This window comes from Arvicanthis niloticus, chromosome 25 (genome assembly GCF_011762505.2).
Source record: "Arvicanthis niloticus isolate mArvNil1 chromosome 25, mArvNil1.pat.X, whole genome shotgun sequence".
NCBI classification, from domain to species: Eukaryota; Metazoa; Chordata; class Mammalia; order Rodentia; family Muridae; genus Arvicanthis; species Arvicanthis niloticus.
Window position 1 is genome coordinate 41253105 of NC_133433.1, and position 128887 is coordinate 41381991.

The window sequence follows — 128887 nt, forward strand, 5'->3', positions numbered from 1 at the left end:
TTGTTTGTTTACTTGGTGTGGTTTGGGGTTTTTTGTTTTTGTCGTTTTTTGTTGTTGATTTGGAGAGGTATTTTTGATTCCAATATGGGCTTTCAGTAACAGAGAGCTGGATGGGCTCACTTACTAGACCAGGCTGGCCCAGAAATGAAAGAAATCTCTCTGCCTCTGCCTCCCATATGCCAGGATTAACAATATGCACCACCACACCCAGCCATATTTGCAATTTTTTTTAGCAGAAACAAGCACCACTTGGCCTGGTAAGTGAGAAGCCATCCAGTCTTTTGTCTGCCTGTGGAACAGTCTGTCCTTCACTGTATCTGTGCTGTTGGATGTGTCTGCTTGAGTTAGGAACATTCTCAACATTTTAATTATTTACTCCTTTACTTCTCATGAGCCCTGTAATTTCTTTATTCTCTGGGTAATAATGTCAGTGTGATATGGGACTGAACATGAGCCTGGAAACCAGACAGGAGAGAATGTTAGTATTCTATGGACTCTTCTGGAGTTTCTGCTTCCAATTTCCTGCCTCTAGCTCAAGCCTTGGCTTCCATTATAAACAGAAATGAACACTTTCCTTCTCAGACTTGTTTATTGTCAGTGTTTTATTTCAGCAATGTTGGGACACCCAACTATTAAGGTTGTAGTCTCCCATGTATGGACAGCTTTCCTGAGCTACAGCAAAATGGAGGACTGTCTTGTCTTAGTGGGACTTCCTCTTCTCTGCCTGATTTGGGGAACCTGATCCCAACATTCTCTTCTTAGAGAATGTCATATAGCCATGTTGAGATTACAGGTTCAACTTCCTGTCTCCTAGTAAGAACCTTACAGCAAGCACTGGGGATTCCTGCAATGCCTTTCCATGCAAATGAGGCATTTCTAGTACATTAAGCTCCAGCCAATAATACATACTCAACCTGGAAATACATACCTTATTCCAAAAACTATGTAGCCCTTTGTCATCCCTAATAAAACAGAGCTGCCTCACTGAAGCTCATCCTGGAAGTCAGACATTCTGTAACACTCATACTCTCTGACTATCCAAACACTGCTCACCTAACTTCAGCAACCCAGCACTCAAGGACTAGTAGCCAATGACCCATGAGGAAGGAAGACACACACAGCAGTAGAGAGATGAACTGGGACAAGAAACTAGCTAAAAGCACTCTCGTTCTGATGTCCACAGGAGAGAAGCTTTCTCCCACATTTACACCTCTCACATTGGAGTTTCCCTTGGGAGTCTGTAAACATCTGCAAATTGGAAAAGCATCATCAACATGTGGGTCAAATAAACATCTCACCAGGATCTCACTGGAAACTGCTCTCTTATTTATCTCCCCACTGTTTTTCTCACTGTCTTCAATCTTAAGGGGTGACATTCTCCTTTGCCCAGTTACTAATAACCAATAAACAGTTCAGCTCAAAAGAAAGCCTTCATTAGTACTACAACTTGATCTACCTCTGCATTGTTCACAATTTAGAGTGTGAGTCAGTGCTGCACTTGCCATTGTAGTCTCTTTCACTGTCACACTATGTGCACCACTTGTAAAACAAAAGTACTAATGACCAGATAAAAGTCCTATACCAGGTGTTGATTCCATTTGGTCACTAGCTCACTTTGCTCTAACCTTAATGTTTTGTGATTAATGACCTTTGCTGCATATATTTTAAACTCTCCCAATTATCTTCACTGTTGTATGCATAACTGTTCTTTGTTGCTATGTTATGTCTTCATGTTAAGAAAATATAAAATTCTGTGAAGAAAGACCCTTTGTTTTTAAGAAAATGAAAGCACCTTCTTTTCATACCAGGAAACAAACTGCTTGCCCTTGAGGACTTTTCCATCAGGAAATTAAAATGAGGCATCCCCTGTCACTTTGGTCTTTGGTCACTTTTACAGCACACTCAGAATCACTAGTTGTGTTTCTGGCACTTCTGATGCTCTTCATCACTCAGTGACTGAGATGGAACTGCCTCCACTATGGCCTGCCTGCAGGAACTAAGTAAGATCTTCCTGTAAGTTCAATGAAGTTCTGCCCTAAAAGAAAGACTGTGAAAAATGAATCACTATGTCTAGTTGCAGAAGAATTGTGCTGCAGTGAGCCCAGGGGCAATGGAATGCAGCCTATTATTCGTCATAAAAATATTTACTCTGAAAAAACCCAGAGGTGAGCCAGCTGAGGTGAGCTGTGCACTGTCCCATGAGCTCCGTCCTCTGTCCCAGACTCTGCCTGCCTTTTCAAGGAGGCTTTCTTGGACCCAGGAAAATCCAGGTGAGACCTCCCCCCCTCATCCTCTTCATGTTTGGTACAACTGAGGCACAGCCAGCAAGCTCCTTCATGCTAAAAGTCTTGAACAGGTGGATAGAACGTATACATCTAAACATGATTGGAGAGAAAGAAGTCCAAGTGTTTCTCTTCACAGATGATATGATAGTATACATACGTGACACCAAAATCTTTACCAGACAGCTTCTAGAGCTGATACACATTCTCAACAATGTGGCAGGACACAAAATTAACTCACATGAGTAGCAGTGCTTTATAGGAAAAATAAGTGGGCAGAGGAAAAAGTTAGGGAAGCAACATTTTTCACTATCACCACAAAAATATAAAATACCTTGATGTAACTCTAAGCAAGCTGAAGACCTGCATGACAAGAACTTCGAGTCTCTGAAGTAAGAAATTGAGAAAGACATCAGAAGATGGAAAGACCTCCCCTGCTGATGAATCAAAAGAATTAGCCTAGTAAAAATGGGCATTTTACAAAAAGCCATCTAGAGATTCAATGCAATACCCATTATAATTCCAATACAATCCTTTACCTTGAAAGAACAATACTCACATATACATAGAAAAACCTCAGGGTAGCTAAAACAATCCTGTACAATCAAAGAACTCCTGTAAGGATCATCAACCCTGATTTCAAGCTGTACTACAAAGAAATACTAACAAAAACTGCATAATATTTGCATAAGAGCAGACAGGTTGGTCAATGAAACTGATTGAAGACACAGAAAACGACCCTCACATCTACTGACACTAGATTTTTGACAAAGAAGCCAAAACCATACAATGGGAAAAAACAAAGTATCCTCAATAAATACTGCAAGTCTAACTGGATGTCTTCATGTTACAAAATGCAAATGGATTCACAACTCAAGTCCAAGTAGATCAGAGAGCTCAACATAAAACCAGATATAATAAATGTAATAGAAGGAAAAGTGGGACTAGCCTTGAATGCATTTGTACAGGAGACAACTTCCTGGACAGAATACCAACAGCTAGGTCACTGAGATCAACACTTAATAAATCGGACCTCAGGAAGTGAAAAATCTTCTGTAAGGCAAAAGGCACCATCAACAGGACAAAACAGCTTATAAAATTGGGAAAGATCTTCACCAACCCTACATCCAACACAGGGGTAAAACCCAAAATATATAAAGAACACAAGAAATTAGACACCAAAAAACTAAATAACCCAATGAGAAGATAAGGTATAGCACTAAACAAGGAATTCTCAACAGAGGAATCTCTAATGGCTGAGGAGCACTTAAAGAAATATTTAATGTCCTTAGTCACTGGGGAAATGCAAATAAAAATGACACCAATATTTCATCTTACAACCAATAAAATGGCTAAGTTTAAAATCACAAGTGACATTCCCATGCCATTGGTGAGCATGAATCCCTGACACTAGTAATGATACTCTGTTGTTCTTGCAAATGAGATTCTAGCATGGCTGTCATCTGAAAGGCTCCACCCAGCACCTGACTAAGACAAATGTTGAAACCCACAGGCACAGTGAATGGAGTTTGGGGACTCTTAAGGAAGAATGGGAGGAAGGATTTTAGCACCTAAGGGGTTACAAACTCCATAAGAAGACCAACAGTATCAACTGACCTGGATCTTTGGGGCTCTCAGAGACTGAACCAAAACATACATGGGTTGAACCTAGGCTATCCCAGAAATCTGTAGCACATGTAAAGCCAGGCCTTCATGTGAGTTTCAAACAACTGGAGAAAGGGCTATTCCAACAGCTGTTACCTACACTTGGGATATGTTCTTCTATCTGGGTTGCTTTGTTGGCTTCAGTTGGTAAGGATGTGCCTGGCTTCAAGAGACTTAATATGCTTGGGTAGGGGGATAATAAGAAGGCCCCCAACCACCCAGAAGAGAAAGGGAGGTGGAATAAGGGAAGGATTATGAGAGGGGGTGTCTGGGAAGTAGGCAGTAAGTGAGATGTAAACAACTTACAAAAATAATAATAATGAATGAGATTTATTTTTTAATTTATTATTTTATTTACATTTCAAATACTGTCCCACATTCTGCTATCCCCTCTGCAAACAATCTATCCAATCCCCTCTCAGCTTTGCCTCTAATGGGGTGTCCTCTTACCCACCTACTCACTCCTGTCTCATCCTTCTAGCATATAGCATCTCCCTTTGCTGGAGCAAGAAGCCTCCACAGGACCAAGCACCTTCCTTGCCATTGACACAAGATAAGGCAATTCTCGGCTAAGTAGTATCAGAACCCTCTGATACTACTTAGAGAATTTATTTAAGAGAGCCATGGACCCTCTCATGTATACTTTTGGTTGTTGGTTTAGTCCCTGGGGATTGTAATTCCTCCTTCAATACTTCAATACGTCCCCTAACTCTTCTATTGGGGTCCCAGGGCTCAATCCAATGGTTGGCTGTGAGTATCTGCATCTGTCTTAGTCAGGTGCTGGCAGAGCCTCTCAGAGGACAGTCATATTAAGCTCCTGTCTACAAGCACTTCTTGGCATCAGCAATAGTGTCAGGGTTTGGTGGGTGCAAACAAGGTGGATCCCTGCCCCAATCCCAAGGGGCATGAACTAGGATCTGAAGACCTGGAAGAGACAACTGGAGGGCAAGGGTACACAAGAAACCAACAGCCTATCTAGAGTCTGATCAAGCTGTCAAATTTTAATTTTTCCACATGGGAGTTATATACACATAAAAGCAGGATATGGGTAGGGGGATGATGTAGGGTCTTCTTTGTTCCTGGGGAGCACAGGTGATCTCAGGAGGAGTACAGATGTTCTCCAGAACAGGATATTGGAAGAAGCAGGGCAGAACAGGGCACAGTGTACCTATCCATAAGATCTATTATTCATTTATTTTTATCTAAGTTAGTACTTTCCCACCAAAGCTACCTCTCCATAAGATCTATTGTTCATTTGTTCTAATCTTAGGCTGGTACTTTCCCACCTGGGCTACCTGTCTACAAGATATATAGCTATCTGTTCTAGGGTTAGTGCTTTCCCACAGAGACCAAGACTTTGTGTCAGTAGGCATGTATGGCTAACTTAGGCCTATGGCTGACTTAGGCCATTAATGTATAAGCAAGGTCACTCCCAACAGATCCCAAGGTAGGGCAGTCTCTGGATGGCTTTCCCTTCGGTCTCTGCTCCATTTTTGTTCATCTGTTGAACTTAGACAGGAACAAAATTGGCTAAAAATTTTGAAATAGATGGGAGGCCCCACCCCTCAACTGGGGGCCATGCCTGTCTACTGGAGATAATCTCTTCAAGTTTTATTTTCCTGCTGTAGTGCATTTTAGCTAATGTCATCCTGGAAGACTCTTGGAACCCTGGCGTCTGGGACTTTGTAGTAGTTTCCCTCATTTCCCACCCACCAGTGTTACATATTTCTATTCATTCTCCTGACACTCTGGACTTTTTTCCTGTCTCTTCCTATATCTGGTCCTGCCCTCTCTTTTCCTAAATCACTAATATCAGTGAGTATATACCATATATGTCCTTCTGAGTCTCTGTTACCTCACTCAGAATGACATTTTCTACTTCCTTCCATTTGCCTGCAAAACCCATGATGTTGTCATTTTTACTAGCTGAGTATTATTCCATCCTGTAAATGTACCACAATTGATGGGGATTTTATTAAATCTGTAAATTGCTTTTGGCGAGATGGCCATTTTTACTATATTAATCCTACTGATCCATGAGCATGGTAGATCTTTCCATATTCTGAGGTCTTCTTCAGTTTTATTTTTCTTCAGGGACTTGAAGTTCTTGTCATATGGATCTTTCACTTACTTGATTAGAGTTACACTAAGGTATTTTAAATTATTTGTGAATATTATAAAGGGTGTTTTTTTTCTAATTTCTTTTTTAGCCTGTTTGTCGTTTATAGAGAGAAAGTCTACTGATTTGAGTTATTTTTATATCCAGCCATTTTGCTGAAGTTGTTTATGACCTGTAAAGTTTATCTGATAGAATATTGAGGGTTCATTATGTATACTATCATATCATCTGCAAATACTGATATCTTGACTTTTTCCTTTACAATTTGTATCCCTTTGAGCTCCTTTTGTTGTCTTATTTCTCTAGCTAGAATTTCAAGTACTGTATTGAATAGATAGGCCAAGAGTAAGCAGCCACATTTTGTCACTGATTTTAATGGGATTGCAGCAAATTTCTCTTTGTTTAATTTGATGTTGGCTATTGGTTTGCTGTATATTGCTTTCATTATGTTTAGGTATGTGCCTTGAATTCCTGATCTTCCCAAGATGTTTAACATAAAGGGGTGTTGTACTTTATCAAAGGTTTTTTTTCAGCATCTAATGAGATGATCATGTTTTTTTCAGTTTGTTTATATGATGTATTGTGTTGATGAATATTGAACCACTCCTGCATTTCTGGAATGAAGCTCAATGGCTCCTGGTGAGTGTTGTTTTTCATGTGTTCTTGAATTCTGTTTACCAGTATTCTCTTTTCTTTTTTCTTTTCTTTTCTTTTCTGTTCATTCTGTCATTTTACTTTTGAGTATTTGTTTTTGTTCATAGTGGAATTTGGCCTGAAATTCCCTTTTCATGTTGACTCTGTATAATTTAGGTATCAAGGTTGCTGTAGCCTCATAGAATGAGCTGGCAATGTTCCTTCTGCTTGTGTTTTGTGGGATAATTTGAGCAGTATTGGAATTAGCTTTTCCTTGAAATCCTCGTAAAATTCTGAGCTAAATCGACCTGACCCTGGGCTCTTTTTAGTTGATAAACAAGGGAGAGAGGACTAAGATAGAGGAGTGAAATCAGTGGGGTTAGAGGTCACATCTCTGGAACTAAGCAGAGACCTGGGATTTGTAAAGCTCCAGAGAGTCTATGAGACTGACCCTAGCTGGGATGACTAGCACTGGGGAATATGGAATCTGAAGTGGCCTCCTTCGATGGCCAGGCAGGGCTTTCAGTGTAGGGGTAATGATACCAACCCATCCACAAAATCTTTGACCCAAATTTGTCCTGCCTATAAGACATGCAGAGATAAAGATGGAGCAAGGATTGAGGGAATGGCCAACCAATCAATGGCCCAACTTCTAACTCAAACCCTGGGTAAGGTCCAATTATTAATTAGCTCTATTAATGATTCTCTGCTCTGCTTGCAGACAGGAGCCTAGGATAACTGTCCTCTGAGAGGCCTTACCCAGCAACTGATAGAAACAGATGCAGAGAGCCAGAGCCAAACATAAGACAGAGAACAGGGAGTCTTGTGGAAGAGTTCGTGGGAAAAAGAATAAGGAACCTGGAGGGCTCATGGACACTGCAAAAAGACCTACAAATTCCACCAACCTGTGTCTTTGAGTGCTCAAAGAGTCTGAATAACTAATCAAAGAGCATGCATGGGCTGGAATGTAGATGCCCTCCCCCTGCCCCCAATCACACATATATGTATACATGTAGCATATGCCCAGCTTGGACTTTATTTGGTTTCCCAACAAATGGGTTGGGACTGTCACTGAGTCTGTTGTCTGCCTTTGAATCCCTTTATCTGTGCTGAACTGTCTTGTCTCCCCTCAGTGGGAGAGGATGTGCCTAGTCCTGCAGCAAGTTGATGTACCAGGGCAGGTTTGCCACAAAAAGTGTCTCTCCTTTCTCTCATAAAAAAAGAAAAGATGAATTAGGAGGAGGGGGAGTTTTTTAGGGTGTGGACTAGAAGGAGAATAAGTAGGGAACCTGTGATTGGGAGGTACACTGAATAAACAAATTGGTTGGAAAAAATAAATTCTAATTAAGACAGAAAATGAAAGAAAAAAAGGAAGGAAGGAAGGAAGGAAGGAAGGAAGGAAGGAAGGAGAAAGAAAGAGAAAGAGAATATCCTAACAAAATAAATATTGTTTAATTTTCATTTTAATTTATTTTTATTGAGGATTTTATTTATTAACATTTCAAATGTTATCTCTTTTCCAGGTTTTCCCTCCTTAAAACCCCTATCCCAAAGCCCCTCCACACTGCTTCTATGAGAGTGCTCCCTGACTCACCCTCACACCCTTTCCCCTCACTGCCCTAGTATTTCTCTAGCCTGAGGCATGGAGACTACACAGGACCAAGGACCTCTCCTCCTATTGATGCCAGATAAGGCACTTCACTCTTTCATATGCAGCTGGAGTCATGGGTCCCTTTGGTTGGTGGTTTTGTCCTTGGGAGATGTGGTGGAGGGAAGAGGTTGGTTGATGTTGTTTTTGCTTTGGTGTTGCAAACCCCTTCAGCTCCTTCAGTCCTTCTCCTAATTCCTCCATTGGGGTCTCTGTGCTCACTCTGATGGTTAGCTACAAGCAGCTGCATCTGTATTTGTCAGGCTCTGGCAAAGACTCTCGGGAGACAGCTATTTCAGGCTCCTGCCACCAACCACTTCTTGGCATCAGCAATAATATCTGGGTTTGGTGTCTGCATATGGGATGAATCCCCAGGTGGGGAAATCACTGGATGGCCTTTCATTCAGTCTCTGCTCCACTCTTTGTCCCTGTATTTTCTTTAGACAGGACCAATTTTTGGATGAACATTTTTAAGGATGAATGGCTCCATCCCTCAACCAAAGACTGTGCCTAACTTCTGGATGTGGTCTCTACAAGTTCTCCCCTTCTTTGTTGGGTATTTCAGCTAATGTCATCCCCATTGTATCCTAGGAGCCTCTTGCTTTCCTGACATCTGGGACATTCTGGTAGCTACCCCCAGTTCCTCATCCCCCACAGCTACACACCTCTGTTCAATTTCCTGACCCTTTGAATATCTCCCCTGTCTCCTCTCACAACTGGTCTTGCCCCTCTTTTTCTCTTCTCCTTCTCTCTCGCTCTCAAGTCCCTCCCTCCTACCTCCTGTGATGATTTTGTTTCCCGTTCTAAGTAAAACTGAATCATCCACATTTTGGGCTTCCTTCTTCTTGAGCTTCACATGATCTATTAATTGAATCATGGGTATTCTGAGTTTTTTGCCTAATATCCACATATCAGTGAGTACATACCATGTATGTCCTATTGTGACTGTGTTACCACACCCAGGATGATTTTTTCTAGTTCTAGTCACCCTATTATGAGATCACCACACTTCTTCTCTTACATGTGCATGTTTTTAGGGAGCTCCTCTAAAGGATGTTTATGTACAGCTTTTTTGAAAGGTCTCTTGTTTTTTACTGTAAATTTCTATTTTAAGAGGACATTTTCTCAATAGTACAAAAGTCTGAAGAGAAGGTATAGATGTGGAAGGTAGATTTAGCCATGTGAGAAGCAAGTTGTCCTGGGTACCATCTCTAACTGCAAATGAAAAGATAAGTGGAGGTTCCTCCTGGTGTTGGTAGGCTAGGTCATGTCTCCATTTAGTGGGCTGATGAATCACTGAGAGAAGAGTGCTCCTCAGCCCCTTGAGAGGACAGCAGGAAGGCAGTTGCTCATTCTCTTAGGCCCTCAAGATGATGTCTGAAGTGTTAGGAAGCATATGAAAACATTGGGAATTTTATCACCCAGATGTTGGTCTGGTGGCATTATCAGATTGCCTTGGCTTCCTGGTTGCGGTCAAATCAAATGGGGCTTTGACACTAGACAGATGTTAGGTTACATTCTTGGTTTAGCACGGATTGCTGTTTGTCTGTGCTCCTATTTGGATATTAATTTGTTCATCTATGAACCAAGACTAATCACTTGCTTTAAAGCAGTCGTTCTCTACCTTCCCATTGCTGTGACACATCAATACAGTTCTTCATGGTGTAGTGACCCCCCCCATAAAATTATTATTTTTACTTATTTATTTTTTATTTATTTTCATTGGATATTATATTTACGTTTCAGATTTTATCCCCTTCTCCCCATTCCCCCCACCACCCAGAAACCTCTTATCCCATCCTCCCTCCTCATGCTTCTATGAGGATATGCCCCCTCCTATCCCCCCATTCCCACCTCCCCAATCTCAAATTTCCCCTGCCACTCGGTGTTCAGCCTTCATGGGACCAAGCATCTCCTCTCCCACCTATGCTCAACAAGGACATCCTCCCCTACATGTACAGATGGAGTCATGGGTCCTCCCTATGAGCTCCCAGGCTGGTGGTTTAGACCCTGGGGAGCTCTGGTTGGTTGGAAGTGTTGCTCTCCTCATGGGGCCACAAACCTTTTCTGCTCCTTCCGTCTTCTCTCTAACTTCTCCATTGGGAAACCCTTGATCAGATCAGTGGTTAGCTGTGAGCATCTGCCTCTGAATGTGTCAGACTCTGGCAGACCTCTAAGGAGATATCAATATCATACTCTTGTCAGCATGCACTTCCTGCCATTCACATCAGTGTCTACCTTTAGTGACTGTACATGAGGTGGATACCCAGGTGGAATGGTCTCCATATGGCTCCTCCTTCAGTTTCTGTCTCACACTTTGTCTCCATATTTGCTCCCTTGAGTATTTTTGTTACTCCTTCTGAGTAAGACCAAGGCATCCACACTTGGCATTCCTTCTTCATGAACTTCATGTGGTCTGTGAGTTGAGTCTTGGCTATTCCACCCTGTTGGGCTAATATCTGCTTATCAGTGAGTAAGTACCTTGTGTGTTCTTTTGTGATTGGGTTAACTCACTCAGGATGATATTTTCTAGTTCCATCCATTTACCTAAAAATTTCTCAAATTCGTTATTTTTAATAGCTGAGTAATACTCCATTGTGCAAATCTACCACAGTTTTTGTATTCATTCCTCTGTTGAAGGACATCTGGGTTCTTTCCAGCTTCTGGCTATTATAAATGAGGCTGCTATGAACATAGTGGAGCATATGTCCTTGTTATATGTTGGAGCATCTTCTGGATATATGCCCAGGAGTGGTATACCTGGGTCCTCAGGTAGTGCTATATCTAATTTTCTGAGGAACCACAAGACTGATTTCCAGAGAGGTTGTACCAGCTTGGAATCCCACCAACAGTGAAGGAGTGTTCCTGTTTCTCTACATCCTCTCCAGCATCTGAGTTTTTGATCTTAGCCATTCTAACTGGTATGAGGTGGTATTTCAGGGTTGTTTTGATTTGCATTTCCTGATGAATAAGGATGTTGAGCATTTCTTAAGGTGCTTCTCAGCCATTCGAGTTTCCTCAGTTGAGAATTTTTTGTTTAGCTCTGTACCCCATATTTTAAATAGGGTTATTTGGTTGTCTGGAGTCTAATTTCTTGATTTCTTTCTATATATTAGGTATTAGCTGTCTATTGGATGTAGGATTGGTAAAAATATTTTCCCAATCTATTCATTGCCTTTTTGTCTTATTGACAATGTCCTTTGACTTACATAAGCTTTGCAATTTTATGAAGTCCCATTTGTCAATTCTTGATGTTAGAGCATAAGCCATTGGTTTTCTGTTCAGCAACTTTCCCCTGTGCCTAGGTATTCGAGTGTCTTCCCCACCTTCTCTTCTATTAGTTTCTATTTTATTAGTTAATCTATTCTGTTAGTTTCAGTGTATCTAGTTTTATGTGCAGGTCCATTATCCAGTTGGACCTGAGCGTTGATATGATATGAATGGATTGATTTGCATCCTTCTACATTCTGACCTCCAGTTGAACCAGCACCATTTGCTGTAAATGTTGTCCTTTTTCCACTGGATGGTTTTAGCTCCTTTGTCAAAGATCAAGTGACTGTAGGTGTGTGGATTAATTTCTGGATCTTTAATTCTATTCCATTGATCTTCCTGCCTATCTCTGTACCAATACCATGCAGTATTTTTTATCACTATTGGTCTCTAGTACAGTTTGAAGTCAGGGATGGTGATTCCCTCAGAAGTCCTTTTATTGGTGAGAATAGTTCTCTCTATCCTGTTTTCTTTCTTTCTTTTTTTTTTTTTTTTGTTATTCCAAATGAATTTGCAAATTGCTCTTTCTATCTCTATGAAGAATTGATTTGGAATTTTGATGGGGATTGCATTGCATCTGTAGATTGCTTTTGGCAAGATGGCCATGTTTACTAAATTAATCCTGGCAATCCTGGATGGGAGATCTTTCCATTTTCTGGGATCTTCTTCAGTTTCTTTCTTCAGAGACTTAATGTTCTTGTCATACAGATCTTTCACTTGCTTGGTTAGGTTCACTCCAAGGTATTTGATATTATTTGTGACTATTTTGTAGGGTGTCATTTCCCTAATTTCTTTCTCAGCCTGTTTATCCTTTAAGTCGAGGAAGGTTACTGATTTGTTTGAGTTGATTTTACATCCAGCCACTTTGCTGAAGTTGTTTATCAGGTTTAGAAGTTCTCTTGAGGAAGTTTTAGGGTCACTTAAGTATACTATCCTATCATCAGCAAATAGTGAAATTTTGACTTCTTCCTTTCCTATTTGTATCCCTTTGACTTCCTTTTGTTGTCTAATTGCTCTAGCTAGGACTTCCAGTACTATGTTGAATAGGTAGGGTGAGAGTGGTCAGCCTTGTCTAGTCCCTGATCTTAGTGGGATTGCTTCATGTTTCTCTCCATTTAGTTTGATGTTGGCTACTGGCTTGCTGTATATTGCTTTTACTATGTTTGGCTATGGGCCTTGAATTTCAGATCTTTCCAAGACTTTTAACATGAAGGGATTTTGAATTTTGTCAAATGCTTTCTCAGCATCTAGTGAAATGATCATGTGGTTTTTTTCTTTGAGTTTGTTTATGTAGTGGATTATATTGATGGATTTCTGAATATTGAGCCATCCTGCATTCCTACTTGATCATGATGGATGATTGTTTTGATTTGTTCTTGGATTTTGGATTCAGTTTGTGAGAATTTTATTGAGAATTTTTGCATCAATATTCATAAGAGAGATTGGTCTGTAGTTCCCTTTCTTTGTTGGGTCTTTGTGTGGTTTAGGTATGAGTGTAATGGTAGCTTCATAGAATGAATTGGGTAGTGTTCCTTCTGTTTCTATTCTATGGAATAGTTTGAAGAGAATTGGTATTAGGTCTTTTTTTGAAGATCTGATAGAATTCTGCACTAAAACCATCTGGTCCTGGACTTTTTTTGGTGGGGAGATTTTTAACGACTGTTATTTCTTTAGGAGTTATGGGAGTGTTTAGATGGTTTATGTGCTCCTGATATAATTTTGGTAGCTGATATCTGTCTAGAAATTGTCCATTTCATCCTGAGTTCCCAATTTTGTTGATTATAGGCCTTTGTAGTAAGATCTGATAATTTTTTTAATTTCCTCAGTTTCTGTTGTTATGTTTCCATTTTCAGTTCTGATTTTATTAATTTGAATACTGTCTCTGTGACCTTTGTTTAGTCTGGCTAAGGGTGTGTCTATCTTGTTGATTTTCTTAAAGAACCAGCTCCTGGTTTTATTGATATTTTGTGTAGTTCTTTCTGTTTCTACTTGGTTGATTTCAGGCCTGAGTTTGATTATTTCCTTCTGTCTACTCCTCTTGGGTATATTTGCTTCTTTTTGTTCTAAAGCTTTCAAGTGCACTGTTAATTTGTTAGTGTATGCTCTCTCCAGTTTCTTTTTGTAGGCACTTAGAGCTATGAGCTTTCCTCTTAGTACTGCTTTCATGGAGTCCTACAAGTTTTGGTATGATGTGTCCTCATTTTCATTAAATTCTAAAAAGCCTTTAATTTCTTTCTTTATTTCTTCCTTGACCAAGTCAGCGTTGAGTAGAGCGTTGTTCAGTTTCCACATGTATGTGGGCTTTCCATTGTTTTTGTCATTATTAAAGACCAGCCTTAGTCCATTGTGGTCTGATAGGGTACAAGGCATTATTTCAATCTTTTTGTATCTATTGAGGACTGTTTTGTGACCAATTATATGGTCTAGTTTGAAGAAGGTACTATGAGGTGCTAGAAAAAGGTATATTCTTTTGTTTTAGGATGAAATGTTCTATAGATATTAGTTAAATCCATTTGGTTCATAACTTCTGTTTGTTTCTTTATGTCTCTGTTAACTTTCTGTTTCCATAATCTGTCCATTGCTGAGAGTGGGGTGTAGAAATCTCCCATCATTATTGTGTGAGGTGCAATGTATTCTTTGAGCTTTAGTAAAGTTTCTTTTTGAGTATGTGGGTACCCTTGCATTTGGGGCATAGATGTTCAGAATTGAGAGTTCATCTTGGTCAATTTTTCCTTTTATGAGTATGAAGTGTCCTTCTTTATCTTTTTTTTATTACTTTTGGTTGAAAATCAATTTTATTTGATAGTAGAATTGCTACTCCAGCTTGTTTCTTGGGACCATTTTCTTAAGATTGTTTTCCATCCTTTTACTCTGAGGTAGTGTCTGTCTTTGTCACAGAGGTGCATTTCCTGTATGCAGCAAAATTCTGGGTCCTGTTTATGTATCCAGTCTGATAGGCTATGCTTTTTTTATTCGAGAAGTGAGTCTATTGATATTAAGAGACATTATGAAAAAATGATTGTTGCTTCCTGTTATTTTTGTTATTAGAATGGAATTATGTTGTGTAACTATCTTCTTTTGGGGTTGTTGGAAGACTATTTTCTTGCTTTTTCTAGGTTGTAGTTTTCTTCCTTGTGTTGGAGTTTTCCATCAATTATTTTTTGAAGTGCTGGGTTTGTGGTAAGATATTGTGTAAATTTGGTTTTGTCAGGGAGTATCTTGGTTTCTCCATCAATAGTGATTGAAAGTTTTGCTGAGTATAGTAGTCTGGGCTGGCATTTGTGTTCTCTTAGGGTCTGTATGATATCAGCTCAGTATCTTCTAGCTTTTATAGTCTCTGGTTAGAAGTCTGGTGTAACTCTTCTAGGTCTGCCTTTATATGTTACTTTACCTTTTCCCCTTACTGCTTTTAATATTTTTTCTTTCTTATGTATATTTGATGTTTTGATTATTATATGACAGGAGGTATTTTTTTTTTCTGGTCTAGTTTATTTGGGGTTCTGAAGGCTTCTTGTATATTTATGGAGATTTCTTACTTTAAGTTAGGGAAGTTTTCCTCTACAATTTTGTTAAAGATATTTACTGGCCCTTTAAGTTGGGAGTTTTCACCATCATCTATACCTATTATCCTTAGGTTTGGCTTTCTCATTGTGTCCTGGATTTCCTGGATGTTTTGGCTTAGGATCTTTTTGCATTTTGCATTTTCTTTTACAGTTGTGTCAATGTTTTTTTATGGTATCTTCTGCACGTAAGATTCTCTCTTTTAACTCTTTTATTCTGTTGGTGATGCTTGCTTCTATGACTCCTGATCTTTTTCCTAGGTTTTCTATCTCCATGGTAGTCTTCCTTTGAAATTTCTTTATTGTTTCTACTTCCTTTTTTAGATCCTGGATTGTTTGGTTTATTTCCTTCACCTGTTTGGTTGTATTTTTTTTGCAATTCTTTAAGAGATTTTTGTGTGTCCTCTTTAAGGGCTTTTACCTGTTTACCTTTGTTCTCCTCAAATTCTTTGAGAGTGTTATTTATGTCTTTCTTAAAGTGCCCTATCATCATCATGAGAAGTGTTTTTAATTCTGAATTCTGCTTTTCAGGTGTGATGGGGAGGTCAGGGCTTGCTATGATAGGGGAACTGGGTTCTGATGTTGCCAAGTGGTTGAGAACTGAGCCACTCTAGCCCCACGTTGGGTGCCAAAAATATCATGGCACTGTTGGAATCTGCACTGCCAAAAGACTTGGGGGCTAAACAGTTAGAGCCTGCACTGTCCCAAGCTGCTTCTGTCAGGAAGAGAGAGAGTGAGCATGAAAGTGAGGAATGAAGACCAGACAGAGTGTGATTCAATCCTGTTTATTCTTCAGTCTCTGTTCCTAGTCCAAGTTCCAAGTCTTGAGTCCCTAGTCCCTAGTTCCTAGTCTCTAGTGCCTCCAAGTTACAAATTACTTCTTCCAAGTGCTAAGTGCCTAATGTCCAATTCCTATTTCTCTGTTCTTTCTCCAAGTGCCAAGTGCCTAATAACTAATAATTCTTCTTCCAAGTCCTCTAGTCCAAGTATCTTTTTCCTCAATGCCTAATTCTTACTCATAACAATTTCTTTTGTCTGCCTCTCACCTTTTATATATCTCACGTATAAGCCATGCCTTTAAGTCATGCCCTTAGGTCTTGTCTCTAAATCTGATCTCTAAATCACACCCTTAAGTCACACACCTTTAAGTCTCACACATGCAAGGGAAGATCCTGGGTATCTAAAGCAAGATGTTCTCAGAGTGTGCTCAGCTGTTGTAGGCTATTGTAATCAAGTCTTTTGTCAGGGTATATGGCTCAAAATGGCTGCAAGGATGATATCTGCTTTCTGTTGGCTGCCTACACCAAGTAATGTTCTAGTTCAGTTGTTCCTCTGCTGCTCTGAGGTCAATGGCCTCTCTAGGGTGTCTTGGGATACAGTGTCCACATGGGAGCAGATCAGCTGTGTGTCTGACACTCTGAGTTCAGTGGCCTCTTTAGGATGTCTCCAGATATGGTGTCCACATGGGAGGAGACCTGCTGGGTGTCTGCTCCAACCACCAGGATCAGGCGAGGAGTTTAAGGATTTTTGGAAAATTATCTAATACTTGTTATTAATATAATAATAACTGATAATAATTAATATAACTATTAATGTGGTAGTTTAATTTTCACTTCAATTGATAGGTTTTTTTCACTTAAAAATAGGTGATTACTTATGTTGTAACAAACATTGAAAAAATCCTACATACACTAAATTAAAAAAGCCCTCAATGTAAGTTTTACCCTTGTTTGTGGCCTTTAGAGTTTCTAAGAATGAGCTAATAGGAAGCAGGTAAGGTTCCAGGTATTAAGATGATCTTCACAAAGGTATCTTCATCCTGTGGCAGCACAAGTACCCATTGCCACAGAGCACAATGAGGCCCACACTGATTCTCATAACAGAGAAATGGCAGATCTCTCTGCCACAGTTGTTCAGCCTTGTTGGTTAACAGACTTCTCTATAAGGCCACCCAATCATAGGTTCTCTAGAGTTTCAGACTCAGTAGCCCAGTTATAAGAATTACTCTGGGGTGTTTATCTCAGCATAAATGGGTGGACAATGGTCTATCTGCCTCTTAAATTGTAGTAGACACAGATGAATAAAAGTGATCTTATCAACTTATATGTCTGCCACTATGAGTATGATGACATTTAATCCTGCTCTCTAGAGGCTGAGGCAGGAATAGTCAAGATCAAGGCCAGCCTATACTAATGGGAAAATCCTCATTCTTCATTATCCTACTACTATAAGTGAATTAAACTTTAAGATTTCCAGCCTATGCCCAGCAAGATGGCTCAGTTTTAATGGGTATTATCCCAGAAGCCTAGTGGCATGATTTTGAGCTCCAGAACATACATAAAGTTGGAAGCAAAGAATTGATTCCAGAAAGACATCCTCCTTCTCCTCTCCTCATGTTCTCTAGTCCTCATTAGCCTGGAACTCATGTCATAGAGCAAGATGAATGGCCTTGACCTCATTTAGATCTGCCTGCCTCGACATCCCTAGTACTAAGATGCCAGGAACAAGGCTGTCCTGTGTGTCCTCTGATCTCGCTGTATATACAATGGAACATGGAACCATGTGTGTGTGTGTGTGTGTGTGTCTGTGTATGTGTATTCTAAGTGTTCTTGCGATCTTTAAATATATGACCCAATGACAAAGTATACTTGGTAATATATAAAATATGCTAGTTTTGAGTAGACTTTTCTATGCATTTTCTTTTATGTCATTGGACTATACAAATTAATATAAATGCTATATTAATTTCATAAAATAAGCAATGCTTCTTTGATTCTATGGACTTTGTTTATACATTTTTTTAAAAAGAATCAATGTCATGAGTTTTTTGTTTGTTTGTTTCTTTCTTTCTTTCTTTCCTTGATTTTCTGGTTTGGTGTTTGTTTGTGGTTTGAGCCCAGCAAGATGGCTCAGTTTTAATGGGTCTTATCCCAGAACACTAGTGGCATGAATTGAGCATGAATTTGGGACTTTAGATTTAGATTGTGGAAGTTTGAATATTTGTGGCTCAAGAAGTGGCACTATTTGAAAATGTAGCCTTACTGGAAGAACTGTGTTACTGTGGGTGTAGACTTTAAGACTCTCAGAAGACAGTCTTCTCCTAGGGGCCTTCAGATGAAAATGGAGAACTCCCAGCTCCTCATGTTCCATACCTGAAAACACAGTCATTTTCCTGCCTTGTTGATAATAGACTGAACCTCTGAAACTATAAGCCAGCTCTAATTAAATGTTGTCCTTTATAAGGATTTCCTTGGTCATAGTGCCTGTTAACAGCAGTAAAACCCTAATTAAGACAGAAGTTGATACCAGGGACTGGGTGGGGTATTCCTGATATAGGCCTGATCATACTTTTGTTTGAAAGAATGTATATTTGGGGACTTTAGATTTGTAAAGTAATAGAATCCTTCATGTGGGGCTTATTGAGTTATTATAGTAGGAAGATGGAAGACACTGATGTTCAGGGTAGTTTGAATTGCTGGGTCCTAAGATTCAAAAAAGAATCTGAGTATGTGGCCTAGACACTGTTCTTGTGATATTCTGGTGAAGGACATGACTGCTTTTTACCCTTGACTGAAGAGTCTGCCTAAGGCTAAGGGAAGAGATTCAGATTAATTACATTGACAAAGGAAGTCTCAGAAACACTTAGCATAGACTTTGATCTCTGGTAAAGTCTCATAAAGCACATTTTGTAAAAGAGTCACAAGCTTAGAAAGGAAAAATACAAAAATGAATGGATCAGGTAATAATAAAAGGGCAATAGGAAATAAAATGGAGCTGAATCATGTGTTCAAGGAGATGAAGAGATGAAGGGAGTGGTGACTTCAGGCAAGATCCCACTCAGCTAAGTTTACAACCAGGCATGGTAGTACAAGCTTCTAATCCCAGGAGACAAAGCCAAGCAGATCTCTGAGTTCAAGGCCATCATGGGACAGAGCAAGTTCTAGGTGAAGAAAAGCACCTTCATAGAGGCAAAGGGGAGGGGGAAGATGGGAATTCGATGGGGGAGTTTGTGCAGAGGAAATGGGGAAGGAGGATATCATTTAAAATGTAAACAAGTAAAATGATTTTTTTAAAAAAAGTAATGGAAAAACAGAAGCAGACAATTTCTCTGAGGTGAAATTTTTTGGGAAGTATTTTCTGAGAGCACAAAGAAATTGTTCCAAAGAGAGCACAAGGTTGTATCTTGTGCTGCAGCTGGACTTGGTAATGTGTAAGAGTCACCAAGGAGGTACTAGTTTTGAAGGTATGAAGGGTTTGTGGAGAGTAGCTGAGGTTAGCACTGTGAGAGGCCAGGAAATGCCTCTGGTAGAGGTATAGCCTCATTTGCAGTTGATGGACCAGGACTGAAGGGTCATGCAAAGGAGTTGAGGTTTGGCACCATGAGAGGCTATTATTGGTAAAGCCTAGTTGCAGTGGAAGGCCCCAGCGTATTGGAGATGCCAGTAGCTGAGTTGACCACCACCACCAACAGCAGCAGTAGAGTGGAGTCATCCAGAGCCTAAAGTGCTACAAAGGGCAAAGCAGGAGAAGCAAGGAAAGCCCTTCTGAACAGACCAGAAGATCATGTGTGGATCCCCGACATTGGAACAAGAAGCTATGAAGCTGAAGTTCACTTGAAAACCCCAAGATGTTAAAGCTAGCAGAGCCCTGGGATACCTGCTGAGGAAAGCTGATAAACAGGAAGAGGAACCAGCCCAGGAAACATTAGGCTAGAACAAAGAAGTAATTTCAGGCAAGAATCTAAATCTTAAGCTAGAACAAAGAAGTAGGTTTCAGGCATGAAAATGACTTTGGGCTAGTACTGGGAAGTAGGCTCAGATATTTTGGTCATCCTGATAAGCCCTTAGAAATAGAGAACATGGGACTCTGTTTATTGTCCTGTGTGTTTTTTGACTATCTGGGTTTATTGTCTTGCTTATTCCTTGATGATTTACATCTATTATATTGCTAGTCCCTCAGCCTAGAACTGACCTTAATACTTGCATGTAATTTAAACAGTATAAAAGTAAAAAGGGAGAAGGAGGAGGAGGAATAAGATAGGGGATTTATGGGGGGGGGATGGGAAAAGGGGATAACATTTGAAATGTAAAGAAATAAAATATTGAATAAAAAAACACTTTGTTGCAGTCAACATCGATGAAAAAAAGTGGAGATCTGAAGACCACTTTGAGGTCAGACATGGAGATGCAGAGATGGAGTTTGTGGATCTGGTTTCCTATCTTGATTTGGGGATTACATTAAGTGATTGCATGGATCTCAGAAGAGACTTTGATCTTTGGACTTTCAACATTGTTGAGACTGCTATAGACTATGAGGATTAATGTGTTTGAATTAGCCTGTGGCAATCAGTGAATACAATGTGGCAGTTTGAATATGCTTGGCTCAAGAAGTGTCATTATTTGGAAGTATGGCCTTGTTGGGGCAAGTGTGTCACTGTGGTTGTGGGCTTTAAGACCCTCATCCTAGATGTCTAGAAGTCAGTATTCTCCTAGGGGTCTTCAGATGACGAAATAGAACTCTCAGGTCCTCCTGCACTTTGCCTGCCTGGACACTGTCATGCTCTCATTTAATAATAGACTGAACCTCTGAACCACCTATAAGCCAGCTCCAATTAGATGTTATCCTTATAAGAGTTGCCTTGTTCATAGTGTCTCTTCACAGCAGTAAACCCTAGCAAAGGTTTTTGTTTTTGAGACAATATCTCCCTATGATATCCAGGCTGGCCTTAACCTGTGATTCTCTCACCTCAGCCTTGTGAGCAATAGGATTAAAGGCATACACCATCACACCTACATTCTTACCTTGAAATTGAGATGCCAAATCTTTAAAGGTCAGACTCCATTTTAGAGAACCTGGCCTAAGTTTGAACTCAGATAAACTAATAGGCTGGCACATAACATTGGATTCCAAGTTGTCTCCCAACAAAACCTGAGCCTGGCTCCAGCCTCTAGGCTAATCCCCAACAAGACTAGAGTTTCCATGTTACACCCTCAACAAGACCAGCATTTCCAGGTTATTCCCCCAACAAATTTCCTCCCCAGGTTACAAGTCCACTCCTTGCCTAACAACCACCAATGCAGAGGGGACCAAAAGTTAAGTTTATGATATGACTCCCAGCACCAGCCAAATATGTTAAAGGCCAGAGTAGATTTCAAATTAATTAGAGGCTTACACATGTACTTCCTGCTTGCTGCTTACTATAAAGCTTTGCCCTGATAGACATTTGGGGCTCCCCCACCACCAAAACTGTTCTGCATGACAGCTGTGCATTAGGGGGTGAAGGGAGGCAGGGAGGATTAGATCAAATAGAATAAAGACCCTGCTGTGAGTTGCATCAGATCAGCTCCTGTGTGTGTTTTCAGTGATCTAACATTTCCCTAGCACAACAAAATTTATAACACTTGTCAGAAAATCAATAATGAATATAGTGTTATTCTTTCATAATTCATTTTCATAAATGGCTATTACAGTTCAGATTCTCTCTGAGGTATCTTCTGTAGCTCAGGACAGCTTTTGAACCTTTGAAATCCTTGAACCTTTGAAGCCTTTGAAGTGTGATTCTCTCCTTAGGGCAGATGCCACAAGGCACCCACAGAAGACATACACTTTTAGCTCTTGAACTCAGAGCCCACAGCAGCTCCTCTGAGATCTGGGGACCTCTCCCTGGAACAGATTACAAGAAGGAGACTCAGAAGGCACTGGCTCTGGCACAGCAGCTGGCCTTGGAGCTGCAATCTCTTTCTCCATCCCCCTCCACCAACTGCTCTGGATTCTTCAACCCCTCACCTAGTCCATATGCTATCCTCCTCAGACCAGGCTTAGCACACTTCCTTTTAGCGACCAAAGCATTGGTGATAGAAGTACTTCATCCTGCTTGTGACCATGCCCATTTGAGCTGCCTTCTAGGTGACTTCATTTCCACCAAGTAGAGCTTCAAGGACCTGGAAGTACTTGCTTCTCATAGTCACCAGGTTCAGATAATCCTGTTGTGTGCAAAGCTCTGGGTGGATTTTCACATCTAATATACAGGTGTGCTCTGTTTAGTCGCTCACCATCCTTTCAGAGTATCACATCCACAGTGGCATTTCAACTACACCTACAACAGTGGATCCCAAAACCCTTCTTCACAGCTAGAGACTATTGTACCTGACTATGCTGTTAGCTTACTTTTTTGATTGTGTAAATTGCTAGATCAACACACACAAAAATGGATGTGTTTGTTATATAGTATTGCACAACAAGTTCCAGACTTAGTGGTATCAAAAGGCATTGATAACTCCATAGTGTCTGTGAATGAGGAATCCAGCTCTGGTTCAATAGGGTCCTGTGACTCAGGGCCTTTCACAAAGCAATGAGTCTGTGGTCTCCTCACTACAGGAAGATCTGCTTGCAGCTATAGTAGTGGATACTTTTCCAATACTCTGATAGCTGCCTGTGAATCATACATGAGTTCTAGGTTAGCAGTCAGAAATGCAAATTCTTCCTGACTTGGGTACCAGGGGAACATTCCTCCTGTCCATTCCCTAAGATATCCACCCCTCTTTCAGGCTCAGGACAGAGAGTTGGGAGGAACCTCTGCAGGCCCCAGCCTCTGCATAGCTCTCTCCCCTCAGAGCTCTGTACTGTGGGTTCTTGTCTACCCTGTCATCACCAGACTCAACTCTGTTTCCCCAGATAATGAATTGCTTTGTTGGCTTCCATGAGCACAAGCAGGAATCGTTCCAGACACTATGTGTGACAATCACAGAGCCCTTCTCACCAGCTTCCATCCACAGATCCCCAACTTATGCTTATGATCAGGTTCACACACTATTCATCATGGACACATGTAGAATCTCCTGCATCTTCTTTAACATCTGTTGCCAGATTTCTCCAGGTACGCATCTAGCAAACCAGTTGTATAGTATTTCATGATCTTGACTTGGATGAGACCAAACAGATTTTCTTGTGATTATTGGGAATATTGCTTTCTAATATATAGCCATACTTTTTTGATTAACTTTCTGTTGTTTGATTTTTTTTCTTTAAACTTCAAAGTTTTATTTTATGTGTGTAGATGTTTTGTCTATATGTGTGTATCACATGTGCACCTAGTGTCCACAAAAGCCAGGAGATGGCACCAAATCCTCTGGAACTGAAGTTACAGGCAGTTGTGAGCCACCATAAGAGTGCTGGGAATACAAGTTGGGTCATCTGAAAGAGCAGTGGCTTCTCTTAACCATCCTGCTATCTCTCTAACACTTGATGTATAGGGTTTTATGAACGGTGGATGATACTTTTGAACTCTTAATCATGTATGTTTCAAAAACTAGTGCCCTGGTTGTGTTATAGGTTTTTACAACCAGAAAGTCTTATTTAATGTATTCAACCTTAATTGTGTTCTCCTTTTACAGTGCTAGGTGTGGAACCTAAGACCTGATGCATGCTGGGAAGCACTTCACTGTTGACTCCCAGAACCTCTCATTTCTTCCATGGTTAGACTACTCTGTGTCAGGTCAATGAGCCCTATTCTAAACCATGAAGACAAGCTCTTTTGTGTTCCTGGTGGCTTTACATTTTGTATTCAAGTCTTAGCACATCAGTCATTGTTCTAGAGATGTTTTGATTTTTTTTTTTTTTGAGACCAGATCTCATGATGTAGCCCAGGCTGGCACTGAGCTCACAATTCTCTTGCTCAGCCATGTGACCACTGAGAACATGAGATTTTCACCTATCCCTGTGTGAACCATCAACATTATCCTTCTTGGCATTTCTGAGGCACATCTCCTTTTCTGGCTGACATTGTTTCAGCCTCTGCAGCTTGTTCATCTGTGGTTTCCTTTCCTTGTAGTTTGATTCTGCTGCCTTATAGTTCTAGGCCAGGAAAAATGTTCTGCAGATGATTTGGTACCACCATCTGTGGTCCAGCAGGTACCCTTTTCAGAGACAATGATGCAGGATTCCCCACCACTAAGGGGCCTGCCCATTGGTGTGCCACTCCTTCAACTAGGTCACCTTCTCTTTTGCACATATTTTCAGTGTGCCCTTGTATGTATGTATACATGTGTGTGCATGTGCACAGATATGTGCAAGACCCAGGATTCACTGATTTCAGGGTCTTTCCCCGTTGTCCTCCATATTTATTCATTGAGACAAAATATGTCACTGCAGCTGGAGCTCCCTGATTGCAGACAGTTTCCTTAGCCAGCTTGTCCTGAGTTTCTCATTTCTGCCTCCTGGGTGCAAGGATTAGAGGCAATCATCATGCACGCCAAACTGCTTGTGGAGGCTCTAGGAATTCAAACTCTAGACTTTATAGTTGTGTGCTAGATGCTGTATTGTCAGGAGCCATAATTGGACAAGCTAATAATGAGCAGATGATCATCCTGAAATGCTTGCCTCGGGTTATTATATGATCTGCGATGAGTGTGCCCCATTACCAAGGCTGTGGTGGATGTGATTTTAGGAAAGATTCCTGCTATTAATATGCTTTCTCCATTATTATTATTATTAGATATATGCAACTATCACTAAGCAATAGCACACCCCTTTGTAGCAGATCTCTGCAGATCCACAAAGATGAACTGCCTTGCAGTGATACTATATAGGCAAATAGATGACTTAAGTCTTATTGATGATCCTATAAGAATTCCTAAAATTATATCAATGATTATTAAGCTCTTTTTACAACAGGACTGCTATTAAGTCCCTCAGGCATAGTTGAAACTGCAAAGAGAACTCTGGCAGTCTCCTGAGTGTTATCAGTTAATTGCCCCAAGAGAGACAGTAACTAGACCTTCTTCTGCTCAGAGCACACTCCAAGAAGTTGTAAAACAATTAACCAAGGTCACTCAAGGGAATTCACAATTTATTATAGGTACCAGGACAAAAGAGAAAATATTGCCTGGGTTTATCTATACAAAACTTCACTAATTTCTTAAGTTATAGTTTCAGACTTTCAGCGAACCTGTGGAGCTAAACAGGTGATGAATGTCTAGCTAGATAATTACTCCTAATGAGTGTTCATGTAAACATTCTGTGTTGTAAACTTCTATTTCAATTTATGACTCTAATTTTGGTGTGAACTTGTGATGAACTTTGTAACATGTGACCATGTACTCTGAAAGATGTATAAATTCTGAAGACAAAGACAAAGAGTTAGTTAGAATAGAGTTAGTTAGTGAGTGAGTGAGTGACTGAGTGAGTGAGCAAATGAGTGGATGAGTGAATCAGTTAGTTAAGAGCCCATCATCCTTTCTTTCCCCCTTCCCGCCTAGAATTTTTCTCCCTTAGAATTTTTACTTTGTTAGAATCATTTCTTCTTCCCCACTCAAGACTTTTCCACTCAGATAGCTTCATAGGATATTTTTTTACACTTAATAAACTCTATAGCAACTTTACTAGGTGTCTTTTCTTCCAGCCACCCAGCAGTTCCTGTTGAGATAGAGCAAAGGCCACATTGCCTAGTCCTCTGCTGTTAGGCTACAGGTGTTAATCAAATAAGCCTGCAGTCTCTTACCCTCAGAAGTTTTTAGGATAATACAAGGCTATTTACTTAACCTCTTGATGGTCTTAGGGCCAGGATGCTGACTGCAGGTCAGCTACAGTAGCATAGGGGCTGCCTCAAGAAGAACTGGACAGAGGAGGAGAAGAAAGAAGAAGCAGCTGCATCTCCCCCTCTCACCCAAGCTGAGCTGGCCCCCAGCACAGTATCCACTGAAATATAGCCCCATTTCCCAAATTATCTCTTTTTCTAGTAGGTAACTCATGAAGAGGGGAGGTAGACCAAATTAGAGTCTATCTAGATCACACTGTGTGGTCTCAGAGCACCAAGCAGTAATAAACTCCAGACCATTTTCCACAAATTTAGGAGTAAGTTTACATTCTATATGTATAAAATTACATAAGTGTGTATATCTATTTTTGTGAACCCCTATTGAGATGATACGTTTGTGCTATTCCACAATTTTCACTTTTCTGCAAATACATTCGGGGAAGCAGTTCTGTCCAATGCATATCTTCTTACATGCTTTTTAATATCACAATGTTTAACACCTTGGCTGTGATATAGATTATTTAGGCATGTAGACATCCTGGTGAGAGACCTGAAGCTCACAGCACTTTACAGATCTCTAGAGGCTATGGTCAGGGTGCCATTTTAAATTTAGACACAGAAAATAGGACAAGGAATTGCGGTAATTTCCCATTGCTTTGAAAATCAGACTATTGTGGTTGTGTATGAAATGGGGGTATCCCGAGAGGCTCATGTGCTTGAACACTTGGTCCTGGGTTCTTGGCATGGTTAGAGAAGTTTCTGAAACCTTTAATGAGCAGAGCCTCACTGAAGGAAGTGGGTCTCCTTGGAATAGGCCTGGAGATTTTGCAACCCAGCACCACTTCCTGTCTGTTCCTACTTCCTGCTTCTATGCCTTCCCAGACACTAGGGCCCTTGTCCCCTTCCTATACTATGAGGTGAAGTACATCCTTCTCTTCCCTCCTGTTTCTTACCAAGTCACAGCAATGAGGAAAGTAATACCAATGAATACATAGGTAGGTGGGTGGGTGGATGGGTGGATGTATGGATGGAAGGATGGATAGATAGATAGGTAGATAGATAGATAGATAGATAGATAGATAGATAGATAGATAGAGACAGACAGACAGACAGACAGACAGGCAGGCAGACAGACAGACAGACAGATATGCCGCATTTGATGTGATCTCTAAGCAGTCTCTGGCATGATAGAAAATGCCTAAAACAGACAGATTAGTAATCTGCAAACTGCTTACAAGCTCGAGGGAACCCTCCATTTTTCTACACCATCCAAAAACATACAGAGATTTCCAGATAGAAAAATGCCTATGCTGTACACAGCAGAAAACATGGAAAATGTCCAAAGAAAATTCTGTTATTTGCATACATTTTTAGTTTTACTATGTGCGTGTGTTGGTGTGCCTGTGTACTTGTGTATATCTAAATGTATGTCTATGGTTATTTGGGTGTGTGTGTGTCAGTATGTATGTGTGTACCTGTGTGTATTTGTGTATGTTCACCTGCCTGTGTTTATTTGTATATTGGTATGCATGTCTGTGTGTCTATGTGTATGTGTCTGTATGTTATTTGTGTCTATATGTGTTGTGTTTCTGGTGTATCTGTGCCTGTACCTGTGTTTATGTAACAGTATGTATGTTTGTGTCTGGGTCCATGTCTATTTATGTCTGTGTGTATCTTAATGTGTGTTTGTTGTTTGTGATGGTTTGAAAATGATTGGCTGAGAGAGTGGCACTATTAAGAGATGTGGTCTTGCTGGAGTAGGTGTGGCCTTTTTGGAGGAAGTGTGTGTCATTGTGGGCATGGTCTTTAAGACCCTCATCTTAGCTCTCTGGAAGCCAGACTTCTCCTGTTTGCCTTTGGAGCAAGATGTAGAACAATCAGATCCTCAGACACAAAGACTGCCTGAAAGCTGACAGGCTTCCACCTTGAAGCTAATGAACAGAAACTCTGAAGCTATAAGCTAGTCCCAATTAAATGTTGTCCTTTTATAAGAGTTGCCTTGGTCATGAGGTCTCTTTAGAGCACTAAAACCCCAAGACAGTGTTTTTATGCCTATCAGTGTCTCTGTGTGTATCTGTATATCTGTGACAATATCTAAAGATCCCTTTTTTATATTCCTCTTCCTGGTTCTGGTATTTAATTACTCAAGTACATGGGACTTAGAATAAAGGAATTTGTGGAATAAAAAGGCAGCTACAGGGGCTGGGGAGATGGCTCAGTGGTGCAAAGCACTGGTGTCTCTTCCAGTGGACTTAGGTTCAATTCCTAGCACCTACATGACAACTCACAGCTGTCTGTAATTCCAGTTCTAGATGATCTGACACATTGATACACACACACATGCCGACAAAACATCAATGCACATAAAGATATATACTTTAAAAGCAGCTAGTTAATGTCTAATGTCAGCAGATGTATAGAGAAGCTCTCTGGAGCTGTCTTTGCTGACATTCTGGGGAAATATGAAGCATTCTAATTCATTTGATATGTATATTTAAATTCATGTTAAAAACAAAAATATTTTTGGTTTTTAACCAATTCACCAAGACATTCATCCATTGAAAGTTTAGAAAATTTAATGAGTTGTTCAATTACAAAAATCCAGATTTTGAACATATCCATCACTTCAATAATATTTATATGCATTTACAGTTAGCTAAGAGCTTGATGTAAAAGGCATGTGTTGGGCCTTGGACGAGGTAACTCCATTTAACCTGTTACTTTCAGTCATGTAGGACAGGTAGAGGGCGTGATTAACAAGTCTCTACCTCCAGAGATTTAAATATTAATGAATTATCAAAAGGCCAGGGGCGTAGCTAATTAAGTTATTCCCTCCCCTTTCTCCCTTCCCTATAAGACTGGTCTCCCCTGGTCCTTGTCGGGGGAAGCGCACAACACCTGCATCCATTCACCATGCCATAAACAATAAAAGCTTTGGAAAACCGGACTCCATGTGTCCATGGTCTCTCCGCCTGATTCCCAGCTTTTGGAACCCTGGAACCTTGCTGATGCAGCCGCCGGCCAGCCCACCGACAGCTGTGTGAATGTGGGATCCTCCGCTGGTGGAGCGGGAAACCCTGGTGCTGGACTGCCCTGAGACTCTGTCGCCGGACTCCCTCCCTTCCCCCCGCCCGTGAGATTTTTTTCCCCACAGGCATGCATTACTGTGCCTGGATTTCATTCATGTGTAAGAGTTAGTAAGCATATAACATGTGTCTGTAAACTACATTAGAGGCCATTGGATCCTCTGGAGCTGATGTTATAAGGTCTGTGAACATCCTAATGTGGGTATATGGATATAAACAAACAAACATAAAAAGTAATGCACATTTTAAATGTACAACTTAAAAATTCAATTGCATTTTTTCAGATAGAAAAATAGACATCAATAAAACTAAATTATTTAACAGTTATTTGAGATTAGGTGCATAGGGCAGAACATATATGTAGAATTTCTGACAAACTTCCTGGAGTCAGTTCTCTCCTTCCACCATGTGAGTCCCAAGGAACTCAGGTTGTCAGACTTGGCAGCAAGTGCCTTTACCCACTGGTCCATCTTGCCTGCCCTAGTAAAACTTTTCAAATGACTGGGGAACATGGAGATATCCTCTAAACCGTGACCCCCTACATTCCCTTACTGTTTTAGCTCTTTAAGAACATTTAAAATAAGAAGTCAGTTTGTGGGAGGCTAACCCTCCATGTGAAATATGAGCCAGCCCCTTTTCCACCAGGAGAATTTCACTCAAGCTCAGTCATGCTCAAGTTGAATAGGCTGGGGAAATTTGCAAGTTACAATTTGAGAATATTTATGAGTATCTGTGGATGTTAGGTTTCTAAACCTCAAACCAGGTCAACAGTGACTTCTACTTTTGTCCAAAAAGCCACTCCAGCCTGAAACCTTCTTATCTTGAACACTGGATAAGTTTAAAGACACTCTTCAGTTTGAAAATGATGATGATGAGGAGGAGGAGGAGGATGAGGATGATGATGATTTTCTGAGGGGTTTTAAAAGTTAGTCCTTGGATTAATGATTCACCCACAGCGACATTAGAAAAAGTCTGAAGAAATGTCATTCATAATAACACTTTGAAATTTAACTGTCTATTTTCTTTACAGTATCAGCAAACACCATGACCAAATGGGGTTCAGATGGAGTAGGTGTCCAGGCCTGAGCAGCAGAGAAAGATAATATAAAAACTAAGAGCACATCCAGGCACCCTCTCCCTGGCCACAAGCCTCCAGTGAAACAGGCCTTTGTTACTCTTCCTGTTCTTACAGCATCTGGAACTGGGGTTTTGGTGGGTTTATTTCTGTATTTGTGTTCATAGAGGATGTATCAGAAAAACGATAATCAGACACAGTAGGCAGGCTATAAGTTCTTTTAGTGTTCAAGCTCCACCCAGGGTAGGAGAGCAAGTTCCCCTGGCTGTCTGTAGATGACAGTATCCTCCTTTCTGCCTATGGATCAAGATGTAGAACTCTTAGCTTCTCTACACCATGTCTGCCTGCACACAGCCATGCTTTCCACCATGAAGATAATGAACCTAACCTCTGAAACTGTAAGCCAGCCATATTTAAATATTTACCTTTATAGGAGTCGCCTTAGTTATGGTTTCTCTTCATAGCAATAAAACCCAAAGACAAGACTATTTTGGCTAAAGTTTGTCTGGAGACAATCTCTTCAGATATGTTTTTAATGCTTTTGCATACCAGTGAAATCAAGCCTCCTACCTACTTGTTTGCTCTAAAGCTGGCTCATTCAGGGTGTGTGTGTAAACAAACTAATATGGAAGAACCCAAAAGTTTCCTAATTTGGCCAGTGTAACCCGATTCTTGTCAGATCATTTGAACCCAGATACTAGGAAGCAAATATAAAAATGATGTATGGGTATGTGGCACAGAGTCAGGTGGAGGCCCAAAAGGAAATATTTCCATTTGAATTTTAAGAGTCTGAATTTCCCTTCTAGGAACTTATAAAAGAAAAGAGACAGAATTAAGATGAACCCTAAATCACCTTCCCAGAGTCAAGAAAAGAATCTTCTGATAAAAGAAGAAAATTAGTCCAGGACTGTGCACACAGCTTGGTAATAGTCTAACACTGAGCTCTTAGCACCTAATTTTAAAGAATTTGTTTTTGTTTATGTGAGTGTATGTATGAGCATGCATTCTGCAGTGTAATGTATGTATGGAACATAGAGAATAACCCAGAGAACACAGTGAACTCTCAACACGAGAGTTCTAGAGGCCAAACGCAGGTCACCATGCATGGCCTTACCTACAGAGCTACCTCATTGACAGAAATAAATCTGAAACAAATTCCCTCATCCTCTAAAAATTCAGACCACCTTAGAAATAATGGGAGTTCATTTTACTTGAGCAAGTACAATCAAGTATAAGAAAGCTCAGTTGGTTTTCTGGCTTGCTCATAATTTTCTATCCCTGGCAGAATTATATGTTTGAAGAAATTGAATGTGAAGTTTCTAAAATCTCATAACTAAATTGTCATGCAATAGTCCCAGACAAAAGATCTTTCAGAAATAAATATTGTACTAAAAACGGTTGGGATGGCAGAGAGCATACATTGTTCAGTTGTCAAATGCTTGCTTAGCATGTGTGGGATTCTAATACACACACATACACACACACACAGAGGCACACGCACACACACACACACACACACACACACACACACACACACACTTTACAGTAAAATATTCAAATCCCTAGAATAACTTGAAGTAGTGACATGTGCACTCAGAGATCTGAAGCAGACCACCACAGTTGCTGTGATCAAGGCAACTCCTATCATTGCAAACATTTAATTGGGGGTTGCTTACAGTTTCAGAGGTTAGGTATGTTATAATCATGGTGGGAAGCTTCACAATGTACAGGCAGACATGTTGCTGGAGGAGACAAGAGCTCTATGTCTTGATCCAAAGGCAGCCAGTGTGAGGTTGTCATCTGCAGACAGGCAGCTGGATGCTCACTTTCACACTGTTCAGAGATTGGGCATTAAAAGAGCTCAAAACCTGCCCACACACTGACACACTTCTGCCATCAAGTCCACCTCTAGTCCAACAAGGCCACACCTCCTAATAGTGGCATAACACATGGATCGATGGGGGCCAAACTTTTTCAGACCACCAAAATTCCTTCAAATAACATGTCTCCTAGAGCTGCCTTCTCTCTGCCCTCTGTACTCAAGATGTAATTCCTCCTCTGGCCTCTGGTCCATGGCTTCTCCTTTACCTCTACCTCCTAACTTGGTGGTGTTCCAGAGTTGTTGATCAGGAGTGTAGAAGCTATCACTGGTTTCCAGCTTAGATCCACCAAATGGGACCATAATTTCATTGGAGTCTTTAATGTGGGTTCCATACTCATGTGAAGTCCTCGCATCTTGGCAGAGTTTGTGGTATTGTAAGAAGAAACTGACTTTCCATTCAAGGAATACAGTATACGCTTTCCTGGGAATCATCCCTCTATTGCAACTGCACCTCTGTCCACACATTTATCTCCTGGATGCTTTGCACACCCTGTGAGAATTACAGCAGTAAAGAGTTTCTGAATTCAAGGAATTTGAGGTAAATGTTCCACAAGTCACCAATCACTATTTTCATGTGAGATGATTGTAAACATCAAATTGAACCATCTGATATTAAACTAGATAGTTATAGTTTCCATCAGAACTGTGGAAGTGCTTTTCAGATGTATTAATGTTAGCTATAGCTTTTTAATAGAAATTTCAGTAGCTCAATAGGTCCATGAAATCATGATGAGTGAAGGGCAGTTCTATGGACATAAGATCAACTTGAACAGAAAATTATAGAGCATTCAGCATAGTTACTTATGTCATTGGAAGCATAACCTAATATGTATGGTATCTGTCTTGTACATAATTTGTTACCTCCTTCTTAAAGATGATATTTATGTTTGAGTGTTTGTTGTTCGCTAATTTGGATTTTTAATCTTTATTTTTATTTTTCCATTAATTTATTTATTCACTTACATCTGGGCAGACCTCTTCCCCCAAGTCTCTCTTTCATTCTCCCCCTCCACATCCTCCTTTTCTCTGAGAAGCAGGAGATCCCTCTTGGGTTCCAACACACCTATAGGATCCTGACAGGCAGCCTGGTTTCTGGTTGAGCACAGGCTGGAAAAATCTGGTGACCCCAGGTGACCCTGAGGGTCTGGATTTTGTGTTCATTTTACAAAACATGAATAGAGGATAGATCATAAGAGAGCAAATCCATGGAGTTCCTAATTGATGCTGTATAAACAATGGGGATGATGTGAGGAAAGTATTTCACATTTCTGTGGGACTTCACTTGCTGACTCACTGGGAACTTTAAGAAAGATTTTCTCCATTGTACAGTGGAAGCAGCAAGAAATGCTTCACCAGAATTAATGTGAATAATGACCCATCATGCTGACAAGGACAATCAATGTATACATCTCGCACATGCTAAGTGTACATTTTCATAATGTTCTCCTTCTTTAGGTATCTACACTCATTTATAGCCATGTCTTCAGATTTTTAGCAATGTAGAAGCCATGTGTATGGAACAATTCCTGCCATTTTTTCTGTTCTCTAGACCATGAGAAACTAGCCAAATGCACAGCAAAGTAAGAGGCATGGTGTGAGGGAGACACAAGCACTGTCCTGTGACTCTGTAACTTGTACATGATGAGCCCAAATGATGAAGGCCCTCTTCCTTGGCCTGTTTCCCATGCTCCTTTAACACTTTACAGCTCCTTGGTATTTCTGGGGTAGAACCAGTTTTCTTGGCTTTCAAACCATAGATTATTGAGACCTCCTTTTAAAATGTTCCTGGCAGTGTTCTAGGCCTGGAAAGGCAGGCTGCCAAGTGCTCAGTGAGCCACCAAGCAATTTGCTGAGCTTCACAGATGGGGAGCTGCTGTGGGACCCTCTCACAAAGACTGGATAACAAATTTAAACTAGACACCTAGCCACAGAAGGGTTACAGGTGTCCTTACATGTTATTTCAAACACCTGTGCTACTCAGTCCTGAAACCACATTACTCCACATTTTGATGGCATCTTATACCTGCTGTCACCTCTGTGAACCCCAGTAGGCTGAGGGTAACAGCCTAAACTGGCCCCATTACACTCCCACAGCTGTATCTTGAACTCCTGTTCTCCACTCTAGGTGGTTTCACAGCCTGTTCCTTTCACTGAAAGTGCAAGTTTGTCACAGATACAACTGAGCCAGGTCACAGTGTCCTCAATATTCACCATACCATTCTGGAAACATACCAAGTATGTGTTCATGCTGAATTAGCTGCTGTCTTGAAGCCACCCTGTGTGCACTCCTTGTAGTCAAGGTGAAATTAGGGCAGTGCCTTGTGTAGCTGGAGATTAAGTGTAACTCCAGCTTCCAGAGTCTGGATGACAGGGAGAGAGCTCAGTTGTCCACAGAACAAGCTAACCCACTCTCTGTCCTGGTGGGGCAGGCACTGATGTCCCCCAGGGACAATGTATATAGACAAGACACCCTCACTTCTCATTGCCAGCTTTACCTTTTGCAGTGTGAGAAGGCCTTCCTCCTCAATTTTCTGAGCTGTGGCTGCCACCATGCTCACCCCCTCAATTCACTTCCAGTCAGTGAAATGTGTCCTTTCTGTGAAGTACTTCTGTCCTGCTTGCTGCAGGGAGGTTGCCAAGTCAGTATCAGCAAGCCTGCACAGTGCTGACCCTTTCCTGTGCAGCTCTGTCATGTCTCCACTGAGGCTCAAGAAAGTAGCCCTTCATTAAGGCAAGGCCTGGTTTTTATACTACTTGATCAAAACCATATTCCAGTTTATCTCCCAGGCATCCTTGCCCTGGCCTTGGAATTACTCCCCTTTCACTGGGTTGCACTGGAGACCAGAACTGTAGCTGGTTCTGCTATGCTTTCCTCCTAGGATTGATCTCACATTGCCCAAGCTGCCCTTGAAGTCCCTATGCAAGGAGGATGGCATGGAACTCCTGTTCTTCCTGCCTCCACAGATCAAATGCTGGAACCACAATCTCATCAGACCCACTTTATAAATGCTACTTCACAGAGAATTTGAATTACTGAGCCAGACATGGCTGTGTCTCCTGGAGTCCTGGTGAATAAGTGCAGAGGCAGGGAATTCATATTATATTATAGGTCAACCTGCTCTATGTTGTGAGTTATAGATCAGCCAGGACTTATATATCCTGAGCCTTACTTTTAAAGGGAATGCTACATACTATGTGGCTATTTCATTTTATTCTATAATTGGCTATATTCTAAATTTATGTTTCACTATTTTGTGTATAATATCAAAAGATGTGAAATATATTGTAGTCAGTTTTATGACTCTTTGCTACCAACACTCTCATTTCCGCATGTCCTCCTTATTCTTAACATTATAATCTGTGCGACCCACTTAGTTTAATAAATTACTTGCAGGATCTTGGACAGTAGGTTATTTACTAGATGCTGGGAAACATATCTGTGACAACCCAGCTGGGAAAAAACACACCCTCGACAATTTTGATCTAAATTTTCATTGAAATAAAACTACATTGCTTTCCCCCTCTCTTCTCCCTCCTACCTCTTCCTGCTGCCTTTCTCTGACCCCTCCCAAGTTCCCAAATTCTATGCTGTAGGCTTTTTACTTTGTTATTGGTTGTTTTCAGAAGTACAAATGATAAGATGTTCATTCTAACACCAGAGGGAGATTGCATCCTTGGACTCATCAAATGGACCACTGGTACCTTTTGTTGGCTCAGAAGCATGATTTTTGGGAGTGTTTTCAAATTATACGTGAAGAAATACTTGGAGAAACACCATCTGAGTCTAACCATTGAACTGTTTAAATTTCTGTGGTGTGTGTGTGTGTGTGTGTGTGTGTGTTGGAAATTAAACATGAAACCACATGCACTCCCAGCAAGCATGTTGTCAGTAAACTAGGTTTCCAGTCTTTAAATTACATGGAAGAACTTTAAAGCATTTTTTTGTGCTTGACTTGTTTTGTGTTGCTTTATTATCTGACTACAAAGGTAAGAGCCTAAGTAACAACTTGGAACATCTGTAGAAGCATTTGTAGAAGTTGGACGCTGTTACTACTGGACATATTATCACAAGGAATCAGAATTCTCTGCTTGCTTCCACTGACAGGACCCTGAAGTGCTAAGCACATAAAGAAAAACAGTAACCAAGACATCACACATTGCCATGTGATTTATCCAGAACTGCAGAATCTTTGGTTTAGACACAGAACAAGAAGAGTGAATATACAGTGCCATGTGACATGTCTAGTGACAGGTCTTTCTCTAGTTCGTGCATCTGTCTCTTACAGTGATGATTGGAGACAAAAATGTCTCCTGTAGCTCAGTCATTTTAACACATGGTGTCCAGGTGCAATGCTGTTTGGGAGGTTTGGAATCTTTGGCATATAGAACCTTGCTGGAGGACATCAGTGAGGGTGGTCTTTGATTGTTTATAGCTTTGTCCCACTTTCATATTGCTCTCTCTTCTTTCCACATACAGTTAAATATATGCTCTATTAACTTCATGATACAGCCATGCCTCCTTCACCATTATGGCTCACACTCTGGAAACATAAAGCTCAGGTCATTTTAGTCATGATGATATGTCATACCAACACAAAGTAACTAGCATACCCATCTACAATACTTTTTACTTAAAATGCACAATACTGCATATATGTGAAGGCTCATAAAACTCAAACCAGTGCCGACATTTCACAAATGCAGCTTCTGTTTCAGGACTAGAAGACACTGTCTCCCAGCAGACTTCCTAGTCATCTGGCTCTTGCAGTGATTTCATTCCTTCTTCCATGGGAATCCCTGAGCCTTCGGTTTAGGGGTTGTGTTAGAAATGTGCCGTTTGGGAAGACATACCCCAGTTGCTTATTCTATGCAGTTTGGTGAATTATAAACTCCAGTTATAGTCTCTATGTGCTACAGAAAGAAGCTTCTTTGATGAGGGCTATAAGCTACACACACCTATGGATATATAAAGACAAGAACATAGAATGTAGTTAGACATTATACTGATGTACCAAATAGGCAATAACAGGTTTTACTCTCCAGTCTATGACTCTCTAAGCAGTAGTAGTTGGCTAAATTTGCAGTGCTCTATATGAACTTCCTTCTATTAGTGGGCCCTAAGTACAGTTAAACAACTACTGGTCAACCTCAAGGTTAAAATACCACCACTGAACCCCTGTGTTGTCTTGCCAGTCTGGTCATTGTTGATGTTCACGGAGTTTACAGCTGGTTAGAACCATTGATTACTTTATTTCCCCTTACCAGCTTATTTATTAGCTCCTTCCAATACCATGAGAGCTTGTCTCCGAGGAGAAGGTGTCCAGATCAATTCCAGTCTGAGTCCTCATAGTCCTCTGTCTAAACTGTATGGTGCCTTCAGCCACAGGATCTATCCTTCATGTTCTGAGAGATAACCAAGGGCAATGGTGATAGCATAAATTGTTTAGGGAGTCTCTCAGCTCCCTCCTCTGACCAACAGCACAAAGTGAGGTTTCCCATGGCACTCTGATTTGTATTAGTCTGTAACCATTAGTGGAATCATCACCACATGTGGCATAACTCAATTTAAACTCCATATACAAACATACATAGTAGATCTACTTTTCTGTAATAATATAAAACAATATTTCCTTATGGTAGTTTCAAGCAGCTTTAATTCTGTGTATCTGTCCTTCCTTCCTCTCCCTTTGTATTACCTTCCTCTGCCCTCCCCAGTTAGAGCCTCTTCCCTTTTCCCCATTTCCCTCTTCATAGGACCTGTGTCCTACTAACTCCCTCTAGAGCTCCCTTCTCCCCAAGATGCCTTCTAATTTCCTGGCTTCTTCCTTTGCTCCAGGTTATAGGGTCACATTTCTAGAAGCAAAAATAAGGAAGAAATGTGGCACTTTCCCCTCTGGGTTTGGGTTACCACACTCAGTATAATTTGTTAGACAACTTTAACCATACAAATTTCAAGTGAGAGTTTTACCTTTTATAGAACTGTAGTACATTTTCCAGACTCTCATTAAACAGGCAGGAGGAGCAAATGGATTTTATGTGGCATGCAGCCATCCATAAATTTAATTCCAACACAAAGGGAAGAAAATGTTAAAGGCCAGTTATCAGAATGAAATCTATATACCTAAAAATTAACTGTCTATCTAAGTGTTCATTATCATATATTCAAAATTTTTCAAAATAAAACAAAGAACTATGTGGTTATAATATATAAAACCATGCACAACTGAAAATTTAACTATAATGTAAAAAACTGAATTTAAAATTAGCAAGACATGGGTTAGAGAGAAATTCAACTGTTAAGATCAGTGGCTCTTCTTCCAATGGTCCTGGCTCAATTGCAGAACATATCATGGCTTCTAACAGCCATATATAACTCCAGTCCCAGATGATCCAAAGCCCTCTTCTCACCTCCACAGTACCCGGCTGGTACAGGTTATATAGTCAAAGATGCAGACAAAATAACCACATGTACAAATGAAACAAAATTTTAAAAAATCAAAATTAGTGAAGCATCTGTAATAACAATAATTTTAAAGCTGTTATTTCATTTAAGGAAACAGACATTTTACATGCTGACTATTATGAAGAAAGATCCAAAGCAATAAGAAATACAATTTCATTGTCGCTGCCTTTACAGTTATAGGAATTGCCTGAAAGAAATTAAAAATGAAGTCAAAACACTAATGCATCATAATTAAAACACATGGATGAATTCAGTGTTAAGACGAGGCCTGCAGGATTGTCAGACCTCATCCCAAATATGACTATTCTACTTTACTATGACTACAGAAAGGATGTTGATGTTAATGTTAATGCATCACATTTCTGATTTGTATGTCTTGCATGTATGGTCATATTTCTAGCACTCTTTCTTATTTCTATTGGTTAACTATTCAGCTATTAAAAATGAGAACATCATGAATTTTTCAGGCAAATGGATGGAACTAGAAAATATCATCCTGAGTGAGGTAACCCAGACCCAAAAGGACATGCATGGTATGTACTCATGAATAAGTGGATTTTAGCCAAAAAGTCAGAAAACCCATGATACCATTTACAGAACCTAGGAAGTAAAACAAGAAGGAAGGCCCAAGTGTGGATACCTGAAATCCATATAGAAGTGGAAGAAATTAATTGTGGGAGGCGGATGGAAGTAGGAAAGTCTGTGAGATCAGGAGGGGAGAGGTGAAAAAGAGGGGAAGGATCAGGTATGGAGAAAGACAGTAGGGACACACAGAAGGCCAAGAAAATGAGTAGAAATATGCAGCAGTGGCGGTTAGGTGTCAGGGAGAACCTCTAGAAAGTCTCAGATACCTGAGATGTGAGAGGCTATCAGGACTCAATGGGGATGACATTTAGTCAAAATGGCCAACAGTGTGAAAGTGGAACCAGAAGTGATCACCTGCAGTAGATAGACAAGGCCGCCAATTGAGGTTGAGGGCCACCTACCCATCTTCAATATTTTTAAGCCAGATTTGTTCCTGTCTAAAGGAAATGTAGGTATAAAAATAGAGCAAAGACTGACAGAAAGGCCACCCAGTGACTGACCCAACTTGGGATCCATGCCATGCATGCACACCAAACCCTGCCACTATTACTAATGACATACTGTGCTTGTAGAGAGGAGCCTGACATGGCTGTCTTTGGAGAGTCTTTACCAGCAACTGACTGGGACAAATGAAGATTCTTACAGCCAAACACTGGATTAAGGTCAGGGACCAATATGGAAGAGTTAGAGGAAGGACTGAAGGAGGTGAAGGAGATTATTTCCTGTAGACAGGAACAATTCTGGGTTAAAAATTTTGAAATGGGTGGGTGGCCCCATTCTTCAACTGGGAGCCATGTCTAACTACTGGAGGTGGTCTCTTCAGATTCTAACTCCTCTCTGTTGGGTATTTTGACTAATGTCATCCCCCATGGTTCCTGGGAGCATCTCGATTCCCTGGTGTCTGGGACTTTGTAGTGGCTACCCCTGTTTCCCACTCTCCTTTGCTAAATATTTCTCTTTCTTCTCCTAGCCCTCTGAATTTCTCTACTTTCTCTCCCCATACCTGATTCTGCTCAATTTATTCCCTGTCCCTCCACCCTACCTGCCAGGTTCCCCCCTCATCTGCCTTTGTGAGTATTTTGTTCCCTCTTCTAAACAGGATTGAAGCATCCACACTTTGGCCTTCCTTCTTGTGATGTTTCATCTATGAGTTGTATTGCAGGTGTTTGGAGTTTGAGAGCTAATATCCACTTATTAGTGAGTACATACCATGTGTATCCTTTTGGGACTGGGTTACCTCACTCAGGATGATATTTTCTAATGGCATCCATTTGCCTGCAAAATTTATGGTGTCATTGTTTTATAGGTATATAATATTCCATTATATAAACGTACCATATTTTCTGTATCCATTCTTCCATTGAGGGACATCTGGGTTGTTTCCAGTGTCTGGCTATTATAGATAAGGCTTGTATTAACATACTGGAGCATGTGTCCTTGTTATATGTTGGAACTCTTTTTGTCTATGTCCACTAGTGTTATAGCCAGGCCTTCAGGTAAAACTATTTCCAATTTTCTGAGGAATGGCCAATTGATTTCCAAAGTGATATTGTATGAGCTTGCAATCCCACCAGCAGTGAAGGAGTGTTCTTCTTTCTCCACATCCTTGCCAGTATCTGCTATCACCTGAGTTGGTGATCTTAGCCATTCTGACTGGTGTGAACTAAAATCACAGGGTCATTTTGATTTGCATTTCCCTGTTGTCTAAGGATGGTGATCATTTTTAGGTGCTTCTTGGCCATTCATGATTCCTCAGTTGAGAATTCTCCGTTTAGCTCTGTACCTATTTTTTTTTTTAATAACATTTGGTTGAAAGTCCATTTTATTGGAGAATAGAATTGCTACTCCAACTTGCTTCTTGGGACCACTTGCTTGGAAAATGTTTTTCCAGTCTTTTACTTTGAGGTAGTAACTGACTGTGTCACTGAGGTGTTTTTCCTTTTAGCAGCAAAATAAAGGGTCCTGTTTACATATCTGGTCTGTTAGCCTATATCTTTTTATTGAGGAACCGAGTCAATTGATATTGAGAGCTATGAGGGACCAATGATTGTTGTTTCCTGTTACTTTTGTTATTATAGATGGAATTATGTTTGTGTGTTTCTCTTCTTTTGGGTATTATGGGAAAAGCAAATTCTTGCTTTTTCTTGGGTATAGTTTCCCTCCTTGTGTTAAAGTTTTCCTCCTATTATCCTCTATAGGGCGGGATTAGTAAAAACATATTGTTTAAATTCGGTTGTGTCATAGATATCTTGTTTCTCTATCTATGATGACTGAGAGTTTTGCTGTGTATAGTAGCCTAGGCTGTCATTTGTGTTTTCTTAGGGTCAGCATGCCAGCTCACCAAGATCTTCTGGCTATAAGAGAATCCATTGAGAACTTGGTATAATTCTGATAGGTCTTCATTTATATGCTTGGCTTTTTTCCTTACAGCTTTTAATAGTATTTTTTTGTTCTGTCTTTTTAGTGTTTTGAATATTATGTGATGAGAGGATTTTCTTTTGTGGTCCAATCTAGTTGGTGTTCTATAGGCTTAATGTACATTTATTGCCATCTCTTTCTTTAAGTTAGGGAAGTTTTCTTCTGTGACTTTGTTGTAGATGTTTACTGGTTCTTTGAATTTGGAATCTTCACTCTCTTGTATACCTATTATTTTTAGGTTTATTCTTTTCATTATGTTCTGAATTTCCTGGATGATTTGAGTTAAGGGCTTTTTGCACTTTCTATTTTCTTTGACTGTTCTGTCAATATCTTCTATGTCTGACATTCTTCTATCTTTTGTATTCTGTTGATAATGCTTTTACATCTGTAACTCCTGATCGCTTTTCTAGGTTTTCCTTCTCCAGGGTTGTCTCCCCTGTGATTTCTATATTGTTTGTATTTCCATTTTTAGATCTTGGATGATTTTGTTCAATTCCTTCACCTCTTTGATTGTGTTTTCCTGTATTTCTCTTAGGGGATTTATGTGTTTCTACTTTAAGGGCTCTACCTGTTTATCTGTGTTCTTCTGTATTTCTTTAAGGGAATTATTTATGTTCTCTCCTTAAGGTCCTCTATCATCTTCATGAGATGGGATTTTAGGTCAGAATCTTACCTTCCATGTGTGTTAGGATATTCACGGCTTGCTGTGGTGGGAAAACTGATGGTGCCAGGTCACACTGGTTTCTGTTCTTATGTACTTGCACTTGCCTCTTGCCAACTGGTTTTCTCTGGTGTTAACTGGCCTTGCTGTCTCTGACTGGAGTCTGTTTCTCCTTAGAGCCTAATGGACCTTCTTAGATCATGCTGTCTCTGGGTGGGGCAGTAGGAGGGCTGGAACATGCAGTGTGCTTCCACATGTAGTGGTGGACCAAAATGAAAGTGTGTCTCCAGCAGTATGGAGGTCCTGCAACCTCTAAACCCCTGGGCAGGGGATGAGGAGGGATCCCAGTTAAGCCAGGTATTGGGGCAGGGGGGTTCTCACCTGGGACCCTGATTGTGTCAGAACTTCTGGGGGTCACACTGTCTCTGGGTGTACCCAGGGTAGGGAGGCTGCTCTTCAGTGTGGTTGCAGACAGGAAGTTAATTATCTCTAACTTTAAAATAGAGTCTGTATTCTCATACATTTTATTAATAGTTATATCATTTAAATTACATATAGTTTTACATAAAACTATATGTAATTACATAAAGTTTTACAATTACATAAAATTTTATAATCCTAATGTTTCATTGATCTGTGAAAGATAATGAAAATATTATTAAATTAAATCTGATGAAAATCATAAGAATTTTATGGATTAGTTTTCAAAGTAAAAACAGGAAAAAAAAGAAGAAGTAAGATTTTTTCAAATCTACTTTATAAATTCACTAGAAATAAATTATCTTACCAAAATCATATAAATTTACATATATTTACTCTTTAATATCTTTCCTTCAGTTTATATCTGACATATACTGCACATTACCAAAACAAAAGGGTTTTAAAGAAGTATAATCGCTACAGTCTGTTCTGTTTCTAATGCTTTCAGTTAACCTTTATAATCAGTATATATCTATAAAATATTTTAATAACCTGTAGGAAGACAACAACTAATACCTAGGTACATTGAATAGTCCTTTGTGCTTTCAACATTAATAAATTTTGTATATATTTGAAAGATATTCAATAAGTTATTTAGTTATCACTTTCCATTTTACTTTTTATTTCACATATGTTAAGGAAAAAACGTAGTTGGAGATGGTGTTCAGTAGAAAACTCTCTTTCTTAAACACACACACATACAGACACACACACACACACACACACACACATACACACACACACATATACACACAAGAAATCTCATGACCCATGAGTTTGGAGACTGAGTCAGACAATATTCAATTTCAAAGATTGCAGCTATTAGTTTTAATGCACTAAATGCACTAATTTAGCACACTAATTTATGCTTCATATTGATCTAGTTAAAGACTCCTCATGCCAAACTGGAGGACCCCACACCAATACACCTATGTACCGCACCTACTGAACTGATATGGACAATGCTAAATAAACAAAAAATTGCCAAAGGAGGACATGAAATTGCAAGGATGATATGAGAGTAGGTATGGCAGGGGAAGTTGAAACAGAGAGTGTAAACTGATTACAACTAAGATACATTATATACATGTATCAAAATTTTATAGAGCAAAGTGAAAATTTTAAAAAAAATCTAAAAATTTGTCACTTATTTTAAAAACTAGAAATAACAAAAGCCTCATTCCTGGCTGAGGTGCCGTCCAGTGTTGAGGATTGGCTACTAGGGAGGATAATCAGGGTTTTAATGGTGTAGCCATGAGTATGATGACCTCATATACTCTAGTAGATGGCCACACACAAAAGTATATAGGCAGCACAAGTTAAATTGTATATATTGTTCTTTAAAGCTGGGTGAGAGTCAATAGTAAAAGTAGATCTGAGGAGAGTAGGGTGAATGCAACCAAAACACTTTGTCCTCATGTGTAAATCATCAATGAACTAGCAAAAGATCCTACAAAAGAAAAAATAATAATAAAAAGAAAATAGTACTGGGAATACAACTCAGTAGTAGAATGCTTGCCTACCATGAGTGAGAACTCAAAGAATGAGGCCAGAGGTAAGGGTTGTGAAAGATTCTTTACTTTAAATCATTTCTGTACTGAAGAACTTAGTAAAATATTAGGCATTTAGAAGTATTTCATTGGGGATGTTGACTGAAGCATTCATGATGCCACCAAATAATTAAATACAAAATGAGATTTCTATGACTTTAAAGAATATACATATATTTATGAAAATATTTATGGTTACTTTTTGTCATTTGTATAATCTCAATTTGCAGGACTCAAAAATTCTCTTCCCTACAAAACTCTAAAAGTAACTCTTCAGTCTCCCTACACATCTGTAGCATGATGGAAACATATAAAGCATTTCTTTAATGCCAAGATACCCTACCTCAAGTGATACAGTTCTTACCATTATGCTCCTTAAATCTCTAGGTGAGGTTTTCTGTCTTCTCCTTCTGACAACTCCCTGTACATTTTTTCATATGTAAGTAATTCCAGGTAATATTCTGCTTATGTTTACAAGTCTTTCATGCACATAAGTTGAATGCAAAACCGCCAGTAGGTTACAAGAACCTGATGTGGAGTAACCAGAAAAATATACAAGAGTTATTTCAGTATAATAAAACAATGTCCATTTTGATGCACATTCATATGCTTAGTACATGTGTAACGAGTAACTACAAACTAAAATATATTATAATAAACTTTCAGTATAAAAATGAAGATATATCTGTTTTGAGTCAGCTTAAAGTCTAAGAGACAGGGAAGCACAACAAGTATAGACAATGTAACTTCACACAAATGTTGAGATGATACATAGTTATGTTATCAAATCTGTTGGTCCAGGAAGATGTCCCAGATGAAGACATAGTATCCTGAGAAGGAAACATGATGAGGAAGAGCTTAAACAGAGGATGAAAGGCAGTCACTCTACAGTGTGTGGTGTGGCTCTGTTGGCATCTGTCACCAGCCAAGGCAAAAGACCATAACAAAGTGTAGCCAAGACCTATCTGGATGGATTAGATAAAAGAGCGCTGGTGAGGCACTAGTGCAAGAACAACCCCTAAACTTCAGGAACACCTTGAGTATGCAAGGATAATATAGACATGCAAGAAATGACCAGATGTTGAGGGAGACTACTAATCACTTGGAGGGAAATGCCTGGTGCTCACGAGCTGACAGGATAGGTATGTTCTCCCATTACACAAGGTGAACATAGCCACAAATCCAAGGCCAATGGATAGCATAACAAGAAAGGTCTTGCTTTGGCAGTCGGGAAGAAATGCTATGTCAAACCTTCTGACATTGTAAACAAACCATAAGAACAAGATCATAGAAGTCCAGATTCCTCAAGAGTCTTTAAAACATACAATCTGAGATGTAAAACACAAGCAGGAAGCAGCACACAAAAGATATTTTAATTTTGAAGTTTGGTTTGAGAATTGTATACTAAAGTACTGTTCTTACATCATAAACACTCCTTGTTCTCTGTTTCCAACTCATCCCACTTGCTCCCCATATCTCTAACTCATGACTTCCCTTTTTTCATTACTGATGTGATATGTGCCTGCCTAATGCATTTACTGCTGCTCATATGCTCAGTTGTTTAAATCTGACTACTTTGAACTGGAAAAACTTTCAGGGCATTTTCCTCTCTCATAGCATTGTTTGTAGCTCTTCATCCAGGCACAAGGCCTTGACAGTTCACACATCCTCACTGACACTGGTGCTGTCATTGTGCAGCTTGTACTTAGGCAACAGTGTTTTTGATGTTTCTTGGGCTCAGCTTCTGTATTATATATAGAAAACACTACATCATGGGAGACATCCTCATAGGCCTTTGGCACTTCTAGTCATTCTGCCCATCTTCTAAGGTTCTACCTAAATCTTAGTAATAGGGTTTGTGACGTAGATGAATCAATTTGGGTTGGGCATTACCCAACCCACCAGTTGTCCCCTAAAATTTTGACCAGTGTGGATTTCTGTAATGGTCTCCATTTGCTGAATAAGTATTTTCTGGGGAGAAGTGAGAGCTATACTTTTCTCGTTGTATAAAGTTTAGTCTTTAAGCTGCAGTTGGTAATTACACTGCTTTGGAATAGTAGCATCAATAGGTTCATTTCTAGGGTCCATAACCTCACCAACTGTGGGGAGTTGGTTGCATTTTCATTACCAGGTACGAATTCCCTCCAACTGAGTGGGGTTTTAAGTGCAATTAAACGGCTATTTGTTACCCCTCAAGATGTAAGTGCCACCAATGCAGCATTGAAGTTTTATCTGTGGCCTGATAATTGTGGTTTGGAGGTTTTGTAACTGGGCAGGATATTACTTGTTTTTTTCCTTTGGCAGCTTGTAGAACACATTCCAGTGCTATGAAAGCTACTCTTTGAGGAGGGGCCTTTCAGATCCATTTTATTTTGGTGTGCTGTGTCTTAAGCGTTTAATGTCTCCTCACCTTCTAATTTTGGGGAGCAACCATGGGAAACAATTACAGGATATATTATTTATGGGGTTGTCTTTGATTCCCCTGGACAACAACCAATAGCCTATAGCTCTTGGGTGGGTATTATGACATGTGGGATAACTATATTCAAGGGCTCTCTCTCTCTCTCTCTCTCTCTCTCTCTCTCTCTCTCTCTCTCTCAGGGATGCTAGTACACTGGATGGAGAAATAGTAAAAGTGGAAGGGTGGATTTAACTGGGAAGGGAGAAGAAAGGCAATACAAAGGGAGAGGAAGAGAGGAGAGATGAATAATACTAAGGATTTTTTTTTTACTCCATAGGAAAGCATTATTTTATGTTTACTTAAAAATCATATAATAGAGTCTGGTGAGATGACTCGATGGTTATATACACGTTCTTGCTCTTACCAAGGATGGACATTTGATTCCCAGAACACATGTGGTTACAGCCATCTGCAATTTTATTTCCAAATGACCAGATGCTCTCTTCAGAATTCTTTGGTGTCAGGCATGCACATTGTGCACATACATACATTTATGGAAAATACTCATGCACAAAATATTAAATAAGTAAATATTTGAGGTTTTTAATCCATATAATATACAAAAACTCCTGTATAAAAAGTGAATCAGTCAGACTGTAGAAAATCAAGATCCAAATAGAGGAGTGATTAGAGGAATAGCTAAGCTGTTAGGAGTGCTCACTGCTCAGTCATGAGGAAAGGATTGTAAGTTACAACCCACACATCAGGCTGCTCATAAATGCTTGCAACTCCACATCCAATAGACCCAATACCATGCTGTGGCTTCTGAGGGCACTCACCCACACACTTCATGAGTGTGTTCATACACTCATAAAGACACATACACAAACTCACATGAAAAATCTATTTTAAAAAATCAGAATAGATACTCTCCATAGGAAATACATACTAAATGTAAGTAAGAGAAGAGAGTGATAGCATAGAATTCTATAGAGCATGCAAGCACATTATTCACTGGGTGGGGGTGAGGTTATGATAATGTGCAAGTGCTTCATCCAAATGAGCCATATCTTTAGCCCAAGAGCTGAGCTTGGTCGGCTGGCCAAGGTACACAACTGAGCAAAATCTGCTTGAGCCATAATGAGATTTGTTTGTATCAATAAAATATTCGGTTAATAAAGGATGCAATGTTAAAATGTAGATGTCCCAAATGCAACTTCAAAAAAAGTAACACAAATTCTGGAATCACTTAAAATTTCAGTATTACCTATGTAATATTGATATTATAAGTGGACAGAAAAGCAGTAAGAATATAGTATACATCAGCATTCTCCTTTCCAAAATAGAACTTAGAGCCACATAATATATTCTACTAAAAGATTACTTTAAAAGGACTGAGGCTATGAAGTCTGTGATCCATCATTGTAAAACAAAAAGAAATGGCTAAAATGACAGAAGTATCTCTGGAAATCATTCTACTATTTCTAACCTAAATAATACATATCAGAGTAACCCTGATATGTATGTATGTGGCCAAAGTCACAATGAAAACAGAAATCTGAAATAAAAGACCACAAGGGAAATAAACATTTAAGTCATATTTTTATTTAGGAAATTAGAAAAAATAACCTTAATACAAGTTAACATTTATCTAGCAATAATTTATAGGATTCATAAGAAAGTATTAACTTCAACACTTTAAATTAAAACATCATGTATAATAGTGTTTGAAAGTCAATCTGTCACTTAGTGTTGAATTCTAAACTTAAGGGATAGGTCAGAAGTACAGTAAAATTTTAAGTAGGCGGGGTCTGGAGAGATGGCTCAGTGGTTAAGAGCACTGACTGCTTTCCCAGAGGTCCTGAGTTCAATTCCCAGCAACCACATGGTGGCTCACAACCATCTGTAATGGAGATCTGATGCTCTCTTCTGGTGTGTCTGAAGACAACAACAGTGTACTCATATGAAATAAATAAATAAATCTTTAAAAAAATTTTAAGAAGGCAAATCAAATTTAAAAGAACTTTAACATAAATAAATATATAATTTTAAAAGGACGACATGAAGTTGGGAGGGAGATGTGATGTGGGCTGTGAGGGAGAGGGAGTGAGGAATGAATCTGATTGTGATACATTGTATACATGCATGAATCTTTCAAAGAATAGATTTTTTTAAAACTATGTCAAATATTTTATTCCATAATTTTGGATAAAAGTGGTCATATTTTTTCTAAAATTTAATTTGTATAATTATCTTAAGTGAATTTAAATTTATCACAAGCAAATTTAAAACATATCAATATAGTTACATTTCTGGAATGAATTTTAAAATATATATAAAAAATTAGAACTCCTAGAACTGTAGCCAGGCAGTGACAAATGATGCATATTTTCAAAGGTTAGTCTCAGTATTGGTGAGCAGAGGCAGGTGGATCTCTGAGGTCCAGGCCAGCCTGGTCTACAAACTGAGCTTCAGTATAGCCAGGGCTACATGGAGAAACCATAGCCCCCCCCCAAATGAAATAGACAGACAGACAGACAGACAGACAGACAGACAGACAGACAGACATCTTAAAATCTTGGAGTGTTTAATAATTGTATGGGGCTTCATACCCATGCATGTATGAGCAACATTAGCTGAACTTAGTCGATTATAAAGAAAGTCATGAATGTAGGAGTGTATAGGTTGAGGAAGATGAGGATGTTGGAGAGGATAATGGGCATGTGGTCATGCATGTATGAGCAACATTAGCTGGACATAGTGGATTATGAAGAAAGTCATGAAGGTGGGAGTGTATAGGTTGAGGAAGATAAGGAAGTTGGAGAGGGTAATGGGGATGTGGTCGTGTCATAATAGACATGTGTGTGGACATAAGAAATTGGGATTGATGGAATTTTCTTAGAGGACACTATGTTGGGTAGGTAGAAAAGTGGGGATGGATATGGAAGGAGTTGGGGAAGAGGTTAATATGATCAAAATTTTAAAAATGCTTCAAAGACCCAATTTAAAAAGGATAGGGAAACAAGATGAGTAAAAATAAAAGGGAAAACCAGCACAGAGAGAGGGGGTTTAAAAGTTTCCTCTTTGTAATAACAGAGATCACTTTCACTCTTATGTGAACAAATCACGTAATTCAACAGATAGAACTGAAAGTAGGCCTGCAGAAACAGGAGACTCTGGAGAAAATGGAATCTGTGACCAACTTTAGCAAGCTAGGCCTGCAAGCTCTCACTCTATGCTGGAGTCTTGATGTCCCCAAACTTGGAGTAAGATTTCCACTGAATCCAACATGGTGATGAAGATGTGAAATATCAGTTTCTTCTGCAATGTACACTGCCCTGGTGTGTGGATGTGTAAGTAGCCCTTTCTTTGCAATGAGCCTGGCACAGTCTTTCTGCAGTTTAGGAGCACTAAAAAAAGACAAATATGTCATATACATATCTCTTTTGTTTCCTAAATGCATTTTTAAAAGACTTTTCTTTTCAAATGGTCATAAAAGTAAATGGAATATTATATAAAAGAACCTGCTTCACATTTAAATGTATCAGATCATACTTTATCGTTCACCAGCATGGTTTTAGTTAGAGTAAAAAACTGTCAAAGTTAAAAACAAACTGCAGATTACATCAAGATAACTCTGAAGGTCACAGTCAGAGTTAATTCACCCAGTAGCAGAGGAGAGGTGCTAGAACTGCCTGAGATTATTTGTACTTGCCACTTACATACTTGAACCTGTCAGCATGTCTATTTAAGTGAATATTGACAGGAAAAATATAAAAAGAAAACTGCATTAATTAGAAAGCTATATCTATACTTAGCTGAAATCTTAACATGTCAGCTTTATTTTAAGGAAATATTGAGAGAAGAGAGCAAAAGAAGAAATGTTACCTGTGCCCCAGGTTTATTTTAAGGGAAATTATTTTACAGCTGATCTTTTACGAAATTATGTCGACTTGACATTTACTTCCTATTGATTTCATGAAGATCTTTGCACTAAATATTTGGGTTACCATCAAATTTATCAATATTTTATTTTCTGGGATTCAGTTTGACTTACTTCTTTATTTTTTCAGATAGTGATGCATTAACCTTTCACTGGTCATAGTAGCATTGCTGGTATATTTCCAGCTTGAATCTGAGAAAATCTTTATGAGCTTTGGGTCTAGAGAGTTTAGATTCCATGTCTTTTAATTCTGATATTTTCAAGTCAAGAGAATTCTTTTTCCTCTGCTTTGATCGCTCATGAGCTTCAGAATATGTCTCAAAAGAATCACATGCTACATAGTAAAACTTAGGCTGGTAAGATGGGTAAAGGCACCTAATGCCAAGCCTAATGGCCTGAGTTTGAACCTTGGAATCAGTATGGTAGAAGGACATAACCAACTCTATCTGCTTGTTCCTTGACCTCCACATAACATGTGATTAAAGAAAAACACAACAGTGTATCCAGAGTAGAAGCAGTAGCTTAGCACCAAACAATACTTGTTGCTATTTTAAAAGATCCAAGTTTGATTCTCAGCACATACATGATGGCTCAACTCCAGTTCAAAGGAATCTTATTTCTTCCTCTTCCGGCTTCCCAAGACACAAGACATCCAAGTGACAAATAGTAATATAATGGCAAAATTTTCATACATATTAAAAAAGTTTAAATGTTTAAATTTTAAAAGAATTACTATTTCCAATAATTGTCTTATAAATTTATCCTTAATTGAATGGGTGACACAGATAATTTTAGATGTTTACAAATGGTGCTAGACTTGCAATATTTATCTCTCCCTTTCAGCCTTTCATCTCCCTTCGCTTCTAAACCTCTACCTACAGTCATGGATCAGCACCACACTCCTCACCCCATAGATTTGCCTGCCTTTGTGGAGGCCTGCTGCAATCTGAGAAAGCCAGTCTCAGAGGCTTTTTACTCCCACAGACTACCAGGCCAGCCAATACCAGAGACAGCCAAGATGACTAAAGGTACATACAAGAACACAATAAGAAGAAGCCAGTGCAATATGGCATCTTTACAACCCAGCTCTCCCAATGCCATATACCAAGCTCTGGATATACTAACATACCTGAAGAAAAGACTACAACCCTAAATCTCATCTTATGAAGATGATTGAGGCCTTTAAACAGAGATTTTAAAAAGTCCCTTATAGAAATATAGAAAAATTCTATGCAATAGGTAGAAGCCATTAAGAGGAAATGAATATATCCCTTTAAAAAGTAGAGGGAAATAAAATCAAACAAGTGAAAGAAATGAATCAAACAGTTCAAGACCTAAGATGGAAATCAAAGCAATAAAAAAACACAAATGGAGACAAGTCTGGAGATGCAAAACCTAGAAAAGAGAACAGGAGCTACATACTCAAGCATCACCAACAGAATACAAAAGATGCAAGAGAAAATCTCAGACATAGAAGATACAACAGAAGAAATTAATGTACCAATCAAAGAAACGTTTTCACTCAAAACATCCAAGAAATGTAGGACATGATGAAAAGACTAAAACTAAGAATAATAGGAATAGTTAATGTTGATGATTCCCAGAAGTAAATCCCAGAAAATATCTCCAACAAAAGTATAGAAAACAAATTCCCTAGCCCTGCTATCCCCCCAAAAATGAGATGGGTATAAATTAACAAGAAGCTTACAGGCAACCATATTCATGAAAGAAACATTACTAAAGCTCAAATCACACATGAAACCCTACACCATGAAGGTGGGGGACTCCAACCCACCACTCTCACAGATAAACAGGTCATCAAATGTAGACTATCTGAGAAACAATGAAATTAACAGGTGTTATGGACCAAATCGGCATAATAGACATCTATAGTACCTTTCACCAAAACACTGTTTCTCACCACCACATAGAACCTTCTCTAAAACTGACCAAATAATTGGACACTAAACAAATCTGAACAGATCCAAAAAGATTGCATCTTATCAGATCCCCATGGAATAAGCCTGGACTTCAAAAAGAAAAGAAACAGCAGAAAGCCCACATACTCATGGAAACTGTACAATTCTCTACTCAATGATAATTGCTCAGGAAAGAAATAAAGAAATTGAAGACTTCCAAGAATTCAGTAACTATGAAGGTATAACATACCCAAACTTATGGAACACAATGAAAGCAGTGCTAAGAGAAAAGCTCATAGCACTAAATGCTTTTATAAAGAAATGGAGTATACTAGCAACTTAACAGCATACCTGAAAGCTCTAGAACAAAAACAAGCAAATATAACCAAGAGGAGTAGATATCAAAAAATAGTTGAACTTGAGCTGAAATCAGTCAATTAGAAAGAAAGTGAATAATACAAAGAATCAATTAATCAAGGCATGTTTCATGGAGAAAAACCCACAATATAGACAAACCTTTAGCAAAACTAGTATAAAGGCACAGAGACAGTACATAAATGAACAAAATCAGAAATGAAAAGGGAGATTTAGCAACAGAAACTGAGGAAATTTTTCTGTTTTTGCCTGAGTCTGGAGTAGCCCTAAGGCTTCAGGTCTGTACCCAACCTCCACAAACCCAGAGGAGGCTTGATTCACAGGAGCTCTAACACATAAGAACATAAGATAATAAGATCACAGGATCTCAGGAGCTTGGGCACACCAGGGTTTCAGGAGGCCAGAAGCAGGCTGATTTCCAGGATCTATCACAACCAGGGTCTCAGGATCACAGGATCACAGAGACAGCTGGACTCTGAGGAGTTCTGACAGAGCCAATATAACAGGACAGACAGCTTCTAGTCAGAGAAAGTGAGTAAAGATAGCACTAAAAATAACCAGATGTTGAGAAGGCACTACCCCATGTTTGGGGGCCAGAAATGTCATGGACTACTCTGTTAGTGTTGGAACCCAACACTGACAAAGCCAAAAGCCTTGAGGGCTAAACTTTTAGAGCCTGCACTGCCCCAAGCTGCTCCAGTCTGCAGGTTGGGGTTCAGCAAGAGAGAGAGTGAGGATGGACACAAAGAATGGAGACCAGACAGAGTGTGATTCTACAAAGCCTTTATTCAACAAAACTGGGAAATCTGGATGAAATGGAAAATTTTCTAGACAGATGCCAGGTTCCAAAGTTAAATCAGGATAAGATAAACCATCTAAAGAGTCCTATAACCCTGAAAGGAATAGCAGCAGTCATTAAAAGTCTACCAAACAAAAATGCCCAGGACCAGATGGTTGTAGTGCAGAATTCTATTAGACCTTCCAAGAAGACCTAATACCAATTCTCTATTCCACAAAATAGAAACAGAGGTAACACTACCCATTTCATTTAATGAAGCCACAATTATGCTCACTCCAAACCACAGAAAGGTGCAACAATGAAAGAGAATGTCAGACCAATCTTCCTTATGAATATCGATGCAAAAGTACTCAATAAAATTCTAACAAGCCGAATCCAAAAACACATCAAAACAATCATTCACCATGATGAATTAGGCTTTATTCTCGGAATACAGGGATAGTTCAATATTCAGAAATCCATCAATGTAATCCACTATATAAAAAAATTCAAAGAAAAAAACACATGATCATCTCACTAGATGCTAAAAAAGACATTTGACAAAATTCAACACCCCTTCATGGTAAAAATCTTGAAAGAACTGGAATCCAAGTCCCATACCTAAATATAGTAAAAGCAATATACAGCAAACCAGTAGCCAACATGAAAATAAATGGAGAGAAACATGAAGCAGTTACACTAAAAAGAGGGACTAAACATGGCTGCCCACTCTCTCCCTGTCTATTCAATATAGCACTCAAAGTCCTAGACACAGCAATTAGACATCAAAAGGACACCAAAGGGATACAAATTCAAAAGGAAGGAGTCAAAATATCACTTTTGCAGACGATATGATAGTATATTTAAGTGACCACAAAACTTCAAACAGGGAACTTCCAAACCTAAGAAATAACTTCAGCCAAGTTGCTGGATTAAAATTAATTCAAATGAATCAGTAGCTTTCCTCTACTTAAAGGATAAGTAGGCTGAAAAAAAATTAGGGAAATGACACCCTTCACAATAGTCACAAATAATATAAAATACCATGGTGTGAATCTAACTAAGCAAGTGACAGATCCTTATGACAAGCTTGTTTACTTATGGTCACTTGATCTCTGACAAAGGAGCTAAACCCATCCAGTGGGAAAAAAGGTATCATTTTCAACAGGTGGTGCTAGTTGAACTGAAGGTCAGCATGTAGAAAAATGCAAATCAATCCATTCTTTTCTCCATGTACAAAACTCAAGCCCAAGTGGATCAAGGACCTTCATGTAAAACCGGACACACTGAAACTAATAGAAGAGAAAGAGGGGAAGAGCCTCAAACACATGGAACCAGGAAAAAGTTCCTGAACAGGACACCAATGGCTTATGCTCTAAGATCAAGAATTGACAAATGGGACTTAATAAACTTGCAAAGCTTCTGTAAATCAAGGAACACTGTCAATAAAACAAAATGGCCACCAACAAATTGGGAAAAGATCTTTACCAATCCTACATCTGATAGAGGGCTAATATCCAAAATTTACAATGAATTCAAGAAATTAGAATCAAGACAATCAAATAATTCTATTAAAATGGGATAAAAGGCTCAACAAAGAATTTTCAACTCCGAAATACTGAATGGCCAAGCGGCACCTAAAGAAATGTTCAACATCTTTAATCATCAAGGAAATGCAAATCAAAACAACCTTAATATTCCACCTCACACCAATCAGAATGGCTAAGATAAAAAACTCAGTTGACAGCAGATGCTGGCATGAATGTGGTGAGATTGTAAGTTTGTACAACAGCTCTGAAAATCAGTCTGGAGGTTCCTCAGAAAATTACCTGTGGATCCAGTGATACCACTCCTGGGCATATACCCAAAAGATGCTCAACATATAACAAGGACACATGCTCCACTATGTTCAAAGCAGCCTTGTTTCTAATAGAAAAAGGTGGAAAGAACCCAGATGTCCTTTAACAGAGGAATGGATACAGAAAATGTGGTACATTTACACACTGGAGTACTACTATTAAAAACAATGAATTCATGAAAATGGGTAAAACTAGAAAATATCATCCTGAGTGAAGTAACCCAATCACAAAAGAATACACATGGTATGCACTAGTTGATAAGTGGATATTAACCCAAAATCTCACAATACCCAGGACATAACTCACAGACCACATGAAGCCCAAGGGGGAAAGAAAGACCTAAGTGTGGGTGCTTTGGTCCTTCTTAGACAGGAGCAAATATGAGACAATGTGTGTGGCAGAAACTGAAGGAGAGAGCATCCCCACATAGAGATCCCTCCCAGATGCATTTACCATATGCAAACACTGTTGTGGATGTCCAGAAGTGCATGCTGACAAGAGGCTGATATACCTGTCTTCTGAGAGGCACTGCCAGAGCCTGACATATTCAGAGGCAGATGCTCACAGATAAACATCAAACTGATCACAAGGTTCCCAGTGGAAGAGTTAGAGAGAAGACTGGAGGAGTTGAAGGGATTTGCGGACACATGAGGAGAGCAACAATAACAACCAACCAGAGCTCCCTGGGTCTAAACAGCTAGTCTGGGAACACACATGGAGGGACCCGTGTCTCTAGCTGTATTTGTAGAGGAGGATGGACTTGTTGGGCATCAGTGGGAGATGTTGGCCTTGGTCCCTTGAAGGCTGAATGCCTCAGTGAGGGGGAATTTGAGGGAAGGGAAGTAGGAGTGGGTATGTAGGTGAGGACACACCCTCATAGGAATAGGAGGAGGGAGGATGGGTTAAGGGGTTTCTGGGGGTGGGGAATGTAGATAAATAAAGTACTCAATAATTAAAAAAGGAAAAGAAAAACAAATAAATAAACAATAACATATAATGGAACTGAGTATGGCAGACAAATATTTGAGATTTTTTAGCAGTAATTTAACATTACACATATTATGGGGATTCCTTATAATTGTCAAGGACAAAGACTGTGGAACGGACCCATGGAACTTTAAAACAGTATTGTCATTAAAAAAAAGAGGGAGATATATCCCTGTACACCACAAATTTATTTAAATCATGTTCTTTTTATTTTTTTATTTTATTTTTTAGAAACAAATTCAAATTTCAAGAGACTTTTTGCTGAGTGTTTATGGTGGTCTACAACTAGGAATTGTTATGCCTTGATGAAAGGGAAGGATCCACTTTCTGGCATAAGGCAAGATCCCAATCAGGTGTTTAATATAGGGAAGAGTTTGTTTGTATTTGTGTTTGTGTTTTTTTCTGCAGGATGCTGAAGGAGCATGGCAGCTGCCAGAGTGATGGGTGAGACATGCTGATGGCAGAAGAAAGAATGATGGTGACCTGTGAGCTTGCTGAGTGTGACAATGGTGACCTGGAATCTGTATTGGACATAAGTTTCCCACCTACCATTGCTTACCTCTACCCCTGATGGGACAAGATGCCTTGCCTCTTAGGCCTTGTGGAACAGAGAATCAAAAAGAGAAGTTATAATGCCTCTTGTATTGTTATTGAATATGACCTGTTATTCAAGCTCAGTCATGGACTGGTCTAGAAGTCAATTCAATATTGGAAATAACAGACTTCATTTGGAAGTCTGGTTCTGGACATTTTCAAAGACATATATGGAAATTAGCTGCAGTTCTCTAGGATATTATGTTAGCAAAACAGGTGTTAGCACATGTGTTAAGGCTCCTTTAATTGTCAAGTTAAAAGTACTTTTGTTAGTTCTACAGTATTTAATGTTAGTTGCATTGACTGTACACTTTCTAATTGTGTTTGTGTTTTGAAATCCAGCATGTCAGTTATGGAGGTCTATCATCCAGCTTTTGTTTTATTGCCCAGAGAATCACAGAACCCTTGTATTCTAAAAATAGCTTGCAAGTACTGGAAGAAATAAGGCAGGCTTTAAGCAGAAGCAAGAGGGTAGTGGGCGTGATTATTGCTGGTATAACAGCTTTAATTATATTAATTGCTAGCACCACTGCTTCTGCAATTGCTGTGACAGAAGAAGTTAAGACAGCTACTTTTGTTAATCATTTAGCAAAAAATGTTAATGTGTTGAGTAGACAAGAGGATTTAGATAGGTATTTGGAAGAAAAAAATTGACACATTTATCTTATTCAAATTACTGGAAGGAGGTTCAGAATTTAAGGGTAAGTAGCCATCTTGAGTGTCAGGCCAAATACCTTTGAATTCATGTTGGTTCTAAAATTTATAGAGGTAGTCATTATAATTAGGAAGAAGTTTAATGACACTTGCAGTGTATTCGGCATAATTTTAACACCGCCTGAAGATTTAATGATACATAGGAAGCTTATGAATTTCAAAAATGGTGCTCTGCTGAGCATTGATGCAGTAGCTACTGCAGATAAAATTACCCATGTTCAGAGGTCAATATTTCTATTTTGGTGAAGCTTCAAAAATGGCACTTATAGCTTTATCATGCTAGTCCTTTTTTTCCTGGGAATACTTTTATTCCTGTCCATTGTGTTAAAGCTTTTCTTTAACAACAGCAACATGCTGACAGCCAAGTACAAAGCTTGAACCTGAAAATGGACCCCCAGATAGAGTTATTAAATTAACGGACTGGCAAACCAAGAACAGGTAAGATTCTCCACAGAGCCTTGCCAACCTAAGACAGAAGTGCATTGCTTTTGATAATTCATATTCCATGATGGGTAAGGAAGGCATTTTTGTCAGAATGACCTAAGACAGGCTCAGTCTTATTAATGAAATAAAAAAGGGGAGGGGAAGAGATCCTTTGGGGCTGCTTGGCAAGAATCTGGCATTGTCCAAGGACAAGGAAATGGGCTGCTTGGCAGGAATATGACATTGGCCAAGGACAAGGAAGTAGTCTCCAGGAAGGAATCTGACATTAGCTAGGACAAAGAAGTAATTTCAGTTAGGAATCTATATCTTAGGCTATAACAAAGAAGTAATTTCAGACAGGATTCTCAATTTTAGGCTAGAACAAGGAAGTAGGCTTCAGACATGAAAATGACCTTGTGCTAGGATAGGGAAGTAGGCTCAGATACTTTGGTCATTCTAATAAGCCCTGAAAAACAGTGATCACAGGAGTGTTCATGTAATTGTGTTTATTGCCTTGCTTTTCTTGACTATTTGTGTTTATTGTACTGCTTGCTCCTTGACTATTCACATCTATTTTATTGCTAGTCCCTCAACCTAGAACTGACCTTAATACATGCATGTAATCAAAATGGTATAAAAGCATAAAGGAGGAGGGATTCTAGGGAGGGAAAATGGTGAAAGAGGATGACATCTGTATTCTAAATAAATAAAATATCCAATAAAAAATTAAAAATAAGAAAACTGAGGGAATTAAAACAAAATCATTAGGGCCTGTTTCAACAGCCTGTACTCCTCAAAACTCAAAAAAAAAAAAAAACTGCATAAAATGGATGATTTTTCTACACAGATTTCACTCACTAATGTTAAATCATGATTAGGTAAACTATCTAAACAGCCCAATAACCCTTAAGGAAATAGAAGCATTCATTAAAATTCTCCCAACAAAAACAGCCCAGTGTCAGATGGTTTTTGCAAAGAACCCTACACAACTTTCAAAAAAGAACAAATATTAATACTCTTCAAAGTAGAAACAAAGGGAACACTTCCAAATCCATTCTCTGAGACCACAGTTACACCAATAACTAAACCACACAAAGCCCAAACAAAGAAAGAAACAGCACATGTGGGACAGAATGCTTGGAAAGAGGAACGCTCTTACACAAATGGAAGGATTGCAAAATTATAAGATGACTTTGAAAACCAATCTGAAGTTTTCTCAGAAAACTGGAAATATTTCTTCCTGAAGCCTCAGCTATACCACTCCTGAGCATATACCCAAAATATACTCCATCATACTACAAGGACACTTGCTCAACTATGTTCATTGCAGCTATATTAATAAAAGTCAGAAACAACCCAGATATCCCTCAACTGAAGAATGGATACAAAAAAAATATAGTACATTTATTTAATGAAATACTGTTCCGGTATCAAAAACAAGGACAGAGTAAAATTTGCTGGCAAATGGATGGAACTAGAAAAAAATATCATCCTAAGTCAGTTTACACAGATCTAAAAGAACTTGCATGGTATTTACTCACTTTTATTAGCCATAAATGTCAAGATACCTATGATATACCCCAAATACTGAAAGATGTCAAACAAGAAAGAAGGCCCAAGTGAGGATGCTTGAATCTCCCATATAAGGTAAAATAAAATGGGAATGGAGGGAGGTAACTGAGTGAGAAAGGGGAGAGGGAATAGTGGGAGATTCAGGATCAGGTTTCAGGAGGCACAGAAGAGGAGGCCTGAGTTCCAGGAGAATAAATAGAAATCTGCAGCTGGTAGAAGCTGGGGGTCAGGTTGGGGGGGACTGTCTAGGAAGTGCCAGAGACCTGGGGTGGAGCAGCTTCCCAGGAGACAATGTAGATATTTTAGCCTGTAGCTGCTTGTATTCTAATGCTAATTGGTTACCCCCAAACTGCACAACAGTATCTGCACATAGTTTCCAGGAATCTGGTCCCAGCTAATTCTGGTTGGTAAATAAAGATGCCAGCAGCCAATATCTGGCGAGAGGACACATGGACAGGATTTAGGGTCCCAGACCTGGAACCATGAGGAAGGAGGAAGAGAAGCTGCCATGGAAGGGTAGTAACATGCAGGAGGAAGAAATATCTGCCATGTAAATGGGTTAACAAAACACAGATCCATGGGCTACTCAATTTGAACAAAAGCAGTCAAGTCAAATAGAAATTAGTAGGTAGTAACTTTGAGCTGTCTGTGGGAGGTAGATTCTAACAGCATGGAGGTTAGGCAGTGGCCCAAGTATTACGCTGCTTAAGGCATACTAAATAATAAAGGCTGTGCATGAGCCTTTCGTTTGGGAACATTTATGGTCTAAGGCGGGAAGGAACCCTGCAACAGGATTCATTAAAATATTTATACTGAAATAGTCTTCAGTGCAGATATGGAATCTGAAGAGGAGATATCCTATAGCCAGGCAGGACACTCAGTCGAGGAATAAGGCCATCAACCCACCCACAGACCTTTCAACTTGAAATTTGTCCTGCCTTAAGAAAATGTAGGATCAAAAGATGAAGCAAAAATTAGGGGAATGGCCATACATGAGACCCATCCCATGTGCAAACACCTATCCCTGACACTATTAATGATACTCTCTTGTGCTTGCAAACAGGAGCCCAGCATAGCTGTGCTCTGAGAGGCTCCACTCAGCAGCTGACTAAAATAGAAACAGACACTCACAACCAAACATCGGATGAAGTTCAGGACTCTTATGGAAAAGTTGGGGGAAGAATTGAGGGCCCTAAAGGGGATAGATATTCCACAGGAACACTAACAGACATAACTAACCTGGACCTTTGGGAGCTCTCAGAGACTGAGTCAACAACAAAAGAGCATACATTGGGTGGACTGAGGCCTCTGGCACATATGAACCTGTGCAGTTCAGTCTCCCGTGGCTCAGCCAACAACTAGAGCAGAGGCTGTTGCCTAAAGCTGTTGTTTGTGAAATTCATTCCACAAAAGGGCTGCCTTGCCTAGCCTCAGTGGAAAAGGATGCACCTAACCCTCCAGAGACTGGACATGCTGGTGTAAGGGAATACGCCTGGTGCCCCACCATCTCAGAGGAGAAGGGGAAGGGAGATAATGGGATGCATCCTGTTAGGGAGCACCTGGAGGGGCAGCACTTGGGGTATAAATAAATTAATAAGACACCAGAAAAAATCATGATTAAATACAAACATCATATAAAGGTAAAGGAATAAAGTAATAGTTATCTTCAGTATCATATGCAATAAATAATTACTTTTGTATTGAAACAGGCTTTCTCATTATATACCCTGACTAAAACCTATGACTATTATTGTAGATCGGGTTGTCCTCAAACTCCCAGAGATTTGCATGCCTCTGTCTCCTGGGTGCTGGGATAAAAGTTGTGTACCAGCACTGGTAACTAAGAATTATTTTTTAAATGAAAATTATATTCTACAGATGAAGACTATACTTCATCATGTGTCCATCGCATTGTCCATACTAAGAGACTACTTGACCATGAAAGTAATCATATGAGTGCAAAAATTTCTACTGAATAATGAACTTTATGAACAATGTAGTAACATAGTAATTTCTATATACCATTTAATTTTCTGCAAGCAGATATATTTACCAATTAATCCTAAAAACTCAGATGATTCTTTAGAACATTTTCTCAAGAGGTGTGTTTACTTAATATTATAAACAATATTATTTAATAGAAAAAGTAGTCTTATTTTGACAACTCTATAAAACAAATTGCTATAAAGGAAGAAAATATTTCATGGAAAATGTACACTGAGATACAGCTTGCAATGAAAAAAGCACACTGAAAGATAACCATATTAACCTGTAAAATCAGAGGGATTCTTTCCAATTCTTCCTCTACTTGTAGTCTGGATCTTTGTTCAGTCTTTTGCAATAAGATTTCTGCCTCTCTGCGGTCTATCATAGTCTTTTTCCTCTGAGTTTCAAGGATTAATAATTCCTTTTTCAGCTTCTCCTCTCTCTCTTCAAGCATTTTGCATTTCTCCTGGAAGGGTGTGTTAACCAAGATCTTCTGATGCAGAGACTGGTTTTCGTTTTTAAGTCTCTCACAGTTAAATGATATTTGGGATAGGCTCTTTTTGGTAAGATTAATCTGCATCAAGAAATTAATAGTGTCTATAAATAAATAAGTTGGCAGGAAATCAACTTAAGACTTAAACCATAATCAGGAGAGAAAATGACTGCACAGGTGAAGAAGGTACTTGTCTTCAAACCTGGAAACTTAAAGTTGATCCCCAGGACCCACATGGCAGGAAGGAGGGAACTAGCTTCTGTAAGTTAAGTTGACTTCTCACTTCACATGCAAATTATTATACATACATGCAATCACATGTGTATGCAAACCTGTACACACTGAGCAAATAATGAATTCACTATTTTTTTAAAAATAATCTTTGATATAAACACAGTCTAGTCAAGAACTATGACACTGAACTATGCCCGGTTTCATTTTCAGTTTTCTCCTTGAAGAAATAAATGTGTCTTTTCAACATAAAGAATTTGAGAACATGTTCTCTATTTTTTTATATACTTACTACAAGTTATTATTTTTTTATTTCTAGCTCATTTATTTGCAAATGTCATTACATGTTATGTTGTGACACATAGTTTTTCCATATTATACATAATGACTCTTAATATTGGAAATTCAGTCTACTGCCTTGACTGTCTTTGACATGTTTCCTTAACTTTGTGACTTTCAAATTTTCTGCCCTAGACTAACCTCTTCAAGTAAGTTGAACAGTTTATCCTGTCATCCTTGTGTTGATGTATTAAGTGTATTATGCTTCCATATTTGTTGACTAAAAGATGGTAAATACAGGAAACTCATTCAAGAGAATGGAGAATCTATGACTTGATAGTTGTGATTTAGGGTGGATTCAAGTGTATACAACCAGGTTTGATTTTGTGTTGTTGAAAAAGGGTCTCACTATGTAGCTGTGGCTGGCTGGAACTTGACAGGAAGACCAAGCTGGCTTCAAGCTCACAAATGTCCCTCTGCATCTGCCTCCTTAGAGTTGGAATCAAAGGCATATGCTGCCATCCCACAGACCTGGCATTAAGTCACATCCCAGTATAAAGACAGAAATAAATGTATAGCATATATATGTGAATAGAAAACTGACCATTTCAATGACTTCTGGTGATAAAACTTTTATAATTCTTTGTTGCATGGATAAAATAATTGAAAGAATTATAGTAACTAGTTTTTTTTACCCCAAAACCAATTAAAACATACCTTATGACTTAGTATATTAATCTCATCTGTTTCGAATTGATTAGTATTTAAATTTTCAGTACAAGTAAACTCTCCATTTTCTTGTTCATTTGAGTTCTTTTGTCTCATTTCAAAATTGTTCTTTACCCTGCAGGAAATGACCAGATAGATTAAGTGAAGTTTTTAAAATTTCTTTTAAAAATAGGGCTTTATTATGTCCATGCTGTCTCCAAAGTAGCTATGTGGCTGCAGATAACAGTAGACATTAGTTCTTCTTGCCTCCACATCCCAAGAGCTAAGATTACAGGTGTACATTAGCATGCCCAGCTCCTAAAATACACTTGTTTAATTATTTGACAACAGAGGACAGATTTATTACATAAAGGAAGCACACATATAAAAGTTTCAGACCTTCAAATCAGAGGGACACATGCTTTTTTGGTCTATCTTTGTATTTAAGAAACAGAAAAAAAAAACATGAGGATTGTTGGTCAGGGAAGAGAGGATCTGGAAGGAGTTGGTTTAAAGAAAAGAATGTGAACAAAATATGTTGTATGAAATCCTTATATTAGTTGGTATTTTTGATCTTTATTTTTATTTTATTGATAAAGAGAAATAGGAAAATCCATCCAACTGTTCTCTACAAGAAACAAATGATAGCTGAAAGACAGATACCACAGTAGAGTAACATGTTGAAGACAGTATTCTATTCAAATAGTACTAAGATACAAGCAGGAATCGGTATCCTAATATCTGATAAAAATAGACTTCAAACCAAAATTATCAAGAAAAGATAAAAAGAGAAAGAACACTTTCTGTACTCAAAGCTCTGGCTGGATAAATAAAGCAAGTACAATCAGTTTAGTGGTTAAATTAGGAAAGGAAGTCAAACTGTTGCTTTGGGAAAATGACATGATACTATACATAAAACTTAAACAATTTCACTAGATACTTTCTACCAATAATAAACAAATTCAGAAATTGGCAGATACAGAATACAACTTGCACAAATCAATAGCTTCTCTATACACCAACAACAAATGTAGAGAGAAAGAGTTCCTGGATACAGTCCCATTCACAGTAGCCTCAAGGAAACTGAAATGTCTCAGAGTAATCCTAGCCAGGTAGAAAGATATTTACAATTAAGTCCTTCAAACTCTGAAGAAATAGACAGAAAAGACATTTGGAAATGGAAAGACTTCTCATGGTCATGAATTGGTAAAATTAATATTGGGAAAATTACCATTCTACCAAAAGCTATTTAAGTTTTCAATGCAGGCCCATCAAAATGCTCATCACGTTCATTACAAAAAGAGAAATGAAAGTCATCTGGTACCAAAAACATTTGAGCAAAAAAGCACAATGCTGGAGGAATTGCTTTCCAGATCCCAAGATAAATTACAAAGCCATAGTAATACAAATAATTTGGTTCTCCCACAAAAATAGACACATGTAACAAATCTGAAAGGTGAACATATGTACATGTAACTGCAACCACTTAATATTTGACAAAGATACCAAAGCCATAAACTGGAGAAAAGAAAGCATTTCAACAGATGATGCTGGGAAAATGAGATGTCCACATGTAGATGAATAAAATTAGCCCTGTATCTACTGCAACACACAAGGATTAACTCCAAATGGGTCAAAGACTTAAATGTTAAATCTGAAACACATACAGTTTCTTGCACGACTTAGGTTCAGGAGAAGGCTTTCTGTATAGAATTTCATTGAGTAAGGTGGTTTGAAAGAATCTTTAAATACAGGGGTATAGAGGACTTATTTTAAGATACTGTCTTATACCTAAAAAAGAGTTATGTGGCAACCTCTAAGTCCATAGAGCATCACAGAAGAGAAAGAAAGAATGTAGGATATGAAAGAAAAGGAGATCTATTTACTGTCATCTTCTGGTCACTTCAATCATTACAATCAAGGATGAATAGACAGAAGACTGGCACAGTCAGTGAATGAGCAAAGACAGGGAAGGAACTTATGAAGTCTGACCTTCCCTTCTGAACTACTGGCCAATGAATGGATGCTGGGAGAGAAGGAGTCATTGTCTTCAGCTGTACATCCATGTGTGAGCCAACCAGGCTACCAACCTATGGCTGTAATTAAACTCAGTGGGTCTCGAAACTAAACAACAAAATGAGAATGTAAGGAAGAAATTTGTAGGAAGGAGTAGGGATTAACAGGAGGTAGGAGGGAAATAACATAGAATAGAATGGTTAACAGTGATAATAATAAATTATATACATTTATGAAAATGTATATAATTGGACAGATTTCATACAGACTCTAAAAGGACACAAATGCCAGCCCAGGCTATACACTGCAAAACTCTCAGTGATGATATATGGAGAAACCAAGATATTCCATGACAAAACCGAATTTACACAATATCTTTCCACAAACACAATATCCTTCCATCATTAGAAAGGATAATAGCAGGAAAGCTCCAATAAAAGGAGGGAAATTATACCCTAGAAAGAGCAAGAAAGTAATCCTCTTCCAACAAATCCAAAAGAAGATAGCCACACAATGATAATTCCACCTCTAATAACAAAAATAACAGAAAGCAACAATCACTGTTCCTTAATATCTCTTAACATTAATGGACTCAATTCCTCAATTAAAAGACACAGGCTAATTGACTGGATATGTAAACAAGACCCAGCATTTTGCTGCATACAGGAAACCCACCTCAGTGACATAGACAGACTTTACCTTAGAGTAAAAAGCTGGAAAACAATTTTTCAAGCAAACGGTCCTAAGAAACAAGCTGGAAAAGCCATTCTAAAATCTCCAGCCCGAGAACACAAAGGGAGGGACTCATGGCTTCACCTGTATAGGTTGAGGGTGGCCTTGCCAGACATCAGTAGAAGTGGACAGCCTTGGTGCTTGAAAGATTGAATTCCCTAGTGTTGGGGGAATTTCGAGAGCAGGGAGGCAGGAATGGGCGGATGGTGAGAGCACACCCTCGTAGTAATTGGAGGAGGGTGGATGGGTTAAGGGTTTAGGCATCAGTGGAAGTGGGTGGCCTTGGTGCCTGAAAGTTTGGATTCCCTAGTTGTGGGGAACTCAAGAGCATGGAGGTAGGAATGGGTGGATGGTGGGATCACACCCTCATAGAAACTCCCAGAATTGTATGGATTAGACATGTCAGAGGCAGGATGCCAGAAGACTACATTCCAGACTTCAAACAAAAAATTATCTTGATACTAAAATTTGTTTTGAGAATTGTATATTGCAGAATACATAGCCTTGGTGTATCTACTCATTAAGCAGGCAGCACGTAGAAGAATGCAAATTGAACCATTTTTACCTCCTTGTACAAAGATCAAGTCCAAGTGGATTAATGACCTCCACATTATACCAGATAATCTGAATCTAATAAAAGAGAAAATAGGGAAGAGGTTCTAAGACATCACTGTAGGGGAAAACTTCCAGAACAGAACACCAATGGCTCACGCTCTAAGACTGACAATCAACAAATGAGACCTCATAAAGTCGAAAAGTTTCTGTAAGGCAAAGGACACTGCCAATAGGACAAAACACCAACTCAAAAGATTGGCAAATGATCTTTACCAACTCTACATCCAATAGAGTGCTAATATCAAAATATTCAAAGAACTCAAGAAGTTAGGCACTAGAGAACCAATTAAACCTATTAAAAATGGGTTACAGAGCTAAACAAAGAATTCTCAACTAAGAAGAATTCTCAAATGACTGAGAAGCACTTGAGGAAATGGCCAACACCTTCAGTCACTAGGGAAATGTAAATCAAAATGACCCTGAGATTCTACCTCATGCCAATCAGAATGGCTATGATCAAAAATGCAGGTGACAGCAGATGCTGGAAAGGATGTGGAGAAAGTGGAACTTCCATTCCTCCATTGCTTGTGGGACTGAAAGCTGGCAAATCCACTGGGGAAATCAATCTGACAGTTTCTCAGAAAATTGGAAAGGGTTCTATCTGAAGACCAAGTTATATCACTACCGGGCATTTACCCAAAATATGCTCTAGCATATAACAAGGACACATGCGCTGCTATGTTTATAGCAGCCTTTTTTATAATAACCAGAAGCTGGAAACAATCCAGATGTCACTCAACAAAAGAATGGATACAGAAATTTTGGTATATTTGCACAATGAAGTACTACTCAGCTATTTAAAAAATGACTACTTGAAATCCAAAGGCAAATGGATGGAACTAGAAAATGTCATCCTGAGTAAAGTAACCCAGACACAAAAGGACACACATGGTAAGTACTCACTGATAATTGGATACTAGCCCATAAGTTCAGAATGCCAAGATACAACCCACAAATCATATGGAGCTCAAGAAGAAGGAAGACAAAGTGTGAATGCTTCAATGCTACATAGAAGCAGGAACAAACTAATCACAGTAGGTAGAGGGATGGAGGGACCTGAGAGAGAGAGAGAAGAGGGGGAAGGAAACGGGAAGCAAAATCAGGTATTGGGAGGGACAGGAGTGAAGTACAGAAATTCAGGAAATAAGATAGAAATATGTGCCATTTGGGAATTGGGAACTGGGGGTAGCCACTAGAAATTCCCAGAGGCCAGGGAAGTGAGAGGCTCCCAAAACACAATGAGGTTCATTTTAGCCAAAAATATGCGACAAGGGGGAGGTAGAACCTGTAGGTACCACCTCTAGTAAGCAGGCATGGCCCCCAGTTGAGAGATGGGGAAACCCACCCATTTCAAAATTGTTAACCCAGAAATGATCCTGCCCAAAGGAAAGACAGAGACAAAAAATTCAACAGGGATTGAAGGAAAGGCCATCCAGGGACTTCCCACCTAGGGATCAATCCCATCTGCAGACACCAAACCCCAACACTGTTGCTGATGCCAGGAAGCACTTATTGACTAGAACCCAGTATGGCTGTTACCTGAGATTTTCTAGCAGCACCTTACCAATACTGATGCAAATACTCACACCTAACCATCAGCTGAGCCCAGAGTCCCCAATGGAATAGTTAGGGTAAGGACTGAAGGAACTGAAGGGGATAGCAACCTCATAGGAAGAACAACACCAGTTAATCAAACCAGCCAGGGTTTCCAGAGACTAAACCACCAACCAAAGAATATAAACATTGTTTAATATTCTAATTTCCAATCAAAACTCCCTTTTAGTCCGGCTTCTAGAATGTTAGTTGTCACATGAGTTTAAAAACTGTGGTTGTCTTTTATAAAACAAAACAAAACAAAAAAGAAACAAACAAAAATAAAACAAAAAAATCCATGTCCACAGAATTGGAAAACATATGATTGATTATCAGCATCTTATGATTATGGAAGTCTGATGGTGCCATGCTTAAGAAGTATCCAACATGGTCATCGTTCCTATGAGCATTACTAGAGAGTAACATCTACTCTTAAATATCAAGGTGACCTTACCCATCAGCTTGTCGATTCTCCTCAACAGGAACAGGTTGCTCTTCAGTTTTTCCATTCTGTTTTTGAAGAACTAGGGCTGCAGCACTGTGATTCAGTTTTTCTGCTTCATGCACCACACTGTTCATCAGGTTTTTAGGCACCTCAGTTTGACTCTCATTTGCTGATGTGAATGCCAAACTGGGATTCAGGTTTTCTGATACATGAATTGCACTGTGATTTCCATTTTCTGAAGCACGAACCACCCTTTGAATCTGGTCTTCTGATGCATGCACCCAATGGTCATTCAGGTTTTCTGCTGATTGCAACCTGGTGACTTTCTGCTTATCAGCTTCCTCTGTGATCTTTAATGAAAATTAATATTAAGAATAACTGACTTTAATTCTTTTATTTCTCTTAAGGGAAAGAGTGTCTTGTCATATGTATGTCTGTTTATGGGTGTTGAAGATTGATACCAGGACCGTTAGAAGAGCAGCAAGACCTCTAAACTGCTGAGCCATCTCTGCAGCCCAAGTAACTGTTGTGTTTTAATATACAAAGTTTCCTACATTAATTTTTTCAGTTCACTCATTAGTTTTCCTGTTTTTCTTTTCTTTTTTTTTTTTTGAAAGTAGAAATGGTTTGTTTAGCTAAATAGTCCAAGTTATACAGTCCATTATCACAGGAAAGCCAAAGGAGCAGGAACCTGTGGTAGCTAGCCATAGTCCATCCACAGACAGGAACAATTAATGCATGCATGCTAACACTATAGTCAGTGGAGACTGCAATATCCCTGGGCCCAGCCCAAGAATGGTGCAGTTCAAATTCACAGTAAGTCTTTCAAACCCAGTGAACCAAATTCAAAAAATCCCTCACAGGAATGACCTCAGGCCAACTTAATCTAGGAAATTTCTCATTGAAGACACATTTCCAAACTGATTCTACATTGTGTCAAGAAGACAATCAAAACTACCCATAACAATGTACTTATCCTTACTATCAAGAACTTTGAGTACATTCAGAGTTATTCGACAATAAACACAATACAGTATGAAACATTCTTTCTCATAGTCTAAATTGCTTCCATATATTTTAGCTGCTAAGTGGAATTTGTATAGTGCATTAGATATTTACATCCATTTGTCAATTAATGTGCATTATGGCAGTCTCCATCTTTTGGCTATTATGAATAATATTGTCAAGAACATCCATAATGTGTGATATATGTTTTATTTCACCTTAAAATGCACTGAGAAGTGGAACTTTGGGCTCTTGGATATCATTCATTTTGATTGTTTAGAAATTTACAACATATTTGAAATGTAATATTCAATATTACATCCACTCTAGTTGTGTGAGATGGTTCTATTTCCCCACATCTTTGAGAATCCTTACATTTGCCTTTAAAAAACAGAATTATAACTACTACAGAAGTGTGAAATGGAATCTACTGGATTAATTTTACTTTTCTCTAAGTTTAATCATAGTAAACATCTTTTCCTGTTTTTTGGCAATTTCTATTTCTTCAGGAAAATATATATTCAAAATATTGAGAGTTTCAAATGGATTCTTTATCAAACCCAATCCAAAAGCATATCAAAACAATCATCCAACATTATCAATTAGGCTTTATCCCAGGAAAGCAGAAATGGTTCAATATTTGGAAGTCCACCAACATAATCCATTATACAAACAAACTCAAAGAAAAAAAATCACATGATCATCTTACTAGATGCTGAGAAAACATGTGACAAAATTCAACATCCCTTTATGGTAAAAGTCTCAGGAAGATCAGGAATTCAAGGCACATACCTAAACATAATAAAAGCAATATACAGCAAGCCAGTAGCAAACATCAAACTAAATGGAGAGAAACTTGAAGCAATCCCACTAAGATCAGGGACTAGACAAGGCTGCCCACTCTCACCTTACCTATTTAATATAGTACTGGAAGTCCTACTAGAGCAATTAGACACCAAAAGGAAGTCAAAGAGATACAAATAGAAAAGGAAGAAATCAAAATTTCACTATTGGCAGATGATATGATACTATATTTAAGTGGCCCTTAAATGTCCAACAGAGAACTTCTAAACCTGATAAACAACTTCAGCAAAGTGGCTGGATATAAAATCAACTCAAACAAATCAGTAGCCTTCCTCTACTTGAAGGATAAGCAGGGAGAGAAAGAAATTAGGGAAATGACACCCTCCACTATAGTTACAAATAATATAAAATACCTTGGTATGAATCTAACCAAGAAAGTAACAGATCTGTATGACAAGTACTTCAAGTCTCTGAAGAAAGAAATCGAAGAGCTCAGAAAGTGAAAAGATCGCTGATGCTCATGGATTGGCAGGAATAATATAGTAAAAATGGCAATCTTGCCAAAAGCAATCTACAGATGCAATGCAATCCCCATCAAAATTCCAAATCAATTCTTCATAGAGATAGAAAGACCAACTTGCAAATTCATGTGGAATAACAAAAAACCCAGGATAGAGAGGATTATTCTCAACAATAAAAGAACTTCTGGAGGAATTACTATCACTGACCGTAAAAAGTACTAAGGAGCAATAGTGATAAAAAAAAAAAAAAACAAAATGCATGGTATTGGTACAGAGACAGGCAGGAAGATCAGTGCAATAGAATTGAGGATCCAGAAATGAACCCACACACCTATGGTCACTTGATCTTTGACAAAGGAGCTAAAGCCATCCAGTGGAAAAAGGACAGCATTTTCAACAAATGGTTCTGGTTCAACTGGAGGTCAGCATGTAAAAGAATGCAAATCAATCCATTCATATCTCCTTGTACAAAGCTCAAGTCCAAGTGGATAAAGGACCTTCACATAAAACCAGATACACTGAAATTAATAGAATAGAAGGTGGGAAGACCCTCGAATACCTAGGCACAGGGGAAAAGTTTCTGAACAGAACACCAATGGCTTATGCTCTAATATCAAGAATTAACAAATGGAACTCATAAAATTGCAAAGTTTCTGTAAGGAAAAGGACACTGTCAGTTGGACAACATGGCAACCAACAGATTGGGAAAAGATCATTACTAATCCTACAACCAATAGAGAGCTAATATCCAATATGTAGATATTAGAACTCAAGAGATTAGACTCGAGAAAAAATGACCCCATTAAAAATGGGGTACAGAAGCAAACAAAGAATTCTCAAGGAAGGAAAGTTGAATGGCAGAGAAGCACCTAAAGGAATGTTCAATATCCTTAGTCATCATCGAAAATCAAAAAAAAAAAAAAAAAAAAAAAACCTGAGATTGACCTTACACCAGTTAGAATGGCTAAGATCAAAAACTCAGGTGATAGCAGATGCTGGCGAGGATGTGGAGAAACAGGAACAGTCCTCCATTGTTGGTGGGATTGCAAGCTCATACAACCACTCTGGAAATCACTCTGGTGGGTCCTCAGAAAACTGGACATAGCATTACCTGAGCACCCAGCTATACTACTCCTTGGTGCACACCCAGAAGATGCTTCAACATATAACAAGGTCATATGCTCCACTATGTTCATAGCAGCCTTATTTATAATAGCAAGAAACTGGAAAGAACCCAGATGATTTCAACAGAGGGACAGATGCAGAAAATATGATACATTTACACAATGGAATATTTTCAGCTATTAAAAACAAGGAATTTGAGAAATTCTGAGGCCAATGGATTAAACTAGAAAATATCATCCTGAGTGAGGTAACCCAATCACAGAAGGACACACATGATATGCACTCACTGATAATTGAATATTATCCTCAAAGCTCACAATATCCAAGATACAACTCACAGACCATATGAAGCCATTGAACAAGGAAGACCAAAGTGTGGATGCTTTGGTCCTTCTGAGAAGAAGAAACAAAGTACTCATGGGAGCAAATATAGAGACAAAGCTTGGGACAGAAACTGAAGGAAGGGCCTTCGGAGACTGGTCCATCTGGGTATCCATCCCTTGTGCAGTCACCAAACACAGACACTGATGAGGATGCCGGGAAGTGCATGCTGACAGAAGCCTGATACAGCTTCTTAGAGGTCTGTCAGAGCCTAATATATACAGAGGCAGATGCTCACAGCTAACCATTGAACTGATCTTGGGGTTCCCAAAGGAGGAGAGAGAGAAGACTGAAGGAGCTGAAAGAGTTTATTACCCCATGGGGGAGCAACAATACCAATCAACCAGAGATCCCAGGTTCTAAATCATCAGGCTGGGAGCACATAGAAAGGAACCCAGGGCTCCAACTATATATGTAAGGGAGGATGGCTTTGTCAGGCATGGAGTGGAAGTACTTGGTCCCGTGAAGCCTGGATGCCCAAGTGTGAGGGAATTCATGGGTGGGGAGGTGGGAGTGGAAGAGTGGGTGAGGGCACATCCTCATAGAAGCAGGAAGAGGGTGAATGGGATAGGGGGTTCCTGGGTCTGTGGGGATGGGGAAAGGGGATCATATCAGAAATGAAAATAAAATATCCAATAAAAAATAAAAATGAAATAAAATAAAAACTCTATTGCAGATGTCTATTATCTACTGCTTACAATCCTTCTGTCCTCTATTAAATAATCATAAAATCTTGGGAGGAAAATGAGTGGTATTGATTGTAATACACTCAACAGCTACTGTTCTCTGTATTAATCACCATCTGCAAAAAGAAATTCCTTCAATGAGGGTTGAGAGATACACTAATCTATGGGTATAAAGATGGGAACTTAAGGGACAATTTAGTACAATGATCTTACTGAAAAATAACAGTATTAGGTCTTCCCTATATTTATGACATGCCAGTCAGAAAGTTTTGGCCTAGTTAACAATATCAGAAACGGATTCCATCTTGCAGAGTGAGTATTAAATCCATGTCATTTATGCCACTATCACACCAGTGAGCATAGCTTGCCAGTTCAATCACTACTAGGCTATTCATTTTAAAATCAAGGTTCAGTGGCATATCTAGGGACTCTTTCTGACACAAAATCATAAAAAATTTTTCTTCTTTCACAACTTCAAGTTTCACTCTTCTAGCTCTCGAATTTACATCCATGAGCTAAATTTTATGTATGGTGTGAGGTAAATATTTTCAATCTTTAACTATTATACATACATATATATATATATATATACATATACATATATATATATACATATACATATATATATATATACACACAAATATATATATATTTGTGTGTACATGTATATATATGTACAATATGTAAGTGTGGTCTTTGCACCTTACCCAGCTTTGACAAATTGCCTTAGTACTTCTGCAAACGCCAACTGACAAAAATCAGGTTTAATTTTCTGGGCTCTCAATTGTATCTTACTGGTCTACAAGCCATTATTAGAGTCTCTTCCTCATTAAATTTTGAACAGTAAATTTGAAGATAAGACATAAATGTAATCTAATTAATTTTCTTTTTTATTAAGTAATTTAACATTTGCATCATTTCCATTGTTGGAATTAACTTACCATTTTCTGAAAAAACACTATATTTGATGCTACTGCAAATGGAATTTTTGTAATTTCATTCTTTCTGGTGTGCAAAAAGAAAACTGATTTCTACAATGAGGTTATATACAGTTAATTTTCCAAACTCCTAATTAGTTCAGAAGTGTCTTTATATAATATATAATATACATATATTACATATATGTATATATTAATTAATTAATTATTAATGTGCTTAATTCCTATATGCCATGTTATATTATCCATAAATAAAACACATTTATTTATTTTTATTAGATATATTCTTTATTTACATTTCACATGTTATCCCGTTTCCTGGTTTTCACCCCAGAATCTCCCTATCCCTTCCCATCTACTCTTGTTTCTTCAAGGGTGTTTCCTACCCACCCATGAAATGAAGGTACATCATACCAAAACTTTCTACAATGAGGTTATATATATTTAATTTGACAACTGATCACCATTCAGGAAATGATCCCATATCCAAAAATTTATGACCAGCAGTAATCAGAGTCAGAAAGACACTTAATAATGGATAAGAACATGGAGAAAAATGAGGAGGAATAGAAAGATGGGGGAAATGAAAGAGGAGACATGAAGTTGGGAAGGGATCCCAAAGATATGTTGGATGTCAAGAATATATGCTTTAAAAAATTATCCATATGTGTGAGATTCACAAATAATAGATAACATCCATTTTAATGTTATTAGAATTTTAGGGTTATTAGCCCTCTAGCAGCATACATGCATATGTATGCACATATGTATGTTTGCATGTATGTATGTCCGTGTGTATGTATTTTAGACAGACAAGATAGTTTCATGGGTATAGGTAGCTGACACCAAGCGTGATAACTGGAGTACACTCCCTGGAACACACACAGTATGAGGAGAGAACCAAGTCCTGCAAGTTGTCACTATTCCATACTCAATGGGGCAGTCCTATGACAACACACATCTGATTAGCTAAATTTAAATTTTAAAAAGTATCATTTTTAAATTGTTAATTTATTCATTGTTACATTTCTATGCATTGGAGTTTTGCTTGTATGTATCTCTGCAGAGTGAATATGCCTGCTATTGCTCATGGGATGTTTCTCATGGTGCCTCAAGTATTCCTATACAACCTTACTTGACAAAGAATAATAATATTCTGAGTACAACTGACTTACCAAACTTGTACCATCCAACATCACCTGAGGCTGTTCTGAATCTTCTGTTGGGGGTTCTGGTTGTACTTTTATCTTCAGGTTGCCAAGTTTCAGTCTAAAAACCATATTTTAAAATAATTATACTCAAAGATCAACTTTTACAAAACAGAGTTCCTGAAAGGTGCAGATAGTTTTTCTAAAATTATTCAAATGAATGGATTGGTAACCATCATTTTTTTTTTAAGCTGGGCTTGAAAATTTTGCCAAGATAAAATATACAAAATGTAAAGAATAATTGCCTATGCTAATTCTGGGAGAAGTCCCTGGCTTGTAAAAACTTGACAATTACAACCTGCTTTTCCATATAGATCCTAGCTTTTCAGGTCCATATAAATTAACAAACACTAGAATCTTTCATTGTGTACAATATAGTAAAAAGTGTGACAGAGAAGCATAGTCCTGCTGATGTTTCCCTATGTTTATCTGATGGTTTTCACATTTACAATGAAGATATGCACAATACCAAGAAGATATCTCTCTCAATCTCCCTCCCACAACCCTCTCTCTTTGTGTGAGTGGGTTCTTGAGTGTGTGTGTGTTATGTGTGTGTGTGTGTGTGTGTGTGTGTGTGTGTGTGTGTGTGTTTATTAAGTGTAAAGATAAACTTTTGTTTTCTATTTATTCCTGTCTGAGCTGTCCAAGTACTTATTCAGGCTGATGAAAATCTTAAGGCTATCCCCATTGTCAAGATTATGACTGTTGAGAATGTTAGGTATTTGCCTTCAACCCAACATTAAAAAAAGAAGAAACTAAAGAAAACAGTCAGAAAACTGAGGAGAAAAAAAGTACTTTCATTTAATATGGCATTTAAAAGGGAAATGAATATAACAGGTTTAGATAAAAAATTCTTATGCTGTTTATTTAATATCAAATACTAATGTATAGAGTTCCAAATACATGCTTTAAAGGAATTCTGATATTAAAAATCTTCAGCTAGGATATAAAATCAACTCAAACAAATCAGTAGCCTTCCTCTACTCAGGGATAAAAAGGCTGAGAAAGAAATTAGAAAAATGATACCCTTCACAACAGTTACAAATAATATAAAATATCTAGGAATGAATTTAACCAAGCAAGTGAAAGATCTGTATGAAAAGAACCTCAAGTCTCTGAAGAATGAAATCGAAGAAGATCTCAGAAAATGGAAAGATCTCTCATCCAGGATTGGCAGGATTAATTTAGTAAAAGTGGCGATCTTGCCAAAAGCAATCTACAGATTCAATGCAATCCCCATCAAAATTCCAAATCAATTCTTCATAGAGATAGAAAGAGCAATTTGCAAATTCATTTGGAATAACAAATAAACCAGGACAGCAAAAACTATTCTCAACAATAAAAGAACTTCTGAGGGAATCACCATCCTTGACTTCAAACTCTACTATAGAGCAATAGTGATAAAACTGCATGGTATTGGTACAGAGACAGGCAAAAACATCAGTGGAATAGAACTGAAGATCCAGAAATGAACCCATACACCACTTGGTCACTTGATCTTTGACAAAGGAGCTAAAACCATCCAGTGGAAAAAGGACAGCATTTTCAACAAATGGTGTCGTTTCAACTGGAGGTCAGCATGTAAAAGAATACAAATTGATCCATTCTCATCCCCTTATACAAAGTTCAAGTCCAAGTGGATAAAGGACCTTCACATAAAACCAGATACACTGAAACTAATAGAATAGAAGGTGGGAAGACCTTCGAATACCTAGGCACAGTGGAAAAGTTCCTGAACAGAGCACCAATGGCTTATGCTCTAAGATTAAGAATTGACAAATGGGACTTCATAAAATCGCAAAGTTTCTGTAAGGCAAAGGACATTGTCAATAGGACAAAACAGCAACCAACAGATTGGGAAAAACATATTACCAATCCTACATCCGATAGATGGCTAATATCCAATATATACAAGGAACTCAAGAAATTAGACTCCAGACAACCAAATAACCCTATTTAAAAAATGGGGTAAACAAAGAATTCTCAACTGAGGAAATTCAAATGGCCAAGAAGCACCTTAAGAAATGTTCAACATCCTTAGTCATCAGTGAAATGCAAATCAAAACAACCCTGAGATACCACCTCACACCAGTCAGAATGGATAAGATCAAAAACTCAGGTGATAGTAGATGCTGGAGAGGATGTGGAGAAACAGGAACACTCCTCCACTGTTGGTGGGATTCTAAGCTGGTACAACCACTCTGGAAATCAGTCTGGCGGTTCCTCAGAAAATTGGACATATTACCTGAGGATCCAGCTATACCACTCCTGGGAATATACCCAGAAGATGCTCCAACATATAACAAGGATATTAGCTCCACTATGTTTATAGCATCCGTATTTATAACAGCCAGAAGCTGAAAAGAACCCAGATGTCCTTCAACAGAGGAATGGATACAAAAAATGTGGTACATTTACACAATGGAGTATTACTCAGCTATTAAAAACAATGACTTTGAGAAATTCTTAGGTAAATGGATGGAACTAGAAAATATCATCTTGAGTGAGATAACCCAATCACAAAAGAACACACATGGTATTTGCTCTCTGATAAGTGGATATTAGCCCAAAAACCTTGAAATAGCCAGATTCACCACACAGAACACATGAAGCTCATGAAGAAGGAAGACCAAGTGTGGATGCCTTGGTCCTACTTAGAAGCAGTAACAAAATACTCAAGGGAGCAAATATGGACACAAAGTGTGGGACAGAAACTGAAGGAGGGGCTGCCTGGAGACCACTCCACCTGCACATTTATCCCATGTGCAGTCACTAAAGGTAGACACTGATGTGGATATCAGGGAAAGCATGCTGATAGGAGCCTGATATAGCTGTCTCCTTAGAGGTCTAACAGATTCTGATATATTCAGATGCAGATGCTCACAGCTAACCATTGATCTGCTCAAGGGGTTCCCAACGGAGGAGTTAGAGAGAAGACTGAAGGGACTAAAAGTGTTTGTGGCCCCATGAGGAGACCAACAAAACCAACCAACCAGAGCTCCCCAGGGTCCAAACCACTAGACTGGGAGCACATAGGGAGGGCCATATGACTCCTTCTGTATATCTAGGGGAGGATGGCCTTGTCAGCCATAGGTGGGAAAGAATTTCCTTGGTCCCATGAAGGCTGAACACCGAGTGTGGGTGGGGGATTCGAGAGAGGGGGTGGGAATTGGTGGGTAGGTGGGGCCATTTCCTCATAGAAGCAGGAGAGGGGGGATGTGATGGGGGTTCCTGGGTGGTGGGGGGAATGGGGCAAGGGGATAAAATCTGAAATGTAAATATAATATCCAATAACAAATTAAAAATACAAATCTTCAGCTAATATAAACAACAAATAGAATCAGATTATGAATGAAAATCTTTGGCTCATATTGAAAATTAATGCTGAATCTGTATGTACACTTTTTAATTTGGATAATTTCTTCTCTATCTATTAAAACTATGTATTGATATCCTAAATAATATATTGATTTGTTCTTCATACCAATTTATTGCCTCAGACACAACTGATTGTACCCATTATAGAATACTACAAAGTCAGAAAAATTAGCAACTTTACCTCTTCAGTTCATCAGCTTTCAGTATCTGGTCCCTCCTGTCTACTAAAAACTTTGCCAGGCTTTCGTTGTTTCTTAATCGAGCCAGAGTATATGGTGTAAAATTATCCTATGGAAAAACAATAGTTGATAACTCTGAGAACTTGATATCTCTCAAAATAATGGACAATCCCATGGAAGAGTTAATGGAGCTACCTTCTCCTGAGGGTCAGTGAGCCACAGTCTTGCCCTTCTTACCCCACAGTGCTCTTATACTTGTTGCTCTTCTCTTTGTACAGCCTCTGCCTGCCCGCTGAGAGCTGCCTACAAATCCTGTCCTCCTGACTCTCATTTGAGGGTGAAAATGTCACCTGAGCTTGGCTTTTTCCCTGGAATTACCATGGTATGTGAGTCATGTGATTGCTCCTTGCTAAACCAAAGCTCCTTGAGGATGGAGCCCCCATTTTTACCTCTAATACTACAAGAATTAAACCATAGTGGAAAGGTTCCCAGTATTTCCTTTGAGTGATGAGTTAAATTGCATCTCTGGGAGAGGGTTTAATACTTCATATTACAAACTATATTTAGTTTACCAGAATACCATGCCTCATGTGAGCACCATGTTCATCTGTTAGAAAAATGTTATAATCCTGAGCACAATAAGACCAGTATGGAAGAAATATCATGACATGCATAATCCTCCCTACATGGTGATTTTGTGGCAAACATACAGAACTTCATGAAAGCATTACAGAAACAACTGCATTCCCATCAGGCTATGGAAGCAACTCTTTAGTTTCTACTTATGGTATTAGGAACCCATGGCAGACATGCAAATGGCTCACTGAGACATAAGTTGTGAACTAAATGATACAGGCATCAAATGTACTCTGATAACTTATGAACAATGGATCTGTACAATTTTTCTACCTACTGGACAATGAATCTCTTATCTTTAAGAACTCTTAATGTCTCTAATGCATACTTACTTAAAAAAAATTTTAGGCCATTTTTTTTAGTTACTACTTAAGGTTATTTCTAAGCAAAATATAAATCAGATATTACAATGAAACTGTTAATCAATACAAAGTCTGATAATTGTCTATGTGCTCATTTTAGAACAATGAAACCCACTAACTGACTGCATGTAGAATGCATGACTTTAGTCCCAGCATTTGGGAAGCAGAGACACAGTATCAGAAAGCCAGGGATACACAGAGAGACAGTCAGACTGTCAGACAGGCAAACTGGCAGACAGTCAGACAGGCAGACAGGCAGACAGGCAGACAGGCAGACAGGCAGACAGGCAGACAGGCAGACAGGCAGACAGGCAGACAGGCAGACAGGCAGACAGGCAGACAGGCAGACAGGCAGACAGGCAGACAGGCAGACAGGCAGACAAACAAGGAGATAGGAACTGAGCTGCTAACAAGTTCAATGAACAATGCTGAACAAGAAGATATTTTTCTTTGCAATAATCATAAGCCTTGCACCCGCTCCTATAAGTAACTTCATGAAGCTTACAGATATGCAAAGGGAATGGGATTCCTTAAGGGCTGAAAGTTGTTTAAAAAGCAACCTCTAACTATTAAAATAAGATCCCATTTCTAAGATAGTTCTAAATTACACAACATAATCTTCCCAAATAATATACTTTTATATGTCCTGTCATTGTTTTCACAATGCAAATAAATCATTTAAAGCACACGCATTGAAAATAATCTGTAAATCAAAGTTGTGTGGTCTGTACCTCGTTCCTTATACAGATGTCAGCATGGTGTTCCAGCAGTATGTTTACCAATGAAGTTTTGTTTTGCCAAACAGCATAGTGCAGAGCCGTGTTCCCATGGTTGTCCTTGGCATTTGGATCAGCACCATGATCTAGTAAAATGAGTGCACATCCTTCATGCCCATACTGTGCAGCCTATGGGTATTACATCAAGAAATAAATAGCAAAGATGAGAAATACAAAAATTTCACGGATTTTACTAACCATTTGCATTTAGCTGTGATCATTTTTATTCCCAGAATTCCCATCAAATCCATGTCACACTGAAACTGTTGGGTGATGTCTACCTTAATTAGTGCTGTGCAGTTGTCACTGTCACGGAGATCAATGTCACAATTCCACTGTATTAGGAGGGAAGCTACCACGGGATGGCCATGTGCACAGGCATAGTGTAGCATCGTTCTGTGAAAATGAAGACATTTTAACAATTTTTACGACCGTCCCGGTATGCACCTGTGCCCAGCGCAGTCACAGGGTGCCAGCTCTGCATCATATCCCCCCAAAACTCAGAGGAGGCTGGACTCACAGGAGCTCTAACAGGCCCAGGATCTTGGGTGAGTAGGCCACGACACACCCACAGGGAGGAATTGGGACCTGCTGGGACCCAGGGACTCCAATATGGCCAGTGGCATGGGACCCTTCTGGTCTGTACCAGTGCCCAGAGAGGTCATAGGGCACCAGCTCTCAACCCACATCCCACAAAACCAAGAGGAGGCTGGACTCACTGGAGCTCAAACACACTCAGGAACATAGAATAATAGGACCACAGGATCTCAGAAGCCTGGGCCTACCAGGATTTTAGGATCCCAGAAGCAACCTGACTCCCAGGAATCCTAGGATCTCAGAATCAGAGAATCACAGAAACAGGGGACTCTGAGGAGTTCTGACACAAACCTGATAACAGGACAGACTTCTCCAGTCAGAGACAGTGAGTGAAGGTAGCACTGGAGATAACCAGCTGGCAAAAGGCAAGTGCAAGAACATAAGCAATGAAAACCAAGGTTACTTGGAATCATCAGAACCTAGTTCCCCCACCATAACAGGTCCTGAATACCCCATGACACTGGAAAAGCAAGATTCAGATACAAAATAACTTCTCATGATGATGATACAGGACTTTAAGAAGGACCTAAATAACTCTCTCAAAGAAATAAAGGAGAACACATGTAAACAGGAAGAAGCCCTTAAAGAAGAAACACAAAACTCCCTTAAAGAATTACAAAAAACCACAACCAAACAGGTGAAGGCATTGAACAAAACCATCTAGGACATACAAATGCAAGTAGAAACAATAAAGAAATCACAAAGGGAGACTACCCAGGAGATAGAAAACCTAGGAAAGAGATCAGGCGTCATGGATATAAGCATCACCAACAGAATACAAGAGATAAGAGACAGAATTGCAGGTGCAGAGGATACCATAAAAAACCTTGACACAATGATTAAAAAAATACAAAATGCAAAAACCTCCTAACCCCAAACATCTGGGAAATCCAGGACACAATGAGAAGACCAAACCTAAAGATAATACGTATAGGAGAGAGCTAAGATTTGCAACTAAAAGGGCCAGTAAATATCTTCAACAAAATTATAGAAGAAAACTTCCCTAACCTAAAGAAAGAGATGCCAATGAACAAGAAAGAAGCCTACAGAACTCTAAATAGACTAGACCAGAAAAGAAATTCCTCCTGTCACATAATAATCAAAACACCAAATGCACAAAACAAAGAAAGAATAGTAAAAGCAGTAAGGGAAAAAGGTCAAGTAACCAATTAAGGCAGACCTGTCAGAATTACACCAGACTTCTCACCAGAGTCTATAAAAGCCAGAAGATCCTGGACAGATGTCATACAGACCATAAGAGAACACAAATGCCAGCCCAGACTACTGTACCCAGCAAAACTCTCAATTACCATAGATGGAGACACCAAGATATTCCATGACAAAACTAAATTTACACAATATCTTCTCATAAATCCATTCCTACAAAGGATAATAGAGGGAAACTTCCAAAACAAGGAGGGAAATTATACCCTAGAACAAGCAAAAATGTAATGTTCTTCCAACAAACCCAACAGAAATAGCCACACAAACATAACCTTACCTCTACTAACAACAACAACAACAAAACAGCAAGTAACAATCAATTTTTCTTAGTATCCTTTAATGGCAATAGACTCAGTTCCCCAATAAAAAGATATAGACTAATGGACTGGATGTGTCAGTGGTACCCAACATATTGCTTCATACAGAACATGCGCCTGAGTAACAAAAACAGATACTACCTCAGAATAAAAGGCTGGAAAACAATTTTCTGAGCAAATGGTCCCAAGAAACATGCTTGAGTAGCCATTCTAATATGGAATAAAATCAACTTTCTAACAAAAGTTATCAAGAAATATAAGGATGGACACTTCATACTCATCAAAGAAAAGATCAACCAAGATGAAATCTCAATTCTGAACATCTATGCTCCAAATGCAAGGGTACCCACATTCATAAAAGAATCTTTACTAAAGCTCAAAGTACACATTGTATCTCACACAATAATAGTGGGAGACTTCAATACCCTACACTCAACAATGCACAGATCATAGAAACAGAAACTAAACAGAGACACAGTAAAATTAACAGAAGTTAAGATTCAAATGGATTTAGCAGATATTTATAGAACATTTCATCCAAAAAAATAAAGAATATACCTTCTTCTCAGAACTTTATGGTAACTTCTCTAAAAATTGACCATATAATTGGTCACAAAACAGGCCTCAACAGATACAAGAAGATTAAAATAATCCCATGCATTCTATCACATCACCACAGACTAAGGCTGGTCTTGAATAATGATAAAATCAACGGAAAGCCCACATATACCTGGAAAATGAACAATGCTAAACTTAATGATAATTTGCTCTTGGAAGAAATAAAGAAAGAAATTAAAGACTTTTTAGAATTTAATGAAAATGAAGACACATCGTACCAAAACTTGTGGGACACAATGAAAGCAGTGCTAAGAGGAAAACTCACAGCTCTAAGTGCCTAAAAAAGAAACTGAAGAGAGCATACACTAGCAGCTTGACAACACACCTGAAAGCTCTAAACCAAAAAGAAGCAAAAACACCCAAGAGGAGGAGAAGGCAGGAAAGAATCAAACTCAGGACTGAAATGATCCAAGTAGAAACAAAAAGAATTATCTAAAGAATCAACAAAGACCAGGAGCTGGTTCTTTGAGAAAATCAACCAGGAAGATGAACCCTTAGCTAGACTAACCAAAGGGCACAGAGACAGTATCCAGATTAATAAAATCAGAAATTAAAAAAGAGACATAACAACAGAAACTGAGGAAATTCAAAAAAATCATCAGATCCTACTCCAAAAAGCTATACTCAACAAAACTGTAAAATCTGAATGAAATGGACAATTTCCTAGACAGACACCAGGTACCAAACTTAAGTCAGGATCAGATAAACCATCTAAATAGTCCTACAACACCTAAAGCAATAACAGCAGTCATTAAAAGTCCCCCTACCAAAAAAAAAAAAAAAAGGCCAGGACTAGATGGTTTTAGTGCAGAATTCTATCAGACCTTCGAAGACCTAAAACCAATTCTCTATAAACTATTCTATAAAATAGAAACAGAAGAAACACTACCCAATTTGTTCTATGCAGCCACAATTACACTCATGCCTAAACCACACAAAGACCCAACAATGAAAGAGAACTTTAGACCTAGCTCCCTTATGAATATTGATGCAAAAATACTCAATAAAATTCTCCCAAACTGAATCCAAGAACACATCAAACTATCATCCACCATGATCAAGTAGGCAAGAATCCAGGGATGGTTCAATATTAGATATTCAATATTCAGAAATCTGTCAACATAATCCACTATATAAAAAAACTCAAAGAAAAAAACTGCATGATCACCTCATTAGATGCTGAGAAAGCATTTGACAAAATTCAACACCCCTTCATAGTAAAAGTCTTGGAAAGAACAGGAAATCAAAGCCCATACCTAAACATAGTAAATGCAATATACAGCAAACCAGTAGCCAACATCAAACTAAATGGAGAGAAACATGAAGCAATCCCACTAAAATCACACACTAGACAGAGCTGCCCACTCACTCCCTACCTATTCAATATAGTACTTGATATCCTACCTGGAGCAATTAGAAAACAAACGGTGATCAAAGGGATACAAATTGGAAAGGAAGAGGTCAAAATATCACTATTTGCAGATGATATGATATTACACTTAAGTGACCCCTAAGCATCCACCAGAGAACTCCTAAACATGATCAACAACTTCAGCAAAGTGGCTGGTTATAAAATCAACTCAAACAAATCAGTAGCCTTCCTCTATTTAAAGAATATCAGGCTGAGAAAGAAATTAGTAAAATGAAACCCTTCACAATAGTCACAAATAATATAAAATACCTTGGTGTGAATCTAACCAAGAAAGTAACAGATCTGTATGACAAGAACTTCAAGTCTCTGAAGAAAAAAAATGAAGATCTCAGAAGATGGAAAGATCTCCCATGCGCATGGATTGGCAGGATTAATATAGTAAAAAATGGTCATCTTGCTGAGAGCAACCTACAAATTCAAGGCAATCCACCTCAAAATTCCAACTAAATTCTTTATAGAGTTAGAAGGAGCAAGTCTCAAATTTATTTGGAATAACAAAAGAAACAAAATAGCAAAAACTATTCTCAATAATAAAAGAACTTCTGGGGGAATCACCATTCCTGACCTCAATCTGTACTACAGAGCAGTAGTGATAAAAACTGCATGGTATGGGTACAGAGACAGGCAGGAAGATCAATGGAATAGAACTGTAGAGCCTGAAATGAACCCGCTCACCTACTATGGTCATTTGATCTTTGACAAAGGAGCTAAAACCATCCAGCGGAAAAAAAAGACATCATTTTCAACAAGTGGTGCAGGTTGAACTAGAGTTCTGCTTGTAGAAAAATGCAAATTGATCCATTCTTCTCTCCTTGTATGAAGCTCTAGTCCAAGTAGATCAAGAACTTTCACATAAAACCAGACACAATGAAACTAACACAAGAGAAAGTGGGGAAGCGCCTCAAACACATGGGCCCAGGGGAAAAGTTCCAGAACATGACACCAATGGCTTATGCTCTAAGATCAAGAATTGACAAATGGGACCTCATAAAATTGCAAAGCTTCTGTAAGGCAAAGGACAATGTCAATAGGAGAAAACAGCAACCAACAGATTGGGAAAAGATCATTACCAATGCTACATCTGATAGAGGGCTAATATCCAAAATAGACAAAAATCTCAAGAAATTAGAATCCAGACAATCAAATAATCCTATTTTAAAATGGAATACAAAGCTCAACAGAGAATTATCAACGGAGGAATATTGAATGGCCAAGAAGCACCTAAGGAAATGCTCTACATCCTTAGTAATCAGGGAAATGCAAATCAAAATGACCCTGAGGTTCTACCTCACACCAGTCAGAATGGTTAAAATAAAAAAACTCAGGTGACAGCAGATGCTGGTGAGGATGTGGAGAAAGAGAAACACTTCTCCCTTGCTGGTAGGATTGCAAGATGGTACAACCACTCTGGTAATCAATCTGGTGGTTCCTCAGAAAACTGTACATAGTACTACCTGAGAACCCATCTATAACCCTCCTGTGTGTATACCCAAATGATGCTCCAACATATAACAAGGACACATGCTTCACTGTAATCATAGCAACCTTAATTATAACAGTGAGGTAACCCAGTCACAAAAGAACAATAATGGTATGCACCTACTGATAAGTGGGTTATTATCCCAAAAGCTCACAATACCCAAGACATAACTCACAGACCACATGAAGCTCATGAAGAAGAAATAACAAAGTGTGGGTGCTTCTGTCCTTCTTAGGAGGAGTGACAAAATACTCATTTGAGGGTGTGGAGGTGGGAGTGTGTGATGGAGTAAATATGGAGATAATGTGTGGAGCAGAAACTGGAAGTGGGGCCATCCAGATAGTGCCCCACCTGGAAATCCATCCCAGGTGCAATCAACAAATGCAAACACTGTTGTTGATGTCAGGAAGTGCATGCTGGCAGGAGCCTGATATACCTGTCTCCTGAGAGGCTCTGCCAGAGCCTGACATATACAAAGGCAGATGCTAGTATATAACCATTGAACTGATTACCATGGACCCAATGGAGGAGTTAGAGAGAAGACTGAAGAAGTTGAAGGGGCTTGCAGCCCCATGGGGAGAGTGACAATACCAACCAACCAGGGCTCCCAGGGTCTAAACAGCTAGCACGGGAACACACATGGAGCACCCATGGCTCCAGCTGTATATATAGTGGAGGATGGCCTTGTTGGGCATCAGTGGGAGAGGAGGTCCTTGGTCTCTTGAAAGCTGGATTCTCCAGTGAGGGGGAATTTGAGGGTGTGGAGGTGGGAGTGTGTGGATGGGAGGGGAAACACCCTCATAAAAATAGGAGGAAGGAGAACTGTATAAGGAGTTTCTGGGGTGGGGCGAATGGGGATAAGATCTGAAATGTAGATAAATAGTCTCCAATGATAAAAAAATAAAACAAAACAAAACAAAAGTAAAAAAAAAAAAAAAAACCTGATAATGGATCTGGTTATCGAACTACAGCAATTGAGACTTTTGGCAGAAATTAAGGTTACCCATACTACTGGAATACCTTATAATTGTCAAGGACAAAGACTGTGGAAGGGGCCCAAGAACCTTTAAAACAGTATCTTCATAAAAGAAAAAGGGGGACATATATCCCCATATACCAAAAATTTATTTAAATCATGTTCTTTTTATTTTAAAATATTTTTTTTAAAAAATTGGATGCCAAGGAACTATCTGCTGAGTGTCTATGGCACCCTACAACTAGGCATACTTATGCATAGTTGAAAGGGAAGGATTCACTTACTGGCATATGGCATGATCTCGATCAGGTATTTAATATGGGGAAGAGGGCATGTTTGTGTTTTTTCTGCAGGAAGCTGAAGGAGCAGGGTGGTGGCCAGAGTGATGGGTGAGACATGCTGATGTCCAGACAAAGAATGATGCTGACCTGTGGGCTTGCTGAGTGCTGTGACAATGGTGACTGGGGAGCTGCATTGGACATATGTTTCTGACTCACCTTTGATTACCTATACTCCTGATGGGAAAAGTTGACTGGCCTTAAGTTTTTAGCCCTCATGGAACAGAGAATTAAAAAGAGAATTGTATTTTTCTTAAATGTGACCAGTTATTCGCACTGATTCACGTACTACTGGTCTAGAAGTCAATCCAATATTGGAAATAACAGTATTCATTGGGAAGGCTGGATCTGGACATTTTCAGAGACATATTTGGAAGTTAGCTGCAGTTCTCTATAATATTATATTAGCAAGAGATAAGTTTGGGACAAGATCTGGATTTCAAACAGGTGTTAGCACATGTGTTAAGGCTCTTTTAATTGTCAAGCTAAAAATACTTTTGTTTCTTCTACAGTATTTAATGTAAGTTGCATTGATTGTATACTTTCTAATTGTGTTAGCATGTTGAAATCCAGCATGTCAGTTACGAAGGTCTATCAACCAGCTTTTGTTTTATTGCCCTGAGTATCACAGAACTTTGATCTTCTGAAAAAAGCTTGCAAGCACTAGAAAAAGTGAGTCAGGCCTTAAGCAGAAGCAGGAGGGTATTGGGCTTCATTATTGCTGGTATAACAGCTTTAATTACATTAATTGCTAGCACCACTGCTTCTGCAATTGCTGTGACACAAGAAATTAAGACAGCTACTTTTGTTAATCATTTAGCAAAAAAAATGTTACTAATGTGTTGAATAGACAAGAGGATTTAGATAGGCATTTGGAAGAACAAATTGATGCATTTATCCTATTCAAATTACTGGAAGGAGGTTCAGAGATTAAGAGTATGGAGCCATCTCAAGTGTCATGCCAAATACCATTGGATCATGTTAGTTCTAAAATTTACAATAGTAGTCATTATAATTAGGAAAAAGTTTAAAGACACTTGCAGTGTATTTAGCATAATTCTAACACCTCTCTGGATGTTTGAATTTTGCATAGTGAGCTTATGAGTTTAAAGAATGCTGCTCTGCTGAGTGTTGATGCAGCAGATACTGCTGATGAAACTGCCTGAGGTCAGTATTTCTATTTTGGTCAGTCTTCAAGAATGGCATATATAGCTTGATCATGCTAGCCCTTTTTGTCCCAGGAATACTTTTATTTCTGCCCATTGTGATAAAGCTTGTCTGTAACAACATGTTGGCAGCCAAAGTACATGGCTTGAAACTGAAAATGGACCCCTAGATAGAGTTATTAAATTAACAGGCCTGGCAAGCCAAGGACGGGTAAGAGTCTGCACAGAAGCCTTACCAATGTAAGACAGAAGTGCATTGCTTTGGAGAATGCATACTGCATGATGGGTAAGGAAGGAATTCTTTTCAAAATGACCTAAGACAGGCTCTGTCTTGTTTACCAAATAAAAAAGGAGGAGAGGTGGAGAGCTTTCAGGACTGCTTAGCAAGAATCTGACATGGGCCAAGGACAAAGAAATGGGCTGCTTGGCAGGAATATGACTTTGGTCAAGGACAAGGAAGTGTGCTTCAGGCAGGAATCTGACATTAGGCTAGAACAAAGAAGTACTTTCAGGCAGGAATCTAAATATTAGGCTAGAACAAAGAAATAATTTTAGGCAGGAATCTAAATTTTAGGCTAGAACAAGAAAGTAGGATTCAGACATGAGAATGACTTTGGGCTAATACAGGAAAGTAGGCTCAGATATTTTGGTCATCCAGATAAATGCTTAAAAACAGTGATCACAGAATTCTTCACAGAACTTTGTATATTGCCTTGCTTATTATTTGACTATTTGTGTTTATTGTCTTGCTTGTTCCTTGACTATTTGCATCTATTTTATTGCTAGTTCCTCAACATAGAACTGACCTTAATACTTGCATGTAATTAAAATGGTATAAAAGCAAAAAGGAGGAGGGGGCATGGGGTAGGGGTGTTCTAGGGAGGGGAAAAAGGGGAAAGGGGATGGCATCTGAAATATAAATAAACAAAATAGCCAATAAAAATATTTTTTACAAAACAAAGTCAAAACCACACGATTATTCATCTAGTGGTAAACATTATTAGCATGTAATTCATTTTCTTTTGTTGTAGAGACAATATATATCAGCTCTTAGTACACAATGCATTAACTTAGGGCAACCAGTTCAGAGATTTTTTTTATTTTACTTGCAGTGTTAAAAACATGGCACATATATTTCTGCACAAGGTGCAATAGCAAATTGTACCTGAAAAATAACTTTTGACTTATAAATCTCTAGCTAAAGAAAAACCAGGACTCAAATGAGAAAGTATGGATCATTTATTCATTACTTAAATGTATACAGTGTGCAGAAATGAGAGGTTTCAATGATTAATGAATAGATTTTGATATTGCTATAATGCTTCAAAATAGCTACTCTTTATAATTTCCTAATTTCAGAAATATTGTTAACTGAAAGGAGAGAGGTAGAGGTTCAGTTAGACTTGAGGCCTATTTCTCTAAACTTTCTACACAGGGCAGAAAATCCGGACAGAGTGAGTGGCATTTACAGGTCATAGAATAAATGTGATACCTACATAATAGAGAATCAATGTATATTTGGTGAACTACTGTGTAAAAAGAATAAATAAAATAAAGTTGGGGAGTTGAGTGTTTTATACTTAGTAATTTTGAGGATTCTGATAATTTTAATTAATGATTTTATTAATTATAACTCACAACTCATAAATCAAGAAATGCGTGAAATTGAAATTATAGTTATTTTATCAGCAAGCTTTAGGAGGTAAACAGTAAAATACTGTCAATAATCATTTTCTTCCCCTAACGTGAGAAAATTGCCTCAACAAATGGGTCCATGAAGTGCAAAACCTCTACATTTGCATTTGTATGTCCAATAGTATTATTTTCTAGACTTCTGTCATTTTCATGTGTGTGTGTTTGTGAGTGTGTGTATGGTGTATGTGTGTGCATGTGTACAGTGTGTGTGTGCATGTATGTATGTGGGGAGTGTTTGTCTTTTTGTGTTAATGTGTGTAGGTGTGTGTGCTTGTGCATGTGCATGTGTGTGTGTGCATGTGTGTGTATGTGTGTGTATATGTGTATTTGTGTGTGTGTGTGTGTGTGTGTGTGCAGGTGTGTGCAGATGTGTGCGGGTGTGTGTGCAGGTGTGTGTATGTGTGTGCACAGGTGTGTGTGTGTGTGTGTGTGTGTGCAGGTGTGCCTATGTATGTTCTGGATTAATAATTTTAGCTAATCTTTAAGTCTCTATTTTTTTGTCTTCACATCAAGGCCCACAGTTATGGAAAGTTTTTCATTTAAATAGTTACAATATGGGTCATTCATTATTTCATTTATTGAGACAAACATGTATTTCAACACCCAGGAAGCTATGTTAAATTGTCTTAAATGACAACTTGCTACAGCTTAAAATCACCTAGAACCAGAGCCTTAAATGAGGAATTCTGTACATCAGGTTTGCTGTGGGGATGTCTATAGGGTATTTTCTTGTTAACTGTAGAAGGACACACTACAAGTACCAATGTTTCACAGGCTGAGTAATGAGAGCTAACTATGAGAAGTTTGCTTTTGTTTCATTCCTTTCTTGTCTGTGGATGTGGTGTGACCAGATTCTGACTCTGATTTCCCCACTATGATGAACTATAACCTAGAACTGTAAGCCAAATACCCCCTTTTCTCCAGTATGTTGCTTTGTCAGGGTGTTTGATCTAACAGAAATGAAGCCATGGAAATAGTAAAATAACCCTTAGTTTTGTGATGCATACCTGATGTTCAAGATAAAATACAAAATGTACCACAGATATAAATAAGACAATGGCCAGTGAAAAATATAGAGAGCATTATGCAGACTCTCTAAGAAAGAATGAAGTTGTCACAGAGTATGCCAATTGGATTTTCAAACTGCTGGTATTCATATATGGACGTATATAACCATTTGGTGTTTACCAAGCATAATGAGAGGTAAATGATCATCCTGTCCAAAAATTTCCAACATGCAAATGCACATGACTTTATAAAGCTCATACTTATGCTCTTGTGCCTATGTTTATAATCTCCTGATTTCAGGAAGCCACTTTTGCTTTTTCTGTGAATATCTCTGATTTTCCTTCAACATACCTAACCTAAGCTTTTGTCTTCCTCCTGTTCTAGGAGGAAGCACTACATATGATTCGTGTATCTCAGCTTTAAAAAAAACTTTCTTTTGAAGGTTGACAAAAGTAGTGAGCATATTTAAGACAGATATGCAGTTTGAAGTCATTTTTCCTTTTTGATATTATGACTGCAGTCATTATACCTCTTGAAGGAAAACTTGTATAAATGGAAAGAAAACCTGTATTTGAGATAAACATATTCAATGTCTTATTTTCAGAAAATTTCAACTAAAATGATGATGTCTAATTATTTATATGTAACAAACCTGTAAGTATATAATATTATGATTGCATTAAGATCTATTCTTTACTTCTAAAGGCATTAACTGCTTTTAGATTATTTACAGTACAATAGTACACAATAATATACACTACAAACAGTGTAAAATGATTATCTGAAAAATAGTCATAAACTTGCATGTCACAGGAAATATTTTATTACCAATAAATGTATAATAATACTCCTCCACGTGTTCATGGCAGAATTCACAGATAAAGAAAAAATAAACGTGCCATCTAACAAGGATGACATATTGGATATGAATTCCTTGGATTGTACAGCTTGAAAAAATGAAGGTAACAACACACTACACAAAAGAGCTGAGGGAAAACCAAAGCTACTGTACAGTTTGCAGATGATGAAAAACACAAAGAGATGTCAAGGAGTGAAGGGGACGCAGCATGTGTGGCTCTCTGCTGGCCGAGGAGAGCTAAGCCTTCCAAAAGATAAACCATGTGGTCCTGAATTTCTGCCCTGGGCTGCATGATAAGACCATAGTTTCCAGAAGCCTGGATATCAGCTAGAGACAGCCTTTGAAAATGACTCCAGAGATTAATGTTAGCATAGCAGGAGTTCACGTATACTTCCCGTATACGTGATTCTCTGTATACTTCCCGTAGGTGAACTCAGATGCCAAACTGAAAGCGTGATTATTACCATTAAGTGAGAGTTATTTTGGGGCACTAAAGGAATGAAATTTAATGACATGAACATATCAACCTACTATAGAGCCTGGGAGAGAAACAGGTACATCAGGCAATCACATAAAAAAGGAAGGCTGGTTATCAAAACATAAAGAAATTCAAGAATCAAGGGAGTTGAGTGGTGAACGGTTCTAGGTCAGCAGCGCCCCCACCCCCACCCCGCATTCATGGAACAGTAGAATAACTGCCAAACTCAGAGATCAGCACTTTGATTCCCAAGACATCTTAATGACAAAGGTCAACATACTAGTCACCAGAACTGAAGGCATTGGCAGTTCCCTCCTCCCTAGTTTTCTGGGCTACTTAGGAAAGCTGACACATCTTTCTCCACTCGACTCCCAACCTCTGCCTTGGCCCTGACTCCCAGTCCCAGTTACCTGCCATTCCTGTCTCGGTCATTGACCTCATTTTTTCCAAGCATGAGTCTGCTCAGAATCGTGGGAACAGCACCCCGGCTCGCAGCCTTGTGGATCTTTCCAAAAGCTTTGTAGCTTTTGAGCTTTTTGAAGGAGTGGGGGACAATAGCATCCCAGCACTGCCCATCAGGGCCCAGGAAGGACTCCCTCTGGCTGGTGGAGGGGCCAGAGGAAGAACGCCTTGGATTCCAGTTGCCAAAGAACTTCTTCATGGTGGAGCTCCCCCACCCACCCACCCCAAGTCACCCTCCCCCTGCCCCTCCCCCTTGGTTTTTGGCCACGCTCAACCAACACAAAAGGAAGCCAAGTGAGCTTTGTCACCACCACCACCACGACAAAACACCCACAAAGCAAGCTCAGTAGGATAGAGTCCAGACAGCACAGGTACTCCTGTCAACTGAAGTCCAATCCAACTGTTGCCAAGCAACGCATCAAAACACAGGCATGCGAACGCTGACCAATTGGAACGCCCGGATCAAAGTACTATGATAGGAGTTCTCAGCAAGCTTGCTGTTTATGCTCATGGCCTGATCTGGGAAATTGGATTACCAGCTCAGTCTAGCCTTGGATCTGAGAAACCACACATTTGCTGGGGACTGCTGGAGCCTGCTGGAGCCAGCACTGGTTTAGTCTCTAAGAGCAGTTTTCACCTCACACCAGTCAGAATGGCTAAGATCAAAAACTCAGGTGATAGTAGATGCTGGCAAGGATGTGGAGAAAAAGGAACACTTCTCCATTGTTGGTGGGATTGCAAGCTGGTACAACCACTCTGGAAATCAGTCTGGCAGTTCCTCAGAAAATTAGATATAACACTACCTGAGGACCCAGCTATACCATTCCTGGGCATATATCCAGAAGATGCTTCAACATATAACAAGCACATATGCTCCACTATGTTCATAGGAGCCTTATTTATAATAGCCAGAAGCTGGAAAGAACCCTGATGTCCTTCAACAGAGGAATGGATACAAAAAAAAAATGTGGTACATGTACATAATGGAGTATTACTCAGCTATTAAAAACAAGGAATTTGAGAAATTCTTAGGTAAATGGATGGAACTAGAAAATATCATTCTGAGTGAGGTAACCCAATCACAAAAAAAAAAAAAAAAAAATACCCACACATGGTATTTACTCACTGATATGTGGATATTAGCCCAAAAGCTTGAAATAGCCAAGATTCAACTAACAGATCACATGAAGCTCATGAAGAAGGAAGACCAAGTGTGGGTGCATTGGTCCTTCTTAGAAGGAGTAACAAAATACTCAAGGGAGCAAATATGGTGACAAAGTGTGGGACAGAAACTGAAGGAGGTAAATTTGAGAGGATGGTTTTCAGCTGACATTCATTCTAAAGCCAAGAAAAAAAGCTAGGTTCAGAACTAAGTCTTTTATTTAGGAAAGATGACAGGTTCTCCTTAGTCAACAAAATGATGGACTGGGTATTAGGTCTATCTTGCACCTTACTGACATAAATTGGAATAGTTATGCTCTAACTGTATTTTGAGAGAAAAGTTTTATTTTAACAGGCAGGGTGATATGTAGGAGGAGCTAAGGTGGGAGGAGTAAGAAGAGGAGGAGGAGAAGGAGAGGAGGAGGAGAAGGAGAGGAGGAGCTAGGTGAAGAGAGAGGGGGGCCAGACATGGAGGCAGATGTTCACATGTCTCCGCCAGTCAAAGATAGTTGATATATCTAGGTTGGGTATTAGGTTACACTTCTGATTGATATTGAACATTACCAAATTTATAAAGCGTTTGGTTAACATTTTGAAAACTGTATAAAAGCAAAAAGGAGAAGCGGGTATGGGGTAGGGCTTTTCTAGGGAGGGGAAATGGGGAAAGGGGATGGCATCTGAAATGTAAATAAAATAGCCAATAAAAATTTTCTCAAAAAAAAAAAAGAAAAGAAAAGAAAAGAAACTGAAAAAGGGGCCGTCTGGAGACCATTCTACCTTGGTATCCATCCCAGGTGCAGTCACCAAAGATAGACACTGATATGGATATCAGGAAATGCATGCTGACAGTAGCCTGATATAGCTATCTCCTTAGAGGTCTTCCAGAGTCTGACATATTCAGAGGCAGATGCTCACAGCTAACCATTGATCTGATCAAGGGTTCCCAAAGGAGAATTAGAAGACTGAAGGATCTGAAAGGGTTGGTGGCACCAAGAGGAGAGTAACAATACCAACCAACTGGAGCTCCCCAGGATCTAAACCACCAGCCTGGGAGTACATAGGGAGGGACCCATGACTCCAGCTATATCTGTAGGGGAGGATGGCCTTATAGGGCATAGATGGGAGAGGAGATTTTTGGTCCCTTTAAGAATTAACACTGAGTGGGAGTGGGGGGAATTTGAGGGTGGGGAGGTGGGAGTGAGGGGTAGGTGGGGGCACATTCTCATAGTAGCATGAGGAAGGAGGATGGGATAGAAGGTCCCTGGCTGGTAGGGGGAGTGGGGGTAATGGTATAAAATCTGAAATGTAAATATATCCAATAAAAATAAATCAAAAAAGATGGAAAAGGAAGGAAGGAAGGAAGGAAGGAAGGAAGGAAGGAAGGAAGGAAAGAAGGAAGGAAGGAAGGAAGGAAGAGACAGAAAGAGAATATCCTAACAAAATACATTTGTGTAATTTTCCTTTTTATTTATTTTTATTGAGTATTTTATTTATTAACATTTCAAATTTTATCCCTTTCCCAGTTTCCCCTCCCTAAAACCCCTAGCCCAAAGGCCCTCCACACTGCTTCTATGAGAGTGCTCGCTGACTCACCCTCACACCCTTTCCCCTCACTGCCCTAGCATTTCTCCAGCCTGGGGCATGGAGACTACACAGGACCAAGGACCTCTCCTCCCACTGATGCCAGATAAGGCACTCCTCTCCTTCATATGCAGCTGGAGCCATGGGTCCCTTTGGTTGGTGGAGGGAAGGGGTTGGTTGATATTATTGTTTTTGTTTCAGTGTTGCAAACCCCTTCAGCTCCTTCAGTCCTTCTCCTAATTCCTCCATTGCGTTCCCTGTGCTCTCTCTGATGGTTAGCTACAAGCATCTGCATCTGTATTTGTCAGGCTCTGGCAGAGACTCTCGGGAGACAGCTATTTCAGGCTCCTGTCACCAACCACTTCTTGGCATCAGCAATAATATCTGGGTTTGGTGTCTGCATATGGGATGAATCCCCAGGTGAGGAAATCACTGGATGGCCTTTCATTCAGTCTCTGCTCCACTCTTTGTCCCTGTATTTTCTTTTTAGACAGGAGCAATTTTTGGATGAACATTTTTAAGGATGAATGACCCCTTCCCTCAACCAAAGACTGTGCCTAACCTCTGGATATGGTCTCTACAAGTTCTCCCCTTCTTTGTTGGGTATTTCAGCTAATGTCATCCCTGTTGTATCCTAGGAGCCTCTTGCTTTCCTGGCACCTGGGACATTCTGGTAGCTACCCCTAGTTCCCCATCTCCCCACAGCTACACACCTCTGTTCAATTTCCTGACCCTCTGAACATCTCCCCTGTCTCCCCCCACAACTGGTCCTGCCCCTCTTTTTCCCTTCTCCTTCACTCTCCCTCTCAACTCCCTCCCTCCTACCTCCTGTGATGATTTTGTTTCCCCTTCTAAGTAAAACTGAATCATCCACACTTTGGGCTCCCTTCTTCTTGAGCATCACATGATCTATGAGTTGAATCATGGGTATTCTGAGCTTTTTGCCTAATATCCACTTATCAGTGAGTACATACCATGTATGTCCTATTGTGACTGTGTTACCACACCCAGGATGATATTTTCTAGTTCTAGTCACCCTATTATGAGATCACCACACTTCTTCTCTTACATGTGCATGTTTTTAGGGAGCTCCTCTAAAGGATGTTTATGTACAGCTTTTTTGAAAGGTCTCTTGTTTTTCACTGTAAATTTCTATTTTAAGAGGACATTTTCTCAGTAGTACAAAAGTCTGAAGAGAAGGTATAGATGTGGAAGGTAGATTTAGCCATGTGAGAAGCAAGTTGTCCTGGGTACCATCGCTAACTGCAAATGAAAAGAGAAGTGGAAATTCCTCCTGGTGTTGTTAGGCTAGGTCATGTCTCCATTTAGTGGGCTGATGAATCACTGGGAGAAGAGTGCTCCTCAGCCCCTTGAGAGGACAGCAGGGAGGCAGTTGCTCATTCTCTTAGGCTCTCAAGATGATGTCTGAAGTGTTAGGAAACATATGAAAACATTGGGAATTTTATCACCCAGATGGTTGTCTGGTGGCATTATCAGATTGCCTTGGCTTCCTGGTTGAGGTCAAATCAAATGGGGCTTTGACACTAGACAGATGTTAGGTTACATTCTTGGTTTAGCACTGATTGCTGTTTGTCTGTGCTCCTATTTGGATATTAACTTGTTCATCTATGAACCAAGACTAATCACTTGCTTTAAAGCAGTGGTTCTCTACCTTTCCATTGCTGCGACACATCAATACAGTTCTTCATGGTGTGGTGACCCCCCCATAAAATTATTATTTTTACTTATTTATTTTTTATTTATTTTCATTGGATATTATATTTACATTTCAGATTTTATCCCCTTCCCCCAATTCCCCCACCACCCAGAAACCTCCTATCCCATCCTCCCTCCTCATGCTTCTATGAGGATATGTCCCCTCCTATCCCCCCACTCCCACCTCCCCAATCTCAGGTGTTCAGCCTTCATGGGACCAAACATCTCCTCTCCCATCTATGCCCAACAAGGACATCCTCTCCTACATGTACAGATGGAGTCAAGTGCCCTCCCTATGAGCTCACAGGCTGGTGGTTTAGACCCTGGGGAGCTCTGGTTGGTTGGAAGTGTTGCTCTCCTCATGGGGCCACAAACCTTTTCTGCTTCTTCAGTCTTCTCTCTAACTTCTCCATTGGGAAACCCTTGATCAGATCAGTGGTTAGCTGTGAGCATCTGCCTCTGAATGTGTCAGACTCTGGCACACCTCTAAGGAGACATCTGTATCACACTCTTGTCAGCATGCACTTCCTGACATTCACATCAGAGTCTACCTTTGGTGACTGTACATGAGATAACTACCCAGGTGGAATGGTCTCCAGACTGCTCCTCCTTCAGTTTCTGTCCCACACTTTGTCTCCATATTTGCTCCCTTGAGTATTTCTGTTACTCCTTCTGAGTAAGACCAAGGCATCCACACTTGGTGTTCCTTCTTGATGAACTTCATGTGTTCTGTGAGTTGAGTCTTGGCTATTCCAACCTTTTGGGCTAATATCTGCTTATCAGTGAGTACATACCATATGTGGGGCTTTTTTTTATGATTGGGTTAACTAACTCAGGATGACATTTTCTAGTTCTATCCATTTACCTAAAAATTTCTCGAATTCATTATTTTTAATAGCTGAGTAATAATCCATTGTGCAAATGTACCACATTTTTTGTATCCATTCCTCTGTTGAAGGACATCTGGGTTCTTTCCAGCTTCTGGCTATTATAAATGAGGCTGCTATAAACATAGTGGAGCATATGTGCTTGTTATATGTTGAAGCATCTTCTGGGTATATGCCCAGGAGTGGTATAGCTGGGTCCTCAGGTAGTGCGATGTCTAATTTTCTGAGGAACCACCAGACTGATTTCCAGAGAGGTTGTACCAACTTGGAATCCCACCAACAGTGGAGGAGTGTTCCTGTTTCTCCACATCCTCTCCAGCATCTACTATCACCTGAGATTTTGATCTTAGCCATTCTAACTGGTGTGAGGTGGTATCTCAGGGTTGTTTTGATTTGCATTCCCTGATGACTAAGGATGTTGAGCATTTCTTAAGGTGCTTCTCAGCCATTCGAGTTTCCTCAGTTGAGAATTTTTTGTTTAGCTCTGTACCCCAAATTTTAAATAGGGTTATTTGGTTGTCTGGAGTCTAATTTCTTGATTTCTTTGTATATATTAGATATTAGCTGTCTATTGGATGTAGGATTGGTAAAAATCTTTTCCCAATCTATTCATCGCCTTTTTGTCTTATTGACAATGTCCTTTGACTTACATAAGCTTTGCAATTTTATGAAGTCCCATTTGTCAATTCTTGATGTTAGAGCATAAGCCATTGGTTTTCTGTTCAGCAACTTTCCCCCTGTGCCTAGGTATTCAAGAGTCTTCCCCACCTTCTCTTCTACTAGTTTCTATTTTATTAGTTAATCTATTCTATTTGTTTCAGTGTATCTAGTTTTATGTGCAGGTCCATTATCCACTTGGACTTGAGCATTGTACAAGGAGATATGAATGGACTGATTTGCATCCTTCTACATTCTGACCTCCAATTGAACCAGCACCATTTGCTGTAAATGCTGTCCTTTTTCCACTGGATGGTTTTAGCTCCTTTGTCAAAGATCAAGTGATCAACTGTGTGGGTTCATTTCTGGATCTTTAATTCTAATCCATTGATCTTCCTGCCTGTCTCTGTACCAATACCATGCAGTTTTGTTTTGTTTTTTTATCACTATTGCTCTGTAGTACAGTTTGAAGTCAGGGATGGTGATTCCCTCAGAAGTCCTTTTATTGGTGAGAATAGTTCTCTCTATCCTGTTTTCTTTTTTTTTGTTATTCCAAATGAATTTGCAAATTGCTCTTTCTATCTCTATGAAGAATTGATTTGGAATTTTGATAAGGATTGCATTGAATCTGTAGATTGCTTTTGGCAAGATGGCCATGTTTACTAAATTAACCCTGCCAATCCTGGATGGGAGATCTTTCCATTTTCTGGGATCTTCTTCTATTTCTTTCTTCAGAGACTTAATGTTCTTGTCATACAGATCTTTCACTTGCTTGGTTAGGTTCACTCCAAGGTATTTCATATTATTTGTGACTACTGTGTAGAGTGTCATTTTCCTAATTTCTTTCTCAGCCTGTTTATCCTTTGAGTCGAGGAAGGTTACTGATTTGTTTGAGTTGATTTTATATCCAGCCACTTTGCTGAAGTTGTTTACCAGGTTTAGAAGTTCTCTTGAGGAAGTTTTAGGGTCACTTAAGTATACTATCCTATCATCTGCAAATAGTGAAATTTTGACTTCTTCCTTTCCTATTTGTATCCCTTTGACTTCCTTTTGTTGTCTAATTGCTCTAGCTAGGACTTCCAGTACTATATTGAATAGGTAGGGTGAGAGTGGGCAGCCTTGTCTAGTCCCTGATCTTAGTGGGATTGCTTCAAGTTTCTCTCCATTTAGTTTGATGTTGGCTACTGGCTTGCTGTATATTGCTTTTACTATGTTTGGCTATGGGCCTTGAATTTCATGATCTTTCCTAAGACTTTTAACATGAAGGGATTTTGAATTTTGTCAAATGCTTTACTCTACATCTAGTGAAATGATCATGTGTTTTTTTTCTTTGGGTTTGTTTATGTAGTGGATTATATTGATGGATTTCTGAATATTGACCCATCCTGCATTCCTGGGATAAAGCCTACTTGATCATGATGGATGATTGTTTTGATGTGCTCTTGGATTCAGTTTGTGAGAATTTTATTGAGAATTTTTGCATCAATATTCATAAGAGAGATTGGTCTGTAGTTCCCTTTCTTTGTTGGGTCTTTGTGTGGTTTAGGTATGAGCATAATTGTACCTTCATATAATGAATTGGGTAGGGTTCCTTCTGTTTCTATTCTATGGAATAGTTTGAAGAGAATTGGTATTAGGTCTTTTTTTTGAAGATCTGATTGAATTCTGCACTAAAACCATCTGGTCCTGGACTTTTTTTGGTGGGGAGATTTTTAATGACTGTTATTTCTTTAGGGTTATGGGAGTGTTTAGATGGTTTATGTGCTCCTGATATAATTTTGGTACCTGATATCTGTCTAGAAACTGTCCATTTCATCCTGAGTTTTCAATTTTGTTGATTATAGGCCTTTGTAGTAAGATCTGATGATTTTTTTAATTTCCTCAGTTTCTGTTGTTATGTCTTCATTTTCAGTTCTGATTTTATTAATTTGAATACTGTCTCTGTGACCTTTGTTTAGTCTGGCTAAGGGTGTGTCTATCTTGTTGATTTTCCTTAAGAACCAGCTCCTGGTTTTATTGATATTTTGTGTAGTTCTTTCTGTTTCTACTTGGTTGCTTTCAGGCCTGAGTTTGATTATTGCCTTCTGTCTACTCCTCTTGGGTATATTTGCTTCTTTTTGTTCTAAAGCTTTCAAGTGCAGTCAATTTGTTAGTGTATGCTTTCTCCAGTTTCTTTTTGTAGGCACTTAGAGCTATGAGCTTTCCTCTTAGTACTGCTTTCATGGAGTCCTACAAGTTTTGGTATGATGTGTCCTCATTTTCATTAAATTCTAAAAAGCCTTTAATTTCTTTCTTTATTTCTTCCTTGACCAAGTCAGCGTTGAGTAGACCATTGTTCAGTTTCCACGTGTATGTGGACTTTCCTTTGTTTTTGTCATTATTAAAGACCAGCCTTAGTCCATTGTGGTCTGATAGGGTACAAGGGATTATTTCAATCTTTTTGTATCTATTGAGGACTGTTTTGTGACCAATTATATGGTCTAGTTTGAAGAAGGTACTATGAGGTGCTGAGAAAAAGGTATATTCTTTTGTTTTAGGATGAAATGTTCTATAGATATTAGTTAAATCCATTTGGTTCATAACTTCTGTTTGTTTCTTTATGTCTCTGTTAAGTTTCTGTTTCCATGATCTGTCCATTGCTGAGAGTGGGGTGTTGAAATCTCCCATCGTTATTGTGTGAGGTGCAATATATTCTTTGAGCTTTAGTAAAGTTTCTTTTGTGTATGTGGGTGCCCTTGCATTTGGGGCATAGATGTTCAGAATTGAGAGTTCATCTTGGTCAATTTTTCCTTTTATGAGTATGAAGGGTCCTTCTTTATCTTTTTTTATTACTTTTGGTTGAAAATCAATTTTATTTGATAGTAGAATTGCTACTCCAGCTTGTTTCTTGGGACCATTTTCTTGGCAGATTGTTTTCCATCCTTTTACTCTGAGGTAGTGTCTGTCTTTGTCACAGAGGTGCATTTCCTGTATGCAGCAAAATTCTGGGTCCTGTCTATGTATCCAGTCTGATAGGCTATGCTTTTTTATTGGAGAAGTGAGTCTATTGATATTAAGAGACTTTAAGGAAAAATGATTGTTGCTTCCTGTTATTTTTGTTATTAGAGTGGAATTATGTTTGTGTAACTATCTTCTTTTGGGGTTGTTGGAAGACTATTTTCTTGCTTTTTCTAGGTTGTAGTTTTCTTCCTTGTTGTTGGATTTTTCCATCAATTATTTTTTGAAGTGCTGGATTTGTGGTAAGATATTGTGTAAATTTGGTTTTGTCAGGGAGTATCTTGGTTTCTCCATCAATAGTGATTGAAAGTTTTGCTGAGTATAGTAGTCTGGGCTGGCATTTGTGTTCTCTTAGGGTCTGTATGATATCAGTTCAGTATCTTCTAGCTTTTATAGTCTCAGGTTAGAAGTCTGGTGTAACTCTTCTAGGTCTGCCTTTATATGTTACTTTACCTTTTTCCCTTACTGCTTTTAATATTTTTTCTTTCTTATGTATATTTGATGTTTTCATCATTATATGACAGAAGGTATTTTTTTTCTGGTCTAGTCTATTTGGAGTTCTGAAGGCTTCTTGTATATTTATGGCGATTTCATACTTTAAGTTAGGGAAGTTTTCCTCTACAATTTTGTTAAAGATATTTACTGGCCCTTCAAGTTGGGAGTTTTCACCATCATCTATACCTATCATCCTTAGGTTTGGCTTTCTCATTGTGTCCTGGATTTGTGGGATGTTTTGGCTTAGGATCTTTTTGCATTTTGCATTTTCTTTTACAGTTGTGTCAATGTTTTTTTTATGGTATCTTCTGCACGTGAGATTCTCTCTTTTAACTCTTGTATTCTGTTGGTGATGCTTGCTTCTATGACTCCTGATCTTTTTCCTAGGTTTTCTATCTCCAGGGTAGTCTTCCTTTGAAATTTCTTTATTGTTTCTACTTCCATTTTTAGATCCTGGATTGTTTGGTTTAATTCCTTCACCTGTTTGGTTGTATTTTTTTGCAATTCTTTAAGGGATTTTTGTGTGTCCTCTTTAAGGGCTTTTACCTGTTTACCTTTGTTCTCCTCAAATTCTTTGAGAGTGTTATGTATGTCCTTCTTTAAGGGCCCTATCGTCATCATGAGAATTGTTTTTAATTCTGAATTCTGCTTTTCAGGTGTGATGGGGTGGTCAGGGCTTGCTATGATGGGAGAACTGGGTTCTGATGTTGCCAAGTGGTTGAGAACTGAGCCACTCTAGCCCCACGTTGGGTACCAAAAATATCATGGCCCAAGCTGCCCCCCAAAATGTTGAGAACCGAGCTGGCCCACACTTAGGGGCCAAGATTTCATGAACCACTCTATCAATGTTGGAATCTGCACTGCCAAAAGACTTGGGGGCTAAACAGTTAGAGCCTGCACTGTCCCAAGCTGCTTCTGTCAGGAAGAGAGAGAGTGAGCATGAAAGTGAGGAATGAAGACCAGACAGAGTGTGATTCAATCCTGTTTATTCTTCAGTCTCTCTTCCTAGTCCAAGTCCCAAGTCTTGAGTTCCTAGTCCCTAGTTCCTAGTACCTAGTGCCTCCAAGTTACAAGTTACTTCTTCCAAGTGCTAAGTGCCTAATGTCTAATTCCTATTTCTCTGTTCTTTCTCCAACTGCCAAGTGCCTAATAACTAATAATTCTTCTTCCAAGTCTTCTAGTCCAAGTATCTTTTTCCTCAATGCCTAATTCTTACTGATAACAATTTCTTCTGTCTGCCTCTCACCTTTTATATATCTCACGTCTAAGCCATGCCTTTAAGCCATGCCTTTAAGTCGTGCCCTTAGGTCTTGTCTCTAAATCTGATCTCTAAATCACACCCTTAAGTCACACACCTTTAAGTCTCACACATGCAAGGGAAGATCCTGGGTATCTAAAGCAAGATGTTCTCAAAGTGTGCTCAGCTGTTGTAGGCTATTGTAATCAAGTCTTTTGTCAGGTTATATGGCTCAAAATGGCTGCAAGGTTGATAGCTGCTTTCTGTTGGCTCCCTACACCAAGTAATGTTCTAGCTCAGTTGCTCCTCTGCTGCTCTGAGGTCAATGGCCTCTCTAGGATGTCTTGGGATACAGTGTCCACATGGGAGCAGATCAGCTGGGTGTCTGACACTTTGAGTTCAGTGGCCTCTCTAGGATGTCTCCAGATAAGGTGTCCACATGGGATGAGACCTGCTGGGTGTCTGCTCCAACCAGTAGGATCAGGCGAGGTGTGGAAGGACTTTTTGGAAAATTATCTAATACTTGTTATTAATATAATAATAATTGATAATAATTAATATAACTATTAATGTGATAGTTTAATTTTCACTTCAATTGATAGGTTTTTTTTCACTTAAAAATAGGTGATTACTTTATGTTGTAACAAACATTTATAAAATCCTACACATACACTAAATTCAAAAAGCCCTCAATGTAAGTTTTACCCTTGTTTGTGGCCTCTAGAGTTTCTAAGAATGAGGTAATAGGAAGCAGGTAAGGTTCCAGGTATTAAGATGATCTTCACAAAGGGATCTTCATCCTGTGGCAGCACAAGTACCCATTGCCACAGAGCTCAATGTGGCCCACAATGATTCTCATAACAGAGAAAGGGCAGATCTCTCTGCCACAGTTGTTCAGCCTGGTTGGTTAACAGACTTCTCTATAGAGCCACCCAATCATAGGTTCTCTAGAGTTTCAGACTCAGTAGCCCAGATATAAGAATTACTCTGGGGTGTTTATCTCAGCATAAATGGGTGGACAATGGTCTATCTGCCTCTTAAAGTGTAGTAGACACAGATGAATAAAAGTGATCTTATCAACTTACATCTCTGCCACTATGAGAATGATGACATTTAATCCTGCTCTCAAGAGGCTGAGGCAGGAACAGTCAAGATCAAGGCCAGCCTATACTACATGGGAAAATCCCCATTCTTCATTATCCTGCTACTATAAGTGAATTAAACTTTAAGGTTTTTAGCCTATGCCCAGCAAGATGACTCAGTCTTATCCCAGAAGCCTAGTGGCATGAATTTGAGCTCCAGAACATACATAAAGTTGGAAGCAAAGAACTGATTCCAGAAAGATATCCTCCTTCTCCTCTCCTCATGTTCTCTAGTCCTCATTAGCCTGGAACTCATGTCATAGAGCAAGATGAATGGCCTTGACCTCATTTAGATCTGCCTGCCTCGACATCCCTAGTACTAAGATGCCAGGAACAAGGCTGTCCTGTGTGTCCTCTGATCTCGCTGTATATACAGTGGAACATGGAACCGTGTGTGTGTGTGTGTGTGTGTGTGTGTGTGTGTGTGTATTCTAAGTGTTCTTGCAATCTTTAAATATATGACCCAATGAAAAACTGTACTTGGTAATATATAAAATATGCTAGTTTTAAGTAGACTTTTCTATGCATTTTCTTTTATGTCATTGGACTATACAAATTAATACAAATGCTATATTAATCTCATAAAATAAGCAATGCTTCTTTGATTCTATGGACTTTGTTTCTACATTTTTTTAAAAAAATCAATGTCATGAGTTTTTTGTTTGTTTGTTTGTTTGTTTCCTTGATTTTCTGGTTTGGTATTTGTTTGTGGTAGAAGTTTGAATATTTGTGGCTCAAGGAAGTGGCACTATTTGGAGACGTGGCCTTACTGGAAGAAATGTGTTACGGTGGATGTAGACTTTAAAACTCTCAGAAGACAGTCTTCTCCTAGGGGCCTCCAGATGAAGATGGAGCACTCACAGCTCCTCATGTTCCATACCTGAAGACACCACATCGTCATTTTCCTGCCTTGTTGATAATAGACTGAACCTCTGAAACTATAAGCCAGCTCTAATTAAATGTTGTCCTTATAAGGATTTCCTTAGTCATAGTGCCTGTTAACAGCAGTAAAACCCTAATTAAGACCAAAGTTGATAACAGGGACTGGGTGGGATATTCCTAATATAGGCCTGACCATACTATTGTTTGAAAGAATGTATATTTTGGGACTTTAGATTTGAAAAGTAGTGGAATTCTTCATGTGGGGCTTATTGAGTTATTATAGTAGGAATATGGAAGACACTGATGCTCAGGGTGGTTTGAATTGCTGGGTCCTAAGATTCAAAAAAGAATCTGAGTATGTGGCCTAGACACTGTTCTTGTGATATTCTGGTGAAGGACATGACTGCTTTTTACCCTTGTCTGAAGATTCTGCCTAAGGGTAAGGCTAAGGGAAGAGATTCAGATTAATTATATTGACAAAGGAGGTCTCTGAAACATTTAGCATAGACTTTGATCTCTATTAAAGTCTCATAAAGCACATTTTCTAAAAGAATTACAAGCTTAGAAAGGAAAAATACAAAAATGAATGGATCAGGTAATAATAAAAGGGCAATAGGAAATAAAATGGAGCTGAATCATGTGTTCAAGCAGATGAAGAGATGTAGGGAGTGGTGACTTCAGGCAAAATCCCACTCAGCTAAGTTTACAACCAGGCATGGTAGTACAAGCTTCTAATCCCAGGAGACAAAGCCAAGCAGATCTCTGAGTTCAAGGCCATCATGTGACAGAGCAAGTTCTAGGTGAAGAAAAGCACCTTCATAGAGGCAAAGGGGATGGGGAAGATGGGGATTTGATGGGGGGTGTGTGCAGAGGAAATGGGGAAGGAGGATATCATTTAAAATGTAAACAAGTAAAAGGATTTTTTAAAAAAGTAATGGAAAAACAGAAGCAGACAATTTCTCTGAGGTGAAATCTTTTGGAAAGTATTTTCTGAGAGCACAAAGAAATTGTTCCAAAGAGAGCACAAGGTTGTATCTTGTGCTGCAGCTGAACTTGGTAATGTGTAAGAGTCACCCAGGAGGTACTGGTTTTGAAGGATTGGATGAAGATGATGAAGGGTTTATGGAGAGTAGCTGAGGTTAGCACTGTGAGAGGCCAGGAAATGCCTCTGGTAGAGGTATAGCCTCATTTGCAGTTAATGGCCCAGGACTGAAGGGTCATGCAAAGCAGTTGAGGTTTGGCACCATGAAGAGAGCCTGTGAGAGGCTATTATTGGTAAAGCCTAGTTGCAGCAGAAGACCCCAGCATATTGGAGATGCCAGTAGCTGAGTTGACCACCACCAACAACAGCAGCAGTGGAGTAGAGTCAACCAGAGCCTAAAGTGCTACAAAGGGCAAAGCAGGAGAAGCAAGGAAAGCCCTTCTGAGGAGACCAGAAGATCATGTGTGGATTCCAGACATTGGAACAAGAAAGCTATGAAGCTGAAGTTCACTTAAAAACCCAAGATGTTAAAGCTAGCAGAGCCCTGGGATACCTGCTGAGGAAAGCTGATAAACAAGAAGAGGAACCAGCCCAGAAAACATTAGGCTAGAACAAAGAAGTAATTTCAGGCAAGAATCTAAATCTTAAGCTAGAACAAAGAAGTAGGCTTCAGGCATGAAAATGACTTTGGGCTAGTACTGGGAAGTAGGCTCAGATATTTTGGTCATCCTGATAAGCCCTTAGAAATAGTGAACATGGGACTCTGTTTATTGTCCTGTGTGTTTTTTTGACTATCTGGGTTTATTGTCTTGCTTATTCCTTGATGATTTGCATCTAATATATTGCTAGTCCCTCAGCCTAGAACTGACCTTAATACTTGCATGTAATTTAAACAGTATAAAAGTAAAAAGGGAGAAGGAGGAGGAGGAATAAAATAGGGGATTTATGGGGTGGGGGGAATGGGAAAAGGGGATAACATTTGAAATGTAAAGAAATAAAATATTGAATAAAAAAACACTTTGTTGCAGTCAACAAAGATGAAAAAAAGTGGAGATCTGAAGACCACTTTGAGGTCAGACATGGAGATGCAGAGATGGAGTTTGCAGAACTGGTTTCCTGTCTTGCTTTGGGGATTACATTAAGTGTTTGCATGGATCTCAGAAGAGACTTTGATCTTTGGACTTTCAACATTGTTGAGACTGCTATAGACTATGAGGACTAATGTGTTTCAAGTTAGCCTGTGGCAACCAGTGAATACAATGTGGCAGTTTGAATATGCTTGGCTCAAGAAGTGGCATTATTTGGAAGTATGGCCTTGTTGGGGCAAGTGTGTCACTGTCGTTGTGGGCTTTAAGACCCTCATCCTAGATGTCTAGAAGTCAGTATTCTCCTAGGGGTCTTCAGATGACGAAATAGAACTCTCAGTTCCTCCTGCACTTTGCCTGCCTGGACACTGTCATGCTCTCATTTTAATGATAATAGACTGAACCTCTGAACCACCTATAAGCCAGCTCCAATTAGAAGTTATCCTTATAAGAGTTGCCTTGTTCATGGTGTCTCTTCACAGCAGTAAACCCTAGCAAAGGTTTTTGTTTTTGAGACAATATCTCCCTATGATATCACAGGCTGGCCTGTGATTCTCTCACCTCAGCCTGGAGAGCAATAGTATTAAAGGCATACACCATCACACCTACATTCTTACCTTGAAATTGAGATGCTAAGTCTTTAAAGGTCAGACTCCATTTTAGAGAACTTGGCCTAAGTTTGAACTCAGATAAACTAATAGGCTGGTACATAACATTGGATTCCAAGTTGTCCCCCAACAAAACATGAGCCTGGCTCCAGCCTCTAGGCTAATCCCCAACAAGACTAGAGTTTCCATGTTACACCCTCAACAAGACCAGCATTTCCAGGTTATTCCCCCAACAAATTTCCTCCCCAGGTTACAAGTCCACTCCTTACCTAACAACCACCAATGCAGAGGGGAGCAGAAGTTAAGTTTATGATATGACTCCCAGCACCAGCCAAATATGTTAAAGGCCAGAGTAGATTTCAAATTAATTAGAGGCTTACACATGCACTTCCTGCTTGCTGCTTACTAATAAAGCATTGCTCTGATAGACATTTGGGGCTCCCCCACCACCAAAACTGTTCTGCATGACAGCTGTGCATTAGGGGGTGAAGGGAGGCAGGGAGGATTAGATCAAATAGAATAAAGACCCTGCTGTGAGTTGCATCAGATCAGCTCCTGTGTGTGTTTTCAGTGATGTAACATTTCCCTAGCACAACAAAATTTATAACACTTGTCAGAAAATCAGTAATGAATATAGTGTTATTCTTTCATAATTCATTTTCATAAATGGCTATTACAGTTCAGATTCTCTCTGAGGCATCTTCTGTGGCTCAGGAGAGCTTTTGAACCTTTGAAATCCTTGAACCTTTGAAGCCTTTGAAGTGTGATTCTCTCCTTAAGGCAAATGCCACAAGGCACCCACAGAAGACATACACTTTTAGGTGTTGAACTCAGAGCCCACAGCAGCTCCTCTGAGATCTGGGGACCTCTCCCTGGAACAGATTACAAGAAGGAGACTCAGAAGGCACTGGCTCTGGCACAGCAGCTGGCCTTGGAGCTGCAATCTCTTTCTCCATCCCCCTCCACCAACTGCTCTGGATTCTTCAACCCCTCACCTAGTCCATATGCTATCCTCCTCAGACCAGGCTTAGCACACTTCCTTTTAGCAACCAAAGCATTGGTGATAGAAGTACTTCATCCTGCTAGTGACCATGCCCATTTGAGCTGCCTTCTAGGTGACTTCATTTCCACCAAGTAGAGCTTCAGGGACCTGGAAGTACTTGCTTCTCATAGTCACCAGGTTCAGATAATCCTGATTGTGTGCAAAGCTCTGGGTGGATTTTCACATCTAATATACAGGGTGTGCTCTGGATAGTGGCTCACCATCCTTTCACAGTACCATCCACAGTGGCATTTCAACTACACCTACAACAGTGGATCCCAAAACCCTTCTTCACAGCTAGAGACTATTGTACCTGACTATGCTGTTAGCTGACTGGATATTTGATTGTGTAAATTGCTAGATCAACACACACAAAAATGGATGTGTTTGTTATATAGTATTGCATAACTAAGTTCCAGATCTTAGTGGTATCAAAAGGCATTGATAACTCCATAGTGTCTGTGAATGAGGAATCCAGCTCTGGTTCAATAGGGTCCTGTGACTCAGGGCCTGTCACAAAGCAATGAGTCTGTGGTCTCCTCACTACAGGAAGATCTGCTTGCAGCTATAGTAGTGGATACTTTTCCAATACTCTGATAGCTGCCTGTGAATCATACATGAGTTCTAGGTTAGCAGTCAGAAATGCAAATTCTTCCTGACTTGGGCACCAGGGGAACATTCCTCCTGTCCATTCCCTAAGTTATCCACCCCTCTTTCAGGCTCAGGACAGAGAGTTGGGAGGGAACCTCTGCAGGCCCCAGCCTCTGCATAGCTCTCTCCCCTCAGAGCTCTCTGTACTGTGGGTTCTTGTCTACCCTGTCATCACCAGACTCAACTCTGTTTCCCCAGATAATGAATGGCTCTGTTGGCTTCCATGAGCACAAGCAGGAATCGTTCCAGACACTATGTGTGACAATCACAGAGCCCTTCTGACCAGCTTCCATCCACAGATCCCCAACTTATGCTTACGATCAGGTTCACTACACTATTCATCATGGACACATGTAGAATCTCCCTGCATCTTCTTTAGCAGTCTGTTGCCAGATTTCTCCAGGTACTGCATCTAGCAAACCAGTTGTATAGTATTTCATGATCTTGACTTGGATGAGACAAAACAGATTTTCTTGTGATTATTGGGAATATTGCTTTCTAATATATAGCCATACTTTTTTGATTAACTTTCTGTTGTTTGAAGTTTTTTTCTTTAAACTTCGTAAGTTTTATTTTATGTGTGTAGATGTTTTGTCTATATGTGTGTATCACATGTGCACCTAGTGTCCACAAAAGCCAGGAGATGGCACCAAATCCTCTTGACCTGCAGTTACAGGCAGTTGTGAGCCACCATAAGAGTGCTGGGAATACAAGTTGGGTCATCTGAAAGAGCAGTGGCTTCTCTTAATCATCCTGCTATCTCTCTAACACTTGATGTATAGGGTTTTATGAACGGTGCATGATACTTTTGAACTCTTAATCATGTATGTTTCAAAAACTAGTGCCCTGGTTGTGTTATAGGTTTTTACAACCAGAAAGTCTTATTTAATGTATTCAACCTTAATTGTGTTCTCCTTTTACAGTGCTAGGTGTGGAACCTAAGACCTGATGCATGCTGGGAAGCACTTCACTGTTGACTCCCAGAACCTCTCATTTCTTCCATGGTTAGACTACTCTGTGTCAGGTCAATGAGCCCTATTCTAAAACCACGAAGACAAGCTCTTTTGTGTTCCTGGTGGCTTTACATTTTGCACTCAAGTCTTAGCACATCAGTCATTGTTCTAGACATGTTTTGATTTTTTTTTTTTTGAGACCAAGATCTCATGATGTAGCCCAGGCTGGCACTGAGCTCACAATTCTCTTGCTCAGCCATGTGACCACTGAGAACATGAGATTTTCATCTATCCCTGTGTGAATCATCAACATTATCCTTCTTGGCATTTCTGAGGTGCATCTCCTTTTCTGGCTGACATTGTTTCAGCCTCTGCAGCTTGTTCATCTGTGGATTCCTTTCCTTGTAGTTTGATTCTGCTGCCTTATAGTTCTAGGCCAGGAAAAATGTTCTGCAGATGATTTGGTACCATCTGTGGTCCAGCAGGTACCCTTTTCAGAGACAATGATGCAGGATTGCCCACCACTAAGGGGCCTGCCCATTGGTGTGACACTCCTTCAACTATGTCACCTTCTCTTTTGCACATATTTTCAGTGTGCCCCTGTATGCATGTGTATGTGTGTATGCATGTGCACAGATATGTGCAAGGCCCAGGGTTCACTGATTTCAAGGTCTTTCCTCATTGTGCTCCATATTTAGTTCATTGAGACAAAATATCGTCACTGCAGCTGGAGCTCCCTGATTGCAGAGAGTTTCCTTAGCCAGCTTGTCCTGAGTTTCTCATTTCTGCCTCCTGGGTGCAAGGATTAGAGGCAATCATCATGCACGCCAAACTGCTTGTGGAGGCTCTAGGAATTCAAACTCTAGACTTTATAGTTGTGTGCTAGATGCTGTATTGTCAGGAGCCATAATAGGACAAGCTAATAATGAGCAGATGATCATCCTGAAATGCTTGCCTCGGATTATTATATGATCTGCGATGAGTGTGCCCCATTAGCAAGGCTGTGGTGGATGTGATTTTAGGAAAGATTCCTGCTATTAATATGCTTTCTCCATTATTATTATTATTAGATATATGCAACTATCACTAAGCAATAACACACCTCTTTGTAGCAGATCTCTGCAGATCCACAAAGATGTACTGCCTTGCAGTGATACTATATAGGCAAATAGATGACTTAAGTAATTATTGATGATCCTATAAGAATTCCTAAAATTATATCAATGATTATTAAGCTCTTTTGACAACAGGACTGCTATTACGTCCCTCAGGCATAGTTGAAACTGCAAAGAGAACTCTGGCAGTCTCCTCAAGTGTTATCAGTTAATTGCCCCAAGAGAGATAGTAACTAGACCTTCTTCTGCTCAGAGCACACTCCAAGAAGTTGTAAAACAATTAACCAAGGTCACTCAAGGGAATTCACAATTTATTATAGGTACCAGGACAAAAGAGAAAATATTGCCTGGGTTTATCTATACAAAACTTCACTAATTTCTTAAGTTATAGTTTCAGACTTTCAGCGAACCTGTGGAGCTACACAGGTGATGAATGTCTAGCTAGAAAATTACTCCTAATGGATATTCATGTAAACATATTCTGTGTTGTAAACTTCTATTTCAATTTATGACTCTAATTTTGGTGTGAACTTGTGATGAACTTTGTAACATGTGACCATGTACTCTGAAAGATGTATAAATACTGAAGACAAAGACAAAGAGTTAGTTAGAATAGAGGTAGTGAGTGAGTGAGTGAGTGAGCGAGTGAATGAGTGGGTGAGTGAATCAGTTAGTTAATAGCTCATCATCCTTTCTTTCCCCCTTCCCGTCTAGAATTTTTCTCCCTTAGAATTTTTACTTTGTTAGAATCTTTTCTTCTTCCCCACTCAAGACTTTTCCACTCAGATAGCTTCATAGGATAGTTTTTACACTTATTAAACTCTATAGCAACTTTACTAAGTGTCTTTTCTTCCAGCCTACCCAGCAGTTCCTGTTGAGATAGAACAAAGGCCACATTGCCTAGTCCTCTGCTGTTAGGCTACAGGTGTTAATCACCTAAGCCTGCAGTCTCTTACCCTCAGAAGTTTTTAGGATAATACAAGGCTTATTTACTTAGCCCCTTGCTGGTCTTAGGGCCAGGATGCTGACTGCAGGTCAGCTACAGTAGCATAGGGGCTGCCTCAAGAAGAACTGGACAGAGGAGGAGAAGAAAGAAGAAGCAGCTGCATCTCCCCCTCTCACCCAAGCTGGGCTGGCCCCCAGCACTGTATCCATTGAACTATAGCCCCATTTTCCAAATTGTCTTGTTTTCTAGTAGGTAATTCCATGAAGAGGGGAGGTAGACCAAATCAGAGTCTATCTAGATCACACTGTGTGGTCTCAGAGCACCAAGTAATAAACTCCAGACAATTTTCCACAAATTTAGGAGTAAGTTTACATTCTATATATATAAAATTATATAAGTGTGTATATCTATTTTTGGTGAACCCCTATTGAGATGATACTTTTGTGCTATTCCACAATTTTCATTTATCTGCAAATGCATTGGGGGAAGCAGTTCTGTCCAATGCATATCTTCTTACATGCTTTTAATATCACAGTGTTTAGCACCTTGGCTGTGATATAGATTATTTAGGCATGTAGACATCCTGGTGAGAGACCTGAAGCTCACAGCACTTTACAGATCTCTAGAGGATATGGTCAGGGTGCCATTTTAAATTTAGACACAGAAAATAAGACAAGGAATTGTGGTAATTTCCCATTGCTTTGAAAATCAGACTGTTGTGGTTGTGTATGAAATGGGGGTATCCTGAGAGGCTCATGTGCTTGAACACTTGGTCCTGGGTTCTTGGCATGGTTACAGAAGTTTCTGAAATCTTTAATGAGCAGAGCCTCACTGAAGGAAGTGGGTCTCCTTGGAATAGGCCTGGAGGTTTTGTGACCCAGCACCACTTCCTGTCTGTTCCTACTTCCTGCTTCTATGCCTTCCCAGACACTAGGGCCCTTGTCCCCTTCCTATACTATGAGGTAAAGTACATCCTTCTCTTCCCTCCTGTTTCTTACCAAGTCACAGCAATGAGGAAAGTAATACCAATGAATAGATAGGTAGGTAGGTAGGTAGGTGGGTGGGTGGATGGATGGATGGAAGGAAGGATGGATGGATGGATGGATAGATAGATAGACAGATACAGATAGACAGACAGACAGACAGACAGACAGACAGACAGACAGATATGCTGCATTTGATGTGATCTCTAAGCAGTCTCTGGCATGATAGAAAATGCCTAAAACAGACAGATTAGTAATCTGCAAGCTGCTTACAAGCTTGAGGGAATCCTCCATTTTTCTACACCATCCAAAAACATACAGAGATTTCCAGATAGAAAAATGCCTATGCTGTACACAGCAGAAAACATGGAAAATGTCCAAAGAAAATTCTGTTATTTGCATACATTTTTATTTTTACTATGTGTGTGTTGGTGTGCCTGTGTATTTGTGTATATCTAAATGTATATCTATGGTTATTTGAGTCTGTGTGTGTCAGTATGTATGTGTGTACCTGTGTGTATTTGTGTATGTTCACCTGCCTGTGTTTATTTGTATATTGGTATGCATGTCTGTGTGTCTATGTGTATGTGTCTGTATGTTATTTGTGTCTATATGTGTTGTGTTTCTTGTGTATCTGTGCCTGTACCTGTGTTTATGTATCAGTAAGTATGTTTGTGTCTGGGTCCATGTCTATTTATGTCTGTGTGTATCTTACTGTGTGTTTGTGTTGGTGTTTGTGATGGTTTGAAAATGATTGGCTGAGAGAGTGGCACTATTAAGAGATGTGGTCTTGCTGGAGTAGGTGTGGCCATTTTGGAGGAAGTGTATCATTGTGAGTGTGGTCTTTAAGACCCTCATCTTAGCTCTCTGGAAGCCAGACTTCTCCTGTTTGCCTTTGGAGCAAGATGTAGAACACTCAGATCCTCAGACACAAAGACTGCCTGAAAGCTGACAGGCTTCCACCTTGAAGATAATGGACAGAAACTCTGAAGCTATAAGCTAGCCCCAATTAAATGTTGTCCTTATAAGAGTTGCCTTGGTCATGAGGTCTCTTTAGAGCACTAAAACCCCTTCTAAGACAGTGTTTTTATGCCTATCAGTGTCTCTGTGTGTATCTGTGTATCTGTGACAATATCTAAAGATCCCTTTTTTATATTCCTCTTCCTGGTTCTGGTATTTAATTTCTCAAGTACGTGGGACTTAGAATAAAGGAATTTCTGGAATAAAAAGGCAGCTACAGGGACTGGGGAGATGGCTCAGTGGTGCCAAGCACTTATGTCTCTTCCAGTGGACTTAGGTTCAATTCCTAGCACCTACATGACAACTCACAGCTGTCTGTAATTCCAGTTCTAGATGATCTGACACATTGATACATACACACATGCAGACAAAACATCAATGCACATGAAGATACATACTTTAAAAGCAGCTAGTTAATGTCTAATGTCAGCAGATATATAGAGAAGCTCTCTGGAGCTGTCTTTGCTGACATTCTGGGGACATATAAAGCATTCTAATTCATTTGATATGTATATTTAAATTCATGTTAAAAACAAAAATATTCACCAAGACATTCATCCATTGAAAGTTTAGAAAATTTAATGAGTTGTTCAATTACAAAAATCCAGATTTTGAACATATCCATCACTTCAATAATATTTTATGCATTTTCAGTTAGCTAAGAGCTTGATGTAAAAGGCATGCATTACTGTACCTGGATTTTATTTATGTATAAGACTTAGTAAGCATATAACATGTGTCTGTAAAGTACATTAGAGGCCATTGGATCCTCTGGAGCTGATGTTATAAGGTCTGTGAACATCCTAATGTGGGTATATGGATACAAACAAACAAACATAAAAAGTAATGCACATTTTAAATGTACAACTTAAAAATTCAATTGCATATTTTTTCAGATTGGAAAATAGACATCAATAAAACTAAATTATTTAACATTTATTTGAGATTAGGTGCATAGGGCAGAACATATATATAGAATTTCTGAAAAACTTCCTGGAGTCAGTTCTCTCCTTCCACCATGTGAGTCCCAAGGGACTCAGGTTGTCAGACTTGGCAGCAAGTGCCTTTACCCACTGGTCCATCTTGCCTGCCCTAGTAAAACTTTTCAAATGACTGGGGAACATGGAGATATCCTCTAAACCGTGACCCCCTACATTCCCTTACTGTTTTAGCTCTTTAAGAACATTTAAAATAAGAAGTCAGTTTGTGGGAGGCTAACCCTCCATGTGAAATATGAGCCAGCACCTTTTCCACCAGGAGAATTTCACTCAAGCTCAGTCATGCTCAAGTTGAATAGGCTGGGGAAATTTGCAAGTTACAATTTGAGAATATTTATGAGTATCTGTGGATGTTAGGTTTCTAAACATCAAACCAGGTCAACAGTGATTTCTACTTTTGTCCAAAAAGCCACTCCAGCCTGAAACCTTCTTATCTTGAACACTGGATAAGTTTAAAGACACTCTTCAGTTTGAAAATGATGATGATGAGGAGGAGGAGGAGGATGAGGATGATGATGATGATTTTCTGAAGGGTTTTAAAAGTTAGTCCTTGGATTAATGATTCACCCACAGCGACATTAGAAAAAGTCTGAAGAAATGTCATTCATAATAACACTTCTTTGAAATTTAACTGTCTATTTTCTTTACAGTATCAGCAAACACCATGACCAAATGGGGTTCAGATGGAGTAGGTGTCCAGGCCTGAGCAGCAGAGAAAGATAATATAAAAACTAAGAGCACATCCAGGCACCCTCTCCCTGGCCACAAGCCTCCAGTGAAATGGGTCTTTGTTACTCTTCCTGTTCTTACAGCATCGGTAACTGGGGTTTTGGTGGGTTTATTTCTGTATTTGTCGTTCATAGAGGATGTATCAGAAAAACAATAATCAGACACAGTAGGCAGGCTATAAGTTCTTCTAGTGTTCAAGCTCCATCCAGGGTAGGAGAGCAAGTTCCCCTGGCTGTCTGTAGATGACAGTCTCCTCCTTTCTGCCTATGGATCAAGATGTAGAACTCTTAGCTTCTCTACACCATGTCTGCCTGCACACAGCCATGCTTTCCACCATGATGATAAAGAACCTAACCTCTGAAACTGTAAGCCAGCCATATTTAAATATTTACCTTTATAGGAGTCGCCTTAGTTATGGTTTCTCTTCATAGCAATAAAACCCAAAGACAAGACTATTTTGGCTAAAGTTTGGCTGGAGGCAATCTCTTCAGATATGTTTTTAATGCTTCTGCATACCAGTGAAATCAAGCCACCTACCTACTTGTTTGCTCTAAAACTGGCTCATTCAGAGTGTGTGTGTAAACAAACTAATATGGAAGAACCCAAAACTTTCCTAATTTGGCCAGTGTAACCAAATTATTGTCAGATCATTTGAACCCAGATATTAGGAAGCAAATATAAAAATGATGTACGGGTATGAGTCAGGTGGAGGTCCAAAAGGAAATATTTCCATTAGAATTTTAAGAGGATGAATTTCCCTTCTAGGAACTTATAGAAGAAAAGAGACAGAATTCAGCTGAACCCTAAATCACCTTCCCAGAGTCAAGAAAAGTATCTTCTGATAAAAGAAGAAAATTAGTCCAGGACTGTGCACACAGCTTGGTAATAGTCTACCATTGAGCTCTAAGCACCTAATTTTAAAGAATTTATTTTTGTTTGTGTGAGTGTATGTGTGAGCATGCATTCTGCAGTGTAATCTATATATGGAACACAGAGAATAACACAGAGAACACAGTGAACTCTCAACACGAGAGTTCTAGAGGCCAAACTCAGGTCACCATTCATGGAGGGAAGGGCCTTACTTACAGAGCTACCTCATTGACAGAAATAAATCTGAAACAAATTCCCCCATCCTCTAAAAATTCAGACCACCTTAGAAATAATGTGAGTTCATTTTACTTGAGCAAGTACAATCAAGTATAAGAAAGCTCAGATGGTTTTCTGCCTTGCTCATAATTTTCTGTCCCTGGCAGAATTATATGTTTGAAGAAATTGAATGTGAAGTTTCTAAAATCTCATAACTAAATTGTCATGCAATAGTCTCAGACAAAAGATCTCTCAAAAATAAGTATTGTACTAAAAACTGTTGGGACGGCAGAGAGCATACATTGCTCAGTTGTCAAATGCTTGCTTAGCATGTGTGGGATTCTAATACACACACACACACACACACACACTCACACACACACACACACACACACACGCACACACACACACACACACACACACTTTACAGTAAAATATTCAAATCCCTAGAATAACTTGAAGTAGTGACATGTGCACTCAGGGAGCTGAAGCAGACCACCACAGTTGCTGTGATCGAAGCAACTCCTATCATTGCAAACATTTAATTTAGGGGTTGCTTACAGTTTCAGAGGTTAGGTTTGTTATAATCATGGTGGGAAGCTTCACAATGTACATGTCAGACATGTTGCTTTAGGAGACAAGAGCTCTATGTCTTGATCCAAAGGCAGCCAGTGTGAGGCTGTCATCTGCAGACAGGCAGCTGGATGCTCACTTTCACAATGTTCAGAGATTGAGCATTAAAAGAGCTCAAAACCTGCCCACACACTGACACACTTCTGCCATCAAGTCCACCTCTAGTCCAACAAGGCCACACCTCCTAATAGTGGCATAACACATGGATCGACGGGGGCCAAACTTTTTCAGACCACCAAAATTCCTTAAAATAACATGTCTCCTAGAGCTGCCTTCTCTCTGCCTTCTGTTCTCAAGATGTAACTCCTCCTCTGGCCTCTGGTCCATGGCTTCTCCTTTACCTCTACCTCCTAACTTGGTGGTGTTCCAGAGTTGTTGATCAGGAGTGTAGAAGCTATCACTGGTTTCCAGCTTAGACCCACCAAATGGGACCATAGTTTCATTGAGTCTTTAATGTGGATTCCATACTCATGTGAAGTCCTCGCATCTTGGCAGAGTTTGTGGTATTGTAAGAAGAAATTGACTTTCCATTCAAGGAATACAGTATACACTTTCTTGGGAATCATCCCTCCACTGCAACTGTACCTCTGTCCACACATTTATCTCCTGGCAGCTTTGCACAGCCTGTGAGAATTATAGCAGTAAAGAGTTTCTGAATTCAAGGAATTTAAGGTAAATGTTCCACAAGTCACCAATCACTATTTTCATGTGAGATGATTGTAAACATAAAATTGAACCATCTGATATTAAATTAGATAGTTATAGTTTCCATCAGAACTGTATAAGTGCTTTTCAGATGTATTAATGTTAGCTATAGCTTTTTAATAGAAATTTCAGTAGCTCAATAGGTCCATGAAATCATGATGAGTGAAGGGCAGTTCTATGAACATAAGATCAACTTGAACAGAAAATTATAAAGCATTCAGCATAGTTACTCATGTCTTTGGAAAGCATAACCTAATATGTATGGTATCTGTCTTGTACATAATTTGTTACCTCCTTCTTAAAGGTAATATTTATGTTTGAAGTTTTGTTGTTTGCTAATTTGGATTTTTAATCTTTATTTTTCCATTAATTTATTTATTCACTTACATCCGGGCAAGACCTCTTACCCCAAGTCTTCCTTTCATTCACCCCCTCCACATCCTCCTTTTCTCTGAGAAGCAGGAGATCCCTCTTGGGTTCCAACACACCTGTAGGATCCTGACAGGAAGCCTGGTTTCTGGTTGAGCACAGGCTGGAAAATCTGGTGACTCCACGTGACCCTGAGGGTCTGGATTTTGTGTTCATTTTACAAAACATGAATAGAGGATAGATCATAAGAGAGCAAATCCATGGAGTTCCTAATTGATGCTGTATAAACAATGGGGATGATGTGAGGAAAGTATTTCACATTTCTGTGGGACTTCACTTGGTGACTCACTGGGAACTTTAAGAAAGTTTTTCTCCATTGTACAGTGGAAGCAGCAAGAAATGCTTCACCAGAATTAATGTGAATAATGACCCATCATGCTGACAAGGACACTCAATGTATACATTTTGCACATGCTAAGTGAACATTTTCATAATATTCTGGTTATTTAGGTATCTACACTCACTTATAGCCATGTCTTCAGATTTTTAGCAATGTAGAAACTGTGTGTTTGGAACAATTCCTGCCATTTCTTCTGTTCTCTAGACCATGAAAAACTAGCAAAATGCACAGCAAAGTAAGAGGCATGGAGTGAGGGAGACACAAGCACTGTCCTGTGACTCTCTAACTTGTACATGATGAGCCCAAATGATGAAGGCCCTCTTCCTTGGCCTGTTTCGCATGCTCCTTTAACACTTTACAGCTCCTTGGTATTTCTGGGGTAGAACCAGTTTTCTTGGCTTTCAATCCATAGATTACTTGAGACCTCCTTTTAAAATGTTCCTGGCAGTGTTCTAGGCCTGGAAAGACAGGCTGCCAAGTGCTCAGTGAGCCACCAAGCACTTTGCTGAGCTTCACAGATGGGGAGCTGCTGTGGGACCCTCTTACAAAGACTGGATAACAAGTTTAAACTAGACACCTAGCCACAGGAGGGTCACAGGTGTCCTTAAATGTTATTTCAAACACCTGTGCTACTCAGTCCTGAAACCACATTACTCCACATTGTGATGGCATCTTATACCTGCTGTCACCTCTGTGAACCCCAGTAGGCTGAGGGCAACAGCCTAAACTGGCCCCATTACACTCCCACAGCTGTATCTTGAACTCCTGTTCTCCACTCTAGGTGGTTTCACAGCCTGTTCCTTTCACTGAAAGTGCAAGTTTGTCACAGATACAACTGAGCCAGGTCACAGTGTCCTCAATATTCACCATACCATTCTGGAAACATACCAAGTATGTCTTCATGCTGAATTAGCTGCTGTCTTGAAGCCACCCTGTGTGCACTCCTTGCAGTCAAGGTGAAATTAGGGCAGTGCCTTGTGTAGCTGGAGATTAAGTGTAACTCCAGCTTCCAGAGTCTGGATGACAGGGAGAGAGCTCAGTTGTCCACAGAACGAGCTAACCCACTCTCTGTTCTGGTGGGGCAGGCACTGATGTCCCCTAGGGACAATGTATATAGACAAGATGCCCTCACTTCCCATTGCCAGTTTTACGTTTTGCAGTGTGAGAAGGCCTTCTTCCTCAATTTTCTGAGCTGTGGCTGCCACCATGCTCACCCCCTCAATTCACTTCCAGTCAGTAAAATGTGTCCTTTCTGTGAAGTACTTCTGTCCTGTTTGCTGGAGGGAGGTTGCCAAGTCAGTATCAGCAAGCCTGCACAGTGCTGACCCTTTCCTGTGCAGCTCTATCATGTCTCAACTGAGGCTCAAGAAAGTAGCCCTTCATTAAGGCAAGGCCTGGTCCCTATGCAAGGAGGATGGCATGGAACTCCTGTTCTTCCTGCCTCCACAGATCAAATGTTGGGACCACAATCTCATCAGACCCACTTGATAAATGCCACTTCACAGAGAATTTGAATTACTGAGCCAGACATTGCTGTGTCTCCTGGAGTCCTGGTGAGTAAGTGTAGAGGCAGGGAATTCATATTATATTATAGGTCAACCTGCTCTATGTTGTGAGTTATAGATCAGCCAGGACTTATATATCCTGAGCGTTACTTTCAAAGGGAATGCTACATACTATGTGGCTATTTTCATTTTATTCTATAATTGGCTATATTCTAAATCTTTGTTTCACTATTTTGTTGTATAATATCAAAAGATATGTTAAATATAATGTAGTCAATTTTATGCCTCTTTGCTACCAACTCTCTCATTTCTGCATGTCCTCCTTATTCTTAACAGTATAATCTGTGTGACCCACTTAGTTTAATAAATTACTTGCAGGATCTTGGATAGTAGGTTATTTACTAGATGCTGGGAAACTTATCTGTGACAACCCAGATGGAAAAAAAAAACACACCCTCGACAATTTTGATCTAAATTTTCATTGAAATAAAACTACATTGCTTTCCCGTCTCTTCTCCCTCCTACCTCTTCCTGCTGCCTTTCTCTGACCCCTTCCAAGTTCCCAAATTCTACGTTGTAGGCTTTTTACTTTGTTATTGGTTGTTTTCAGAAGTACAAATGATAAGATGTTCATTCTAACACCAGAAGGAGATTGCATCCTTGAACTCATCAAATGGACCACTGGTACCTTTTGTTTGCTCAGAAGCATGATTTTTGGGAGTGTTTTCAAATTATACATGAAGAAATACTTGGAGAAACACCATCTGAGTCTAACCATTGAACTGTTTAAATTTCTGTGGTGTGTGTGTGGTGTGTGTGTGTGTGTGTGTGTGTGTGTGTGTGTGTGTGTGTGTGTTGTGTGTTGGAAATTAAACATGAAACCACATGCACTCCCTGGCAAGCATGTTGTCAGTAAACTAGGTTTCCAGCCTTTAAATTACATGGAAGTACTTTAAAGCATTTTTTTGTGTGCTTGACTTGTTTTGTGTTGCTTTATTATCTGACTACAAAGGTAAGAGCCTAAGTAACAACTTGGAACATCTGTAGAAGCATTTGTAGAAGTTGGACTCTGTTACTACTGGACATATTATCACAAGGAATCAGCATTCTCTGCTTGCTTCCACTGACAGGACCCTGAAGTTCTAAGCACATAAAGAAAAACAGTAACCAAGACATCACACATTGCCATGTGATTTATCCAGAACTGCAGAATCTTTGGTTTAGACACAGAACAAGAAGAGTGAATATACAGTGCCATGTGACATGTCTAGTGACAGGTCTTTCTCTAGTTTGTGCATCTGTCTCTTACAGTGATGATTGGAGAGAGAAATGTCTCCAGCAGCTCAGTCATTTGAACACATGATGCCCAGGTGCAATGCTGTTTGGGAGGTTTGGAATCTTTGGCATATAGAACCTTGCTGGAGGACATCAGTGAGGGTGGTCTTTGATAATTTATAGCTTTGTCCCACTTTCATATTGCTCTCTCTTCTTTCCACATATGGTTAAATATATGCTCTATTAACTTCATGATGCAGCCATGCCTTCCTTCACCATTATGGCTCACACTCTGGAAACATAAAAGCACAGGTCCTTTTAGTCATGATGATATGTCATAGCAACACAAAGTAACTAGCATACCCATCTACAATACTTTTTACTTAAAATGCACAATACTGCATATATTTGAAGGCTCATGAAACTCAAACCAGTGCTTGACATTTCACAAATGCAGCTTCTGTTTCAGGACTAGAAGACACTGTCTCCCAGCAGACTTCCTAGTCATCTGGCTCTTACAGTGATTTCATTCCTTCTTCCATGGCATTCCCTGAGCCTTAGGTGTAGGGGTTGTGTTAGAAATGTGCTGTTTGGGATGACATACCCCAGTTGCTTATTCTCTGCAGTTTGGTGAATTATAAACTCCAGTATAGTCTCTATGTGCTACAGAAAGAAGCTTCTTTGATGAGGGCTGTGAGCTATACACACCTATGGATATATAAAGACAAGAACATAGAATGTAGTTAGACATTATACTGATGTACCAAATGGGTCAATAACAGGTTTTACTCTCCAGTCTATGACTCTCCAAGCAGTAGTAGTTGACTAAGTTTGCAGTGCTCTATATGAACTTCCTTCTATTAGTGGGCCCTAAGTACAATTAAACAACTACTGGTCAACCTCAAGGTTAAAATACCACCATTGAACCCCTGTGTTGTCTTGCCAGTCTGGTCATTGTTGATGTTCACAGAATTTACAGCTGGTTAGAACCATTGATTACTTTATTTCCCCTTACCAGCTTACTTATTAGCTCCTTCCAATACCATGAGAGCTTGTCTCCGAGGAGAAGGTGTCCAGATCAATTCCAGTCTGAGTGCTCATAGTCCTCTGTCTAAACTGTATGGTGCCTTCAGCCACAGGATCTGATCCTTCATGTTCTGAGAGATAACCAAGGGCAATGGTGATAGCATAAATTGTTTAGGGAGTCTCTCAGCTCCCTCCTCTGACCAACAGCAAAAAGTGAGGTTTCCCATGGCACTCTGATTTGTATTAGTCTGTAACCATTAGTGGAATCATCACCACATGTAGCATAACTCAATTTAAACTCCATATACAAACATACATAGTAGATCTACTTTTCTGTAATAATATAAAACAATATTTCCTTATGGTAGTTTCAAGCAGCTTTAATTCTGTGTATCTGTCCTTCCTTCCTCTCCCTTTGTATTACCTTCCTCTGCCCTCCCCAGTTAGAGCCTCTTCCCTTTTCCCCCTTTCCCTCTTCATAGGACCTGTGTCCTACTAACTCCCTCTAGAGCTCCCTTCTCCCCAAGATGCCTTCTAATTTCCTGGCTTCCTCCTTTGCTCCAGGTTATAGGGTCACATTTCTAGAAGCACAAATAAGGAAGAAATGTGGCACTTTCCCCTCTGGGTTTGGGTTACCACACTCAGTATAATTTGTTAGACAACTTTAACCATACAAATTTCAAGTGAGAGTCTTACCTTTTATAGAACTGTAGTACATTTTCCAGACTCTCATTAAACAGGCAGGAGGAACAAATGGATTTTATGTGGCATGCAGCCATCCATAAATTTAATTCCAACACAAAGGGAAGAAAATGTTAAAGGCCAGTTATCAGAATGAAATCTATATACCTAAAAATTAACTGTCTAAGTGTTCATTATCATATATTCTAAATTTTTCAAAATAAAACAAAGAATTATGTGGTTCTGATATATAAAACCATGCACATCTGAAAACTTAACTATAATGTAAAAAACTGAATTTAAAATTAGCAAGACATGGGTTAGAGAGAAATTCAACTGTTAAGATCAGTGGCTCTTCTTCCAATGGTCCTGGCTCAATTGCAGAACATATCATGGCTTCTAACAGCCATATATAACTCCAGTCCCAGATGATCCAAAGCCCTCTTCTCACCTCCACAGTACCCGGCTGGTACAGGTTATATAGTCAAAGACGCAGACAAAACAACCACATGTACAAATGAAAGAAAATTTTAAAAAATCAAAATTAGTGAAGCATCTGTAATAACAATAATTTTAAGGCTGTTATTTCCTTTAAGGAAACAGACATTTTACATGTTGACTATTATGAAGAAAGATCCAAAGCAATAAGAAATACAATTCCATTGTCGCTGCCTTTACAGTTATAGGAATTGCCTGAAAGAAATTAAAAATGAAGTCAAAACACTAATGCATCATAATTAAAACACATGGATGAATTCAGTGTTAAGACGAGGCCTGCAGTATTGTCAGACCTCATCCCAAATATGACTATTCTACTTTACTATGACTACAGAAAGGATGTTGATGTTAATGTTAATGCATCACATTTCTGATTTGTATTTCTCGCATGTATGGTCATATTTTTAGCACTCTTTCTTATTTCTATTGGTTAACTATTCAGCTATTAAAAATGAGAACATCATGAATTTTTCAGGCAAATGTATGGAACTAGAAGATATCATCCTGAGTGAGGTAACCCAGACCCAAAAGGACATGCATGGTATGTACTCATGAATAAGTGGATTTTAGCCAAAAATGTCAGAAAACCCATGATACCATTTACAGAACCTAGGAAGTAAAACAAGAAGGAAGGCCCAAGTGTGGATACCTGAAATCCATATAGAAGTGGAACAAATTAATTGTGGGAGGTGGATGGAAGTAGGAAAGTCTGTGAGATCAGGAGGGGAGAGGTGAAAAGGAGGGGAAGGATCAGGTATGGAGAAAGACAGTAAGGACACACAGAAGGCCAAGAAAATGAATAGAAATATCCAGCAGTGGCAGTTAGGTGTCAGGGAGAACCTCTAGAAAGTCTCAGATACCTGAGATGAGAGAGGCTATCAGGACTCAATGGGGATGACATTTAGTCAAAATGGCCAACAGTGTGAAAGTGGAACCAGAAGTGATCACCTGCAGTAGATAGACAATGGCCCCCAATTGAGGTTGAGGGCCACCTACCCATCTTCAATATTTTTAAGCCAGATTTGTTCCTGTCTAAAAGAAATGTAGGTATAAAAATAGAGCAAAGACTGACAGAAAGGCCACCAGTGACTGACCCAACTTGGGATCCATCCCATGTATGCACACCAAACCCTGACACTATTACAAATGCCATAATGTGCTTGCAGAGAGGAGCCTGACATGGCTGTCTTTGGAGAGTCTTTACCAGCAACTGACTGGGACAAATGAAGATTTTACTAGCCAAACACTGGTTTAAGGTCAGGGACCAATATGGAAGAGTTAGAGGAAGGGTTGAAGGAGGTAAAGGGGATTGTTTCCTGTAGACAGGAACAATTCTGGGTTAAAAATTTTGAAATGGGTGGGTGGCCCCATTCTTCAACTGGGAGCCATGTCTAACTACTGGAGGTGGTCTCTTCAGATTCTAACTCCTCTCTGTTGGGTATTTTGACTAATGTCATCCCCAATGGTTCCTGGGAGCATCTCGATACCCTGGTGTCTGGGACTTTGTAGTGGCTAACCCCTGTTTCCCACTCTACTTTGCTAAATATTTCTCTTTCTTCTCCTAGCCCTCTGAATATCCCTACTTTCTCTTCCCATACCTGATTCTGTTGAATTTATTCCATGTCCCTCCACTCTACCTGCCAGGTCCCCCCACCATACTGCCTTTGTGAGTATTTTGTTCCCTCTTCTAAGCAGGATTGAAGCATCCTCACTTTGGCCTTCCTTCTTGTGAAGTTTCATCTATGAGTTTTATTGTGGGTGTTTGGAGTTTGAGAGCTAATATCCACTTATTAGTGAATACATACCATGTGTATCCTTTTGGACTGGTTACCTCACTCAGGATGATATTTTCTAATGGCATCCATTTGCCTGCAAAATTTATGGTGTCATTGTTTTTATAGGTACATAGTATTCCATTATATAAATGTACCATATTTTCTGTATCCATTCTTCCATTGAGGGATCATCTGTGTTGTTTCCAGTGTCTGGCTATTATAGATAAGGCTTGTATGAACATACTGGAACATGTGTCCTTGTTATATGTTAGGAACTGTTTTTGTCTATGTCCACTAGTGTTACAGCCAGGCCTTCAGGTAGAACTATTTCCAATTTTCTGAGGAATGGCCAATTGATTTCCAAAGTGATTGTATGAGCTTGCAATCCCACAGCAGTGAAGGAGTGTTCTTCTTTCTCCACATCCTTGCCAGTATCTGCTAACACTTGAGTTGGTGATCTTAGCCATTTGACTGGTGTGAACTAAAATCACAGGGTCATTTTGATTTGCATTTCCCTGTTGTCTAAGGATGGAGATCATTTTTAGGTGCTTCTTGGCCATTCATGATTCCTCAGTTGAGAATTCTCCATTTAGCTCTGTACCCATTTTTTTTTAATAACATTTGGTTGAAAGTCCATTTTATTGGAGAATAGAATTGTTACTCCAACTTGCTTCTTGGGACCACTTGCTTGGAAAATGTTTTTCCAGTCTTTTACTTTGAGGTAGTAACTGACTGTGTCACTGAGGTGTTTTTCCTTAAGCAGCAAAATAAAGGGACCTGTTTATATATCTTGTCTGTTAGCCTATATCTTTTAAGTGAGGAACTGAGTCAATTGATATTGAGAGATATTAGGGACCAATGATTGTTGTTTCCTGTTACTTTTGTTATTATAGATGGAATTATGTTTGTGTGTTTCTCTTCTTTTGGGTATTATGGGAAAAGCAAATTCTTGCTTTTTCTTGGGTATAGTTTCCCTCCTTGTGTTAAAGTTTTCCTCCTATTATCCTCTATAGGGCGGGAATTAGTAAAATATATTGTTTAAATTTGGTTGTGTCATAGATATCTTGGTTTCTCTATCTATGATGACTGAGAGTTTTGCTGTGTATAGTAGCCTAGGACTGTCATTTGTGTTTTCTTAGGGTCAGCATGCCATCTCACCAAGATCTTCTGGCTATAAGAGAATCCATTGAGAACTTGGTATAATTCTGATAGGTCTTCCTTTATATGCTTGGCTTTTTTCCTTACAGCTTTTATAGTATTTTTTTTGTTCTGTCTTTTTAGTGTTTTGAATATTATGTGATGAGAGGATTTTCTTTTGTGGTCCAATCTAGTTGGTGTTCTATAGGCTTAATGTACATTTATTGCCATCTCTTTCTTTTAAGTTAGGGAAGTTTTCTTCTGTGACTTTGATTGTAGATGTTTACTGGTTCTTTGAATTTGGAATCTTCACTCTCTTGTATACCTATTATTCTTAGGTTTATTATTTTTCATTATGTTCTGAATTTCCTGGATGCTTTTGAGTTAAGGGCTTTTTGCACTTTCTATTTTCTTTGACTGTTCTGTCAATATCTTATATGTCTGACATTCTATCTTTTGTATTCTGTTGATAATGCTTTTACATCTGTAAACTCCTGATCCCTTTTCTAGGTTTTCCTTCTCTAGGGTTGTCTCCCCTGTGATTTCTATATTGTTTGTATTTCCATTTTTAGATCTTGGATGATTTTGTTCAATTCCTTCACCTCTTTGATTGTGTTTTCCTGTATTTCTCTTAAGGGATTTATGTGTTTCTACTTTAAGGGCTCTACCTGTTTATCTGTGTTCTTCTGTATTTCTTTAAGGGAATT

The 128887-nt window shown here is 39.2% G+C and overlaps 1 protein-coding gene and 1 long non-coding RNA gene across 2 annotated transcripts; both read right to left on the reverse strand.

Moving 5' to 3' along the window:
• Positions 1 to 36164: 36164 nt before the first annotated feature.
• LOC143438428 (uncharacterized) lies at positions 36165 to 37148 on the reverse strand. Its single transcript, XR_013107270.1, has 3 exons — positions 37017 to 37148; positions 36606 to 36710; positions 36165 to 36295 (listed from the first exon to the last, which is right to left on the reverse strand). It is a non-coding gene; the product is annotated as an uncharacterized LOC143438428 (long non-coding RNA).
• A 4124-nt stretch (positions 37149 to 41272) lies between these two features.
• On the reverse strand, positions 41273 to 93422 carry LOC143438431 (uncharacterized). The gene is made up of 9 exons (XM_076923979.1): positions 93172 to 93422; positions 80768 to 80969; positions 80529 to 80702; positions 78802 to 78908; positions 75210 to 75303; positions 68584 to 68924; positions 63183 to 63309; positions 61746 to 62036; positions 41273 to 44439 (listed from the first exon to the last, which is right to left on the reverse strand). The coding sequence occupies exons 1-9, from the start codon at positions 93420 to 93422 to the stop codon at positions 44383 to 44385; spliced, it is 1644 nt and encodes a 547-aa protein (XP_076780094.1). The 3' UTR covers positions 41273 to 44382.
• Between the last annotated feature and the right edge of the window lie 35465 nt (positions 93423 to 128887).

Excerpts from the sequence above, each read along its gene's own strand:
- LOC143438431 (XM_076923979.1), bottom strand. The coding sequence starts at position 93,422 with ATGAAGAAGTTCTTTGGCAACTGGAATCCAAGGCGTTCTTCCTCTGGC. Across the intron at positions 80,970-93,171 it reads GACCGAGACAGGAATGGCAG|AACGATGCTACACTATGCCT; the intron begins GTAACTGGGACT and ends TCATTTTCACAG. Across the intron at positions 62,037-63,182 it reads TTAATATACTAAGTCATAAG|ATTAATCTTACCAAAAAGAG; the intron begins GTATGTTTTAAT and ends TTCTTGATGCAG.